This window comes from Oncorhynchus kisutch, linkage group LG29, assembly GCF_002021735.2.
Source record: "Oncorhynchus kisutch isolate 150728-3 linkage group LG29, Okis_V2, whole genome shotgun sequence".
NCBI lineage: Eukaryota > Metazoa > Chordata > Actinopteri > Salmoniformes > Salmonidae > Oncorhynchus > Oncorhynchus kisutch.
Window position 1 is genome coordinate 26,105,259 of NC_034202.2, and position 143,405 is coordinate 26,248,663.

Consider the following 143,405-nt stretch of genomic DNA (forward strand, 5'->3'; position numbering starts at 1 on the left):
ATACCTGCATGTGATTGGAGTGCATCTGAAATGCCGGCTTCATTACGAAGATCTGGACAAGGGATTTACATGACTTCATTGCCATATTTGGTGCATGGGTGTTCATGGGCTATAGTGCTGAATCTAACCTGAGTTTTGGAGTCTGGCCTCAGCCAGGGGAGGGTTCCGTTGCGGCGCAATTCAGCCATCTTGGCATTGAGCTTGTGGGCGAGGACGATGGTGAGGGGCATACACTCCTCAGTCTCATCAGTGGCATAACCAAACATCAGACCCTGTAACACAAAACACAGTCAAACACTTGGAGCGGGGACAACAACAAACACTATCATACTGTCAAGGCCCAGTCACTTCCTCACACAAACAATCAAAGACAGGAACCTTCTAACCTGGTCTCCAGCTCCCACATCCTCCTCTTTGCGGTCCAGGTGAACACCCTGAGCAATGTCAGGGGATTGCTGCTCCAGAGCCACCAGGACATTGCAGGTCTTATAGTCAAAGCCTGTAGGAAGGGAATAGTCAAACCTCAGTGTTACTTTCTGTACCTACTAAAGCAAACCCTGTGACCTCTTAAAACCACGTTTTCAATGGAAGTGAGCGATTTAATCTCTCATCGGAGCAAATTCGCTATAATACCCTTGGAGGAGTCGTCATAGCCAATGTACTTGATCGTGTCCCTGACGACCTTCTGGTAATCGACGTTGGCCCTGGAGGTGACCTCCCCTGCCAGCAGGATCATCCCAGTCTTAGCTACAGTCTCTGAAGAAAATGCAGACAGAAAGAGAAAGCATGTGAGAGAAAGAAGGGGACAAACAGAAGAAAATCAAGTGAAGGAAAGTGAGAGAGCGAGGTAAACATGAGCATTAGCTATTCAGGGTGATAAAGGGGGGACAGAAGCACAGTCATGTTAGTGCAAAATGGATAAATCTATAGAAATTTTTTTAATGGGTGCTTGATCATTACCACATGCCACTTTGGCATCAGGGTCCTGCTTGAGATGGGCATCAAGCACAGCGTCGCTGATCTGGTCACAAATCTTATCTGTCAAAAAAGAAATGGGAGTTATGGGGCGTATCCTGCTTAAATTTTTTTTTTTTAAGACCCCGCTGAACACTTCCCCCAGGTAGTTTATCCCTGCAAATGCAAAACCAATAACCTTTAATGGACCAAACTTGCAACAAGCCACTCAGCAGCCATTGCCATGTACATGAGCAACAGCTGCAAAGCACCACAGTAGCCACATTCCTAACCACAGCCCATTCATACCATGGCTGGCACCCCCCATGCCCTGCAAGGAGGGGGGCAGTCTTCGGAACCAGTCTCTACAAAACTCTCACCAATAGCACCATGTTGGCTTTTAATTCAAAAGATCATCATATGCACTGAATTGTTACAACAGTGACTACTTGCTTAAAGCAGCTTCTTGTGACAAAAGGTACATAATGCGACAGGCTGCCAACAGTTGCACTGCAGTCCCTGGAGAAGAGGCCTAGGCCTATATTTAGGGTGGAGGTAAGCCTAGATAATCAGCTGCAATGGAGCTGTCTCCCTCCCCCAAATGTCAAGTAAGCATTGCACTTAAACCTGTACATGAGGACTGTAGCCAGAAAACCTGGCTAGCTACTGTAATGTAACTGTGAACAAAAATATAAAAACATGAAACAATTTTAAAGATTTTACCTCATAAGGAAATAAATTCATTAGGCTCTAATCTATGAATTTCACATGACTGGGAATACAGACATGCATCTGTTGGTCACAGATACCTTTTAAAAAAGGTAGGGGCTTGGATCAGAACACCAGTAAGTATCTGGTGTGACCACCATTTGCCTCATGCAGCTCGACATCACCTTCGCAGAGTTGATCAGGGCGTTGATTGTGGCCAGTGGAATATTGTCCCACTCATCAATGGCTGTACAAAGAAGCTGGGTATTGGGGGGAACTGGAAACAGCTGTCATAAACATTGATCCAGAACATCCCAAACGTGCTCAATGCATGACATGTCTGGTGGGTATGCGGGCCATGGAACAACTGGGACATTTTCAGCTTCCAGGAATCATGTACACATCCTTGGGGCTGTGCATTAACATGCTGAAACATGAGGTGATGGCGGTGGATGAATGGCACGACAATAGAACTCAGGATCTCGTCACGCTCTCTGTGCATTCAAATTGCCATTCATAAAATGCAATTGTTTGTTGTCGGTAGAGGTGGGGCATTCTGTTCACAATGTTGACATCAGCAAACCGGTCGCCCACACGACGGCATACATGTGGTCTGCGGTCGAGGCCAGTTGGACTTACTGACAAACTCTCTAAAAAGACATTGGAGGTGGCTTATGGTAGAGAAATTAACAACAATTCTCTGGCAACAGCTCTGATCGACATTCCTGCAGTCACAATGCCAATTGCACACTCAAACTTGAGACATCTGTGGCATTGTATTGTGTGACAAAACAACACATTTTCGAGTGGCTTTTTAATTGTCCCCTGTATTGAACATGCTGTTTAATCATCATCTGGATGGATTATCTTGGTAAAGGAGAAATGCTCACTAACGGTGATGTAAACAAATTTGTGCACAACATTTAAGAGAAATAAACTCGTCGTGCGTATGGAACATTTCTGGGATCTTTTATTTCAGCTCATGAAACAATGGTGATTTGAGGTGAAATGAGTACACTGTGGTCTCATGCTTCAGTCAAATCAAAATAAATCACCGACAATTGTTATTATACACGCATTGAAATTAACTAAAATACACCACTGCTAGAGAACTCCGTTAACCCAGTGACCATATAACAACAAAACCTACTTGGTCCGCGCTCGCAGTTGCATTACGTGCACGAGCTCGCAGTCTACTGATGTAATACCGTTGTTCGACTAGCCCAAAATGTGCTAATAAATTCAGTGAAAGGAAAAACACGAATATATAAAAATATGGCATATATGTTACGTTTTTAAATAAACGCACCACGTAACACAGGTGGCGACTTGACCATCCAGACAAGTATTTTAGTGTCACACTTTACTGGATTAGCATGAGCTTCTAGCTAACGTTAGCTAGCACCCGATCCCATGGCGAAGGCAACCCGCGTGGCCTGTCTGTGGCTCGTGCTCCCCATTCATAATATCGGCTGACTCAAAGATCCGCAAATGTGGAAAAATAGTCAAATAGCTAGCTGACTGGGGCATACGAACAATATGTTAGCTAACGTTTATGCGTGTTCGTAAAAAGAACTGGCAGGCATTTGGCAGCACTTTGCTGCTAGTTCGCTGAATCTACCACATAACATTTCCTTATGTTGGAAAGTAGCTAGCTAAAATAAGACAGACGCAAACTCACCTGGGTGTCCTTCTCCAACAGATTCAGAGGTGAACAAAAAGCAGTCTTCATCAATGAGTGAGTTATGGAAACCGTTCAATTGCCCGTTCATTTTAAAGGAATTGCAATTTGCAGAGTATATCTAGCTAAACTCAGTCAACTGTAGTTTACAAAATATGATGTATCTGATACTAAGTATATTGCCCAATTTAAAAATGAGTGTTTCTGTAGACTTAGCTATTTCACCGGTGTTCTTGAAACAATTTGGTGGCGTTGATATTTATCCTTCAATCGCGTCAGTGAGGGGCGTCCCTGTGTCCTGTCTGTTTAGCCAATTGCCACGTATAGGAGGGGCTGTTGACTAAGGACACGTTCCAGGTAGTCTTTTTTTCGGGAGGGGGGGGGGGGGATAGTGATGATCGAGTACACACTGCGCCCACCAGTTAGTTCTTTTAAAATGTATTTTTTATTTCACCTTCATTTAACCAGGTAGGCTAGTTGAGAACAAGTTCTCATTTGCAACTGCGACCTGGCCTAGATAAAGCAAAGCAGTTCGACACATACAACAACACAGTACAACAGTAGTACCACGGTGAAGCATGTGTTGATTTATGTTGTAAGTACCAGTATGTGGAAGAGAGGGAAAGATTGGCGTATAGGGTTATTGAGGTTGTAAGGCGATGGAGGGGCTGGGGTAGGGTTTGATAGAAGTTAGTAGGTCTCTTTTAATTTTCTTAGTAGTACAGGATAAGTGTGCACAAACTAAATTCGGTCTCGCACTCCTAAATAACACAATTTTTTTAAACTTTGGCAAAGTCTACAAAACGCAGTCCACTCTGTTACAGATTCTGGTTTTGGAAACAAAAAATTGTATGGAGATCATATGTTTGCTTGCAGATTGGAGTATCTGTCCATAGGACCACTTTAAGCCGTACACTCCACAGAGCTGGGCTTTACAGAAGAGTGGCCAGAAAAAAAGCCATTGCTTAAAGAAAGAAATAAGTAAACATGTTTGGTGTTTGCCAAAAGGCATGTCGGGGACTCCCCAAACATATGGAAGAAGGTCCTCTGGTCAGATGAGACTAAAATTTAGCTTTTTGGCATCAAGGAAAACAATATGTCTGGCGCAAACCCAACACCTCTCATCACCCCGAGAACACCATCCCCACAGTGAAGCATGGTGGTGGCAGCATCATGCTGTGGGGATGTGTTTCATCGGCAGGGACTGGGAAACTGGTCAGAATTGAAGGAATGATGGATGGCTCTAAATACAGGGAAATTCTTGAGGGAAACCTGTTTCACTCTTCCAGAGATTTGAGACTGGGACTGAGCTTCACCTTTCAGCAGGACAATGACCCTAAGCATACTGCTAAAGCAACACTCGAGTGGTTTAGGGGGAAACATTTAAATGTCTTGGAATGGCCTAGTCAAAGCCCAGACCTCAATCCAATTGAGAATCTGTGGTATGACTTAAAGATTGCTGTACACCAGCAGAACCCATCCAACTTGAAGGAGCTGAAGCGGTTTTGCCTTGAAGAATGGGCAAAAATCCCAGTGGCTATATTTTGATTAGTTTAACACTTGTTTGGTTATTACATGATTCCATAAAACTATTTCATAGTTTTGATGTCTTCCCTATTATTCTGCAATGTAGAAAATAGTGAAAATAAAGAAAAACCCTTAAATGGGTAGGTGTGTCCAAACTTTTCTCTGGTACTGTATGTAATGGGCTTATGTAATGCTGGATGAGTGATAATGTATAAATGTCCCTTGAGATGATTAAGTCTAAAGATGTCTTATTGAATTGACTTGAACTTAGTGGAAATAATGCCCTAATATATTTTTTTAATTGAACCTTTATTTTATCAGGGAGTCATACTGAGACCAAGGTCTCTTTTACAGATGAGTTCTCTTCTAAAGTTTAGTAAAGATGTTAGGTAGAGTGCATTTGGAATGTATTCAGACCCCTTGACTTTTCCCACATTTTGTTACATTTCAGCCTTATTCTAAAATGGATTAAATTGTTTTTTCCCCTCATCAATCTACACACAATACCCCATAATGCCAATGCAAAAACAGGTTTGTAGAAATTTTTGCAAATGTATGGTATATGTAAAGCTGAAATATTACATTTGCGTAAGTATTCAGACTCTTTACTCAGTACTTTGTTGAAGCACCTTTGGCAGTGATTACAGCCTCTAGTCTTATTGGGTGTGACACTACAAGCTTGGCACATCTGTATTTGGAGAGTTTCTCCCATTCTTCTCTGCACATCCTCTCAAGCTCTGTCAGGTTGGATGGGGAGCGTTGCTGAACAGCTATTTTCAGGTCTCTCCAGAGATGTTCGATCAGGTTCATGTCCAGGCTCTGGCTGGGGCCACTCAAGGACATTCAGAGACTTGTCCCCAAGCCACTCATGTGTTGTCTTGGCTGTGTGCTAGGATCGGTGTCCTTTTGGAAGATGAACCCCTTGTCTAAGGTCCTGAGCTCTCTGGAGCAGGTTTTCATCAAGGATCTCTGTACTTTGCTCCGTTCATCTTTTCCTCGATCCTGACTAGTCTCCCAGTCCCTGATGCTGAAAAACATCCCCACAGCATGATGCTGCCACCACCATGCTTCACCGTAGGGATGGTGCCAGGTTTCCTCCAGACGTGATGCTTGGCATTCAGGCCACAGAGTTTAATCTTGGTTTCATCGGAACAGAGAATCTTGTTTCTCATGGTCTGAGAGTCTTTAGGTGCCTTTTGGAAAACTCCAAGCGGGCTGTCATGTATTTTACTGAGGAATGGCTTCTGTCTGGCCACTCTATCATAAAGGACTGATTGGTGGAGTGCTGCAGAGATGATTGTCCGTATGGAAGGTTCTCCCATCTCCACAGAGGAACTCTAGAGCTCTGTTAGAGTGACCATCCGGTTCTTGTCACCTCCCCGATTGTTCAGTTTGGCTGGTGGGTCAGCTCTAGGAAGAGTCTTGGTGGTTCCAAACGTCTTCCATTTAAGAATGATGAAGGCCACTGTGTTTTTGTGGACCTTCAATGCTGCAGCGTTTTTTTTGGTACGCTTCCCTAGATCTGTGCCTTGACACAATCCTGTCTTGGAGCTCTACAGACAATTTTTTTATTTAATCCATTTTAGAATAAGGCTGTAACGTAACAAAATGTGGAAAAAGTCAAGGAGTCTGAATACCTTTCAAAGGCACTGTACATTGGGACTTTTTGTAAATGTACTTTATAAATGAAAATAGCAATCTATCAACCGACAGGACATCAAAGATGGCCAACCAACTTTCTGGTCGAGAACGTAGTGATATGCACTAAAATTGAAGCCCGTAATAAAGCGCAGAGCGCTACGATAAAGTGCATCTAACGGCTTTAATGAGGTGGCAGCTGCTTTCAATAGATGATGTCGCCATAGTCTAGGACCGATAGGAACTTCGACTGAATAATCTGCTTTCTACTACTTAGCCAGAGGGAGGACCTATTTCTATAGAATAAGCCCACTTTTTAAGACAGTTTTTCATATATCCAGATGCCCAGATATTTATAAGCTAGACACGATCAATATGGACATAAGCTTAAATCACCAGAGTTAGTTTAATGCAGTCTAGAGAACAACATATATTTAGTTTTACCTGCATTCAACAATAATTTCAGATCAATAATCTGTTTCTGTAATACAATGAAGGCAGACTGTAGTTCAGCTAGAGCCTGGTCAACCGTTGGGGCAATAGCATACACAACAGTATCATTGGCATACAAGTGCAGGTTACAATTTCTTACAGGCAAGTAGATATTGTTCATGTAAACAGTCAAAAGTACAGGACCCAGAATCGACCCTTGCAGGACACCATCAGTTGATACACATTGAATTCTATCTGTCAAGTCATTTTTAAACCAGTTACATGCAGCCTTGTCTAGGCCTATTGAGGAAAGCCTCTAATGCACTGAATGAGAGGGAGCACTACCTCCTGTCCTGTGCTATAAAAGTCCAGAGTCCAGACACCAATTGGCTGGGGTAGAAGGCCTACACAAAACTGTGGTGTTGTTTTGCCTAGTCCTCCATAACCTTTGTTATTGTGCGTCATAATCAATCATCCTGTTTTCATCAATATCTTCTGATGTCCTTCCTTTAAGATGTTTACTGTGCTAGCCAAATAAAATGGTATTGGTCGCATACACAGATGTTATTGTGGGTGTAGCGACGTGCTTATGCTCCTAGCTCCAACAGTGCAGTAATACCTAACAATACAAAACAATACATGCAAATAAAAAAAAGAATGAAAGAGGTCATTGAGTGCCAGGGAGGGCATTTTATAAGATGACAACAAACTAATGCCGCAGTGTGTTGCCGTTAATTCCACTGTCTGGCGCACACTCAGAAGATTGCTGTGGCATGGAGAAACAGAGGCTTTCATGTATTTAGTCAAACATACAATACAATACATGACCATGACCTGCTCGTCGAAAATCCCATTCCAAAATCAGGGGCATTAATATGGAGTTGGTCCCCCCTGTGCTGCTATAACGGCCTCCAGTCTTCTAGGAAGGCTTTCCACTAGATGTTAAAACATTGCTGCTATAACAGCCTCCACTCGTCGGGGAAGGCTTTCCACTAGATTTTGGAACATTGCTACAGGGACTTGATTCCATTCAGCCACAAGAGAATTAATGAGGTCGGGCACTGATGTTGGGCGATTAGTCCTGGCTTGCAGTCGGAGTTCCAATTCAACCCAAAGATGGGGTTGAGGTCAGGGCTCTGTGCAGACAAGTCAAGTTTTTCCACACCGATCTCTACAAACCATTTCTGTATGGACCTCGCATTATGCACAGGGGCATTATCATGCTGAAACAGGAAAGGGCCTTCCCCAAACTGTTGCCACAAAGTTGGAAGCACGGAATCATCTAGAATGTCGTTGTATGCTGTAGCGTTAAGATTTCCCTTCACTGGAGCTAAGGATCCTAGCCTGAACCATGAAAAACAGCCCCAAACCATGATTCCTCCTCCACCAAACTTTACAGTTGGCACTATCACTTGGGGCAGGTAGTGTTCTTCTGGCATCTGCCAAACCCAGATTCTTCTGTCGGACTGCCAGATTGTGAAGCGTGATTCATCACTCCAGAGAACGTATTTCCACTGCTCCAGAGTCCAATGGCGGCGAGGTTTACACCACTCCAGCCAATGCTTGGCATTGCGCATGGTGATCTTAGGCTTGTGTGGGGCCATGGAAACCCATTTAATGAAGCTCCCGACGAACAGTTATTGTGCTGACATTGCTTCCAGAAGCAGTTTAGAACTCGGTAGTGAGTGTTGCTCTTCAGCACTCGGCGGTCCCATTCTGTGAGCTTGTGTGGCCTACCACTTTTTGCTCCTACACCTTTCCACTTCACAATAATAGCACTTACAGTTGATTAGGGCAGCTCTAGCAGGGCAGAAATATGACTAACTGACTTGTTGGAAAGGTGGCATCCTATGACGGTGCCACTTTGAAAGTCACTGAGCTCTTCACTAAGACAATTCTACTGCCACTGTTTGTCTATGGAGATTGCATGGCTGTGTGCTCTATTTTTTTTGTTGTTGCTCGAAATAGAGGAATCCACTCATTTGAAGTTGTGTCAACATACTTTTGTACATATAGTGTAGTTCTGGCCTGCATTCAAGAACAGGATTGTCCTCAAATCAAATCTAGTGGCACTATAAATATTTAGAGTTTGAGGACATACTGTTCATGCTCTATTTATACTGAAGAATGTGCTTATTTTTGTAGCAGACCATTTTAAAGATTATATACAGTTGAAGTCGGAAGTTTACATACACCTTAGCCAAATACATTTCAACTCAGTTTTTCACAATTCCTAACATTTAATCCAAGTAAAGATTCCCTGTCTTAGGTCAGTTAGGATCACCACTTTATTTTAAGAATGTGAAATGTCAGAATAATAGTAGAGAAGGATTTATTTCAGCTTTTATTTCTTTCATCACATTCCCAGTGGGTCAGAAGTTTACATACACTCAAGTATTTGGTATTTAGTATTTGGTAGCATTGCCTTTAAATTGTTTAACTTGGGTCAAACGTTTCAGGTAGCCTTCCACAACCTTCCCACGATAAGTAGGTTGACTTTTGGCCCATTCCTCCTGACAGAGCTGGTGTAACTGAGCAAGGTTTGTAGGCCTCCTTGCTCGCACACGCTTTTTCAGTTCTGCCCACAAATGTTCTATTAGATTGAGGTCAGGGCTTTGTGATGGCCACTCCAATACCTTGACTTTGTTGTCTTTACGCCATTTTGCCACAACTTTGGAAGTATGCTTCGAGTCATTGTCCATTTGGAAGACCCATTTGCGACCAAGCTCTAACTTCCTGACTGATGTCTTGAGATGTTGCTTCAATATATCCACATACTTTTCCTGCCTCATAATGCCATCAATTTTGTGAAGTGTACCAGTCCCTCCTGCAGCAAAGCACCTCCACAAAATGATGCTGCCACCCCCGTGCTTCATGGTTGGGATGGTGTTCTTTGGCTTGCAAGCCTCCCCCTTTTTCCTCCAATCATAACGATGGTCATTATGGCCAAACAATTCTATTTTTGTTTCATCAGACCATAGGACATTTCTACGAAAAGTATGATCTTTGTCCCCACGTGCAGTTGCAAACAATAGTCTGGCTTTTTTTATGGTGGTATTGGAGCAGTGGCTTCTTCCTTGCTGAGCGGCCTTTCAGGTTATGTCGATATAGGACTCGTTTTACTGTGGATATAGATACCTTTGTACCTGTTTCCTCCAGCATCTTCACAAGGTCCTCTGTTGTTGTTCTGCGATTGATTTGCATGTTTCTCACCAAAGTACGTTCATCTCTTGGAGACAGAATGCGTTTCCTTCCTGAGTGGTATGACGGCTGCATGGTCCCATGGTGTTTATACTTGCGTACGATTGTTTGTACAGATGAACGTGGTACCTTCAGGCATTTGGAAATTGCTCCCAAGGATGAACCAGACTTGTGGAGGTCTGCGATTTTTTTCTGAAGTCTTGGCTGAGTTCTTTTGATATTCCCATGATGTCAAGAAAAGCGGCAGTGGGTTTGAAGGTAGGCCTTGAAATACATCCACAGGTACACCTCCAGTTGACTCAAATTATGTCAATTAGCCTTTCGGAAGCTTCTAAAGCCATGACATAATTTTCTGGAATTTTCCAAGCTGTTTATAAGCACAGTCAACTTAGTGTATGTAAACTTCTGACCCACTGGAATTGTGATACAGTGAATTATAAGTGAAATAATCTGTCTGTAAACAATTGCTGGAAAAGTGGTTGAAAAACAAGTTTTAATGACTCCAACCTAAGTGCATGTAAACTCCCGACAACGACTGTAGATATGAATATATTTAGATATGTTTTGTATTTTTTAGTTATAAAATTAAAACCAATGTAATTTTTACAGAAACATTGTTTTACAATGTTATACTGTAGTTGCCCAGGACAGGATTTATAATCCAGTACTAATCTATAGTGAGATTTGTAACTTCAGAGTATGAAAATGTGTTTTATCACATCTTTATATACCAATAATGCATTACTTTGTAAATGTAACAAAATGTAGGCTAAATAGCTCTCTTCTTCTCCCCTTCTCTCTCTCTCTCTCTCTCTCTCTCTCTCACAAACACACACACACACACACACACACACACACACACACACACACACACACACACACACACACACACACACACACACACACACACACACACACACACACACACACACACACACAAACCAAGATGAGCTTATGGGCAAACACTTGAAAAGTCACACAAACACACAAATTCCTCAAGTTGTGGTACCCCATGTGACTCTGTACTGTACACCCTGTGATGTCTCATGCTGCTACAGAGCTTTAGTCTCAGATTATCCTCTTTCTAATCCTTAGAGTAATTATTCTGATTGCTAAAGAACAGGGGAGACTACAGCTACCACACAACATGTGTGCATGTTTCTCTCAGTCATGAAGTCATGGCAGTGACTCCTATCTCTGCTACACCACAACAGCTGGGGCTGCTTAAATCAACTGTCAGATTCATTTTGAGTGTCTGCCATGCCAAGGTGTGACTGTGCTGCCTACAGTAGCTTTTGTATTGGGAGAAAGTGTGTGTGTTTGTGTGAGGAGACTTCTCAGCATATTCAGGGATTTACGTCAGGATAAGCTGCTTTCCATTAGCCTCTGTCTCAAAGCCCCCTCTCACTGACAGATCTAAATACCCCTTTCCTTGCCTCACAACACTCTCAATGCACACACACACACACACACACACACACACACACACACACACACACACACACACACACACACACACACACACACACACACACACACACACACACACACACACACACACACACACACACGTATATACATGTATATGTGTCTAACAGCATTAGACAGATACAAAAGGCAATCCTCTTATAATTGAAACAAATCATTCAATTGGATACAGTGACTTGAACCGAGTGACACGTAAAGGCTACTGATCTAAATGAAATGTTTGGTGCTTTTCCCCAGTTCTATTGTTCTCTATCACAGTTCTTGATTCCATTCTTTAGTTTTATTCATTTGAGTTGACAGACACCAGTTTCTTTCATTGTTTTATAAGATGATTCAAGACCATGAGATGCACACAATGCACAAAACTCCCAGGATGGAGACAGAGTCAAACTTGATACTTAGTCCAAATATTACTCAATATTACTCATGACGCAGGCAAGGAGTTAAGGCACCCGATAAATCCAAAGAACTTTTGAATTTTTAAAAACATTTTTAACAATATACAGTGCCTTCAGAAAGTATTTTCACCCCTTGACTTTTCCCACATTTTGTTGTGTTACAGCCTGAATGTAAAATTGATTAAATTGAGATTTTTTTGGTCACTGGCCTACATACAATACCCCATAATGTCATTTTTTTTTACTAATGAATTAGAAATGAAAAGCTGAAATGTCTTGAGTCAATAAGTATTCAACACTTTTGTTATAGCAAGCCTAAATATGTTCAGGAGTAAAAATGTGCTTAACAACTCACATAATAAGTTGCATGGACTCAGTCTGTGTGCAATAGTAATGTTTAAAAAAAAATCATTTACTAACTCATCTCTGTACCCCACACATAGAAGTGTCTTTAAGGTCCCTTAGTCGATCATTGAATTTCAAACACAGATTGAACCACAAAGACCAGGGAGGTTTTCCAATGCCTCACAAAAAAGGGCACCTATTGGTAGATGGGCAAAACATTTTAATAAAGCAGACATTAAATATCCTTTTGAGCATTACACTTTGGATGGTGTATCAATACACCCAGTCACTACAAAGATACAGGTGTCCTTCCTAACTCAGTTGCCAGAAAGGAAGGAAACCTCTCAGGGATTTCACCATGAGGCCGATGGTGAATTTAAAACAGTTACCAAGTTTAATGGCTGTGGATCAACATTGTAGTTACTCCACAATACTAACCTATTTGACAACCTATTTGACAGAGTGAAAAAAATGAAGACTGTACATAATACAAATATTCCAAAACATGCATCCTGTTTGCAACAAGGCACTGAAATAATACTGCAAAAAATGTGGAAAAGCAATTAACTTTTTGTCCTGAATACAAAGTGTTATGTTTGGGGAAAATCCAGTACAACACATTACTGAGTATCACTCTGTGGTGGCTACATCATGTTATGGGGATGCTTGTATCGTTAAGGACTAGGGACTTTTTCATGATAAAAAATAAACAGAATGGAGCTAAGCACCAAGAAAATCCCAAATCTACACTGGAGTTGCTTACCAAGAAGACATTGACTGTTCCTGAGTGGCCAAGTTACAGTTTTGACTTAAATCTACTTTGAAATTGATGGCAAGACCTGCAAATGGTTGTCTATCAATGACCAACATCCAATTTGACAGAGCTTGAAGAATTTTTAAATAATAGTCAAATGTTGCACAGTCCAGCTGTGGAAAGCTCTAAGAGACATACCCAGAAAGACTCACAGCTGTAGTCACTGCCAAAGCTACTTCTACAAAGTATTGACTCAGGCGTGTGAATACTTATTTCTATATTTCTTTTTCAAAACATTAGCAAACTTTTCTAAAAACATGTTTTCACTTTGTCATTATGGAATTATTGTGTGTTGATGAGAAAACAAATATTTTTTTCCCATTTTGAATTCAGGCTGTGTAACGGCTGTTTAAAGAAGAGGACCAAGGTGCAGCGTAGTACGTGTTCATGATTTTTAATAAAACTGAACACCAGAACAAAAAATAACAAAGCGGAACAAACAAAACAGTTCTGTCTGGTGCAGACACACAAAACAGTTCTGTCTAGTGCAGACACACAAAACAGTTCTGTCTAGTGCAGACACACAAAACAGTTCTGTCTGGTGCAGACACACAAACAGTTCTGTCTAGTGCAGACACACAAAACAGTTCTGTCTAGTGCAGACACACAAAACAGTTCTGTCTAGTGCAGACACACAAAACAGTTCTGTCTGGTGCAGACACACAAAACAGTTCTGTCTAGTGCAGACACACAAAACAGTTCTGTCTAGTGCAGACACACAAAACAGTTCTGTCTAGTGCAGACACACAAAACAGTTCTGTCTGGTGCAGACACACAAACAGTTCTGTCTAGTGCAGACACACAAAACAGTTCTGTCTGGTGCAGACACACAAAACAGTTCTGTCTAGTGCAGACACACAAAACAGTTCTGTCTAGTGCAGACACACAAAACAGTTCTGTCTAGTGCAGACACACAAAACAGTTCTGTCTAGTGCAGACACACAAAACAGTTCTGTCTAGTGCAGACACACAAAACAGTTCTGTCTAGTGCAGACACACAAAACAGTTCTGTCTAGTGCAGACACACAAAACAGTTCTGTCTAGTGCAGACACACAAAACAGTTCTGTCTGGTGCAGACACACAAAACAGTTCTGTCTAGTGCAGACACACAAAACAGTTCTGTCTAGTGCAGACACACAAAACAGTTCTGTCTAGTGCAGACACACAAAACAGTTCTGTCTAGTGCAGACAAACAAAACAGTTCTGTCTGGTGCAGACACACAAAACCGAAAATAACTACCCACAAAACACAGGTAGGAAAGGGCTACCTAAGTATGGGTCTCAATCAGAGACAACAATAGACAGCTGCCTCACTCAACTCAACCACTCTGTGTGTCTGGTTTTATCCCTTTTACTGTGACTACAAGTTCAATGATTTCAATCTGCTTTAGTCCAAGGATGTTGTTAAGTGTCAGCCCTCTGTCTTGGAATTTTTGGTTCACTTTTTCTTTCAGCGAAGACAACAACATCATCCATGTAGCAAACTACATCTTGTAATCCACATAGCATAAATTCCATGGCTTTCTGTTAGGCCTCAGGTGCGCTTGATTCTCTTGTTCTAGTCCTGTCTTCATCACTATAACAAGTAGGTAATCTCAAAACAGTCCAATCACCATACTACAAGTACCAATATACACAATATGTAAATATTTAATGGCCTCCTTGAGGGGAAATGTGAGTAATGAGTAATGTAATGTAAGTAATGTAAGATATGTAAACATTATTAAAGTGCCATTTTTTAAAGTGACTAGTGATCCATTTATTAAAGGGATTACTGCACAGTTCCCCAGACCAATGCATGAGTCACCCCAACATGAGAAGTCATTATTTATATGTGAGTCCAGTTCAGGTTTCACATGGGTTGGCCAGCCATGGTTGGTAGCAAAATAGGTACATAAGAGGGCAACGCATGCCAGCACTTTCTAGATGGTATTTTGGCTGTTGAATGGCCCTCTGACCTGTGGCAGTCCAGTTTTAAAGTGTCTCTGGTTGTAGTAACTGCCCGAGTGGAGGACTGATGGTCGGATTGGGCCTATTGAGGACAGTTCTGGGAGATTCGGGATGGCATTGACATTGGAGAGGTTAAATTCTTATCATATGCGAAGGCCCAGTAAGTTGATGGCATTTCTTGTCAATGATTGTCAGGTTGTGTTGGTTCATTGTAGTGAACACATACCTGCCTTATGCGCTTGTAATTATGTGTGGTTGCATCCTACCCATACACCATCATGTCACCAAGTCAACATCTATGGGATCTCCAGGACAGACAGCCAGGATGGTAGACATGGTTTTCTGGAAAAAGTACAGTGCCTTGCGAAAGTATTCGGCCCCCTTGAACTTTGCGACCTTTTGCCACATTTCAGGCTTCAAACATAAAGATATAAAACTGTATTTGTTTGTGAAGAATCAACAACAAGTGGGACACAATCATGAAGTGGAACGACATTTATTGGATATTTCAAACTTTTTTAACAAATCAAAAACTGAAAAATTGGGCGTGCAAAATTACAGACCTCTGAGACTATCACAGTGCAGGTGCATTTATATGGAGACTTGATTACACACAGGTGGATTGTATGTATCATCATTAGTCATTTAGGTCAACATTGGATCATTCAGAGATCCTCACTGAACTTCTGGAGAGAGTTTGCTGCACTGAGAGTAAAGGGGCTGAATAATTTTGCACGCCCAATTTTTCAGTTTGGCAGGTATATTGGAGCAAAGTTGAATTGCACAAAAATAGTATTGAGTACAGGTCATAAGAACAGTACTGTAGAAAAGGCCAGGGGCGCTTTTTCAAGTACACACATCTGAAAGATTTACATGTGATTTAACCACAATTGAATGGTCTTGTGGCAGCCGTGTCAGAGTTTGGATGCCATATTGGATTTAGAGTCAAATTTAGTTGGGCCTCCTAATGTAATTGCAAGAGTAGGGGTTGAACAAACAAAATCCACAGAGGAAACTTTTTTTGTGTCTGACCCAACTTGTTTGTCTTAGAGCCGATTAGATTACAATAGCCACAACATCAAAAAACATATGTAACTATGTATTCTTGTCAGACAGGACCATACTGTCACGTTCTTTCAAAATCGAACCCAGAAGCAGACCAGGACAAGGAGAGTAGGAAGGTGGTGAGTATTTATTTACAAGTGAATGTGAATGGGTAGATATATCCAGGTGGCGTAGCGGGCAGCAGTGGTGAGTTGATGGGAGTAAATAGGTGGATCCAATGGGGAAGCGGAATCCTCCGACGACCAGGCGGGAATGGGGTAAATGATCCGGGTGAGTAACTGAAGACAGAACAAACGGCGGTAAGTTTAAGGCAAGCAATACGTAAAAAACAACAAAACTAATTCTATCCAACTTGAGGCTGATACTATGGCACAACATACTGTTCATGGCTAACGATCCGGCAGGGAATGGATGTCAGGTCAGAGCTTTTGAAGGGGAGAGGTGATGATCAGGACAGGTGTGCAGATTACTGATGGGCTACAGGTGCGGGTGAACATCGATCTCCCAACAAGCTAATTCGCCCGGCAACCAGACAGGGTGCGTTCCAGGACACCGGAAACACACACCAGGACAGAAACACAGGCAAACACAGACTCAGGAAGCGGGATTCGTGACACATACAGCACTGAATGAGAGCACATTTGACTTGGAAAGTTGTCTATTAATCAGCTACCAAAAAGTAAAGCTTGCATTCATCATAAATATTCATAGTTGACATTTCTACCTATTGTCTCTCTGTGTCTACAGGACTGTAATTCCAAGATGCATGAAGATATCCTGACGCTGTTTATTTGTGTATGTAGCGCAGACAACTGACTACTTGTATATCAAGGTCAAGCAACATCAGAGCTTCAATATTGAGTTACATGAGCTTATGTGGCAAGTTAGGGAGAGGGTGTCAAGAGTCCAGAGTTGGATTCTCTTTCCTTTCGTTGGACCCTCTGAGTTGTCTCATTGATCCTCAATGACTGAATGACCAAATGTGTACTCCTACACTAAATAAGTGTAGGAGTACACATTTGCTTAATTAACAAGTCACATAATAAATTGCATGGACTCATTCTGTGTATAATAAAACATTCTTTTTAAATCACTACCTCGTCTCTGTACCCCACACATGCAATTATCTGTAAGATTCCTCAGTTAAGCAGTGAATTTCAAACACAGAGTCAACCACAAGACCAGGGAGGTTTTCCAATGCCTCGCAAAGAAGGGCACCTATTGTTAGATAGGTAAAAATTAAAAAGTAGGCATTGAATATCCCTTTGAGCATGGTGTTATTAATTACACTTTGGGTGGTTTATCAGTACACCCAGTCACTACAAAGATGCAGGCGTCCTTCCTAACTCAGTTGCAGGAGAGGAAGGAAACCACAGTGTCTCCTGACCCCTCCTGTCTCAGCCTCCAGTATTTATGCTGCAGTAGTTTATGTGTCGGGGGGCTGGGGTCAGTTTGTTATATCTGGAGTACTTCTCCTGTCCTATTCGGTGTCCTGTGTGAATCTAAGTGTGCGTTCTCTAATTCTCTCCTTCTCTCTTTCTTTCTCTCTCTCGGAGGACCTGAGCCCTAGGACCATGCCCCAGGACTACCTGACATGATGACTCCTTGCTGTCCCCAGTCCACCTGGCCATGCTGCTGCTCCAGTTTCAACTTCCACCTGACTGTGCCGCTGCTCCAGTTTCAACAACTGTTCTGCCTTATTATTATTCGACCATGCTGGTCATTTATGAACATTTGAACATCTTGGCCATGTTCTGTTATAATCTCCACCCGGCACAGCCAGAAGAGGACTGGCCACCCCACATAGCCTGGTTCCTCTCTAGGTTTCTTCCTAGGTATTGGCCTTTCTAGGGAGTTTTTCCTAGCCACCGTGCTTCTACACCTGCATTGCTTGCTGTTTGGGGTTTTAGGCTGGGTTTCTGTACAGCACTTTGAGATATCAGCTGATGTACGAAGGGCTATATAAATAAATTTGATTTGATTTTGATTTGATTTGATTCTAGTTACTCCAACATTCTAATACTAAACTAAATGACAGAGTGAAAAGAAACATGCATTCTGTTTGCAATAAGGCACTAAAGTAAAAATTTGACAAAGAAAGGAACTTTATGTCCTGAATAGAAAGCATTATGTTTGGGGCAAATACAACACAACACATCACTGAGTACCACTCTTCATATTTTCAAGCATGGTGGTGACTGCGTCATTGTCACAATCATTTGTAGAAACGGACCAAGGCGCAGCGAATGTTGAGTTCCACATCATTTATTAATAAAAACAATTAACTAACAACGAACTGTGACTACAGAGGTGCTACATACACTTACTCAAAATACAATATCCCACAAACACAGGTGGGAACAACCACTACTTAAATATGATCCCCAATTAGAGACAACGATTACCAGCTCTAATTGGGAATCATACAAATCACCAACATAGAAACATGAAAACTAGAACACCCACATAGAAATAATAAACTAGACTAACCCCCCAGTCACGCCCTGACCTACTCCACCATAGAAAATAAGGACTCTCTATGGTCAGGACGTGACAGTCATGTTATTGGTGTGCTTGTCATCGGCAAGGACTAGGGCGTTTTTTAGGATAATGCAGAAACTGAATAAAGCTAAGCACAAGCAAAATCCTAGACAAAAACCTGGTTTAGTCTGCTTCACAACACACACATTTAGCTTTCAGCAGGGCAATTACCTGAAACACAAGGCCAAATTCACACTGGAGTTGCCAACCAAGATGACATTGGATGTTCCTGAGTGGCCTAGTTAGAGTTTTGACTTAAATCGGCTGTAAAATCTACGGCAAGACTTGAAGAATTGTAAAAAATAATCATGTGCAAATATTGTACAATCCAGATGTGCAAAGCTCTTAGAGTCTTACCCAGAAAGACTCAAAGCTGGAATCGCTGCCAATGGTGTGATATTTCTGTATATCTTTTTGGGGGGGGAATTGAAAGAAATTCTAAAAATATGTTTTTACTTTCAATTCATCCGTTTTGAATTTAGGCTGTAACACAACAAAATGTGGAATAAGCCAAGAGGTATGAATACGTTATGAAGGCACTTCATATATTTCTTTCAGGCAGGACCATATAGAACTGAATAAGAGCTTATTTTACTTGGAAAGTTGTCTATTAATCAGCTACCCAAAAACAAAAGCTTCCATTCATCATAAATATTTTTAGCTGGTAATGTTTAAAGGTCTATACTTCCAAAATGCTTCAAGATATCCTTATGATGTTTGTGTATGTAGGGCAGGCAACAGACTATGTGTATTCCACATTTTATCAGTATTAAAACTTGCAATATTGGGTTCTGTGAACTTATGCAGCCGATCCCCTCTCCAGCCCGGCATTATTCTGCACTTTTGGAGTTTAGGATGTGTGTCATATTTTCTATCAATTTAACTGCTTTTGCAGTAAAATATTTTTACACAACCATCCATTTCATAAATGGGAGACAAGAGATGTGAAAAAACATGGCTATGTTTTGTTCTACCTTGGGTAGGGATATCTCAAAAAACTAAAGCCCTGTTTGAGGATTGGTCATTAGCCTGTGTGGACTCTGCACGTTATAATTACGAGCTGTCCCATTGAATGTTCTGTGCATGATATCAAAAATCAAAAGTATTTTTCTCAGGATTATCATTTTATTTTCCTCACACAACCAATATGTCCACAACCAAAACAAACCACTAAATCATTAGAATCCTTATCACTCTGAAAATAAGACAGGATTTTTTTTCTTCTCTCAAACATGTACAATTCTACACACATATACACAAGATGGGGAGATTCAGAAACAAACCGGTTGAAGTGGTTTAATATCAGTTGGCGCTTAGGGGCATGGAAAGATGGATATCATACCACACCAAGTGATCCGGCCCATATGGGTAGGGCATATAGACATCCTTTAAACTTACCATAACAACAGCAGTACTGTACATTGCAGATTTACTCTTGCTTTGGCTTTACATTTATTGTGTACATAGAGTATTGATATGAGTCTGCAAAAGCACTTCTTGGGGTAAGACTTAGACTGTTATCGATTTGGACTAGCTCCTGACTCCAAAGTACACACAGTGTATGTATGGGATGAAGTCACTGATAAGTAGATTAAGAAACAGAGACAACTGGTTCACTACCATGTGGAATGTTGCAAACTACAAGTCATACAATACACTGCTTTTATGAGCGCAGTGACAGTGTGGGGTCAGATCAGCATCAGAATAATGGACCATATCAGCCCTAGATTCTATCATCATATAGTCTTTACTGGCCTCATTTCAACAGTCTTATCTTAATGTCTGTGCACATTCATGACCCCACAGAGATTGTTGCTTGGGCTTCTCATAAACTTGTCTCTCCAGTCTTGCCTGGTGACCTGCCCCCTGTCGGGGTGACCTGAGTTGGCCTGTGTTCCCCCAGGATGGCAGCAATCAGAGCCTCTGGGGCTGAGACCCCACCCCCGGGTGACACAGGGCTGCGGGGCGTGAGTGGGCTGATGGGCGACGGCAGTGTGTCCTGGGGGGAGACCAGGCGCTCCTTCTTAGCTGCAGAGCAGGGCGAGCGGCTGCTTGGTAGGCCCTCTAGGGGACGAGGGTGCAAGCTGAGGCCCTGCAGGGAGGGCATGGGGGTGTTGGAGTGAGCAGGACTGCGGCTGCGGCGGTGACGATGGTGGTGTTTGCTTTTTCCAGGGCTTGGGCTGCGGGAACTAGCAGGGGCCAACAGGACCAGTGTGCTGTCATCCTCCGAGCTGACGTCAGAACTGTCTGAGCGGGATACTGGTGGGGCTGTCGGGCTGCGCACAGGAACATGGATCTATGGGAGATGGAGGGTTGTTGAAGAGAGTAGAGGAAAGGGTGGGAAGCAATTGCTTTATTCTCTGTTCATTGAACAACACAGGAATGAAAAGTGCAGGAAGGGTCCTGACCTGAAAGGGCAATGTCACTCCGATAATAGTATTCATGTTGTTGCTATAGAAACCCAAAATGTATTCCCCTGCATCCCTGGGTAAATCCTCCTCTGTAAATGTCACCTGAGAAGAGAAAAGGAAAAAGAGAGAGAAGAACAAAATAGAGAAAATGGAAAGATAGCAAGTGTGTGTGTGTGTGTGTGTAATGTTATTATCTCAATGGATCTCTGAGGTTGGTTGTGAGAGTATGTTTGTCAGGCTTTGTATCATACCTGTGACCCATGATCTGCCTTGGCCCACACATATGCTACATAGTCCTTGTGATGTTTGAACCCAATCTGTGAAGAAAAACCACAGATATCAATTAAGCCCATATTGACAAAGTGGAAATATGTTTTTAGAAATGTTAGAAATGTATTGAAACTGAAATACACAAATATCTAATTTCCATAAGTATTCACACCCCTGAGTCAATACTTTGTAGAATCACCTTTGGCAGCGATTACAGCTGGGAGTCTTTCTGTATAAGTCTTTAAGAGCTTTCCACATCTGGATTGTGCAACATTTGGCCATTATTCTTTTCAAAATGTTTCAAGCTCTGTCAAATTGGTTGTTGTTCATTGCTTGACAACTGTTTTCAGGTCTTAGATTTTCAAGTAGATTTAAGTCAAAACTGTAACTCAGCCACTCAGAAACATTCACAGTCTTCTTGGTAAGCAACTCCAGTGTATATTTGGCCTGTTTTAGGTTACTGTCCTGCTGAAAGGTGAATTCATCTCCCAGTGTCTGGTGGAGGGCAGACTGAACAAGGTTTTTGCCTGTGATTAGCTCCTTTACGTTTCTTTTTTATCCTGAAAAACTCCCCAGTCCCATACCCATACCATGATACAGTTACCACTATGCTTGAAAATATGGAGAGTGGTACTCTGTAATGTGTTGTATTGGATTTGCCCCAAACATAACACCTTGCATTCAGGACAAAAAGTTAATTGCTTTGCCAAATGGATGCATGTTTTCTAATATTTTTTATTCTGAACAGGTTTCCTACTTTTAACCCTGTCAATTATGTTAGTATTGTGGAGTAACTACAATGTTGTTGACCCATCCTCAGTGGCCTTATGGTGAAATCCATGAGCGGTTTCCTTCCTCTCCGACAACTGAGTTAGGAAGGACGCCTGCATCTTTGTAGTGACTGGGTGTATTGATACACCATCCAAACTGTAATTAATAACTTCACCATGCTCAAAGGAATATTCAATGTCTTACTCAACTACCAATAGTTGCCCTTCTTTACGAGGCATTGGAAAATCTCCATGGTCTCAGGGACCTTACAGATAATTGTATGTGTGGGGTACAGAGATTGTATGTGTGGGGTACAGAGATGAGGTAGATTGAAAAATTATGTTATTGTTATTATTGCACACAGAGTACTCGTGTGAGTCCATGCAACTTATTATGTGACTTGTTCAGCACCTTTTTACTCCTGAATTTATTTAGGCTTACTATAACAAAGGCGTTGAATACTGATTTGGCACGTAATCGAAAGGATGCCGGATAAAATCCCAGAGCTGACAAGGTAAAAATCTGTCATTCTGCCCCTGAGCAAAGCAGTTAACCCACTGTTCCTCGGGTGGAGGAATCGATTAAGGCAGCCCCCCCAGCCCCCCCGCACCTCTCTGATTCAGAGGGGTTGGGTTAAATGCGGAAGACACATTTCAGTTGAAAGCATTCAGTTGTACAACTGACTAGGTCTCCCCCTTTCTCTTTCTCTTACTGACTCAAGAATTTCAGCTTTTCATTTTTTGGATTAATTTATAAAAATGTCTAAAAACACATTTTGGGGTATATTGTGGAAGCCAGTGATTAAAAAAAATCTACATTTTATCAACCAAAAAATTCAGGCTATAACAGCATTTTTTGAAAAAGTAAAGTGTGAATACTTTCTGAAGGCACTGTACTGTAGGTATGTGTGAGAGCAAATATGAACTCTCACTGGTTTAAATTTGAAGTCACAGTTACCTTGTATATTGCAACCCAGTCCCATGAGCTGCGCTGGAAGTTGGACCTCACAGTGAATCTGACTGTAGCGTCAGAAACTTTAGTCCACTCCTTCTCATACTCTAACGTTACAAGAGGAAGGTCCACTTTGAATGGGAACTGGGGGAGAAAGTATGATAGTGAAAACAGACACAGAGACAGATGGAAAGGAAGATCATTTCTGAGGCTGATTCTAACGATGTGAGGTCATACTAGTGTTATAATGTGTCAGTAACTGTGAAGGTTTTCACCATATCTGGATAAACATCAAACAGTGTGACTGCTGGGGTGAGAGTTCAGGGGTCACAGGGAGGTTGGACTTACATGTAATGAGAAGACAGCAGAGACCGGTTTGTGGTCACTGCAGGTGTAGCCCATGTGACTGCGGTAGGAGTGTTGCACCACCTTGGTTGCCCCACCCAGCCACGAGGTTAGGCCACGCTGCAGAGCGGCATTGTGGGTAGGAACAGGGGAGCCCGTACAACGCAGACGCCACAAGATACGGTCTGTCCATGCTGGCTTTCGCTTCTTACTGCTGTGAGAGGTACAGAGAGAGAGATAATAGTGGGAACTAGAGGTCAGTGAATCAGTTAATGGAGGGAGCATCACATCAATCACAAACCGTGTATTTCTCTACACAGAATCACATACCTGGTGTCGTATGTGTGTGTCCCCACATCAAACTTATATGTGGGGGGGAATTTGAGAGGGCCTTCTAAGAAGCCATCTAAGATGGACTCACTGTTTTTAGCTATGTTGAGCTGCAAAACAAATGAGAGAGAGAAAGAGAAAAGAGAGAGAGATGGAAATAGAGAGAGAAAGGGAGAGAGAGAAAAAATATATATATATACCAATGAATCATCAAAGTAGCTCGTTTGACTTGATGTAGTCACTGAGTGAATAAATATTATTGGGCGTAGGTTAATTTTTGTGGTGCTATAGCTCCCTCTGTTGGTAATGAATCAACAGTCTTTGTTTCCAAAGTTAATCATGACTTCCAGAAAATTCCATTTTGACTTTTTTTAATGTCAAATAAGTAGATTCTACAGCTTTCTCACCTGGTCTCGCTCCCACAGCAAAGGGAGCTTATTGCTGTCAATGGCACTCTTCACCACATGGATGTCATAGTTCTCGATGCGGAAGTTAAGATCCCCAAACCAGAACACCACGCTGGGAGAAGAACAAATAACCATTTCATCGACCACTCCATGAGCCAACGACTGATCATTAGACCACATAATTAGGAGTATTTCATGACCATATGACCAAGGAAAAACTCCCAAAGATCAAAAAAGGGGGTCTTATATTTGTTATGTTTCACACATGTACATGTGTGGTGAAATGGAATTGTGTTTTTTACATATCCCAACTACCTCAGAGAGTGGAGTCACGGCATGGTATCAGCCATTATTGACAGCAACACGGGAGAAATTAGGGTTAAGTGCCTTTATCAAGGACCGAGCGACAGTTTTGTTTTACTTAGTCGGTTCAGGAATTCGAACTAGCAAACTTTCGGTTACTGCTCCAAGGATCTAACCACTAGGCTAACTGCCGCCCGGTGGACAGGTGGGAAAAACTTGTGGCCCTACACATACTGTTTACATCAGCCCTCCCCCATCCAAATGACCCACTCGTGGTCCAGCACACCCGAGGCGGTCGCGCCATCAAACTGCTGTTGCTGCAGGATGCTCTCAAAGTCCTCCATGCGCTGCTCCAGGTTCCGCATGTGAGCCGGCAGGTGACAGTTCAGGAAACACACCGGGTGGCCGAACATCGTCATCCTCGCACTTACACCCCCTTTATTACCCTGGGGGCAGAGAAGAGAGCGATAGAGAGAGAATGTGAAAATGTCACACACATTGATGGATTAAACATGGATGCTCTCCAGGTCTCTGTAATCAAACATCCACTGTGATAAGCATGAAAGGACAGATGGCATGGTATCAGAGAACCAGACAGCCTGACAGTCCTGCTGCACTGACCTCAGAGAAAAGGAGACTGCACCAGCAGCCAGTAGTCATGCTGACATCAACATGCACAGGAAGGTCACACACACACACACACACACACACACACACACACACACACACACACACACACACACACACACACGCATGCACGCACGCATACATACACACACATACATACACACACACACACACACACTCTCTCTCTCTCTCTCTCCCTGGCATATTAACATATTTTTATGCAATCTAAAAACTATTTGTGTACAAGGGTTTTTGGACTGTGCATTTACTGACAAGCTCCTATTTTAGAGCAGGGGTTGCCATGGGTGACACTCACCCAGTAGCCCCCGAGGCCTGTGCGTGTTTTCTCTGTCTGCACCCCCCTCAGGAATGGAAGATGGCAGAATTTAGAGAACACCAGCAACAGAACCCCCTGCATACGCTGGGACGCCACCTATAGTGATTAAGGAGGATGAGAAGAGAAGGGTAGAGAGAGAGAGAGAGAGAGCGAGAGAGATAAAGAGAGGTAAAGAGAGATAAAGAGAGAGATAAAGAGTGAGATAGAGAGAGGAGAAAGAGAGAGATAAAGAGTGAGAGAGAGAGAGGAGAAAGAGAGAGATAAAGAGAGAGATAAAGAGTGAGATAGAGAGGAGAAAGAGAGAGATAAAGAGTGAGATAGAGAGAGGAGAAAGAGAGAGATAAAGAGTGAGATAGAGGAGAAAGAGAGATAAAGAGAGAGATAAAGAGAGAGATAGAGTAAGATAGAGAGAGGAGAAAGAGAGATAAAGAGAGAGATAAAGAAAGAGATAAAGAGTGATAGAGAGAGGAGAAAGAAGAAATCATCTTACATTAAGAAGACAAACCATTAGATAAGATGTTTGACATTATACTCTGTCTGTCACGACTGTCGTGAGTAACTGTCCCTATAGAGATTGAGACAGTGACATCATAGCGCGCTAACTCCTTACTGACCAGCACATATCCAAAGCGACTGAGTGTGTCCATGCAAAGCTCACTCCACTGGTCGTGGAAGAGAGCGTCCTTCAGCCGCTTGTTGATCATAGAATTCATTTCCTGAAGCCTGAGTGGGGAGGAAGAGAGGAAGAACAACTCATAACTCAGTGGGAGCAGAAGAGCAATGAGAAAATGTTTGGATGGATAGATGAGGTAGTAGAGGAGAGATCAGAACAGTGATAGAGATATGATGGAGGAGAGACATTCAAGGCTGTCTCCCTGGCACCGTTGTGATTGGAGCAGAAGCTCACCCAATGATAAACATGTCTGTACTCCCATCGCCAGCATGCGGCCCAAACAGAGATGTGACGTCATCAGGGGGAACAGCAGAGCCCACATTCCATGTGACAATGTGCACCCTATTAGAGGACAACACAGGTGGGCATGCACATCCTACATTATCACTAGTTATGCAAACACATGCATTACTTTCCCGTTACAGTGATTTGCAATCATAACTGTGTAGTCACAATGTAATTATTATGTAATAATGTATAGCTCAATGTTAAGTGTTGAACCCATACTGTACAGTGACCAGTGGGGGTTCTGGGACCTCTGTCAAGGAAATGTACAGCCTGCATCCATTCTGTCCACTTCAGACAGCTCTTACTGAGATGTATGACATTTGATTCATGTGACACACTGGCTCAAATCAACCCATCATGTTGCAAATGGCTTCAATCACTGAGGCTGAGTTCTGCCTAGCTGGTCTGCCAAGACAGAGAAAACTATCTCCATGGAGACAACATGTTACTATATTTAGTTAGGGAGTAGAAACTTTAGAACAAATGTCATACAGTGGGCATGCTACTAAAATAGTACTTTGCATCATCAGTCGTGATCTGTCTCACCTGAAACCGTGATCTGTTTCTCCTTCAGTCTGTGGCTGATTTTCCATAGCGCTCAGAGGGGAGCTGGTCCTCTGGAACTGTGGACTGGAGCCTGGTTTTGGGCTGAGGCTGGATGGTGGGGTGAGGCAGGGCTGAGGCAGGTTAGGCTGGGGGCTGAGGTAAGGCTGGCCGGTGTAAGGCTGAGTGCTGTGAGGACTCTGAGGGCTGTGGGACAACAGGGAAGACTCTGTAGGGGACTGGGACAGGGAGATGGAACTGTGTGGTCCAGGAATGCGGTTTAGAATAGAGGCCTTATCCTTCATATCAGCCTCTGAATCTCTGGAGGAATTTAGTGCAGTAGGTCTGGGACGGCTGAAATAGACTGGAACTGCAGGACTGGACCCAGGTTGTACATGCTCCAGCCTCACCTGGTCTGGCATCTGACGTACACCTGAGGCCAGTCCTGGGAGTTTCCCAGACCCCCCTGTGGGACTGGGGATAGAGGTGTCCTGAGCTGTTGGTCGCCGGGGTAGAGCAGGTGCTGGAAAAGTATTCCTCCCAGGTTGTCCAGACGGTCTGGCTGGATCTGTGCTGCTTTGTTTATGCTGCATTTGATCCATCAACCTGGTTAGTAACCACAAATCATGGTGAAGGGATGGGAGAGCGATTGTGAGATAGAGAGGTGAATGTGCAGTCTGCTGGGCTGGGTGTGTAATAAAGGAGGCTGGTGAGACAAGCTATGGAAGGACAGGTTCATTTTAATGGCTGAAAATGAATCAATGGAATGGTACCAAACACTTCCAACACATGGAAACAACGTGTTTAACTCTGTTCCATTGAATCCATTCCAGCCATTACAATGAGCCTGTCCTCCTATAGCTCCTCCCACCAGACTCCTCTGTTGTGTAACTGATACCAATGTAGAATGAGAAGATGAGTGACCTGTGTTTGTTTGTGCTTCACAACCCCCTCCCTCGTCCTCCCTCTGGTCACAGACCATCTCTCCATCTATCACAGAGCCCTGTGGCCCGAGAAGAGGGGGGATTGGCATGGAGCCAGAAGCGGGTGGGGGGAGCTGGCTCACATTGAGTACCTGTCCACTTCCTGCCCCCTAGTCCTCCGACACCACTGCTGATATCATCACCATACTGAACCACAGGCAAGCTGGTGGGTACCATCTTTCTCCCCCATCCTGGTCTACTTCCCTGTTGCTTAGCAACATATTTCAGTCCCCCAACCCCCTTTCTACCCCATTCCCTCCTTGTGTCTTCCCTTTCAACTACTGTATGTTTTGGAAATGGAGGGGGGAAGATTGACTTTCTGTGCATGAAACCAATATATCATGCTCCTCTGCCTCAGGTAGAACTAGCTAGGTCTCTCTCTAATACACTCTAACACACACATGTTCTGTGGCAGCGAGAGTGTGTGTTTAGAGATGCAACACTAACCCACTGCAGCAGCAGATATAGAGGGACACAGCGCACAACACAAATGTCAACAGATGAGCCACATAGTGGTCTACATAGTCCCCCTCTCTATGAGAAGTAGCCTATAGGCCAGTGGCAGGTGTGACAGCTCACTTACCAACAACATTGTTTGTCCTCTGACCTACAGAAGAAGAAAAAATACCCTCCTCAGGGCCGGTTCCAGGCAAAAATGGATTTGTTTTGTCAGTCACTGACAGTCACAACCAAATCTCGCTTAGGGCCCCCAAAATGCTAGAGCTGGCCCTGACCCCTTTAATTTATTTATGACATTCAGAGTGGCTCTGAAAATTGAAGGGCACATGTGACCACTTGCTTGTGCAAGGGTAGCCTAAACATAATAGATTGTGGTTGTGGTCATTGAAGGTGTGTCAATACATCAATATATTGGAAAGTGAAAAGCCACCAGAAATGTTGTTGATAATGGTTATTTCAGCAGAGGTGGAGTCAAATAGGTGGATTAAGAGTGTAATGGCCTGGGGATTCTATTCTACCCATCTGTCACACATCAAAGTTTATAACAGATCTATAACATCACTTAATACAGCTCTCAGCCATGCACCGCTCTGCTGGGGCACACTGACATCATAGAAAATAAAAAACAAGAATGTATGATCATCAACCAACATACAATAATAATCACATAGCCTATAGACAGATGCCTGCTGTATGGTTGCGCACACAGACAAATACATTACCTTTTATCTGAAAGGTGTACAAGGAATCGGTCTCAAACTGGCGCAAGGCAGGGCATGGTAAAATAGACTTATCCAATTGAATCGGTCCAGGATACGGACAGAATCATCTACGCTTTCTTTCAATCCTCAAAAAGACAGGACTTCACGGTATACGGTTTTCTTCGACGCGTCTGAAATATATACTACGCCTCGGGGAATGACAAATAGATACCGTAGAGAGACAAGTACATACCGTGGAGAATGACAGCAGTCAGTGACGCTTGCGCGAGCTGTCAAAGGTAATAAACCTGGCGCCGGTCCCGGTACGCGAGTTTAGTGGCATAAAACGTGAAAAGACAGTAACCTAGTGCCTTATTTCCAGTAAACATATCCTTGAGATGTGTGTTTAGCTCATTTACATAAATAGGCTACTAGAAGAGCATCTGTACGCGTGATGCAGACTGCTCAGTTAACGGGACAGCTGCCTGCGTCTCGATCCTGCTTACCTGCTGCCTGACCGGTGCAACTGTTTTCCTAGAGAGGAACCCACATCACTCACACAGCGCCCTAATAATATCTGATTGAGAATAGAGTCAGAGTGAGACCGTAATAAATGCACCCAAGAAATCACAACCTCCAAATTCAGCAGGCGTTGTGACTAGGTTTCTATAAATGAACTGCGCAGAATGAAAATGTCAGGCTGGTAGGCTATCTTAACGTGCACAGCCGTGTAGCCTATAGCCTAGCTGTTATTCTACAGGACACTGCGCAAGAGCACCCGGAGTTGGGGCCCCGCGTGACCACTATGCTTGAGTGCATTTAAATGATGTTATCTCTGCTGTCAGAGTTATCTTACTTGTGAAATGATTGCTTTAACCGTTATGCGAACTATGATTGTCCGTTGAAAGCGTAAAATGTAGTGAAAGATGCCCGCACCTGCTGTCTCTAAGTCTGAATGCTTGGCTATGAAAAGCCAACTGATGTTTACTCATAAGGTGCTGACCTGTTGCACCCTGGACAACCACTATGATTATTATTATTATTATTGTCTATGAACGTTTGAACATCTTGGCCATGTACTGTTATAATCTCCACCAGCACAGCCAGAAGAGGACTGGCCACCCCTCAGAGCCTGGTTCCTCTCTAGGTTTCTTCCTAGGTTCCTGCCTTTCTAGGGAGTTTTCCTAGCCACAATGCTTCTACATCTGCATTTCTTGCTATTAATGGTTTTGGGCTGGGTTTCTGTATAGCACTTTGTGACAACAGCTGATGTAAAAAGGGCTTTATACATGCATTTGATTGATTGATTGATGATGTGACCATCTGTCAATCATGCACATGGGCAAGAAGAAGACACCCCACCTCGTCAGAGGTGCGAGCTATGTTATGTTATTTTATTGTCTATTTATTGTGTATATATCAGTCCAAATTGACACACATACAGTGCACTCTATTGGATGAGTAGGCTTGGTTTGTTTATTTAACTGTTATTCACTGATATACATTAGCCTTCACAGTCTGGTGAGCTAGAGTAGAGTGCCAATATTTTGAAGAATCGCTTCCAAACTGTATGCATTTAGGCTACATAATGTAGGCTATGTGACTAACATAGTGCACTATCAATAGTGGAGGGAAAAAACGTCCAAACCATTCAAGATGAAAATACAAATGCAGGACAAGGTATGGCAACTCTGTGTTTATATAGTATGATTATAGTCTGTCTCTGAGCACATGGTGGTCCTGAGTAGCTCAGCCAATAATAAGTCAGTGTTACTGCGAGCCAGTCACTGCATTTTATTTGCCCTGGACCAAGATGCCTTTGGGTCTAAACTTTGATGGAGTAGACTTCAGGGATATTTTCAATTTTTAAATAGTGACCAAATACAGTAATGACTTGGCAACAATCCTCATTCAGGCTGAAAATGGTGTGGGTTCCCCGTAATATAAATGTAGTAGTACTCTATAATGTGATCAGAACAAAATACATGTTCACAAATCAAACCACATCATTCACATTACATTTGACCTCATGTATCTTTAACCCATACATAGCCTACCCACAAAAAGGCATTGTAGTCAGGGCACAGCAGCACCATAAAAAGCCATTCCCAGATTCTCCATGGCTCTGACTGAAATGATATCAGATGTGTAATCTCAGTGGAATGTACTGATCCTACGTGCCAGCTGTCCTCTCAACACATAAACAGAAAGTGTCAGCTAATACACACAAACCAATACAAAGATACACACAGTTAATACAAAAACCCAGCTATGTGCTTAAAAGGCACTGCAGCAAACTACAAACTCTTATATGCCCTCCCCATCCCCATATTGTGAAACATCCGTCTCTAGAGTTTCTTTTTGGTTTTAACTAGGCCTTTCTCCACCAGGCATCGATAGAACTCCTGGATGTATGTGTACACACACTTCCAGTCAGGCTCACGCATCCGCAGCAAGTCTTCAACGTCCAGCAGAGGGGGGCAATCTGCCAGCCTTCTACAGCCAAAAGAGAGGAGAGGAGAGAGACACATGCCTGAGCAATCACAATCATTGTCCCCAGGCAGGATCCACTGGCAGCTGAGCTAGTGGACAATACTGATATTTTTTTTTTCCTGAGAGAAGGTATTTTTGTCAAGTTCAATCGATCACTGCACAGCCCTTGGGGCCTTCTTGTGCATCTATGAGTAGAAAGTTCATTTTGTCAGAGTAGGTTTTCTGTGGTTGAGGGTGTGTGTGTGTGTGTGTTTGTGTTTCAATGTTTGTTTAGAATAAATACATAGGAAACTCACTCTGCAGTGCTGAAGGCCAGCTCAAAGTTGTCTTTGCGTGCGTTGGGGTTGAGTATGGAGTACTCAAATGCATCTGGGAAGAACCTGTGCACCAGTGCACAGAATGCTATGCCATCACTCCAACTGGAGGAGAAGTTGCGGATGTCCACCCCCTGCACATGGTAAGGGAGGAGGGGACATAAAAGGGAACACCAAAGAGAGCGAGGAGAGGAAGTGGATTTACAAAGACATTGATCAAGTGAAGTAAGGTTATTGGTATGCTGGGGACACTGTGGGTATAAAACAAGAATATATTCCTGTAGATATAAGATAGTGAGTCCTCAAATGCTTACCTCATATGGTTCGGTTTTGGCCCTGCACCAATCCAGTAACATCTGCTTGACATTTTTCATGTTGGGTTCTGCAACGACAGGGGAACACTGATGGGCTGGTCCCATAGCTGGGTTGGCCATGCTGGGGAGAGAGGATAAACACGTTATTTAACACACTCCTAGTATCACAACTTAGACATGCAGAATTTGATCAATCACACGTGAAGCATGGCTGGCTGTTAGCTCAATGACTCACCTGCCAGTTGTTTTAGTGAAGGAGTTGGTGGTTGATGCAGAGAGTTGGCTGTGCACTGGAGAGAAACAGAAGGGGGCTTGTAGTGATTTTGAGTAGGGAAGCAGGTCATCTCTCACAATCCCACTTTGATTTGAAAGCTTGGAGAGAGATAGAGAGTGTGAGAGCGAGAGAGAGCGAGAGAGAGAGAGAGCGAGAGAGAACCAGCACTTGGTCTGCCTCTACTGATAGCTACTTTATTGAGGAAAATCTTTACTTTCTATGCCTGATATGTGATATGTGGTTATCCCACCTATCTATCTTCAGATTAATGCACTAACTGTAATTCGCTCTAATTAAGAGCATCTACCAAATGACTAAAATGTAAATATATGTGTGTGTTGTGTCCTTCGCAGGGATATGATACTAACTGTTGGATCTTTGCTGGTGGTTGCTGGTCTGGCCTCTGTTCATTCCCATCCGTCCTGTGCCTGCTTTACTCAAAGCCTGCTGCCTCAGGTCATCTTGCCTGGACCCCCGCTCTTTCTCTCGCTTCTCTTTAGAGAGAAGTAGAGGGAGAAAAAGAGAATTGTAGTATTAAAATTGGAAGTAGGTCAGCGAGTAGACATTCAAAGGGGTTGTCAGGAGTGATAGCAGAGATGCAATCCTGTCACATTTCACGTTGAAGCTCTCTGATCTTACCTCTCTTCTTCTTGAGCAAGTCCCTCAATGCAGCGCGGATCATTCGCCTTTCATCAAAATCCACAGCTTTATCCAACTGTCAGAGATAAACCCATGTAGAAACCAAAAGATGAGGAGACCAAGGCCAAACTCAATAGTAATGGCGTCTTTTGTAGGCAATAACTCCACCATGGTTTGTTGTGTTATAGCCTGAATTCTAAATTATTAAATATATTTTCTCACCCATCTACATACAGTACCTCAATATTGTTGTTTTAAAAAATGTTAGCAAATTTATTGAAAATAAATACAGAAATATCTCATTTACATAAGTATTCACACCCCTGAGTCAATACTTTGTAGAATCACCTTTGGCAGCGATTACAGCTGGGAGTCTTTCTGTATAAGTCTTTAAGAGCTTTCCACATCTGGATTGTGCAACATTTGGCCATTATTATTAAAACAATTCTTCAAGCTCTGTCAAATTGGCTGTTGGTCATTGCTAGACAACCATTTTCAGGTCTTGCAATATATTTCCAAGTAGATTTAGGTCAAAACTGTAACTGAGCCACTCAGGAACATTCACTGTCTGCTTGGTAAGCAACTCCAATGTAGATTTAGCCTTGAATAACTCTGAATGCTTGGCTATGAAAAGCCAACTGACATTTACTCCTGAGGTACTGACCTGTTGCACCCTCTACAACCGCTTATTATTATTATTATTATTATTTGACCCTGTTGGTCATCTATGAACGCTTGAACATCTTGGCCATGTACTGTTATAATCTCCACCCGGCACAGCCAGAAGAGGACTGGCCACCCCTCATAGCCTGGTTCCTCTCTAGGTTTCTTCCTAGGTTCTGGCCTTTCTAGAGAGTTGTTCCTAGCCACCGTGCCTCTACATCTGCATTGCTTGCTGTTTGGGATTGTAGGCTGGGTTTCTGTATAGCACCTTGTGACATAGGCTGATGTAAAAAAGGGCTTTATAAATACATTTGATTGAAATATGATTGATTGTGTTTTAGTTTATTGTCCTGCTGAAAGGTGAATTCATCTCCCAGTGTCTATTGGAAAGCAGACTGAACAAGGTCTTCCTCTAGGATTTTGTCTGTGATTAGCTTTGTTTCTTTTTTATCCTGAAAAACTCCCCAGTCCTTAATAATTACAAACATACCCATAGCATGATGCAGCCACCATTATGCTTGAAATATGGAGAGTGGTACTCAGTAATGTGTTGTATTGGATTTGCCCCAAACATACCACTTTGTATTCAGGACAAAAAGTGAATTGCTTTGCCAAATATTTCACTGTGTTACTTTAGTAAACAGGATGCATGTTTTGGAATATTTATATTGTGAACAGGCTTCCTTCTTTTAACCCTGTCAATTATGTTAGTATTGTGGAGTAACTACAATGTTGTTGACCCATCCTCAGTTTTCTCCTCTCCCAGCCATTAAACTCTGTTTTAAAGTCACTATTGGCCTCATGGTGAAATCCCTAAGCGGTTTCCTTCCTCTTCAGCATGGTTTTTGTAGGGTTTTTGGATAAATGCAGAAAATAAGGTCTGTGGTAAACCAAGGCATAGGAGATCTTATACAATTACATCAGCTAATGTCACTTTTTGTGAATTTTGAAGCATTTATGTCATTAAAAAACCCATAACGCACATACAGGCTTCCTAATTCATAAAGGTCATGTTAACTGACTGATACCGTATCATCTCATCGATCAAAACGTATAAGATCTCATAAGCCTATCCTTTCTCCATTCATTTTGCCCATCGGAATGGCTGAACGAACTAGAGGTAAATCATTTCCGTTTTTAGGACTACAAGCTGGCGAGATTTATAGCAAAGTTTATGGAAATACTGACAAGATACATGTCTCACCGCCCTAACAATGGGGGTCGTTGTGTACAAAGCGGCATGGCAGGCTGTCTATCTCTCACCCTTCTTTGTATTGGAGGATACATCTCGTTATTGTAATCCTTATTTGAAAATTCAAAAAGGGGTTGTTGACCAAATTCGACACTCATTAACCTCCATACTAAAAACTCCTTACTTGGTGTGCGAAACAACAAAAAAAGGTCACCTGCTGTCTATTGGCAGGTGTCATTGACCCAGCTTTACTCTACAAAATATGTCATGGAAATGGCAGATATAGGATAAATTATCTAAAGATAGCCTACAGTGGATTTTCTTTATTACGACAAATGTTGATGGAAACAGTGTTTTTCCGAATAGGAAATCATTGGCGAATACTCTTGCAGGTAGGCCGAGCACGTGATGTCATCATGTGGCCTTACTATACCCTTCACTCCACATTTAATTCTAAATGCCTACTGCTTGCAATTTTTTTTTTTTCAACTATAAACAAATAATGCTTCGTTGCAGGACAAGGATTGCCCTGACTTTTAAGAATGCCTGAATTGTTTCATCTTGCTTTTCTGGTTGGCTGGATGCAAGTTTCACCATCCAATTATTACAGATCTACAGGAGTGCAAGTCTCACCATGGCACGGACCGTGGTGATACATTGGCACATTATAATTATTAGAATATGGCAAATATTTGTAAATGATTGTATTCTATCCATGTTGGCTTGCGCGGGCCACCTGAGACATAAAACCCTGAGCCAATTTATTCATTCGCAATTTTCCTAAAAGGGTAATGGAAACACTTCAACCACTACATTTTTATAAGACACTGTAGATTTTTGCAAATACACAAAAAGGTCAGCATCTTCACTGTTGCCTCTTCACGGTCAGCCTCTTCACGGTCAGCATCTTCACGGTCGCCTCTTCACTGTTGACATTGAGACTGGTGTTTTGCAGGTACTATTTAATGAGTAGTACACAGCATTGTACGAGATCTTCAGTTTCTTGGCAATTTCTTGAAAGGAATAGCCTTAATTTCTCAGAACAAGAATAGACTGACGAGTTTCAGAAGAAAGTCCTTTGTTTCTGGCCATTTTGAGCCTGTAATCGAACCCACAAATGCTGATGCTCCAGATACTCAACTAGTCTAAAGAAGGCCAGTTGTATTGCTTCTTTAATCAGGACAACAGTTTTCAGCTGTGCTAACATAATTGTAAAAGGGTTTTCTAATGATCAATTAGCCTTTTCAAATTCTAAACTTGGATGAGCTAACACAATGTGCCATCAGAACACAGGAGTGATGGTTGCTGATAATGGGCCTCTGTACGCCTATGTAGATATTCCATTAAAAAATCTGCCGTTTCCAGGTACAATAGTCATTTACAACATTAACAATGTTTACACTGTATTTCTGATCAATATGATGTTATTTTAATGGACAAAAAATGTGCTTTTCTTTCAAAAACAAGGGCATTTCTAAGTGACCTCAAACTTTTGAACGGTAGTGTACAGTCGTGGCCAGAAGTTTTGAGAATGACACAAATATTAATTTCCACAAAGTTTGCTGCTTCAGTGTCTTTAGATATTTTTGTCAGATGTTACTATGGAATACTGAAGTATAATTACAAGCATTTCATAAGTGTCAAATTTATTGACAATTGACAATTAAATTTATTGACAATTACATGAAGTTGATGCAAAGAGTCAATATTTGCAGTGTTGACCGTTCTTTTTCAAGACTTCTGCAATCCACCCTGGGATGCTGTCAATTAACTTCTGGGCCACACTGATGGCAGCCCATTCTTGCATAATCAATGCTCGGAGTTTGTCAGAATTTGTGGGTTTTTGTTTGTCCACCCGCCTCTTGAGGATTGACCACAAGTTCACAATGGGATTAATGTCTGGGGAGTTTCCTGGCCATGGACACAAAATATCAATGTTTTGTTCCCCGAGCCACTTAGTTATCACTTTTGCCTTATGGCAAAGTACTCCATCATGCTGGGAAAGGCATTGTTTGTCACCAAACGGTTCCTGGATGGTTGGGAGAAGTTCTCGGAGGATGTGTTGATACCATTCTTTATTCATGGCTGTGTTCTTAGGCAAAATTGTGAGTGAGCCCACTCCCTTGGCTGAGAAGCAACCCCACACATAAATGGTCTCAGGATGATTTACTGTTGGCATGACACAGGACTGATGGTAGCGCTCACCTTGCCTTCTCTGGACAAGCTTTTTTCTGGATGCCCCAAACAATTGGAAAGGGGATTCATCAGAGAGAATGACTTTACCCCAGTCCTCAGCAGTCCAATCTCTGTACCCTTTGCAGAATATTAGTCTGTCCCTGATGTTTTTCCTGGAGAAGTGGCTTCTTTGCTGCCCTTCTTGACACCAGGCCATCCTCCAAAAGTCTTCGCCTCACTGTGCATGTAGATGCACTCACACCTGCCTGCTGCCATTCCTGAGCAAGCTCTGTACTGGTGGTGCCCCGATCCCGCAGCTGAATCAACTTTAGAAGACGGTCCTGGCGCATGCTGAACTATCTTGGTCGCCCTGAAGCCTTCTTCACAACAATTGAACCGCTCTCCTTGAAGATCTTGATGATCCGATAAATGGTTGATTTAGGTGCAATCTTACTGGTAGCAATATCCTTGTCTATGAAGCACTTTTTGTGCAAAGCAATGATGACGGCACGTGTTTCCTTGCAGGTAACCATGGTTGACAGAGGAAGAACAATGATTCCAAGCACCACCCTCCTTTTGAAGCTTCAGTTTGTTATTCAAACTCAATCAGCATGACAGAGTGATCTCCAGCCTTGTCCTCGTCATCACTCACACCTGTGTTAACGAGAGAATCACTGACATGATGTCAGCTGGTCCTTTTGTGGCAGGGCTGAAATGCAGTGGAAATGTTCTTGGGGGATTCAGTTCATTTGGTATGGCAAAGAGGGACTTTGCAATTAATTGCAATTCATCTGATCACTCTTCATAACATTCTGGAGTATATGCAAATTGCCATCATACAAACTGAGGCAGCAGACTTGAAAATTCATATTTGTGTCATTCTCAAAAATTTTGGCCATGACTGTATATATGGTGGGGAGAACAAGTATTTGATACACTGCCGATTTTGCAGGTTTTCCTACTTACAAAGCATGTAGAGGTCTGTATTTTTTTAAATCATAGGTACACTTCAACTGTGAGAGACTGAATCGAAAACAAAAATCCAGAAAATCACATTGTATGATTTTTAAGTAATTAATTTGCATTTTATTGCATAACATAAGTATTTGATCACCTACCAACCAGTAAGAATTCCGACTCTCACAGACCTGTTCGTTTTTCTTTAAGAAGCCCTCCTGTTCTCCACTCATTACCTGTATAAAAGACACCTGTCCACACACTCAATCAAACAGACTCCAACCTCTCCACAATGGCCAAGACCAGAGAGCTGTGTAAGGACATCAGGGATAAAATTGTAGACCTGCACAAGGCTGGGATGGGCTACACGACAATAGGCAAGCAGCTTGGTAAGAAGGCAACAACTGTTGGCAAAATTATTAGAAAATGAAAGAAGTTCAAGATGACGGTCAATCACCCTCGGTCTGGGGCTCCATGCAAGATCTCACCTCGTGGGGCATCAATGATCATGAGGAAGGTGAAGGATCAGCCCAGAACTACACGGCAGGACCTGGTCAATGACCTGAAGAGAGCTGGGACCACAGTCTCAAAGAAAACCATTAGTAACATACTACGCCGTCATGGATTAAAATCCTGCAGCGCACGCAAGGTCCCCCTGCTCAAGCCAGCGCATGTCCAGGACTGTCTGAAGTTTGCCAATGACCATCTGGATCCAGAGGAGGAATGGGAGAAGGTCATGTGGTCTGATGAGACAAAAATAGAGCTTTTTGGTCTAAACTCCACTCGCCATGTTTGGAGGAAGAAGAAGGATGAGTACAACCCCAAGAACATCATCCCAACTGTGAAGCATGGAGGTAGAAACATCATTCTTTGGGAAAGCTTTTCTGCAAAGCGGACAGGACGACTGCACCGTATTGAGGGGAGGATGGATGGGGCCATGTATCGCGAGATCTTCCCCCCCTTCCCTCAGTAAGAGCATTGAAGATGGGTCGTGGCTGTGTCTTCCAGCATGACAACGACCCGAAACACACAGCCAGGGCAACTAAGGAGTGGCTCCGTAAGAAGCATCTCAAGGTCCTGGAGCGGCCTAGCCAGTCTCCAGACCTGAACCCAATAGAAAATCTTTGGAGGGAGCTGAAAGTCCGTATTGCCCAGCGACAGCCCCGAAACCTGAAGGATCTAGAGAAGGTCTGTATTGAGGAGTGGGCCAAAATCCCTGCTGCAGTGTGTGCAAACCTGGTCAAGAACGACAGGAAACGTATGATCTCTATAATTGCAAACAAAGGTTTCTGTACCAAAATATTAAGTTCTGCTTTTCTGATGTATTAAATACTTATGTCATGCAATAAAATGCTAATTAATTACTTAAAAATCCTCCAATGTGATTTTCTGGATTTTTGTTTTAGATTCCGTCTCTCACAGTTGAAGTGTACCTATGATAAAAAATTACAGATCTCTACATGCTTTGTAAGTAGGAAAAGCTGCAAAATCGGCAGTGTATCAAATACTTGTTCTCCCCACTGTATATATATGTCTCTGTGTGTGTGTGTGTGTGTGTGTGTGTGTGTGTGTGTGTGTGTGTGTGTGTGTGTGTGTGTGTGTGTGTGTGTGTGTGTGTGTGTGTGTTGTCATTACGTCCAGCTGTTTTTATCAACCCAAGATAAATGGAAACATACCCTAGCAGGCAATTGTCACATCTATTTTCTAAACGTCGACAAAAAAGTAATTGGACAAGATAATGGAAACAGTTTATGTGAAGTATGCACTACTACTGCCTCACCAGTTTATTCAGGACTTCTTCATCCTCAATAGCAGATAACTGCTGACTGTTCAGTATGCCTGACGGTGTGTCACTGGGGTTCGTCTCGGAGGTCTCGTTTGCAAACACAGCCCCCGCCACTCCCTCATCAGGTCCCGCCTCCATGTCCAACGTACTGTATGGGACTTCTAAATAAGGTAAAGAACAGAGATAAGGGGGCTCCAATGGCAAGAACTCCTACACAAATATCCAAAGAGGCAGAACAAATAACATCATTAGTTTGAATTTGTATGTATTATGGATCCCCATTAGTTGCTGCCAAGGACATCTTCTTGGGGTCCAGCAAAATGATTATTTAAAACTATTACATTTCAAAACAGATTTCACAACACATTAAGTTTAGTGTGCCCTCAGGCCACTACTCTACTACCACATATCTACAACACAACATCCATGTGTACATGTGGGTGTGTATGCATGTGTCTGTGCCTGTGACCCTTCACAGTCCCTGCTGTTCCCTAAGGTGTATTTTTATCAGATTTGACCACTTTCACAAGTTACTTGATGTGGAATAGAGTTCCATGTAGTCGTGGCTCTATGTAGTACTGTGCACCTCCCATAGTGTGTTTTTGACCTGGGGACTGTGAAGAGACTGGTGGCATGTCTTGTGGGGTGTGCATGGTGTCTGATCTGCGTGCTAGTAGTTTGAACAGACAGCTTGGTGCATTCAACATATCAATAGTTCTCACAAATACAAGTAGTGATGAAGGCAATCTCGCCTCTACTTTGAGCAAGGAGAGATTGACATGCATTTTAATATTATATGTCGTTGATGGATCCATGGCAAGCAGTTGCATAGCTAGCAGACATACAGGTAACTGCCAAAATAAAGGAAACACTTGACTAAATGAGGGATACGAAATATATTGTAAGCTGGTGCTTCCACGCAGATGTGGTTCCTGAGTTAATTAAGGGACAGATCAACATTTACATAATGGGAATCTGAAGGAAAATGGGGGAGGGTCATGCTTTTTCAATTTCAGTCAAGGGGAGGTTTTAGTAATTTTTTGTATCTAGTCCAGGGGAGGGTCATGTAATTTGTAATGGATGAAATTTCAATATTTCTCAGTGTTTTATAATTAGTTGCTTATTAGCCTATATATATATATATATATATATATATATATATATATATATATATATATATATATATATATATGTGTGCCCGATGCCACCCCTCATCTCTGATTCTCAGCTGGGGCTATATCAAGTGTGCCTATAGGCTATTTAGCGTGGTCTCAATCAAATTATCCATAGCCTATAGGCTATGAAGTGCATGCTCAGAGAAGCACAGAGCAAAGTTATATTTCTAAGATAGCTGCAGGGATGGTGTAAATATATCTAGGCTGCATTGAACACTGCAAGGGAAATTCCAACCCTGAGCCTGCTCTGTGATCTTGCTGATCAAAAATATTTTAGTGTACTGCCTAACCAATAGCTTTGCTGTGTAGTCCTACAGTGGGAGTTCAGGAGGAGAGTCAAAGGTTCCTTCTGTAAATAGTTTTGGATTAGGCCTAGTCCAAAAAATGCTTTATCTTGCGCACGGACTAGCCTATAGCCTGTGTTCTGTTCAGTTTGAGAAGGAGAGCGTGAAGATAAAGAGGACCAGAGGTCAACTTTGATAGCTTGCTACTACTGTAATTTAATTGATTAAAAACAATATGTTTCTTGCCCATGATGTATTTATCAGAGTTATTGACCTCACAATAAACCAGATTTGAGTAACATTGTTGTGCTGAAACTTGAAGCAGCAGCCACGGCACAATCAATCAGAAATGGAAGCTCATTGTGCTGAAAGTAGGCAAATTCGTGTTGCCATGTAATGCTGACAGGACAAAGAACAGTTTATATAACTGCATATCTAAGGCTCTGGTCTGTCCAAGAAGTGAGGGTAAATGGTAGACATGTTCTCTACTATCCACTTTGTTGTAATTATATTTTTGGGTATAGTGAAGGGTTCAGGGAGGGTTTAGGTAAAGTATACTTTGCTGAAGGGAGGGCCATCCACTTTCATTTCAAAGAGGTCCAATTTTCTCCATGTAACCCGTATTATAAATAACATTAATTCCCTAAGCAACAACATGTATAAAAATGCCCCGTTGCCCATTATTTTAGCTACCATGTCTTGAAGAGATCTCAGTGAATTTGAAGAGGGGTCTCAAGTGTGCATAGGGGGTTTAAAGTGTGTGTGTCTCAGTCACCAGATCTTAACCCAATGGTGAAGGTGCATAAAGGTGGAGGAATTCAAATATGACGTCATTGTTATTAGTACTACCCACAGAGTTCTTAAACTACGGCGCATCTGAAGAAAGGCAGACAAGTGGCAGGCAAGACAAGTGGTCAGAGGTTGAGGATAAAGTGTGTGTGTGTACAGTATTTGCGTGCTAGAGATAAAATTATGTTTTTGGTGTGTGGAGTTGAGAGGACTAGCCCTGTCTACATGAATCATTATAAGAACACACCATCGTTAATTTAAGCTAGTTATATAATTACATTCATAAAGCTAACAGGGTTAGGCAGCATTGACATTTAGAGCGCTTGGGACTATAAGGTTCTATCTGCACTTTTGTCTAAATGAAGTTATTGATGTAGCCTTGTTCTGTTCAAGGCTCTCTACCTCTATAGCACTAGAAATACCACAATTTATATTAAGGTCAAAAGAATACTAGATACAAAACAAATTGCTGACACCATTCATACCAATTAGGGTTCGGAAATGTAAAGACAATTATCTCAGAATCATCTTTTTGCAAATGGAACCTTATAGTCCTAAACTCTAGATTTAAGTTTCAACACCCAGTGATGTGCAGATAGCAGCGTTCTCATAATGTAAACGCATAACACCATCTGTTCGACTTGTAGTCTGTCCAGTAATCTGAATATAAACAGTGAGTGGGTCTAAACTGACATAAACCATGCTGCTCTAGAGAACTGTTTGTGTTAACACTGAAGTGCCCTTATTCTCTCTGCAACCAGCCTAGACCAGCACACAAACAGTATAAAACATGTACAAATACAGTAATCTAGGTTCGCACATTGTAACACCAATCATCCATGAAATTTGCACAGAGGACAATAGATGGATAGAAAGACAGATGACAGACAGACTGATATTACTACACACACAGTAACTAAACATACAGTACATGAAGGGTAACATCAATTCATATAGAGGAAGCTAAAAGCTGTTATAGGAATTGAGACAACAGGAGAGTCAGAGTGATAGTCACACACCTACCTGTTTTGTGGGTTCTGTCTGTGTCTTGGGGGACAACGCAGCAGCTGTTTGCGACAGGGGATGGAGACTTCAGTTTTACCGTGATGTTCAGTTCAGTACCCCTGTCCCACTTTCTCCTCTTCCTCAGACTTGCACAGGAGAGTGCTCAGCCCTTTAAGACCACACTCCCTGCCTCAGAGTTGGACCAGGATGGAGGAGGAGGAAGAACAGAATGAATCATGGGACTGTCGGTCCTCTCCTCCCTCACTACTTCCTTCAAAACTCTTCCCCTCAATTCACTCTTATGTCATGCAAAACTTTAAGAGGCATAACTAGAGAGAGTACCATGTCTTTGTAATGACACCATTTTGACAAAAATCTCTTAATCAACTCAGCGGGTGAGTGAAGAGTTGTTTAGAGAGCCCTATATACAAATAATTGGAAAGGAAGTGAAAGAGTTAAATATAAGGGAAGAAGGGGAGCAACAACACTGCCTTATTCAGGCAAAAAAGCGACTGTTCACTGTTTACAGAGAGCCAAGACATCCCTGTATGGAAAGACAGAACACACACACATTTGGCAGAAGATGGATAGCAAATCCAATCTACTCTCATTATGTTATTTTCTTAAGGTTGAGACTAGTGATGGGGGGGGGGGGGTCGATACAATTACATAGAGATATTTGACGATAAACAGTGCATTCGGAAATGATTCAGACCCCTTCCCTTTTTCCACATTGTTACTTTACAGCCTTATTCTAAAATGGATTAAATAAAAAAACATCCTCATCAATATACATACAATGAAAAGCAAAAACATGTTTGTAGACATTTTAGCAAATGTATTTTAAAAAACAAACAGAAATACCTTATTTACATAAGTATTCAGACCCTTTGCCATGAGACTCAAAATTGAGCTCAGGTGCATCCTGTTTCCATTGATTATCCTTGATTGGAGTCCACCTGTGGTAAATTCAAATGATTGGACATGAATTGGATTGGCACACAGCTGTCTATATAAGGCCCCACTGTGACAGTGCATGTCAGAAAAAAAACAAGCCACGAGGACAAAGAATTGTCCATCGAGCTCAGAGAAAGGGTTATCTCAAGGCACAGATCTGAGGAAGGGTTGCAAAAGATTTCTGCAGCGTTGAAGGTCTCCATGAACACAGTGGCCTCATTCTTAAATGGAAAAAGTTTGGAACCACTAAGACTCTTCCTAGAGCTGGCGGCCTGGCCAAGCTGAAAATCGGGAGAAGGCCCTTGATCAAGGAGGTGACCAAGAACCCGATGGTCCCTCTAACAGAGCTCAAGAGTTCCTCTGTGGAGATGGCAGAAACTTCCAGAAGGACAACAATCTCTGCAGCACTCCACCAATCAGGCCTTTATGGTAGATTGGCCAGATGGAAGCCCCTCCTCAGTAGAAGGCATAACAGCCCATTTGGAGTTTGCCAAAAGGCACCTAAAGGACTCTCAAACCATGAGAAACAAGATTCTCTGGTCTAATAAAACCAAGATTGAACTCTTTGGCCTGAATGCCAAGAATCACGTCTGGAGGAAACCTGGCAACATCCCTACGTTGAAGCATGGTGGTGGCAGTATCAAACTGTGTGGATGTTTTTCCAGAAGCAGGGACTGGGAGACTAGTCAGGATCGAGGGAAAGATTAACAGAACAAAGTATAGAGATCCTTGATGAAAACCTGCTCCAGAGCACTCAGGACCTCAGACACGGGGGCGAAGTTTCACCTTCCAACAGGACAATGACACTAAGCACACTGCCAAGACAATGCAGGAGATCAATCTGCAAAAATGTCTAAAAAAACCTGTTTTACTTTGTCATTATGAGTTTGAGGGACAAATCATTTTTAAATCAATTTTAGAATAAGGCTGTAACGTAACAAAATGTTAAAGTCAAGGGGTCTGAACACGTTCCGAATGCACTGTATCGTTTTGACAATATCACAATATTATTTTTGCGTTAGTCGGCTGTACCTGCACCACAACTCCAGTATTTCTCCTTCATAGGTTGTTCTAAATCCTCTTAAATAAGGAGCACTTTTATTTCCATGTCCCTCTACAGTAGACATTTGGTGAGCAATACATTTGGAACATTGAATCGCTATATCGCATGTTGGTACCTGAAGTATCATGGTAATATCGTATCGTGAGCTCACTGGCAACTCCCAGCCCGAGTTGAGACTGGGGGATTTTGAGGTCAAACATATCAGTAACTGGGAAATACCTCCACCACGTGGTGAACTCAACTAAATACATACAGAGTAGTACATAGGTTAGTGCTATCCGGGAACCTTGGGACATCCCTACCCTTACCTTCACCATACCAGTAGTGTGGCCATCTACTTTACCAGTGTTCAGTTTTTTTAAACTGTACTCTGTGTGTTTGATTAGTGTGTCTAGACATGACATTTAGCTTTTTGTTAATCTAAAATAAGACAGGAGACATATTCTTGAACCAGTATATGTATTTGAGCCAGCCATGATTGTAAAATACATCAATATAATAAAATGATTTAACTTTTGCAGACTTCAAAAACAGTACATACACATGAGCCCTATGCTGTAAAGGCAGCATCTCCAAAACTCGTCAGTGCAATATGAGCTTTGCCCCACCCTCAAAGATAACTCCGTATGAACAAATCAAACCACGATCTGTGAAGCTGGTACAGTCATTATATATATATATATATATATATATATTCTATAGGCTGTGTGATTGAAAAGCCCCCATTGTCAATCCAAAGGTACTAAACCAAATTGGCTTTTAAAAACAGTAGGCAACTTAACAGATTATAAACAGTTGACAAACCGTGGTTGTGGGCAGACATGCTTTCAGCTGCTTGATCTCTCTTCAACTGCTAACTTACATAAGTCATTAAACAAATGGTCTTTAACAAGCCATGTTGAAGACTGAGGTATTTAAACTAACATCAATAACAAGACCCTCTTGATACAACTCTGAATGTTAAAACAAATGGGTGACTGGCATTAATCTGATCTTCATTCCAACGTCTCATTTATCAGGTCGAGGCTGGCAACAAATCATTCTGTGTCTACTGCTGTGCATAAGGCAACATATTAGGGGAAAAAAGAACAGGTGGGTAACAAAAGATATATAACCATTTCCCATTAGAGAGCAACTTTGTTGTCCAGTGTCTATCCGAGGCTGAACTGAAGCTAAACCAAGAAGTCAATGTTCGGCACACCGGAAGGTTATGTTGACTGGGGAAGGAAGATTAGAAACATCTTCATAAGCTCATTTCTGTACATTGACCATACATGCAATTTTTACACCTGGATCTGAGTTATGCAAGACCTCCAGTCTCATGACTGTTTGCCAAGTGACAGACCAGTTGATTAGACCTCCAGCTACTGAGTGACCACTGTCATATTGTCATGTCAGTGCTATAGACCAGGGTTTCCCAAACTCTGTTGTCCCCCCCCACCCCCCACACTTTGTTTTTTTACACTAGCACTACACAGCTGATTCAAATAACCAACTCATCATCAAGCTTTGATTATTTGAATCAGCTGTGTAGTGGTACAGGTAAAAAAAAAGATCAACCGTACACCCAGGGGGGGGGGCAGGACCAACCTTGGGAAACCCTGCTATAGACAAGATACCATAAGTGCTTTCAAACTTCAATTACAGATTTTTTTAAACGTAGATGGCAAAACAAAAACATCCTTTGTCCTTTCTAAGAGCCATAAACAGCCATGTCCATTACCCAATTCAAAAAGCAGAAGAAAAAAAACAATAACACTAAAATGTCTTAATAAATATTCAAATGTATTGTAATGAGAGTTACAATAACACTGTCCAGCAGAGGTTAAGGGAGACTAAACGTAAAAGGTTAAAAATAGAGGCACCCTCTGAGTGGAGACATGAAACCTAGCAGAGTAGACATTTCTGTTCGGCCCAGGAGTGGCAGGAAGGAGGATCATGAAATCCTTTTTATGATCTCTCCCAGAAGAAAATAACTGTACTAAAGATGAGTGAGACTCCTTAGAGTGAATGGGCCTAATAATAGGAGGTTTTCTGCAGTGAGAACTGCTGTTCAGGTTGGAGGTTATTAAACTGATTATAATAGGTTCCTTTTATTAAGAGGAAATGCAATAAGAGGTCGCTGAGCAGGAGAAAAGTGCGTGCCTCAGATCTGCGCTTCGCCATGCAGTAGATTAACAGTGTGGCTCACTGACCTCCATGCCTACAAACAGCCAACAGAAATGATATGCCGACCCTGTTAGCTTGCATGTCTCCGCCATTGTAAACGTCATCTAGACAAAAGCTATAGCACTAGAACAAATGCTACACCCCCCATATTAAGATCCACCACATAAAAAGCTGCCAGGAAACCTCATTCACACTGATACAAGACCAGGGGAAGGATAGGTAACAGTACCATGCTTATTTTTATTTTATTTGTGCCCATCTATAGGAGGTGTTCCTAATCCTTCCCTCCCAACATCCCATTGAGCACTCACTCATGTTGAACATTTTCACAGTGGAGTAGTGAGAGCGACACCTCATGAGATATATCACATTGTGTGCTCATGCATGCATATACCAGGATGTGTGCACGTATGGGTATTAGAACAGTGAAAACTCAACTGTCACTTTCAGAAAGGCATCAGATTTTTTTGTCAGCTGGCCTAGACTGACTTCTCATTCTATGAGACCATGGCAGAAATAAATACATTGGCACAGTGAAGAGGTAAAAACGACCCAACAAACAAGTTCTGTCACTCATGTCATCATCAACTATGATCTCATGAGGTTGAAGCCCATCTCCTGATCCTCTTCACAGAACCACCTGACTTAACTAACTAAGCAACAGGGTTGCTGTAAACAGTCCAACTCCTATCCTCCTTCTCTCTCAGTCTATCTTATCCTCTCGCTTGCCATCGGCATCCCTGCTCCCCTGCTGGTCTTGGGGGGGTTGTGATGGGCCAGCGATGTCCTCCTCCCTCCCACGAATGAGCGCCCTGGCTTTGTCTCGCCGTGCGTCCATGTAGTCTGAGATAAATTCAGAGTTCTGGTAGATGAGCATGCCGGAGAGTGTGAGTGCCACGCCGACGCAGCTGAGCGCTGACATCTCGTTGCCGAACAGCAGCTGGGAGAGCAGCAGGTTGCCCACCACGCTCAGGTTGCCGAGGATGTGCAGGGTGACGGCGGAGGTGAGGGTTATGACGCAGCAGCTGGCCAGGTTGTACATGACAGAGCCCAGGCAGCTGAGCAGGATGAAGAGCCACAAGTTGTGGTCATAATGCATTGGAGACTCTAGCACGGCCCAGTTCTCCAGGGCCAGAGCAGCTACGGCCAGGATGCAGAAACTGGGGATGGACATCAGGTAGAGCAGGAACACAGAGTTGATCTTCTCCTCCTGGAGCAAGATACCTGAGAGAGAGACACACAAAGAAAACTATTTAAATATAACCTACATAGAGACAGAACACACACAGAACACACAAAAGTAGGCTTAACACGCAGTGGTCAAATGCAAAGTCTTCCACATCTGCCATGTTCAGAACATCAAAATGTCAAAGGTTTGTTAACTCGGGAGTGGATTTGACATCATGAGACGAGCAAGCTCATTATCATTACAGCTCTGTACAGTACACGCTGTACACTGACAAAACAAGTAGGTCAACAGCAAATATATGAACAAGTTCATACTGGTCAAATACAGAACCAGGATTCAAATGACACATTGGTCAGATGATTTTAACTAGGACACCACTTAAGCCAACATAAACCTCCAGCTGACATCAATTCCTAGGGGAAACAGAACACATCCATGATTCCTTACCTACGTTCGGTATTCATAAGTGGATAGACATTCTGCACTTGACAGTGTGTAATGTAGTGATAGGACTTAATTACAGTAAACAGGTTAGAGCTCTCTGCCTGTTTTTTTGAGTGCGCCAACCAATGTTCCCTCTAAGTTGCGGGCCTGCGAGGGTGTGTGCAGCTACCCCCAGGACTGCGCACAGAAGAAATAAGCGCGCGGAGAGAAGATAGAGTTTCCCCCGTTAACACTATCAACGTTTCACTTTACTGTGGGAATTGTGATCGAATCAATGCAATACTAGCCACTTTCAATGCAACAGGCCAATACAAAATGAACTATGCAGTACTTAGCATGCAAAAATAACTATGCAAGAGATTTTGTTGTAGGCAGAATGCATCGGAGTAGGACTATTGCATTGACAGGCACTACTCAGGCCCGTATTCTACACAGACCGGTGCACCATAAGCAATCAGAGCTGTAGTAGGCCTATATCCAAAACAGACCATTACCATATATAGATCTGTGCCATTCACTTTTAACTTTTTTATTAATTTCACCTTTATTTAACCAGGTAGGCTAGTTGAGAACAAGTTCTCATTTACAACTGCGACCTGGCCAAGATAAAGCAAAGCGACACAAACAGCAACACAGAGTTAGTTACACATGGAATAAACAAACATACAGTCAATAATACAATAGAAAAAAAGATATATATATATATATATAGTGTGTGCAAATGAGGTAGGATAAGAGAGTTGAGGCAATAAATAGGCCATAGTGGCGAAATAATTACAATATAGCAATTGAACACTGGAGTGATATGTGCAGAAGATGAATGTGCAAGTAGAGATACTGGGGTGCAAAGGAGCAAAATAAATAAATATATTATGGGGATGAGTTCGTTGGATGGGCTATTTACAGATGGGCCGTGTACAGGTGCAGTGATCTGTGAGCTGCTCTGACAGCTGGTGCTTAAAGTTAGTGAGGGAGATATGAGTCTCCAGCTTCAGCGATTTTTGCAGTTTGTTCCAGTCATTGGCAGCAGAAAACTGGAAGGAAGGGCAGCCAAAGGGGGAATTGACTTTGGGGGTGACAAGAGAAATAAACCTGCTGGAGTGTGTGCTACCGGTGGGTGCTGCTATGGTGACCAGTGAGCTGAGATAAGGCAGGGCTTTACCTAGCAAAGACTTCTAGATGACCTGGAGCCAGTGGGTTTGGCGATTAATATGAAGCGAGGCCCAGCCAACAAGAGCATACAGGTCACAGTGGTGGGTAGTATATGGGGCTTTGGTGACAAAACGGATGGCACTGTGATAGACTACATCTACTTTGCTGAGAAGAGTGTTGGAGGCTATTTTGTCAATTACATTGCCGAAGTCAAGAATCGGTAGAATAATCAGTTTTACGAGGGTGTTTGGCAGCATGAGTGAAGGATGCTTTGTTGTGAAATAGGAAGCCAAGTCTAGATTTGATTTTGGATTGGAGATGCTTAATGTGAGTCTGAAAGGAGAGTTTACAGTCTAACCAGACACCTAGGTATTTGTAGTGGTCCACATATTCTAAGTCAGAACCTTCCAGAGTAGTGATACTGGACGGGCGGCAAGGCGTGGGCAGTGATCGGTTGAAGAGCATGCATTTAGTTTTACTTGCATTTAAGAGCAGTTGGAGGCCACGGAAGGAGAGTTGTATGGCATTGAAGCTAGTCTGGAGGTTAGTTAACAGTGTCCAAAGAAGGGCCAGAAGTATCCAGAATGGTGTCATCTGCATAGAGGTGGATCAGAGAATCACCAGCAGCAAGAACAACATTATTGATGTATACAGAGAAGTGAGTCGGCCCGAGAATTGAACCCTGTGGCACCCCCCCATAGAGACTGCCAGAGGTCCGGACTACAGGCCCTCTGATTTGACACACTGAACTCTGTCTGAGAAATAGATGAACCAGGCGAGGCAGTCATTTGAGAAACCAAGGCAGTTGAGTCTGGCGATAAGAATGTAGTGATTGACAGAGTCGAAAGCCTTGGCCAGGTTGATGAATAAAGCTGCACAGTATCGTCTCTTATCGATGGCGGTTATGATATCGTTTAGGACCTTGATCGTGGCTGAGGTGCACCCATGACCAGCTCGGAAACCAGATTGCATAGCGGAGATGGTACGGTGGGATTCGAAATGGTCAGTGATCTGTTAACTTGGCTTTCGAATACCTTAGAAAAGGCAGGGTAGGATAGATATAGGTCTGTAGCAGTTTGGGTCTAGAGTATCTCCCCCTTTGAAGAGGGGGATAACCGCAGCAGCTTTCCAATCTTTAGGGATCTCAGATGATACGAAAGAGAGGTTGAACATACTAGTAATAGGGGCATTTTAGAAAGAGAGGGCCCAGATTGTCTAGCCCGGCTGATTTATAGGGGTCCAGATTTTGCCGCTCTTTCAGAACATGTGGGGGGAGCAAGCTGTACATATAGGGACAAACATAATATTGTAGAGCAAATGTGTACATTAGACCACAAGAGGAAGATGCACTCTAAGTGTATTTGCCATTCTGGTAAAAACAGGAAACCAAGAAATAACAGACGTAATGGCCAAAGCCATAAAATGCATAAATGTTTAGGGTAAAATACATTGTCTATTGTATAGGACAGGAAACCAAAGTAAGGCCATGAGAGCATAGGACAGCTGGACATACCAAGGTCAGAGGGACACACAAAGGAGGGGGTCAGCCAAATGACCAACAGATGGACTATAGACATAGGACATATATTTTTAGGACATGAAGAGAAGAGACATAGTCTGCTAGTCCTAATAAGGACAGACATACCAAAGAACACACCAAGCTAAACATAAGGGGCCCATAGGATAAGATGGGCATGTATTATTTTGGGGATATGAAGAGGTCCTGCCACCATTATAACTTAACTGAAAGCAGATATGAGCGTTATTGAGCGTGAACAAGCAGGAAGCACAGACTGAAAGATAATGGTGGCAGATGGACTGAGGGAAGTAACTTCATTTGCATGTGGGATGGACTCATATGTTGTATGTGTATAAATACAGAGCCTGTGCTCTGGAAAAGGGTGTGTTCCGCAGACCATCTAGGCTTCTGATAGGTTTGTATTAAAAGCCTATATTGAATTCACAAGTTCTTGTAAGTGTTCTATCTTGTAACGATTTTCCACGACAAACATCAGCTATCTGGATTTGGGTGAAGGAGAAATGGGGGGGGGGGGGGGGTTGTTGTGGGGGGTGCAGGGCTGTTGACCGGGGTAGGGGTAGCCAGGTGGAAAGCATGGCCAGAGAATTGCTTAATGAAATTCTCAATTATTGTGGATTTATCGGCGGTGACAGTGTTTCCTAGCCTCAGTGCAGTGGGCAGCTGGGAGGAGGTGCTCTTACTGAACTGTTACATATATCCTGAACTGTTGTTTATATCCTTTGCTAGTTAGTAAGTTATTAGCCCAGTTATAGATCATTTGTAGGCAGCAATGGGAGAGTGATTGGTTCCTACAAGAGCACCAAACTTGTGCATTTCTAGACATCCTTGAAAAGCCAGTCAGATAAATAGATTTTTTTTGTCCTATATGGGAATAATTATACATTTTATTTTCTAAAGTAGTTTCTTGCATCAAACACCACAACAACATTTTCAGTCACCTCCTTGTCTGATGGACAAGTGGATAAACAGGTTAATGTCAAGCCCTGCATGTTTTTTTCTTCAAAAGTCTCATGGAATGTAGGCCTACATTGAACACCACACATTGGTTGCTACTGTAGGTTGAACGATAGAACAGCTATTTCCATGTTAAAATGTTAATGTCTCCATAGTTTTTGATGGTAGGCCTACATTATGATCAAATAGCCACAGTAGACTACTTGACCACCGTTAAAACTAACTTAAAGCGAGAACAGCCTCAGTGTTCACAGTAAACGTGAGCCGGAAGTTGCACAGAAAGTTTGGACTCAGCAGACCTGAAATTTGCTCAGTGGTGAAAAGAATTAGAGGAAACATAGGCTTGAACCGGTTTACCAGGCAGGGACTAGTCCTTTTTGATACGTTTTCCATGGGTAAACTCTTGTCAGTAGTTTTGAAAGTTTCCTTAGCAACAGGCAACACAACATCTCTAGCTAGACTGGGTGTGTCACTTGAGGAGTGACTCAGAGCATCAGTGAAATGTTCCAACCCTAACTGCAGTGTGGGAAGTTTAATATAAACATAGGATTGAAGGGAACACCAAAACTACACTGATAGAGTATTTCAGTTAGGGGCATTATTTTCCACTCTCTTGAAGGGAAACTATTAAAGTACACTGGGCCATTCTTGATTTATTCCAACATAACACCCATACGTGAATTGCTTAGGCCTACCACAGTTATACAGACAATGTGTCAACACCCATCAGAAATGCAACATAATAACTATTATAAAAGCATAATAAAAAGGTTGCAGCTGGGACTTTACTCACTTTGCTGGATGGTTTTGACACCTCTCAACATTGTCGCAGCGAAAACGAAGAAGCAACCGGTCTGGTCATACTGGACCTCGCCCATGATGCTGAACGAGGCTCCCAGACAGATGGGCATCATGGCCGTGTATTTGAGGATGTGATGCTGCTTGCCCAAGATAAGGGTGGAAATCGCCAGGGTGAAGATTGGCGTGGTGGTGTAGATAATTTGGGCAAATGACAGCTGGACATAGTTCAGACCCACGTTGCCAAACGCAATGCTGGCACAAAATGTCAAGCTCAATAGAAACACCTTCCATTTGGCGCTGTTGGTAAGGTCCTTATGCTTGTCAACACCTCCTTTGTGCTGGAGCATTCGAAGTTTAATAAGCCAAAAGTCCACCACTATTGCTGTCAACATGTGCAGGGCCGATAGCAGTAAGGGGTACCTGAAGTTGTACACTGCAAATATCCATTTGTTAAGACTGGAGATAGTTGTCCCCGTCACAAGCCAGACAATGACAGCGGACAGAAGGTGCAGCATCTCCCCCAGTGGCCTTTTCCCCGTCTTGCGCCGTGTCGCCTCGCATTTAGAGAGGCCATCGGTGCTAATCATGTTCTTTTCATCCTCTTTTCTGTAAGACAAACACATCTTGACTTCGTAATGCAAGAACATCACATTCGTGTCTGCACAAACTGTCCCGATTGCGTAACCCTTTTCGATATGGTCGGCGTTAGCTAGCCGTTTTCAGCTGTATAAAATGTCTCTCATCCTGATAATCGTCTCACAAAATAGATCTAACCTTAGCTAACTAACTTACTTGAGACTATTCTGTCGATTACATATCCATAGTTTTCTGTGTTGTTTTCCTGAGGTAAACACGGGTTTTTTACACCACGCCGAGACACGTGTTACTGTTTTGCATATGAGATGGTTGTGTAACCAAATAGTAGTGACAGATGCTAGCTAGAGAGCAAGACAAGTGCGAAGTGGTGGGTAGCAGGAGATTGTTCTTCCTTAGAGAAGTGCGGACTCTCCTACATCCTCTACTGGTGCGTCCGTGATTGGTTACAATTTAAAATCCCCAAATGATGACACAGAAAAGTTTTCAAATAGTATTATATTGGCTACATTCAGCTGGCTATATTTATCCTACCGTTGTTTGCCATGAATTACGTCGCCGGCCCGGAAATCAAACGGCCACTCACTCTTGCAGCGGCTACAGTTGCAAGTAATGCCCATAGATAGAAACTTACTTCATGCGAGGGGTCTCGTCCTATCAGCAGAACTACGGCAATTCCTATACATACATTGTTCACGCATTGAAAAGATGAGGCCCCGCAAGGTCCTACACAGCGAAATGAGTGCACGGACCTAGCGTCATCATTACGCCCTATTTCACATGCTTTGCGTCATCCGTGAAGTACGGAGGTAAAATTAGTTTATATTGGATATTAGGTTCTCTCGTCAAAGCATGCGATGACTATGAAGATGGTATATTCTGAATTGGATGGATGGAGAAAATCCACACTTTTTAAAATGTATTTTTTATATATATATATATATATATATATATATAGCTTTCAATTTAACATCTCTTACACCAAGCGTGCCATGACAATTCAAATGATATATTCTGAGTGAGGGAGTGGACAAAAAAATTGTTGTTGAAATGTATTTATTTTTTATTTGCTTTCAATCTTCAATAGCTCTTACACAAAGCGTGCCCTGACTATTAAAATGATATATTCTGAATCCGGGAAGGATGGACACATTTCTTTCCTAATACATTTTTACAATAAATATATCATTATCATGGTCATGGCACACTAGGTGTAAGAGGTATTGAAGATTGAAATCCAAAATCGTATTATTTAAAAATAACAATAAAAGTAAATAAAAAGGTGATGATTTCTCTTCATCCGCCCCTGATTCAGAATATACAATCTTCATAGCAATGGCATGCTTGGTTCAATAGGTATTGATAAGAAAATCAATTATCCACCAAATATCGAATATGTCGTGGCGATGTTGGCTAGCTAAAACTCATGCGCAGAAATAAGTCATCGGGTCAAACGGTCGTCTAGCGCCGAACTGCGCATGTGCACGGCATCAACACAAAGGTGTGACTTTCATGAGGTTGGAGTAATAACATGTTCAACTACATTGGCTCCAATCGAGGTTGTGCCTTTAGATTGCGAAAATGAACAGCTAATGATATATATTTTTTTACTTCTCAAACCCCGGTCTGGTCTACTTGACAAGCGTTCCAGGAAGTCTCGCGATGTTGCGTCTCTGGGTTTAGAAACTCTGTGCCTAATTCTATCAGCTTAATTTATTATATAAACTACCCGTATACCTAAACAAGTCCGATTCAAACGTACTGTCAGACCAGAAAGGCCTGATAAACGATCACAGAATCGCCAGCTAATGTTGCCCACTGCAACAATTGACCAGCTAAAATAGCGAACGTGAACTATGTTCCCCAAATGTAACATCACGCGGCAGCATAACGGCATTAATGACTATTAGTTGTGCCTTTTGGTTACATTTACCTCTGTAGTTGTGTATCTTTGTCTTGGTAACATCACAAAAAACATCCCAGGCGAACGAGCTGAGCTGACTGCTCGTCTGCCTCAGTGCCCCGTTATCGCCCGATCAGCTGTACCTCTCACGTCACTGCTCTCTAACTGCAACCAATAGATATTGTTACAACTCTGCAATCAGAGATATTACAACACTGTATATAGACATAATATGACACATGAAATGTCTTTATTCTTTTGGAACTTGTGTGAGTGTAATATTTACTGTTCACTTTGTTTATTTCACTTTTGTTTATCAATTTCACTTGCTTTGGCAATGTTAACATATAACCCATGCCAATAAAGCCTCTTGAATTGCATATATATTTCTTAATTAAAGGAAGAGATAAGAATCCCTGCGGGAAATGAATGGAGAAACATAACGCTCCGCCCAGCAGACTGTTGACCAATCGCGTTCACGTTATCATGCTGTGTCACGCGGTTGCTAAACTACTCGTCAAGCAATCCCTTCTAAAAGCCAGGGCATGAGTCGAGAAACGTGCTTATTTTCTTCGAAAGAACGCAATGTCACGATTTCAAAGCTATACGATATTGCAGAGAACAAGTTCATTATCACATATATCGGAAAAGATTTGTAACGTTGTACCTCTTGTTCACGTAAGTCATGCTAATGTTGTTTTTTTGAGCTAACGCCCAAATAACTCCCATTTACGCCTTGATGGAGCGATCTCCCTGTCCCGGAATCACCCAGAATGCACAGCGCGGCCAATTGACAACGCATGGGCAAATTTACACACGACGGGCATAAATACGATTCCAATGGAGTTTCTCATCTCCTCAAAAGTATTCTGCTGCAATCACCCTCTTATTATTATTATTTTGCCCTAATTATCAAAAGTGTTGGAAAAACTTCTCAATCAACTGACTGGCTTTCTTGATGTCTAGTATTCTCTGGTATGCAATCTGGTGCTGCTATTTTTATTGACTTGGCCAAAGCTTTTGATACGGTAGACCATTCCATTCTTGTGGGCTGGTTGAGGAGTATTGTTTTTTCTGAGGTGTCTGAGCTGGTTTGCTATTTACCTCTCTGAAAGAGTGCAGTGTATAGTCAGAACATCTGCTGTCTCCGCCTCTGCCTGTCACCAAGGAAGTACCTCAAGGCTCGATCCTAGTCCCCACGCTCTTCTCAATTTACATAAACAATAGCTCAGGCAGTAGGACGCTTTCTTATCCATTTATATTCATATGATACAGTCTTATACTCAGCTGGCCCTTCTCTGGGTTTTGTGTTAAACGCTACAACAAAGCTTTCTTAGTATCCAAGAAGCTTTTTCTGCCCTTAACCTTGTTCTGAACACCTCCAAGACAAAGGTCATGTGGTTTGGTAAGAAGAATGTCCCTCTCCCCACCGGTGTGATTACTACCTCTGAAGGTTCAGAGCTTGAGGTCGTCACCTCATGCAAGTATTTGGGAGTATGGCTAGAGGGTACACTTTCCTTCTCTCAGCACATATCAAAGCTGCAGGCTAAGGTTAAATCTAGACTTGGTTTCCTCTAACGTAATCTCTCCTCTTTCACCCCAGCTGCCAAACTAACCCTGATTCAGATGACCATCCTACCTATGCTAGATTACGGAGATGTAATTTATAGATCGGCAGGTAAAAGTGCTCTCGAGCGGCTAGATGTTCTTTACCATTCGGCCTTCAGATTTGCCACCAATGCTCCTTATAGGACACATCACTGCACTCTATACTCCTCTGTAAACTGGTCATCTCTGTATACCTGTCACAAGACCCACTGGTTGATGCTTATTTATTTAAAAAAAACTTATGCCTCACTTCCCCCTATCTGAGATACCTACTGCAGCCCTCATCCTCCACATACAACACCTGTTCTGCCAGTCACATTCTGTTAAAGGTCCCCAAAGTACACACATCCCTGGGTCGATTCTCTTTTCAGTTCGCTGCAGCTAGCGACTGGAACGAGCTGCAAAAAACACTTAAACTGGACAGTTTTATCTCCATCTCTTCATTCAAAGACTTAATCATGGACACTCTTACTGACAGTTGTGGCTGCTTCGCGTGATGTATTGTTGTCTCTACCTTCTTGCTTTGTGCTGTTATCTGTGCTCAATAATATTTGTACCATGTTTTGTGCTGCTACTATCTTGTGCTGCTGCCATGCTATGTTGTTGTCTTTAGGTTTCTCTTTATGTAGTTTTGTGGAGTAACTTTTGTCGTGATGTGTGTTTTGTCCAATATTAAAAAATTTAATCCCAGCCCCCATTCCCGCAGGAGGTTTTTTACCTTTTGGTAGGCCGTCATTGTAAATACGAATTTGTTCTTAACTGACTTGCCTTGTTAAATAAAGGTTAAAAAAAAAAGAATCTTCTGCTGCCACCTACAGTATTGACTGTGCATCAGCCTACTATTCTGTAGTATGAATTCATTACACTTTGTGAAAAAATTGCCCTACCAACTACCCCTGCACCCATTACAACCTCACCACTATTCCACTACTTTGGCCCTATCTGATCCTACTCCAGGCCTGCAGCCTGGGAGGACGGGACACTATAGTTCAAAATGTCTGGTAACTATTTTGCAGTAAAATCTCAAATGCCCAAGTACTTCTCTGCAGCTGCCACCACAACATCTATACTCTGTGATTAACGTTCCATTCCTGTTGTACAATTGACAACCATGGCCATGAACACCAAAAAAACAACCTTAATGAAGCACATGTTATTCCTATCACTCTCTAATAGCCTTGACCTACTCACAGGGTTTTCTCTCACTGGACACCTCTGATCTCCAGTACCATGGGTACCCCTAGTTTACAAACACAACATTTTCCACCAATACTACACACTCCTTTGTCTCCTGTCCTCCTGCACTCACATCTAGGAATCTCCCTCCTCCCACTGCTGCCACATGACCATAAGCTTGACACCTAAAACACCGTAACGGATTCGGGACAAAAGCTCTCATAGGTTAACTGACACATTCTAACTTGACTTCATCTGGTAAAGACTCTGCATCATAACTCAGTAGTACAGACAGTGTCTTATCTGTTTCACCACGCTCTCCACCGGGTCTGCGTTGCACCTAGCGGTGGCTGTCAGACACTGGGCATCTTCAACTTGAGTTGATCCTCCACAACACGTAACGGCACTCCAGTTATCACTTCTGCTCTGCTCCGGAGAGGAAAGCAAGTCACAGTTCTTGTCCCCAGTCACGTGGTGTGGAGCACACACTCCCTCTGGATGGCAGAAACACAAAAAATGTACACAATTCCACTTCGAGTCACTTTCACCGACCGAACATCCCCAACTTCTTCTCCACCCAACCTTTACACCACATATGGATCTCCCTGAAGGCATGGATCCATGCTCTCCAAAAATCTTACTCCCACTTGGCCAGAATCATCTTTGCCATCATCAGGACAAGGCTCAAATTCGATGGTCTTCACCGCACCTTCCACCGCAGTTAATTCATCCTCACTCTCCTCACATTCAATTTTCTTCTGTAGCTCTTCCAAAAGTTCTGTGTGATCCTCCACTCCATATTCACTCAGAACATGTTCCACTTTTATCCTTTTTTTCCTACCCCCCACGTCATGTCCACACCAGGAGCCACTGTCTGATAAAACGATCCCCCTCTCTTTGTTTACTGGGACAGTAACAAAGAAAAGTTTGCCTCAGCCTAGACAAGAGCTCATGCCTATAACTTTTACAGTGGGCTAAGCTTAGGTAAAAACTACAGAAAACATCACACACTCACAGCTTACTTGCTTTGCTTGCCTCTTAGGGCTATCCAACTTATATCTTTGACACTTATGCGTTGCCCACGTTGGTCACTGAACAGTATAAAATATCAGTCTATGGCCATATGGCTACATGTCTAGATAGAAATAGGCCTCACCTAGAAACCTGCCGATAGAGAAGTACGGAGGAGCTGCAGAGTGAAACACATACTGAAATGCAACTGAGAGGAATAAGAAGCGTTACTTTATTATGCAGTGTCAGCATATACAGCGCACTTCCTCTAAAGGCGTTTTTATATAACACTTAATAAAACATGTCTGCACAAATATGAATGAACCTAAACAGAGCACTCAATGTGCACAGTGAACAAATGTTGATCTACTGACTGTATTAAAAAACAAACAATCCACCAATGCAAATATAGCACATGGGACAGAAATCACAGTGAGATTGTTCCCCCCTTTACCACACCACCTTGCATTCCCACCTCTAGTGAGGAGTTGTATGTGAAAAACAGAATGCATGATACTCTGCCTTAGTTTGGAACATTCTGTTCTCAGTGTAGAATACAATACAGATGTTATCTAGCCAGTGAGCACTACACCACCGCCTTAAAACAGCCAAAAGGACTGTATGTTGACTGATCAGCAACAAACTGTCCAAACTTTCACATTTGTTCAGATATAATTACTGTAATGCTTAATTACAAAATCATATTTTATAAGAAGACACAGGAACACTAGGATATTCCATTCTCTAAGGTTATCCTAGGTTATGTAATCCTAAATTCTGTGCCATATTAAGCATAACATCTTATGGTTGTGTATGTACATCCAGGATATTTCAAATCATGGTATCATGTGAACAAGGCAATTACCTATTCACTGTTTGCAATGCAATTGCATTTTCATTTTTCTAATCATATCTATAGCCTAACACATGAACAATTGTATTTGAATTATTAGACCACCTGAATACCACTTGTAGCCACACCAATCAGCTTTCAAGCCATACTATGCTTGAATACTTACATGGCATTTTACAATTCAAGCCCGATGTCAGAATGAAGCTTTTTTAAACTTTAAGTGAACATGGCATTACATCAGCAATATAAAAATGTAGGCTATTGTGGCACCTGCTGGATGTAAGTGCAACTGCAGCAACATTAAAAACAAAAAGTATTTTTCATCCTCAGGTTGAGGTCAGTTGAAGACGAACATTTATCATGATTACAAATCTGGCAAGCCAATAAAATGCACATAATTAGATTGAATTGCTTTTATTGAGTGGTACCTTGAATACATGTGTGCTAGAGCCAAGATAACGTCAAACGAGTAATGTGGAGTGTGCAGCCCCATCAGACCGGCTAGCCCAGATCAGACAGACTGTCTCAGGGGAAATCTCCTCTTGGCTTGAGTCTTCAACTTGTCTAATTTATTTTTCATCTATGTCTTGAGTTGAGAACTGCATGACACCAAAGCTGGTTACTACATTATAGACCATCTCTGATAACACTGTGGATGTTTACAAAGACCACATTGAGACAGTTTGTTTGCTCAAGCAAAAAAAAGTTAATTTTCGAAGACCTAGGGCACAAGAGGTGAATTCACACGATGTTCTTCTGTGAGTGAAGTCTAGAAACAGCTATTGAGGCTAATGCCTAATTAATACTAGGCAGCAGTGCATGAGCACATTAAACCATGCATTAGCTACAAGTGGTGCCACAACACTGGTCTGAGTTCATTGATGGTGCATGTTTAAATGCCTGCAGTCAAACACAAAGATGTGTAATAATTGGAGTACACACCTCCTTTGCACTGTGCAACTCGACATTACACGTCCTATAGTATAATTCAGACGATTTCTTAATATTTAAAAAAATATATAAGACATTGAAACATTTCATTGCACAGGGTGGAATCATTTGTTAAGATTTAACATTTTGTCTGTTCATAATGCACCCTCATCAACATTTGAGAAATCAAGACATTAGAACACAATCGATATCGTTTACGAATGATCATAATCGTGGGTAGCTTCTTACATACTCAAAATTCCCCTACAGTTTTTGGTCTGTACTAATCTCTCATGGAAAGACGCATGTAACATAACTGGTAAAGACTTTAGTTCTTGGTTTCTGAGATGAGGTCTGTACAGATCAAAAGTATTCAGTGATATCAGCGTCCACTACATGGGTGTTTTCATGCACTGCAGAAATGCACTGTTAAGTTACACATCTGGGGAGTGCCTAGCTGTTGCAACGGAAGGAAACACTGGCACTGCACAATGTTACATATAGATATGCACAGTTACATATAGATATGCACAGTTACATATAGATATGCATAGTTACATATAGATATGCATAGTTACATATAGATATGCATAGTTACATATAGATATGCATAGTTACATATAGATATGCACAGTTACATATAGATATGCATAGTTACATATAGATATGCATAGATATGTAAAGTATTCGAAACATTAGGAACACCTGCTCTTTCCATGACACGGCATCCAGGTGAAAGCTCTGATCCCTTATTGCTGTCACCTAAAAAAAATCTGCTTCAAATCAGTGTAGCTGGAAGAGAGGAGACAGGTTAAAGGAGGATTTTCAAGCCTTGAGACACGGTTTGTGTATGTGTGCCATTCAGAGGGTGATTGTGCAAGACAAAATATGTAAGCGTCTTTGAACAGGGTATGGTAGTAGGTGCCAGTCACACCGGTTTGCGTGTGTCAAGAACTGCAATGCTGCTGGGTTTTTCATGCTTAACAGTTTCCTGTGTGTATCAAGAATGGTCCACCACCCAAAGGACATCCAGCCAACTTGACTCAACTGTGGGAAGCATTGGAGTCAACATGAGCCAGCATCCCTGCGGAACGCTTGACACATTGTAGTCCATGCCCCAACGAATTGACGCTGTTCTGAGGGCAGCAGGTGGTGCAACTCAATATTAAGAAGGTGTTCCTAATGTTTTGTACCCTTGGTATATATTGGAGATAGTTGCTCAGACTGGAACAGGACATCCTAGAACCAAAACACAACCTCTTTCACTTTCCCCCCTACTTATCCATACAATTGTCCCAATATTATTCTATAATATTATACACTTACGGTAGTTATTACCTTATTACCAGATCAATGGGGCACCAGGCACCACTAGACATACCACCTCAAATAAATATGGGTTTCCATGCAATAACTCTATTTTGTAACTCTTAATCAAAATATCTCAAATAGGTTATCTCTCTAACTTACTCTGTTGCGCCACGCACGCACACACACACACACGAGGCCATGCTTGCGAAACACACTGGTCAGTGATGGGGACAGAGAATGTTCTTGAAGTTTGGCATGGAGGGCTCCTTCTTTCTGGAACACAAACAAATACACACACATGGACAAAGAGTTGGCCACATGTCAATGTGTTTGCAGCATGTGGACCCCTCCCTCTGCTTGTCCATCAGTCCCTCAGCTCTGCCCTCCAGTGATGTCACAGTCCCAGGGGTGGAGCCTTAGAAGATCTCAGGGCATTGGCTCCAGTCCTGTTTGTCTTTGGCCTCCCAGTATCCACCCCTGTACACGTAAGTGCTTTCCCCCGTTGAATCATCTGTCCTCCTCTCAAACCACAGTGGCTGGAAGCCCTCGATGTCTTGGCCTAAGGAGTCAGAGACACAAACATACACATATGTAACTCAATATGGGTAACATCTTGCTGACATACACTGTATTGCAATTGTCACACTTTTGCTTCCTAGTTTCTATACTGTAATCTCTCTTGAGATGTCCTTTATCAAGTCCTTCCACTACCCTCCTCACCTTCTTCCAGGACCTGTGTTGCTTGTGCCTCCCTCTTCCTCCTCTCCAGCCTTTGTCGTTCCTCCAGACGCTGTTTGTGGGCGTTGGCCTCGTCCCAAAGCCCCTCCTCCATCAGCCGTTGGTCGGGCCTCAGGCGGCTGTCAGTCGGAGCCACGCCCTCCTCAGGCTCGTTCAGTGTCAGGGCCAGGGAGGAGAAGAAGTGCATGTTCTCAGAATTTTCCCTGGGGAGTGGAGAGAAAACACTGAGGTGAAACAGATAGATAGGATGGACAGAGAGGGAGAGGGCGAGGAGCGACGGGTAGTGATGTGGGAGTAAGAAGTGTCGCAAGGATGCAAGAGGAGAGGAAGCAAAATGGTTGTATAAATAGGTTTACGTGCTTAAGGCTGACTTGATAATATGCAGGCAGGCTGATCTTACGGGAGAGTGTATTTCTTCCACAGCACTTTGGGCTGGAGGGTCTGATAGAGGGTCTTCTGTTTGCCCTCTGACCCTCCACATCCCCGGCTACTCTCCACTATCTTGGCGCTCTCCATCTTGTCGTCCCAGGTACCAGACATAATGTGATGGGCCGTGCCCTCGCTATCTGCTACCACACCTGTCACCTGGAGTCACAACATCAGAGGGAGGGAGGAGACATTGAGGATGTGGGAAGGACTGCCTCTGTTTCTAAAACCATAGATTTACCTTGCGTGAGAGGTCTCTGGAGAAATAACTGTAAGGGACAAACTTGAGGTGGCAGGTGTCCTTGGTCCTGTGGTTGACTATTTCAATGTCCCCAGACTACAAAGAGAAAAACACAGGTTATTTATCCCATGCCACAGGCTGATGATTCTCCTGGTGGAAATTAGCTTCAGCATTATCGACACACGGTCAACAATATCATTACAAAACACTTCTGGTTTATCAATGTTAGCAATATATCATAATCATTACTATTGGTGTCATTAATCATGAGAGACAATGTTGAGAGTGAGGACAGCAAAGCAGGACAGGGAGGGATGGATAGATGGGAAAAAACAGATTGGATTGTGTTTTTGGCAAACATGGAGACCTGATGATTCATGCAGACATAATGAGAGAGAGCAGAGTGAGGCAGATTCTCTACAACACCACCCACCACAGGAGGCTACTGACGGGAGGACAGCTCATAATAATGTCCGGAATGAAGCAAATGGAATCAAACACATGGAAACCATGTTGTTGTCTCTGCCTGGCCGGTTCCCCTCTCTCCACTGGGATGATTTTCCTCTAACCCTATTACAGGGGCTGAGTCACTGGCTTACTGGTGCTCTTCCATGCCGTCCCTAGGAGGGGTGCGTCACTTGAGTGGGTTGAGTCACTGACGTGATCTTCCTGTCTGGGTTGGTGCCCCCCCTTGGGTTGTGCCGTGGCGGAGTTCTTTGTGGGCTATACTCGGCCTTTCTCAGGATGGTAAATTGGTGGTTGAAGATATCCCTCTAGTGTTGTGGGGGCTGTGCTTTGGCAAAGTGGGTGGGGTTATATCCTGCCTGTTTGGCCCTGTCCGGGGGTATCATCGGATGGGGCCACAGTGTCTCCCGACCCCTCCTGTCTCAGCCTCCAGAATTAATGCTGCAGTAGTTTGTGTCGGAGGGCTAGGGTCAGTCTGTTATATCTGGAGTATTTCTCCTGTCTTATCCAGTGTCGTGTGTGAATTTAAGTATGCTCTGTCTAATTCTCTTTCTATCGGAGGACCTGAGCCCTAGGACCATGCCTCAGGACTACCTGGCCTGATGACTCATTGCTGTCCCCAGTCCACCTGGCCGTGCTGCTGCTCCAGTTTCAACTGTTCTGCCTGCGGCTATGGAACCCTGACCTGTTCACCAGACGTGCTACCTGTCCCAGACCTGCTGTGTTCAACTCTCTCGAGACAGCAGGTGCAGTAGAGATACTCTGAATGATCGGCTATGATCGGCCACCGTGCTTCTAGACCTGCATTGCTTGTTGTTTGGGGTTTTAGGCTGGGTTTTTGTACAGCACTTTGAGACATCAGCTGATGTAAGGAGGGCTTTATAAATACATTTGATTTGATTTGTTTGATGTATTCGATACCATTCCACCCCAGTCATTACTGTGACCCCGTCCTCCTCAATGAAGCTGCCTCAACCTCCTGTGCCGCACTTCATTTGATCACTCTTTTGATGCTGAAAATTGTCATGCGCCGCAGGAAATGCAGAACAACTTTGTGTTTTACATAAATTCACTGAAGACCCACAGTTACATTAAGAGTATTGCACTTTTCATGCAGCCTACTTTTGGCCAGCCAATAGCCCAACCACCAATCAAGCACCATTAAGGACTAAATGTTCAAATCCTGTTGCTGCAGGATTACATAGCTGTGACAATATAGGTCATCCTACATCTGTATATAAACAATAGGGACAAACAGACTGTATACAAATATACAAACACACATTACATATGTGAGACACTCACCTGGTCAATCCACAGTTTTCCCACTATGATGTTGTGCACCGTGGAGGTGACTTTTCCCCACACATAGTGATTCCCACTGGAGTGGAACTGCAGGTGGATGCAGCCTAGAGAGAAAGATAATTCAAATAAACAACGTTATACAAAATGTCTAATTAATATGGATTTGAAATAGCTATGTGACATGATTCTGTATATGTAACCAGTATTTAGTGCATATTGGAGGACAATGTACATACTGGGTATGCACGGCTCACCTAATGGCATTACAGAGATGTATTTCCCTCTGAACTTGCTGTCGATAGTGATCTCCTGCCACAGGGTCCAGCCTCGTTGTGACGTCACATGGTGGGCGGCGGCTGGGGGGTGGTGACTGACCTGAGAGAGCAGGAGGAGGAGGGTGACATTGTCATTAGTGCGTGGGCCATTCTGTTTGTCTCTGTGCATCTTAGACATGCTTCAGAGAGAGAGCGTGCCGGGGTGTTCGTTGTGTCTGACCTGTTCGCAGATGGAGCGGTAGCCGAAGTCATCCAGCCGGTCCAGCTCGTAGGTCTCCCCCAGCAGGGGGTTGAAGGGCTTGGCAGTGCGGTGGATGGTGGTGGAGTAGGAGGACACAGAGAAGGCTGCCACCAGGCACATCTGCTCCAGGGACGATTCGCAGCGAGACGCCCGGTCCAGCAGGTCACTGTACTCTAGATCCTCAGTTAGACGCTGCAGCATCGACAGGGGCTCGTTGAAGTTTACCTGAAGTCACAATTGCAGGCAGACACACATTGGAGTTGCGTCCTGCGTTTAATACACAAACACTAGTACAGACCGTATAATCACTTCTCGTTTCTCTTACAGGCATGGGGATCTTGGACAGCTCCTTGCCGATGCAGTTCTTCATGATGCTCCACAGGTTAAGGGAGTAGTTGGGTTTGTTTGGGATGCGGCTCCGTCTAACTCTACGCAGCTGGACGTTGTTGGAGCCAGAGTCCTGAGGAACACATGCATGGTCAACCACAGTTAATCAGGTAAGCAGAGGTATTACAGGATAGACCTCAACAAATATTATTTCACCCTAAAGTATTGTATCATACAATCCCTGAGGCAGGGCTCCCCAACTGGTGTCCCACAGGCACTTTTATTTGGCCCCCCAAGTTTTCTGAGAAAAAAACGTATTCCCACACATAATAGAGACACGTGACCGTATACAAATGTAAGCAAGGTTTAAATTTAATTTCTTGTGGTTAATTTGCAGTTAATTTACAATAATACAAATAATTTGTAATTAGGTTCCGGCCCCCCGACCATATACTCATGAAAAACAAATTGGCCCGCAGCTGAATCTAGTTGATGATCCCTGCCCTAAGGTAAGATAACCTTGCCTATGATTTACTAAACCTCTGTATGTAAAGAGGTGGTAAAGCATAAGACTGCAGACTCACATTCTCATTGTGGCTCCATTCACTATTGGGTAATCCTCCACTCATTATACTCTGGTTACTGCCGGAGCGTCTGAAACACAAACACACTACAACTACCATATACACAAAACACAGTCAAATGAATTCATTATACATAATAAAGCCTAATGAATTATGCTAGCATCGTCATATTACATAGCTACATGAATGAACTCTACTTGGCCCCATGATCAGTAGAGATCAGGTCAGTGACCTGGACTGGTTCTGAATCCGATGCAACACATGTAATAACTAATGTTTCAACAGCAAGCTTCCTTCATCAGGGTTTCATCCCAGTGACCCTGACTGACCTGTGCTGGGTGTGGTCAGAGGCGGTCACTGTGATGAAGGCAGGGGAGTCCTCCATGGCATCAAAGAACTCTGTGTCTTCATTCTCATCACTGGCGTCACCCTCCTGCGTTCTCTCACCTCCGTCTGCCAGGTACACAGGATAATTACAGTTTGAGTTAGGGTGTTTTGTTTGTGTAGATCTTATTTCTCAAACCGGAGTGCATTTATGCTACAATAAATTAAATTCTGAAAGATAAACCAGCAACATCCCACTATGAATGCAGTGCCAGGGATGACCAGAGGAGGGACAGTTTCTTGTGAGATTCCAATCCATAACAAGCAATAAACTGCACCAAACTACCTTCACGGTAGGAGCTTAAACCATTGAGTGTTTTCTAATCTTAATCAAATATGAGAGAACAGACTGGTGTGTGTGTGTGCGCACCTCTGACCTGGGTGTGTGCTGGGAGCCTCTCTCCAGGCCCTCTCCAGGCTGTTGTGCTGCTTGGCTAGCTGTTCAATAGTCTCCTCCAGATGGTGGCGCTGTTCTCTCTCATACTGCAGGGCTCTCTGCCACCTCCGGCTGTGTGTCTCTGCTACGTCCAGGAAGTCCCTACAGGCCTGAGACCATACAGAGGAGAAGGCAGCCACAGAGGTGACAATATATCAATGACACCTCTAAAGTTACAGAGCATAGGTACAACACTCAGTCCAATATAATAAACACTCCTATTGATCATGGCATTAAGAGTTCTTATTGTTGCATTGATCAAAGCAGTAGGATGACTACTAGCATTGGTTATACTGAAAAATCGATTGAAGTAGCCAGTAGGTGCTGTACTGAAATGTTGGCAAAGTGTTAGCAAAGTGAGTCGGTCCTCACATTGATCATAGCATTGGAGGTGATGCGGAAGAGTGTGGCACGCTCGTTGACAGTCTTGAGTTTGTCGGTGCCGTCAGTGGCCGTGCGCAGGTCCTCGAGCTCGCTGAGGGATCGCTGCAGGGCGGCGCCGTGCTTGCCGATTAGCTCGTTGCAGGTGCTCAGGTCATCCAGCTTACTGGCAAGGGTCTTCAGAGCCCCCTGGGTCAGGGCTCGGTCAGGCTGGGGCACAGGGGCCTCGTCTCCAGAGTCATCTGTACAGACAGAGGGTGGTAGGGATGGTTAGAGGGAGCAGCACTGAATTTGTTCCATTCATTCAGGCATTTGCTTACAAAGCCATATTCTTAAAATAGCATTGACTCTATAAATCTGCAAGTGGAGAAGACATGATGATTGATTTGAAGGGCGGAATGTGTTCTTTCCTTTCGTGCCCTCGGACGGTCATACAGTTTCCATTATGGACGAGAAGATGAGGTAGAGATACTGTAGACAATTATAGTTGTGATGCAGGCAGAGATAAAATAACTTATCCCTGACAAAGAGATATGGAAACAAAGATGGAGAGATTCTACAGAGATGTGAAGTTATGGGAATAGATTGAGAGTGTGAGACGGAAAGAGAGATCAACCGTTGTGACCCCCTCCCGCCCCGACAGGAAGCTATGAATTACATTTCTATGGTCGCTGTGGAAACACAGGCCCAAGCAATTGGAGGACCTAGTTATTTTTAGCAGTGGAGGGAGAAAAACGATGACGCACTTCACTTCCCTCCGCTCCTCCCCCGTGTTGGTACCATCAGTCACAGGCAGCAAGAGGAAATAAATCGCCCAGTACCAGCAGAGGCAGACATATTCCTGGGGTGCAATCATTATGTGGATTTTAATGAGCTCAGAGAGAAAGGACAGGCGGAACAGACAGACAAGTCTCTCAGTGAGAGCAGCAGTGTTACAGACATCTCAGAGCTGCTGGAGCCTGGTGTCTGAGACACCCGCCACGGTCACCTAGATCTCCACAACTCTGCCATCTGCATCCTACAACAACAAAGTAATCTGGAGTCCTACCCTGTAGACTAGATTATTGACACCTCATAACTTGAATCCTACTGTTCACTGGTAGTCTAGAACATTGGACAAGATGGAACGCTAGAGAAAACAACATTGTAAGACCCTTACACTTTACATGGTGCCAGAGGCATCAAAAAGCCCCAAATCAGAACAACTCAAATTATAAACAACCCTTGCTGTCTAGAAATAAAAGCTAGGCTACTCATCTCTATATCGACAGAACTTTGCCAAACTCAAACACTACTGTAGCGTGAATCCAGTGGTTGTAAGTAAATGTCAGAATAAACCATGTAAATATCACAAATACCTACAATAGATCCTACCGTAAAAACACAGATCTGGGCCAAATCCATCAGCTTCTGCATTTGCCTGCTTCATGTGACATGCATGCATATATAAGCTACCATCTCCCAGGCAGGTTGTCTGACTCAAGGCCAGTGTCAGGCAGAGCATCCTTGGAGCGCCAGACAACAGTGAAGGACTCCCATGCTGTTATTAAAGAAAAAACTCAATCATGGAAAGTGGATTTATGAGCTCTCAGGGGAAGATTAAAATGAGAGTGAAAACTCCTTCAGACATCTGCAGTGGTCTGATGAAACATATACAACACATGGGGAGAGAGACAGATAAGAGCACCCAGGAGAGAGAGAGAGAGATAGATCTCTCTCTCTCTCCTCTGACAGCTGCTCTACCAGTGCACAATTGTTTTAGCATAGTCACCAAACCTGTGACTCTGAATAGAAGCACACCCATCCTAGGAAATGTCTGTGATAATGTAGCCTAAATGCACTGTGATAATGTAGTCTAAATGGATTGTGATAATGTAGTCTAAATTAACTGTGAGTAATATCTGCTACACAGTAGAAGGAGATGAAGAGGGCTGCATGGTATGTCTGTGCGATCGTTAAGTACACATCATCATCTGTCATGTGTGGGAGTCAGAGGAAAGCATGTCAGCAGATAATTGATAGAGATGGCCATGACTCATACATCTGAATGACTCATGTGTGACAGTGATCCGCCCCTACAGGTGATGGAGAGGGAACCCACAATGGGGATGGGCAAAGGAAAGATGCCAGGAGAAGGAGTAAAGAAAGAGGAGAGACAGGTGGTGTGAGCTACTGTAAGGTGTTACGAGTGGACACTTACAGTGCCTTCAGAAAGTATTCCCACCCCTTCACTTTACCAAATGTTGTTGTATTACAGCCTCAATTTCAAATGGATTAAATTGAGATTCTGTATCACTGATCTACACACAATACCCCATAATGTTATTAATTAGGCTTTGGATGGTGTATCAACGCACCCAGTCAGGCGTCCTTCCTAACTCAGTTTCAGGAGAAGAAGGAAACTGCTCAGGGATTTCACCATTAGGCCAATGGTAATTTTAAAACAGTTACAGAGTTTAATGGTTGTGATGAGGAAACTGAAGATGGATCAACAACATTGTAGTTACTCCACAATACTAACCTAATTGACAGAGTGAAAAGAAGGACGCCTGGGGTCTCCATATTTTCAAGCATAGTGGTGGCTGCATCATGTTATGGGTATGCTTGTAATCATTAAGGACTGGGGAGTTTGTCAGGATGAAAAAAGGAACAGAATGGAGCTAGGCACGGGCAAAATCCTAGAGAAAAACCTGATTTAGTATGCTTTCCACCAGACACTGGGAGATTAATTCACCTTTCAGCAGGACAATAACCTAAAACACAAGGCCAAATCTACACTGGAGTTGCTTACCAAGAAGGCAGTGAATGTTTCTGAGTGGCCGAGTTATAGGTCTGACTTAAATTTACTCAGTGCTGTAAAGTACTTAAGTAAAAATACTTCAAAAAGTACTACTTAAATAGTTTTTGAGGGTATCTGTACTTTACTATTTATGACAACTTTCTAAAGACAATTATTTACTTTTTACTCCATATATTATCCCCGACACCCAAAAGTACATTTTTAAGACTTAGCAGGACATGAAAATGGTCCAATTCACACACTTATCATGAGAACATCCCTGGTCATCTCTACTGGCTCGGATCTTGCGGACTCACTAAACACAAATGCTTCATTTGTAAATGACGTCTGAGTTAGAGGTCAACCGATTATGATTTTTCAACGCTGATACCGATTATTGGCCGACCAAAAAAAGACGATACCGATTAATTGGCCGATTTTTATATATATACTGTATATATAATAACAATTACAACAACACTGAATGAACACTTATTTTAACTTAATATAATACATCAATAAAATCTATTTAGTCTCAAATAAATAATGAAACATGTTCAATTTGGTTTAAATAATGCAAAAAACTAAGTGTTGGAGAAGAAAATAAAAGTCCAATATGTGCCATGTAAAAAAAGGTAATGTTTAAGTTCCTTGCTCAGAACATGAGAACATATGAAAGCTGGTGGTTCCTTTTAACATGACTCTTCAATATTCCCAGGTAAGAAGTTTTAGGTTGTAGTTATTATAGGACTATTTCTCTCTATACCATTTGTATTTCATATACCTTTGAATATTGGATGTTCTAATAGGTACTTTAGTATTGCCAGCCTAATCTTGGGAGTTGATAGGCTTGAAGTCATAAACAGCTCAATGCTTGAAGCACAGCGAAGAGCTGCTGGGAAATGCACGAAAGTGCTATTTGAATGAATGCTTACGAGCCTGCTGCTGCCTGCCACCGCTCAGTCAGACTGCTCTATCAAATCATAGACTTAATTATAATATAATAACACACAGAAATACGAGCCTTAGGTCACTAATGTGGTCAAATCCGTAAACTATCATTTCGAAAACAAAACGTTTATTCTTTCAGTGAAATACAGAACCGTTCCGTATTTTATCTATCAGGTGACATCCATAAGTCTAAATATTGCTGTTACATTGCACAACCTTCAATGTTATGTCATAATTATGGAAAATGAATTATGGTCTTTGTTAGGAAGAAATGGTCTTCACACAGTTCGCAACGAGCCAGGCGGCCCAAACTGCTGCATTTACCCCGACTCTGCTTGCACAGAACGGAAGAAAAGTGACATGTTAGAAATTCATGTTAGCAGGCAATATTAACTAAATATGCAGGTTTAAAATATATACTTGTGTATTGACTTTAAGAAAGGCATTGATGTTTATGGTTAGGTACACATTGGTGCAACGACAGTGCTTTTTTCGTGAATGCTCTTGTTAAATCACCCGTTTGGCAAAGTACGCTGTGATTCAATGACAAATTAACAGGCACCGCTTCGATTATATGCAACGCAGGACAAGCTAGATAAACTAGTAATATCATCAACCATGTGTAGTTAACTATTGATTATGTTAATTGATTGTTTTTTATAAGATAAGTTTAATGCTAGCTAGCGCCTTACCTTGGCTCCTTGTTGCACTCGCATAACAGGTAGTTAGCCTGCCACACAGTCTCCTCGTTCCGTGCAATGTAATCGGCCATAATTGGTGTCCAAAAATGACGATTACCGATTGTTATGAAAACTTGAAATCGGACCCAATTTTTTACATTTTACCCCATTTTCTCCCCAATTTCGTCGTATCCAATTGTTAGTAGTTACTATCTTATCTCATCGCTACAACTCTCGTACGGGCTCGAGAGAGAGACGAAGGTCGAAAGCCATGCGTCCTCCGAAACACAACCCAACCAAGCCGCACTGCTTCTTAATTAACACAGCGCACATCCAGCCCGGAAGCCAGCCACACCAATGTGTGGGAGGAAACACCGTGCCCCTAGCGACCTGCGTGCAATGCACCCGGCCCGCCACAGGAGTCGCTAGTGCGCGATGAGACAAGGATATCCCTACCGGCTAAACCCTCCCTAACTCGGACGACGCTAGGCCAATTGTGCGTCGCCCCATGGACCTCCCGGTCGTGGCCGGCTGCGACAGAGCCTGGGCTCGAACCCAGAGTCTCTGGTGGCACAGAGACCTTCGGCCACCCGGGAGGCCGAAATTGGCCCTAATTAAATCGGCCATTCCGATTAATCGGTCGACCTATAGTCTGAGCGTTGGAGTGTGACCCTGGCTATCCATAAATACATTTTAAAAAATAGAATAGTTTGGTTTGCTTAATATAAGACATTTGAAATTATTTATACTTATAGTATAGTTTAGCAATTACTTTTACTTTTGATACTTAAGTATATTTAAATCCAAATACTTGTATATTACTTACTGAAGTAGTATTTTACTGGGTGACTTTCACTTTTACTTGAGTCATTTTCTTATAAGGCATCTTTACTTTTACTCAAGTATGACAATTCTGTACTTTTTCCACCACTGAATCTAATTGAAAATATGTGGCAAGACCTGAAAATGGTAGTGTAGCAATGATCAACAACCAATTCGACAGAGCTTGAAGAAATCTGAAAATAATAATTGGCAAATGTTACACAATCCAGGTGTGGAAAGAGACTTACCCTAAAAGACTCACAGCTGTAATCGCTGCCAAAGGTGCTTCTACAAAGTATTGATTCAGCAGTGTGAATACTTATGTAAATTAGATATCTGTATTTAATTTTCAATAGATTTGCATAAATCAAGGGGTATGAATACTTTCTGAAGGCACTGTAAATCAAGGGGTATGAATACTTTATATTGATGGGTTGGCGGGACTTTTAAACATCTTACCAAAATTATGACCAGGTCGGTTGGCGGAAATAAAAGTACAGGCTTTGTTGCCGGTTTCAGATATAAAGGAAAGTCGGCAAAAACCTGGCGGCATGTTAAAGTTGCCAGCAAAACGTCTTGCTCTGCTGCAATCATCTAAGACAACTGGTGTGTCCATCTATCATCATCTAGAATCTAATTAGTGAAGACCTCTGTTATAATCATCAGATCACACACACACACACACACACACACACACACACACACACACACACACACACACACACACACACACACACACACACACACACACACACACACACACACACACACACACACACACACACACACACACACCTTCAGTAAACACCAATCGGATTAACTTCCCCTGGTACAAAACAATACCACAACAACAATAACAGCTCCTAAATATGGGGGCAACTCTTCAACGGTGCCCAATCTCAGTGACCAGGGAATTAAAGCAGAGATCATGAGGCTAATACCCAATTAAAATCCACAGCTCTGCGAGAGGAATGATGTTTACTATTATTGCACCACAAGTGTCCATTGTCCTATATTACTGAAGTTTCAGCAGTTTCTGGGCCATGGGCGAATGGAGAATCATCTAAATGGGTTCAGATCCTACAAATGCTGTTCAGTGACTTAGCGTAGCTTCATTTGCTACATCTGTTTGGCCGCATTGACCATAGCCACTTGCCAGGTTGTTATTGTAAATAAGAATATTTTCTCAACTGACTTCCCTGACTCATGTAAGAATTTGTTCTTAACTGACCCATTAAATAAAAGTTTAAGTAAACAAACAGATGACTTTAAAGTTTATGCCCATGTCCATAAACACAAGCATACACAAGCATACACAAGCATACACAAGCATACACAAGCATACACAAGCATACACAAGCATACACAAGCATACACAAGCATACACAAGCATACACAAGCATACACAAGCATACACAGGCACCGCTGGGGCGGCAGGGTAGCCTAGTGGTTAGAGCGTTGGACTAGTAACCGGAAGGTTGCAAGTTCAAATCCCCGAGCTGACAAGGTACAAATCTGTCGTTCTGCCCCTGAACCCCTGAACAGGCAGTTAACCCACTGTTCCTAGGCCGTCATTGAAAATAAGAATTTGTTCTTAACTGACTTGCCTAGTTAAATATAGGTAAAAAAATAAATAATAATAATTTAAAAAACACAGACAAACCCTTCAGAGGCTAAGAGTACTGTGGAACGAAACAGAGGCACAACCCCTCTCCTATGAATGAATGCAGATCCCTGAGAAAATCAGTCATAAATCCAATCTGTAGAAAAACGTGCATTACATGTATTACCACCATCTGTCATATCTAGGTCAGTTCAAATCAGTAAGGAGCTAAAGATAGATCTCTGACTGAGCATTGCCTCAAAGAGAAGCGGACACATTAAAGATGCCAAATAACATTTAATAATCAGTTACTCACATTTGTTCCAGTGTGCAGCTGATAAATGAAGTCTACCCCACTGACTGTCAAAGTGAATTACCATGAGGACACAGTACCACACAGGGAATGAATCCACTCACAAATACACACACCAACCCCTCCACTATAGCTAACTTGACAATTATTTCCTCAATATAGTTATTGCAGGTAATAAATACTTACAGAGGAAAACTCATTAGGAGGCTGCACTGAATCTCTTTCTCTACAGTGCAGATAGAGAGAAAATAGTCTTAATGGAAATATGAAGCATCTCTCTCCCCATAGCAGTGGGAGGAGGAGTATAAATGCTGGAAGGTCACTTCATTCAACTCCGGCTGTCGTCATACTCAAAAAGGGAGGGGTATGGAGAGAAAGAGAGAGCAAGTGTGTGAGGGAAGATAGAAATTAGATGTAGAGCCGAGAGAGAAGAGAAAGAGAGATGTCATTACAAGCTGTGCCCTTGCACCATCCTTCGCAGTCACCCTCTTTTCCACAAGCTCACTAAGTGCATATCAGAGAACTGGACTTAAACCAGCAATCGGTGGAGACAGCTCAAAACTACAGTTCAATCAAGAAAATGAATTCTCAAGGACACCAGAGCAGTGCCCACTCTTAGCAATGCAATTAGCAAAAAAAGCCACACGATAGCTTGTTGAAATGACTGATAAGTGACAGTCTCCATTGGAGGTTTTTAATGGAACAGAACCAACCACAAGAATTATATTCAAATGTTGCATTATACGGCAGGGTAGCCTAGTGGGGCGGCAGGGTAGCCTAGTGGGGCGGCAGGGTAGCCTAGTGGGGCGGCAGGGTAGCCTAGTGGGGCGGCAGGGTAGCCTAGTGGGGCGGCAGGGTAGCCTAGTGGGGCGGCAGGGTAGCCTAGTGGGGTGGCAGGGTAGCCTAGTGGTTGGTTAGAGCGTTGGAGTAGTAACTGAAAGGTTGCAAGTTCGAATCCCTGAGCTGACACGGTACAAATCTGTTGTTCTGCCCCTGAACAAGGCAGTTAACCCACTGTTCCTAGGCCGTAATTGAAAATAAGAATTTGTTCTTAACTGACTTGCCTAGTTCAATAAAGGTAAAATAAAAAATTGAGAAAACAGGAACACTTGTCCCAAACGGTCAACATTTATTGAGCAAGCCACCTTGTGGTTGATTGCATGAATGACGCTGGTAACCTTGACACGGAACGCTACATTATAAGATTTGTTTACCTCGGGTGCCTAACCTTAAATTCCAAAAACAGAACCTGCAGTTAATGTCCCAATATACATTTTCACCTCCAATGAGACAAGGTAAAGGTAAGGTAAAAGGTCAAATATCCTAGTCTCAATACTTTTTCATAATGTAAATTCAAATTATTTTCAAAAGGGTCACAAATCACTGTGTCATGTACAGCAGTAAAGCCACAAATCATAGTGTTGTCATAATTTATTTTGAATGTAAGCTAAACATTCTTCACCCACTCTACCATTTAAAAACATCCCAATCCACTCAAACATTTAATTTTCCACTGTCTCTCACCTGATTGGTGCATCATGTGACTGGCGTTGGCCTTAGCCTGTTGGAGGGCAGAGACCCAGCGCTGACTCTCCCCATCTGAGGTGGCCTTCAGGTGGTAGCTCCGCCCTCCGCTGGTTAGCACCAGGTGGCACGCGTCACCCACTTCAATGTGTGCCGTGGTCAGGGAGATGGTGCCACGGCAAGTGTGGGCCATCTCTGCCTGAGTCCTAATGCACAGAGACGCACACACACCAACACACGTACACACACAGAGACAAGGGAAGAGTCTGCTGACTAAATCTAGTTCTAGAGACAGAAATGTCACAACACGGCACACACACATGCACACCACACAAATCCAGCCACACACACATGCAATTATTTATATTTCATAGGAGTACAGTATCTCATGGTTTGTTACACCTGCACCTACTTGAGCATAGCCGATGTGAGTGCTAGGCAGTGTATTTGTGTGTGCATGTCAGTGCAATGTGCATGCGTTGGTTATGCCAGGGCATTTAACTCTTTATTCTGTGCTGGTACTCAAAGAGTTCAGTGACATAAACACACATGGCAGAGCAGTCATGCATTCCCATCAAACACTGTAGGGCAGCCAGGGAAAGTGGTGATGTCCAAGTGTGTCTACACACACCTCTGACAAATACCTCACAATGAGTGCATAACAGTCTGGCTGACATCCCTCTTAACTGGTTTTAGGGAACTGTGCCTAACAACTGTGAAGGCCGTTACTGAATTAGAGGACCACACGTTCTAAAAGCATCAGATAAAACATGTCAGACATCTTATACATCATAAAGAAATGTAACGACCTAGGTGGGTCTCGTAGGTTGCTACATAGATATGCAGTGTCGTACGCGCTGACAGTCATTCCTGTAAAATAACCCCCCACCCACAAAAAAAAGCTATTCCAATATGAATCTCACCTAAAATATTATTTACAGCTTCATCTATAACAATTATCTACATGAAATGTGCAAATGTCATCATATATGCAACCATAAATATAGACTCATTGGTCAGTTTATTAGTTACACCATCCTGTTCACAAAAATGTGAACAGTATGGCTAGAATGGGCAAAACGAGTGACCTAAGCGACAGAGCGTGGTATGATCGTCGGTGCCATGCGCGCTGATTCCAGTATCTCAAAAACGTCCGGGCTCCTGTGCTTTTCACGCACGGCAGTGTGCGACAAACAAACGTCATCCAGTCAGCGGCAGTCCTGTGGGCGAAAACAGCTGTTGAGAAAGAATTGCAAGAATTGTGCAAGCTAACAGACTGGCCACAAACAGGCAAATAACGGCGCAGTACAACACTGGTGTGCAGAACGGCATCTCGGAACACACAACTCGTCGGTCCTTATCATGGATGGGTTATTGGAGCAGATGACCACACCAAGTTCCACTCCTATCAGCTAAAAACAAGAAGACATGGCTCCAGTGGGCATGTGATCACCAACATTGGACAATTGAGGAGTGGAAAAACATTGCCTGGTCCGACGAATCCCGGTCCCTACTGCCTCATGCTGATGGTAGAGTCAGGATTTGGAATCAGCAGCATGAGTCGATGGCACCATCCTGCCTAGTGTCAAGAGTACAGGCTGGTGATGGTGGTGTAATGGTGTGGGGGAGTCCCTTGATACCAACTGAGCAACGTTTGAACGTCACAGTGCACCTGAACATTGCCTCCATAACAGCCTGAATTATTCGGGGCTAAGGGGGGTCCGACCAAGTACTAGATGTGTGTACCTAATAAACTGTCCACTGAGTGTATATTCATTCATTTAGAATCTGATACGTTTTTTTTTCCTGCTTTTGCCTAATTGTCTCCCACACATTCTGCATTTATGCCCAGTCATTGACTGACTAGAGAAATGCCTTACTGTGGGATGATGCTCATCATGGCATGCTGTTCTCAATTGCCAAATATCTTAACAGACTTGTTTTGGTGAGTAATATTGGTCCAACTACAGCAGTTCTAAAGTCACCTGTTAACGTTGCTGCATTTATATTAATTATGCACGCCAAGCAGTCTATAGACTGTCAACTACATGATTCATCTGAAATTACAGTCACTATGGGATTGGTTCTAAACTGCACTTGACTTTGCATTAACGCAGCTAGCTATCTAACTAGCTTTCTAACGGTAGCATAGCTAGCTGCTAGCAATTACCTGTAATATGACAGAAGGCCGTTGCTAAGGACAAACCACCGGCGTTGGTAGCCCTTCAAGTAGTTAGTCCATTTATACAGCCAGCCTTTGTAGGTGTCAGACCCCACAGGTTGCCCCCCTGAAGAAGTAGGGGAAGAAAGCAAACTCTTCCCCGGTTCACTCATTTGCACCAGTGTCAGCGGTAGATGGAGTCAAAGGAATCAACACTGCAAAGGAATCAACACTGAGCTGCTAACGTTAGCAGGCTACTAGCTAGCGCTGGAGGGATGATACTGCTAGCTAGCTTGCCTATGAACGACCGCGACACCGTACCCATGAAGTAACGTCGAATAGGTAACCCACTGTAGTTATTTACTAGTAGTTCAGCTAGACGGAGTGGGGCTACCACGGCAATGGAAGCCGTGTTTAGCTCGCTTGATTCTCCCGAGCCAAGCGTTCAGCACTGATCCTGATGCGAATAGGGGAAGAAACGTGTGTGGCGTAGATGCTCGGCCAAGTCCAACACTGGTTTATGACAAAGACTGTCTATTATATTGACAAGATATTCGAGTAACCGCTTTAGCAAAGGAAATACATGTCCTCAAAGATGGGAGGAAGCGAGATCAGTCTGCGGTCCAAACACGTTATTTTTTACCCCTCAAACCCTCGCCACTTTCCCTCCGGGAATTCCCGTCGAAACCGGATGCAGTTTAATTGCCATTTTAAGTGGAGGTCCAATTCACGAACGTTACCCCCAAAGCGTCTGGTCTATATCTTAACATTAATAAATGTGAACTCATAGCTGTCAAAGATTGTGTGACACCTTCATATTACGGTATTCCAGTAAAATAAGAACTTACATATTTAGGCATAACCATTCAAAAGGATCAGAAGTCTAGAGGCTTACTAAATTATTAACCATCTTATTAAAAGGAGGGACTTATCTTTAAAAGGTAGAGTCCTAATAACCAAGGCTGAAGGTATCTCTCGACAAACATATGGTGCTCTATCTTTATTTCTTCACAGTAAAATACGCAAGGAGATTGACCAGATGCTTTTCAACTTTCTTTGGAGAAACCGTACCCATTACATTAGGAAAACTGTTGTAATGAACACTTATGAGAATGGTGGACTGAATTTTCTGGACTTTACTACTTTAAATAATACTTTTAAGATCAATTGGATAAAACAATTCCTAAGAAGACCCACTTCTATCTGGAATGTTATTCCTCATCATGTCTTCTCTACTTTTGGTGGCCTTAACTTCATGTTGTTTTTCAATTATAATATTGACAAAGTTCCAGTGAAACTTTCTGCTTTTCATCGGCAGGTTTTCTTATCATGGTCCTTAATTTATAAACACAATTTTTCTCCACACAGATATTATATATGGAATAATCGGGATATATTGTATAAAAATACTTCTTTGTTTTTAGAATATTGGTTCCAAAATAATATCCTATTGGTGAGCCAACTGGTAAATGCAGAGGGTCTTTTACTCAGTTCTAAGGAATTCTTATCACTTTACAAGGTCCCTGTAACACCTAAAGATTTTGCAATTGTTTTAGATGCCATTCCCTCAGGTGTTGCTATGTTATTCAGGAACGTGTCAAGACCTGACCCTCAGAGCCTACCTTCTATTGACCCTGTTGACTCATCAGTAGGAAATATTTGTTTCTCTTTTGATCCATTCAACAACAGAGCGATACGAACCTTGTTTCAGCAGGATGTTGTATCTATACCTTATGCCATGCCTTATTGGAATGGATTTTTTGATCATATCTGTTGGAAAAAAGGTTGGATGTTGCCACACACATACCTACTTGTTAGCAAAATTAAGGAAGTTTCCTTTAAAATTATTCATAAATATTATCCTGCCAACCACTATATGAAGAAGTTTAAGGAAAACATCAACTCAAATTGCTCCTTTTGTAATGACCACCCAGAAACAGTGTTGCATTTTTTTGGCATTGTATGCATGTAAGAAAACTGTGGCAAGACATCAGTAGGTTTATAATTTAACACATTTATGAAGATTTTACACTATTGTGGAGAGATGTACTGTTTGGATTCTTAACATACGTTAGAAATAAGCTGAAACATTTTTATGTAATTAATTTAATTATTCTTTTGGCCAAATTTCATAGACACATGTAAATTTACAAACAGAAAACCACATTTTCTTACCCTACAAAAATAAATTGAACTTTATTTTAAGACGGTTAAATGCTCTACCAACAAAAAAGCTGTTAGAATTGTAAGTATATATATATATATATATATATATATATATATATATATATATATATATATATATATATATATATATGTCCCTTAAGGTCCTTGTGTAATTGTAATGTGATATTGTACCCCCTAGCTCGATTGTCCATTGTTTGTAATCTATGTATTCTTGTGTTCCCCCATGTGCTTTATGTATTGTTTTGTTAATAAAAAATAAAAATAAAGTTACCCCCTCGGCCTTTGATTTAGCTCGAGGGAGCGAGTGAAGAACTTTGATCACTTGTGGGGTTGATAAGACCCACAATTCAATCCAAACTGCAGTCACCTGTCAAACAATGGTGGCCGCGAAGTGTCAAATGTAAACAACAAAGCTACATTTTCAGGAAAGTCAGGCAAAATCATTTTTTATCACGATAAAAAATATATATACAGTACCAGTCAAAGGTTTGGACACAACCTACTCATTCAAGGGTTTTTCTTCATTTTTGCTATTTTTCTACATAAAAATGTAGACAAATGTACATAAAATAATGGTGAAGACATCAACACTATGAAATAACACATATGAAATCATGTAGTAACCCAAAAAAGTGTTTAACAAATCAAAATCCACTACTGTTTAAAAGTTTGGGTCACTTAAGGAATGTCCTTGTTTTGAAAGAAAAGCTTTTTTTTTGTCCACTAAGATGACATAAAATGTATCAGAAATACAAGTGTAGACATTGTTAATGTTGTAAATGACTATTGTAGCTGGAAATGGCTGATTTTTAATGGAATATCTACATAAGTGTACAGAGGCCCATTATCAGCAACCATCACTTCTGTGTTCCAATGGCACGTTGTGGTAGCTAATCCAAATTTATCATTTTAAAAACCTAATTGATCAATAGAAAACCCTTTTGCAATTATGTCAGTGTAACCGATGTGAAATGGTTAGCGGGGTGCTCTGAGACCTTGAAGTAGTTGTTCCCCTTGCTCTGAAGGGCCACAGCTTTTGTGGAGCGATGGGTAATGATGCTTCGAGGGTGGCTGTTGTCTATGTGTGCAGAGGGTCCCTGGTTAGAGCCCAGGTAGGAGCGAGGAGAGGGTCGGAAGCTATACTGTTACATCAGCACAGCTGAAAACTGTTGCCCTGATTAAAGAAGAAATAAAAATGGCCTTCTTTAGACTAGTTGAGTATCTGGAGCATCAGCATTTGTGGGTTAGATTACAGGCTCAAAATGACCAGAAACAAATAACTTCCTTCTGAAACTCGTCAGTCTATTCTTGTTCTGAGAAATGAAGGCTATTCCATGCGAGAAATTGCCAAGAAACTGAAGATCTTGTACAATGCTGTGTACTACTCTTTTCACAGAACAGCACAAACTATCTCTAATCAGAATAGAAAGAGGAGTGGGAGGCCCCGGTGCACAACTGAGCAAGTGGACAAGTACATTAGTGTCTAGTTTGAGAAACAGATGGCTCATAAGTCCTCAACCGGCAGCTTCATTAAATAGTACCGCAAAACACCAGTCTCAACATCAACAGTGATGAGGCGACTCCGGGATGCTGGCCTTCTAGGCAGAGTTGCAAAGAAAAATCCCTATCTCAGACTGGTCAATAAAAAGAAAAGATGAAGATGGGCAAATGAACACAGACACTGGACAGAGGAAGATTGGAAAAAAGTGTTATGGACAGACAAATCTAAGTTCGAGGTGTTCGGATCACAAAGAAGAACATTTGTGAGACGCAGAAAAAACGAAATGATGCTGGAGGAGTGCTTGACGCCATCTGTCAAGCATGGTGGAGGCAATGTGATGGTCCGGGAGTGCTTTGGTGGTGGGAAAGTGGGAGATTTGTACAGGGTAAAAGGAATCTTAAAGAAGGCTATCACTCCATTTTGCAACACCATACCCTGTGGATGGTGCTTAATTGGAGCCAATTTCCTCCTACAACAGGACAATGTCCCAAAGCACAGCTCTAAACTATGCAATAACTATTTAGGGAAGATGCAGTCGGCTGGTATTCCGTCTATAATGGAGTGGCCAGCACAGTCGCCGGATCGCAACCCTATTGAGTTGTTGTGGGAGCAGCTTGACCGTATGGTATGTAAGAAGTGCCCATCAAGCCAATCCAATTTGTGGGTGGTGCTTCAGGATGCAAGGGGTGAAATCTCTTCAGATTACCTCAACAAATTGACAACTAGAATGCCTAAGGTCTGCAAGGTTGTAACTGCTGCAAATGGAGGATAGCAAAGTTTGAAGGACACAATTATTTCAATTAAAAATCATAACCTTGAAAATGTCTTGACTATATTTCCTATTCGTTTTGCAACTAATTTCATGTATGTTTTCATGGAAAAGGACATTTCTAAGTGACCCCAAAGTTGAACAGTAGTGTATATTTTCTATTTTAGATTAATCAGTTGCCTCCCTTTGCCTTGATAACAGCTTTGCACACTCTCAACCAGCTTCACCTGGAATGCTTTTCCAGCAGTCTTGAAGGAGCTCCCACACATGCTGAGCACTTGTTGGCTGCTTTTCCTTCACTCTGCAGTCCAACTCATCCCAAACCTTCTCAATTGGGTTGTGGTCTGGCGATTGTGGAGGCCAGGTCATCTGATGCAGCACTCCATCACTCTCTTTCTTGGTCAAATAGCCCTTACACAACCTGGAGATGTGTTGGATCATTGTGGTAGACATGCTGGTTAAGTGTGCCTTGAATTCTCAATACATCAGTGTCACCAGCAAAGCATCCCCACACCATCACACCTCCATGCTTCACGGCGGGAATCACACACAGAGATCATCCAGTCTCCTACTCTGCGTCTCACTTAGACAAAAATCTCAAATTTGGGCTTAGACCAAAGGACAGATTTCCACCGGTCTAATGTCAACTGCTCGTGTTTCTTGGCCAAAGCATGTCTCTTCTTATTAGTGGTGTTTAATAGTGGTTTCTTGGCAGCAAATTGACCACACTAGCTTATGTACTTGCTTACTGGTGAAATTACCAAGGGGCATTGTAATTCCATCACTTGAAGCATGATGTCGCCATAGGATAAGCATAATCAATTTGTACAACTCCTTTGAGCAAGCATACATCTTGGGCCCATCTCTCAAACGTCATGGTAAGCTAGACAGTGCGTAACTATCCAGCCGTCCACAATGATACGTCAACATTTCCTTAAATCTGTAGTGAAACGATGATCATTCCATTACTGAATCAGTAGACAAACCCCTTTTCCAGGAAAGACAAGAGACTACGTTTTCACATTTTTTAATTCAACATGGTCAGAGAGGGCAGAACAGGTAAAAAAAAATGTTTTGCTTATCACAAGGTTTCACAAATACAATCTCACAATTTATCTGTACACAACAGCATGCGTTTGCCACAGGTTCACAAAAATTCAACCAACAGGAACAAAAAAAATAAAAAAAAATAAAAGACTAATAACACTGGTAAAAATACAATTAAAAAAGGTCACCGAAGCCAAATATTGAACCACAAATTCCCACCATTAACCATTTATAAATATGGAGATACAAGTTTAAAATGTTCATTTAAAAATAAATCCTGTATAACATGGGAATTTATTCAAGCGTTGTATCCTTCAGTAGGGACGACCTCTGCGGTCCTGGCGATGGTCTCCCCTGGAGGGAATAAACATTTCAGTTAACCCTGACCGATTTATTCAAAACAGCTTTCAGAATTTCTTTTGAACTTTCACTTTCCATTAATTCAGGCTTACAATGCAATCAAGTAACTTCTGTTGCCAAAATGTGAAACTATATGGGGGTTTAAATGTGAGCACCCCAAGTGGGCATTAGAAGCTTGTTTGATGGGAGCTGGCTGAATGTGAATAACACTTTACTCACTTAATTTCCATCATCTTGCCGGGGGGGCCCATACCCCTCCTGCCTCGGCCGCCCATGTCATCCATGGGAGGGCCACCACGGCCCCTGCCGCCGAAACTTCCTCTTTCCATGCCACCACGTCCTCTGAATCCACGATCACCACCCCTGCCTCCACGGAAGCCTCCAGGGCCCCCTGGACCGCCACGGTCCATCCCTCCACGCCCACGCATGCCTGGGCCACCCCTACCACGATCGCCACCTAGAAACAAGACAATGTGTTGGTTGGAAGGAAGACTATGCATAGCTTTTCCCCTACTAAAATGTATACTTCATGAAGTAGATATTTTTAAGCAAAGCATTACCTGAAGGGGAGAAAGGTGGTCCAAAGCCTTCTGGTTTGGGTGATTTGCACTGGTTACACTCCATTCTCCAGGCAAAGTTCTGGTTACCGCAGCCCCTGCAATCACAAGCCTCAGTCAGGACTACCCCAAACCACAGAAAAAAGGCAGTTAAAGACTGAACAATTTACTTTTTTGTTAGTACTCACTCTTTAGGGCACTCCCAGTCTCCTGCTCTCTGCTGCATGTTGCCCCCTGAGGGACCACCTCTACCCATGCCATGAGGACTGCCCATGCCACGGGGACCACCCCTGGGGATAAATCCACCACGCTCCCCACCGCGTCCCATTGGACCACCACGGCTCATCATTCCTGGCCCTAAGAGTGACCAATGGATAACTAACAGTCAGTGTTCAGAATGTTACACTGAGTTTTCTATCTACCAAGATGCAAATTGGTAAGGGCCCAACAAACAATTCACACAGAAACAGAAAAGCAAGTCAAGAAAGTGACTACTTTCAGAGAACAAGTATATTATAAACATGATTATTCTCAATACTCCCAACTTTCTAAAGCACAAACAGAAAATAGTGCCCTGGGGTGGGGAAGTCAGGCTCGTTGTTCTGGGTTTAAGGTTCATTAAGATACTCTTTAGTTTCCTGGTTTTGGATTTCCCCATTATTTTTTCCAGGGTGGCTAACAGTGTTTCATGCGATGGGAGAGTTTGTAAAGCAAATGCCCACCCGATTGACACAAATCATATCATTCTGCCAGGTAGGCCTAGTCAATACTTCATATTTTTCAAGATTTTTGGGAAAACCTTTAAAAATTACTGTTTAGGCATGCTAAGTGGCTACACAACACAGGTGCACAGAAATGTGTATTACTTCTGAAAGTGGCAGGAAACATGAATCACTGATGCATTATTTTCCTACATTTTAAAACTAATCAATAACTACTTTTGTAATAAGTTCACCACGTTTAACTTTGTGCTCAGTCCATAGGCATGATTCACATGGATGGTCCATTGAGATAAAAACGTATTGCTTTTTGGCAATCACAGTTACATCCCTAAAGATATCCTAAATTGTGAAACAGATACAGAACCATTTGGAAATGTCCATTCCAGATGTGTGGAACAGGATTTGGCAGAGCATACCTCCACGGTTCATCATGCCTCCCCGGTCACCCCTCATGGACATGCCTCCTCGCATCATCCCCATCATGGGCTTACGGCGAGCCATCGACACCTTTAGCTTCTTCCCCTGAAAGTCTTTGCCTAGGTAGAAGGGGGAAGAGGTACATATTCAATACCAACATTTACTGAAAGAACTCTGCTAAGATTATGCACGAAGCCCTAAAAATTATCAAGGGGCAATCAGAGGGCCTCTGTTAGTACCCCCCCCAAAAAGACTCACCATCAAACCACTCAACTGCAGCTTTGGCACATGGGGGCTCATCATAAGACAAAGTACAATCACCCTTTGGTTTCCCTGAATCTTTGTCGGTGTAAATGTTGATAGCAGGCAGACCTGTGCGCTTGTTGATCTGAAAGATGGAAAACAGTTAAATCACCCAATTCTTCAGTCAATACTTTTCAAAGGCCTGCGATAACATTTAGGAAAAGCCTCCAAACTGCAACAGAGTCCAGTACCAACCCTGATTATTCCACTGTGCTTGAAAAAGTCAGCGACTTCGGGCAGCGTTGCATTCTCCGTCAGGCCAGTGATGTAAATAGTGTTGTTCTCAGAGTCATCCTGTTCCTCTGGGCGTCCTGTGGACAGAGTAAGGCCTGTTTAAAAAGAAACATTGATAAATTGACGCACAAACATTGCTGGGTTTGATACATGGCATGATGAACTCACCTGTGTCTGAGTCTGGTCCTATTGCCCATCCACAAAGAGAGAAGACAAGATACCAAACGTTAGTAAGCACATTTGCCTGATCTATCCCACATGCTGCAGGTTGACTTTACCCTGGCACACATGCTCCTCTGAGCATTCCCCTTTGTATAAAAATAAACATGGTGTTGCAACCTAAAAAGTGTTTTCAAATGAACTGAACACCCAAAACACCTAAGGCTGAAAATTAACCTACTTTGAAAGTTAAATAATCATAAGACCACATTCACAAAAAAATATTTAGAAAAGTGGTGAAACGCCTAATGGCTTCATTGGCTTGGGGCAGCATAAAAAAATATCAGTGGGAACACTTTAAAAATAGTAATCAAGTGGACGCTTGATATTGAAAATACCCTCAAAGCAGTGTGTGAGAAAAACCCTAATGAACCAGCCATATATTCTTTGTTTTCCCCTTTGGCTAGAAAATACAACACAACAAGTAGATACAAATGTATACATGTGTTAGGTGGTCTAGTGTATTATCGTCTTGTAATTGTCATTAAACTTACCACCAGGCTTACTGAAGCCACCTCTGTCTCCAGTGATGCTGGGGGAATAAGCGGAGATATGAAGACGATATCCCTTTAACAGCCACTTTGTACCACATAGGGATGGGGGAGATTTGGCACAGTCCTGACTAGCTCTTATTTATAAAATGCCCAGGAAACTAACTTAGCCATTAACCCCCCAAAAGACACTTTGAATCTTTAAAGGAACTATAGAATCTTGACAGGGGTAGGGGTCTATACAACGTTTGTGATCTATGGGTTCCCTTGCTGAATACAATATATGAACTCAAGCGGCATAACTTTCTACGAGTATCAATGTTTGGCATAATGGGGTGGCTTTAATCTTTATTACCTCTGGGGTAGAAAACCCTTGTATTTTACACAACAGGATATATTTGAATTGTTTCAGATGCAGCTCAAGTTACAGATCTAGTTGGATTTGAAAAATACTATACAACCATAATTTTATCATAGACTTCAGGCTTAGAGGAGAAGGTCATTATAAAACGAACCCCCCCCCCCCCCCCCCCCCCCAAAATGCCGTAACATGGGAGCCTTTACTATTCAGAGCTGTACCTGAGACAATTGTTACAAATAACTTATGGTACATTCAATCATTTCAAGTAAAATTTCAGCCAATAAACAGTGTTTTACACAATATTTTTTGATTACACAAAGCAAAAAAATGCAACCAATAATTGTCACTAAATAACATTTTGCTTTCCAAAAACGTTTTTTCCCCCCCTTGATGACATTGACTTTTTTTGGGGACATTTTTGGCCACCTCTTGTTGACACCACCGATATTGTCCCCTTTTCAAAAGGCTGCTGGCACAGACCCAGAACTGAGTTGTGGTACTGTAAAAGTATTGGTGTGTTTACATGGATCTCACTTTGTTACCTGTAGCATATAAATGCGACAAAGCATGTTAAAAGAAAAGTGCACTTCAGCAATACATTTGAAGTTATACCATTTTTACACTTATTTGTTTCTTACCTGTGTGTAAGAAAGGTGAATGAATTGCATTTATGATTATTGGGGTAATTAAACATTAAGTATGTTCAGTGCAAACTAAGGTAAAGGTGCCTCTGATTTTAAACCTTTTGATTTGACCAATACAATAAGCACTGGTAGACGATAGTAATATAAATAGATAGCCTTGAAGTGACAAAGCAATGCATTCACCTTTTTTTTTTTTTTTACAAATACAACCCCCCCACCCCCAACACCAACTGAACAAATATTCAGAGGTGTATGCTTTAGACCATTTCACTAAAATGTTGACATACTGAACGACTAACATCAAAACCTAACATGGCTAAATGCATAACTGTACTTTATGTATACAGGTTGAGCTACAGTGGGGCAAAAAAGTATTTGGTCAGCCACCAATTGTGCAAGTTCTCCCACTTAAAAAGATGAGGCCTGTAATTTTCATCATAGGTACACTTCCACTAGGAGACATAATGAGAAAAAAAAATCCAGAAAATCACATTGTAGGATTTTTAATGAATATATTTGCAAATTATGGTGGAAAATAAGTATTTGGTCAATAACAAACGTTTCTCAATACTTTGTTATATACCCTTTGTTGGCAATGACAGGTCAAACGTTTTCTGTAAGTCTTCACAAGGTTTTCACACACTGTCGCTGGTATTTTGGCCCATTCCTCCATGCAGATCTCCTCTAGAGCAGTGATGTTTTGGGGCTGTTGCTGGGCAACAGGGACTTTCAACTCCCTCCAAAGATTTTCTACGGGGTTGAGATCTGGAGACTGGCTAGGCCACTCCAGGACCTTGAAATGCTTCTTACAAAGCCACTCCGTTGCCCGGGCGGTGTGTTTGGGATCATTGTCATGCTGAAAGACCCAACCACGTTTCATCTTCAATGCCCTTGCTGATGGGAGGTTTTCACTCAATCTCACAATACATGGCCCCATTCATTCTTTCCTTTACACAGATCAGTCGTCCTGGTCCCTTTGCAGAAAAACAGCCCCAAAGCATGATGTTTCCACCCCCATGCTTCACAGTTGGTATGGTGTTCTTGCAACTCAGCATTCTTTGTCTTCCAAACACGACGAGTTGAGTTTACCAAAAAGTTATATTTTGGTTTCATCTGACCATATGACATTCTCCCAATCTTCTTCTGGATCATCCAAATGCTCTCTAGCAAACTTCAGACGGGCCTGGACATGTACTGGCTTAAGCAGGGGAACACGTCTGGCACTGCAGGATTTGAGTCCCTGGTGGCGTAGTGTGTTACTGATGGTAGGCTTTGTTACTTTGGTCCCAGCTCTCTGCAGGTCATTCACTAGGTACCCCGTGTAGTTCTGGGATTTCTGCTCACCGTTCTTGTGATCATTTTGACCCCACGGTGTGAGATCTTGCGTGGAGCCCCAGATCGATGGAGATTATCAGTGGTCTTGTATGTGTTCCATTTCCTAATAATTGTTCCCACAGTTGATTTCTTCAAACCAAGCTGCTTACCTATTGCAGATTCAGTCTTCCCAGCCTGGTGCAGGTCTACAATTTTGTTTCTGGTGTCCTTTGACAGCTCTTTGGTCTTAGCCATAGTGGGGTTTGGAGTGTGACTGTTTGAAGTTGTGGACAGGTGTCTTTTATACTGATAACAAGTGGAGGACAGAGGAGCCTCTAAAAGAAGAAGTTACAGGTCTGTGAGAGCCAGAAATCTTGCTTGTTTGTAGGTGACCAAATACTTATTTCCCACCATAATTTGCAAATAAATTCATAAAAAATCCTACAATGTGATTTTCTGGATTTCTCATTTTGTCTGTCATAGTTGAAGTGTACCTATGATGAAAATTACAGGCCTCTCATCTTTTTAAGTGGGAGAACTTGCACAATTGGTGGCTGACTAAATACTTTTTTGCCCCACTGTATAAGTTCCCAAGTGTATGTCCAGCTCACACAATTGTAGCATGGTATACCTAAAGGAGTGCCAAAGTCTGCACACAAACTAAATACCTTCAAAATGAGAAATGGCTAAATCTATAGAAAATTATTTCCTGAATTTAAAAAAATAAAGACCAGAAAAATTTAATTAATTGCACTCATAGTCCCATTATAATAACATGTGGTTGAATAGCCTATCCAAAATGCACTCCTTCATGACCATTTATTTGAATGTGACCAGAAATGCCCTCATTCAAAAAGGCCTACTGGCATCCTTGTAGAATAAACATGCCTGCCACTTATTATCCCAACTGACTTTGGCTCTTCTGTGCTCCTGTGATAGAAAATAATTTCCATAGGAAAATTTCTCTCAACATTGGCTACCCAGAAGATGGCCAACTGGTACTTGCTTGACAAAGTTCAGTTGGGAGGGTCTAGGTCATATCTCAAACTAATTCCACAGATGGCCGAGTGTCAGCGGATTTACACGCCTTTTAACTCAATTGAAGAATTAAGGTCACCAATTAGTAAGGAACTCCCCTCACCTGGTTGTAAGGGGAAAAAATGTAAACCAGCAGATACTATGTCCTCCGTGGAATGAGTGACACCCCTAGACTAGGGGGCCAAAGGGGAGATATTTGCTGATGTCTTTAGCTCGTGGATACCTTCTTACCTTTGGCCATACAGTGGAAGGGCTGAGAGCAGCAACCAGTGGCACAACATACTTCTACAAGGGTGATGACTGATTCCACATAATATTTTAAAGGATGTGGTCATCAAGCTATACTGAATAAAAATAACACGCAAAAATGTCAAAAGGAGTTACAGTTCATAAGGAAATCAGTCAATTGAAATAAATGTGTTACGCCCTAATCTATGGATTTCACATGACTGGGAATACAGATATGCATCTGTTGGTCTCAGATAACTTAGTGTTTGTTGTCCACAGCTTATGCCTGCCCATACCATCACCCCACTATGGGGCACTCTTAACATGGACATGGACATAAACATTAAATGATCTGGCAACAGCTCGTGGACATTCCTGCAGTCAGCAAGCCAATTGCATGGCAATGGAGAAATGCTAAATAGGGATGTTAACAAATGTACGCACATATGAAATAAATAAGCCTTTTGTACATATGGAACATTTCTGGGATCTTTTATAGTAACTCATGAAATGTGGGACCATCACTTTACATGCAGCATTTATATTTTTGTTCAGTGTAGTATAAAATGTAACCTACATCCTATGCCTCAACTCCCCACATAATTCCAACTGCAGAAATCGTGTGTATCATGCCTTCCTGCCGAGCTTAATTTGACTAACTGCCCTATCTAGTGAGGGGTGATGTGCCACTCTCAGCCCTGTGCAGGCCTCACTCTGCTCCTGTAGGAGAAAAGGTTTGATGAAGTGAGAGAATGGGCGAGCACTTACCCCATGCCTCTGTTCATTCCACCACGCATGCCACCACCACGCATCATCCCGCCGCGATCAAACCCTCCACGGCCGCGGCCCCGGCTCTCCCCCCCACCCATGCCTCGGCCCTCACCGCGGCCCCTATATCCACCCGACTCTGGCCCCGAGTAGCCCCGTCCGTTGGAATGATCCTGCCTGTAGTTGCCTGGGGAGAGAGCAGACAGTTAGGACCCACCACAATTAAGAACTATGAAGATAAACCAGTATAAAAATCATACAATGCCATAAGACTTACTGTACTGGCTAGGTGTTCTATATTCACCCTGCTGACCATAGCTGCCTCCTGGTCCACCCTGTTGTCCATACTGGCTGGCAGGTGGCTGACTGTAGGACCCCCCGGATGTGGGAGCATAGCTGGAAGGTGGGGCCTGTTGCTGGGGTGGAGGGGCCTGAGGCGCCTGGTAACCGACACCCTGTTGGGTGTAGCCACTCTGCTGGCTCTGGTATCCACCACCTTGTGGCGGCTGGGAGTATGAGCCCTGCTGGGGTGCCTGAGAGTAGGAGTTCTGCTCATAGCTGGTGGGTGGCTGGCTGCTGGTGCTGTAGCTGTGGGGACAGGAGATGAGGACAAGAGAAATTGGGTCAAACCTCCAGATGGCATAATGCAGCTTGGTCTTTCTCAGATTAGTAAATACATGGCATTTGGCTTCACTCGCAATAACATCTGCTAAATGTGTATGATCAATAACATCTTATTTGATGGGTGGGATACTACCAAGGATCATAAGTTAGATTCCCAGTACATGCGTGACTAAGTTACTTGGGATTAAAGTACCTGCCAAATGGCACATACCAGAACACTGGTTAATATGATAAAGGAGCTTGAGCTGACAGTTAAGCAAATGTTTAAGAGTGAAATTTGAGGGCTCAAAGACACACCTGGGTGGTGCTCCAGCGGCCGGCTGCTGCCCATATCCTTGGTATGCAGTCTGGGCTCCATAGCCACCCTGGACCCCATAAGAGCCCTGGCTGCTGCTGGTGGTGGTGGCAGCAGCAGGGGCTGCAGCATACCCTGCAGCTCCATACCCCTGGGTTGGCTGGCTGTAACCCTGGGGGGCAGCAGGAGTGGTGGCATAACCAGCTGAGAGGAGAAAAGTCAGTGTTAAACTGCGTACACAAGCCCCAGCTACCCCACAACAAACTAGGGTCCAATGCAGGGGGTGGGCAATTCCAGTCCCAGAGGGCCTGATTGGTGTCAGTTTTGCCCCAGCTAACACATCTGACTCCAAAAATCACCTAATCATGACCTTCAGTTTAGAATGCCATTTGAATATCAGCTGTGTTTGCTAGGGATGGAGAAAGCAAGGCCCTCAGGACTGGAGAAAGCAAGGCCCTCAGGACTGGAGTTGCCCAACCCTTGGGTAGTGGCATAGAACTGTACATTTCAATGCGTGCTAACCTCACAAAAAGTTGTATAGCTTTTGAATACAATGCATTTCAGTTAGTGGACCATGTTTTTATCGGAATAGATAGAAGTTACCACCTGCAGCGGGTGGCTGCTGACTGTAACCCTGTTGAGCGTAGCCACTTGAGGTGCTACCACCTTGGGGATAGGTTGACTCAGTCGGCTGGCTGTATGACCCATATCCCTGCGGTTGGCCATAACTCGGCTGAAAAACAACAGATGTCAACTATCGATAATCCAACACCATTACAGATCAGTTGTTTCTTCAGAAAAAAACTGTTTCTGAAAACTGCCCTCCCAAATTCAGGAGAGAAGCTTCAGATTGTGTTAATTCATTGAGTCCGTCCAGATCATTGAACCCTAAAAAGCTAGGGGCTATGGTCAGAACAAAAGTAGCCTACCTGTGTGTTTTGTCCATAGCCAGGCTGAGAGGGCGGAGCCACATAGGAGCCATACCTACAAAAATAAAACAGCCTTAGTGCTCTACTCCACTATCTTCATTGACTCGTCAATACAATTGTCGTCGAGTCAGACAAATGTTCGGGGACTACTATCAACGCGATAAACATTCGTTTTTCAGTGCAAGAATACACTTACCCCGGTTGGCCTCCTGCCTGTCCATAGGAGCTGTAGTCTGCAAAAGACAACATAACCATGAGGACAGTTCCATTTTGATAATAAAATGGCATCATGAACATGCTTCTTTAATTCTTTACCATGTCTAAATTACTAATTGTTTGTGGAAAATGCAGTCTCCAAAACCTGGGTATTAGTTGACAAACAAAGCTCAATTCAAGAAATGGCCGCCTTTATCAGCTTGTTTTACAGTGTCCATACCAACGAATGTTAGAACAGGCGCGCATTCGCTCAGCTAACGAAAAAGCTAGCTAGCTAACGTTAACTAGTAAGAGCCATCTGATAATACTAGCAAACTAGAGGAATGAGATGCAAGTTTCACGGGAAAATAACTCCCAACCTGTTCAAAAACAGTTATAGGCTTGGGGTTTTGAAAATGTAATTCCAAAATGCAATAGCAGTTATAGCTAGTTAGCTAGCATTAAAAGCTAGCGAAAGAACCCCTCCCCCATACAAGGTAATGTAGCTAAATGGCTCGCACTGCACATAACGGTACTTAACTGATGCCTACATGTCTAATACCTAATATTGAAATTGATAAACAGATATGTAGACGAATTAATACGGTTTCACAATCCTTACCTGCTGCTGATGCCATTTCAATTTCTGGTCTTCACAGAATGTTCTTCTTACTATTCAGGCACGCGCAGCTGGCCTGGTTTTAAACGAAGGCGGACCTAACTGAAAGGGACGGTCTTCTTCTTGTTCGTTGTGGGGGGGTTTATCGGCGGTTGGCATACAACGCTATGGTGCATTACCGCCACCTATTTCACTGGAGTGTGGGACAGAGACAGGGAGATAATGAATCCTACCTGCCAGCCCCGTTACTCTTAAAAAAGATAATACAATATTTGAGACTATACCTAACGACGTTCTACTCAATATACTCTTTAAACTAATTTCCTGTATCCCGTTCTTTTTCATACTAGATCTCAGTCTCTCTCTTTCCCTCTGATACTACCCACACTGTAGCAATACAGGCTCCACAGTCTCTGTTTCCTGGAAATAATCACACTTTCCTGTTGGATGCTTTCCTATCACATTTAAAGTCTCAGGTGTGTCTTCAGGACAAGTCTCTGAACATCCTTGAGTGGCAAAGCCAAAGCCCGGACTTCTGGAATATTTCTGGAGAGACCTGAAAATAAGTGTGCAGCAACGCTCCCCATACAACCTGACAGCTTGAGAGGATCTGCAGAGAAAAATGGGAGAAACTCCCCAAATACAGGTGTGCCAAGCTTGTAGCGTCATACCTAAGAAGACTCACTGCTTTAATCGCTGCCAAAGATGCTTCAACATAGTACTGAGTAAAGGGTCTGAATACTTTTGTAAATTTGATATTTCAGTTTTTTTTATTTGATAAATTAGCAAAACATTTCTAAAAACATGTTTATACTTTATCATTATGGTGTATTGTGTGTAGTGGTGAGGGAGTGGTGTGTAGTGGTGAGGGAAAAAAACAATTTATTCAATTTTAGAATAAGGCTGTAACGTAACAAAATGTGGAAAAGGTCAAGGGGTCTGAATACTTTCCTGAATGCACTTTGCATGGTCCTCAATGAGGAACGCCCAGCCCCCTACTCCTTTCCCGTCACATTTAGCACCTTCTTACACTTTCCCACCACTCTTTCAATGTGTTAGTCCAGTGTTAAAGTATACCCCAAGGAACCTGAAGGACCCCACCTTCTACAAGTTTCTCCCATATAACCTCAAGCGTACCTCATCTCACACCCTCCTCCTGGTAGAGAACACTGTCTGAGTTTTCTCGGCAGAGAACCTGAATCCCCACAGCTCTACCTCATCAATTACTTCATGTACCTTCCTGACTATGTACGGCAGTTCTTCCCCTCTCCCATAAGGCCCCATCATCTGCAAATAATGACCGCCCAATGTCTGAGAGTAAACGTCACTGATCATGATTGACAACAACTATCTGATGCTGTCTGGTCCAAAAGAGTATGACATTGTTGCCACCCGTAGCATTGATTGCAAGGGAAGCCAGCGAGCATTTGGCCTCCCTTGATAAAAAAAAGTATAACATAATAGCCAATCAGCGTTGAGCTAAACTGATTGAGCTCAACTGTGAATGGTCTTGGCGCACCAAAAACAATTATCTAGGGTAGCCAGTTTGGATTTGGCATCACTCCTATCAAATCGCATTGAGGGCATATGTCATTGGCAGAAACAACTTGAGTTGTTGCATCTCGTTGTGGTTGTGTTGTTGTCCTCGGTGGCTAGCTAACTAGTTAAAATGGTCCCTTTCAATTAATTAGCCAAGAATGAAAATAGGGATATGGACTTGTGATTTTACATACTGGCAATGATTCTAACGGTGATTCTGATCCAACCATTGATTCATACATTGTTGTGCTACTGGCCTGAGAGGATGGAAGTTCAATATGTAGCTAGATGTAGTAGGCTAATGTTAACTAGCTAGTGTTGCGCATGAAAGGAAGTTAGGCTAGCGAGCAAGCATTTTAGCCAGGTAGCCTAGGACAACAAAAATGAAACTGTGTACTGTATAACAGAGTGATAGACAGTGTACTGCATGACATAGTGATAGACCATTTACTCTATGACAGAGTGTTAGACAGTATACTGGTTGAATTTATTCTGCCACTGTGTCTTCTTTTTCTCTCTGCCTTTAGGCCTATATATAATCACAGTGGCAAGGCATATGAACTAACAAGTTATAGAGAAAACAACGCAATTATCACAACACATAGGTTGTAATAATAATCAATGATAGGCTGAGTGAGTTTAAACCACGCCCAGTCTCTACTCTGACAGGCCAGCTCGGAAGCAGGAACTACTTCTGTCAGAGTATATTATAATAACTTTGTCAGGAACAAGACAGTTCTCTGTTCTGCCCTGCGTGATATTACAGCGAACCCGTATATACGAAAATTGCATTTACCACTTATTGCTTAGCTAATAAAAAGTACATAGTATACAATCGGTGACTCAGTGTCATACTTATCCTGTTACCAGATTCGATTGACGCAACCCTTAACACTACCCTTCTCAATGGCAAGGCTGTGCTCACCAAGTCTGTACTTCGTCAAGGTTTTTCTAAGGTTTTGATCAGTAACCATGAGAGGGGGTCACTGTATTTTAGATGTTTCCAAAATTTAATGGCTCTTTTTTAAGTTTTTATTATTAGTGGATATTGGCCTAATTCTGCCCTGCATGCATTGTTTGTAGTTTTTCTCTGGACATGTAGGAGAATCTTACATAACTCTGCATGCAGGGTTTCAATGGGGTGTTTGTCCCATTTGATGAAATCTTGTTTTGCAAGTGGACCCCACACCTCGCTGCCATAAAGTGCAATTGGTTCAATTACATATTCAATTAGTTTTAGCCAAATTTTAATAGGTATTTCAATTAGAATGAGCTTTTAATGGTGTAGAATGCCCTGCTTGCTTTCTCTCTCAGCTCATTCACATTAAGGTGTCCAGTTGAGTATATTTTTAAACCTAAGTAATTGCAGTGTGTACAGTACTCCATATATTTTGTACCAATTTAGAACTTTGGTCTAATTCCCTGAGATCTGGATCTTCTCTGGAAAATCATTATTTTAGTCTTTTTGGGGTTTACTGCCAGGGCCCAGGTCTGGCAGTACTGCTCTAGCAGGTCCAGGCTCTGCTGTAAGCCATGTGCTGTGGGTGACAGCAGGCATAGATCATCTGCGAAGAGTAGGCATTTAACTTCTGAATTGTGGAGACTAACACCAGGGGCTGAGGATTTTTCTAGAATAGTGGCCAATTTGTTAATGTAGGGCTCAGATTGCAACCCTGGTGAAGGCCCCGCCCCTGGTTAAAGAATTCTGTTATTTTCTTACCAATTTTAATGCTGCGCATATTGCCAGTATACATTCATTTAATTATGTCATATGTTTTACCCTCTACACCACTTCTCCTCTCTCTCTCTCTACCTCCTTTCGCAAGGCATTCTGGAACTTGAAGTCAATAGCCCCGCCTTATCTCAGCTCACTGGTCACCATAGCAGCACCCACTCGTAGCACGCACTCCAGCAGGTATATCTCACTGGTCACACCCAAAGCCAATTCCTCCTTTGGTCATCTTTCCTTCCAGTTTTCTGCTGCCCATGACTGGAACGAATTGCAAAAATCTCTGAAGCTGGAGACTCACATCTCCCTCACTAGCTTTAAGCACCAGCTGTCAGAGCAGTTTACAGATCACTGCACCTCTACTTAGCCTATCTGTAAACAGCCCATCTATCCACCTACCTCATCCCCATACTGGTATTTATTTATTTATTTTGCACCCCAGTATCTCTACCTGCACATTCATATTCTGCCGATCTACCATTCCAGTGTTTTAATTGCTATATTGTAATTACTTCGCCACCATGGCCTATTTATTTCCTTAACTTACCTCATTTGCACTCACTGTATATAGACTTTTTGTTTTCTTTTGTTCTACTGTATTATTGACTGTATGTTTTGTTTATTCCATGTGTAACTCTGTGTTGTTGTATGTGTCAATTGCTACGCTTTATCTTGGCCAGGTCGCAGCTGAAATGAGAACTTGTTCTCAACTAGCCTACCTGGTTAAATAAAGGTGGAAAAAAAATACCGTAATCCAATACAACAGAAATATGTATGTAGTTCTCTCAATCTCCAACACACGAATTCCAACACAATTAATTATGTAAATAACTGTAAAGAAAATTAATTGAGCTGTATCTAAAGATACAACTTTAAACATGAACTCTGTAAGCCATTAGAGTTACAACAATAGACTCAGTAGCTGCCCCATTAAAGCTGTTCTCACCCAGTTATTCATACTATCCACATCCCCTCTCATATCCACCCGAGCCATCACCTGCTCTCTTAGCTTCTGAAACTGATCCCACTTTGCCCTTCCAAACGCCCACCTGCCTATTCCATCCACTGACACCTCCTCCTCCCTCCGGTCTACTGTGCATACTATGGGGTAATGATCACTCTCTACTGTAAAGTCCATGGAGAACAAGAGCACCTCCTCCCAGCTGCCCACTGCACTGAGGCTAGGTAACACGGTCACCACCGATAAATCCATGATAATCGAACATTTCAAGAAGCATTTCTCTACGGCTGGCCATGCTTTCCTCCTGGCTATCCCAACCTTGGTCAACAGCTCCGCACCCCCCGCAGCTACTTGCAGATGTTCTGAAAGAGCTGCAAAACCTGGACCTGTACAAATCAGCTGGGCTAGACAATCTGGACCCTCTCTTTCTAAAAATTATCTGCCACCATTGTTGCAACCCTTATTACCAGTCTGTTCAACCTCTCGTATCGTCCGAGATCCCTAAAGATTGGAAATCTGCCGCGGTCAAACCCCTCTTCAAAGGGGGTGACACTCCAAAACTGTTATAGACCTATAGCCATCCTGCCCTGCCTTTCTAACATCTTCGAAAGCCAAGTTAACAAACAGATCACTGACCATTTCGAATCCCATGTACCTTCTCCGCTGTGCAATCCGGTTTCCGAGCTGGCCACGGGTTAACCTCAGCCACGCTCAAGGTACTAAACATATCATAACCGCCATTGTTTAAAGACAGTACTGTGCAGCCGTCTTCATTGACCTGGCCAAGGCTTTCGACTTCCCTGTAATACAATCCCTGTATTCTTATCGGCAGACTCAATAGCCTTGGTTTCTCTAATGACTGCCTTGCCTGGTTCACCAACTACTTCGCAGACAGAGTTCAGTGTGTCAAATCGGAGGGCATGTTGTCCGGACCTCTGGCAGTCACTATGGGGGTACCACAGGGTTCAATACTCGGGCCGACTCTTTTCTCTGTATATATCAACAATGTAGCGCTTGCTGCGGGTGATTCCCTGATCCACCTCTACGCAGACGACACCATTCTGTATACATCTAGCCCTTCTTTGGACACTGTGTTAACTAACCTCCAAACGAGCTTCAATGCCATACAACAATCCTTCCATGGCCTCCAACGGCTCTTAAACACTAGTAAAACCAAATGCATGCTTTTCAACCGTTTGCTGCCCGCACCTGCCTGCCCGACTAGCATCACTACTCTGGACGGTTCTGACCTAGAATATGTGGACAACTAAAAAATACCTAGGAGTCTGGCTAGACTGTAAACTCTCCTTCCAGACTCATATTAAACATCTCCAATCTAGAATCGTCTTTCTATTTCACAACAAAGCCTCCTTTACTCACGCAGCCCAACTTACCCTAGTAAAACTGACTATCCTACCTATCCTCGACTTCAGCGATGTCATCTACAAAATAGCTTCCAATACTCTACTCAGCAAACTGGATGCAGTCTTTCACAGTGCCATCCGTTTTGTTACCAAAGCCCCTTATACCACCCACCGCTGTGACCTGTATGCTCTTGTCGGCTGGCTCTCGTTACATATTCGTCGCCAGACCCACTGGCTCAAGGGTCATCTATAAGTCTATGCTAGGTAAAGTATAGACTTATAGATGCCTTATCTCAGCTCACTGGTCACGATAACAAAATCAAATCGAATTTTATTTGTCACATACACATGGTTAGCAGATGTTAATGCGAGTGTAGCGAAATGCTTGTGCTTCTAGTTCCGACAATGCAGTAATAACGAACAAGTAATCTAACTAACAATTCCAAAAAACTACTGTCTTATACACAGTGTAAGGGGATAAGGAATACGTACATAAGGATATATGAATGAGTGATGGTACAGAGCAGCATAGGCAAGATACAGTAGATTATATCGAGTACAGTATAACATATGAGATGAGTATATAAACAAAGTGGCATAGTTAAAGTGGCTAGTGATACATGTATTACATAAGGATGCAGTCGATGATATAGAGTACAGTATATACGTATGCATATGAGATGAATAATGTAGGGTAAGTAACATTATATAAGGTAGCATTGTTTAAAGTGGCTAGTGATATATTTACATCATTTCCCATCAATTCCCATTATTAAAGTGGCTGGAGTTGAGTCAGTGTCATTGACAGTGTGTTGGCAGCAGCCACTCAATGTTAGTGGTGGCTGTTTAACAGTCTGATGGCCTTGAGATAGAAGCTGTTTTTCAGTCTCTCGGTCCCAGCTTTGATGCACCTGTACTGACCTCGCCTTCTGGATGACAGCGGGGTGAACAGGCAGTGGCTCGGGTGGTTGATGTCCTTGATGATCTTTATGGCCTTCCTGTAGCATCGGGTGGTGTAGGTGTCCTGGAGGGCAGGTAGTTTGCCCCCGGTGATGCGTTGTGCAGACCTCACTACCCTCTGGAGAGCCTTACGGTTGAGGGCGGTGCAGTTGCCATACCAGGCGGTGATACAGCCCGCCAGGATGCTCTCGATTGTGCATCTGTAGAAGTTTGTGAGTGCTTTTGGTGACAAGCCGAATTTCTTCAGCCTCCTGAGGTTGAAGAGGCGCAGCTGCGCCTTCTTCACGATGCTGTCTGTGTGAGTGGACCAATTCAGTTTGTCTGTGATGTGTATGCCAAGGAACTTAAAACTTGCTACCCTCTCCACTACTGTTCCATCGATGTGGATAGGGGGGTGTTCCCTCTGCTGTTTTCTGAAGTCCACAATCATCTCATTAGTTTTGTTGACGTTGAGTGTGAGGTTATTTTCCTGACACCACACTCCGAGGGCCCTCACCTCCTCCCTGTAGGCCGTCTCGTCGTTGTTGGTAATCAAGCCTACCACTGTTGTGTCGTCCGCAAACTTGATGATTGAGTTGGAGGCGTGCGTGGCCACGCAGTCGTGGGTAAACAGGGAGTACAGGAGAGGGCTCAGAACGCACCCTTGTGGGGCCCCAGTGTTGAGGATCAGCGGGGAGGAGATGTTGTTGCCTACCCTCACCACCTGGGGGCGGCCCGTCAGGAAGTCCAGTACCCAGTTGCACAGGGCGGGGTCGAGACCCAGGGTCTCGAGCTTGATGACGAGCTTGGAGGGTACTATCCATATAACAACACCCACCCGTAGCACGCGCTCCAGCAGGTATATCTCACTGGTCATCCCCAAAGCCAACACCTCTTTTGGCCGCCTTTCCTTCCAGTTCTCTGCTGCCAGTGACTGGAACGAATAACAAAAATCGCTGAAGCTGGAGACTTATATTTCCCTGACTAACTTTAAACATCAGTTAACCTATTGCTGCTTCTGTACATAGTCCATCTGTAAATAGCCCACCCAATCTACCTACCTCATCCCCATATTGTTTTTATTTACTTTTCTGCTCTTTTGCACACCAGTATCACTACTTGCACATCTATCACTCCAGTGTTAATCTGCTAAATTGTAATTACTTCGCTACTATGGCCAATTTATTGCCTTACCACCTCACCCCATTTGCACACACTGTATATAGACTTTCTTTTTTTCTACTGTGTTATTGACTGTACGCTTGTTTATTCCATGTGTAACTCTGTGTTGTTTGTGTCGCACTGATTTGCTTTATTTTGGCCAGGTCGCAATTGTGAATGAGAACTTGTTCTCAACTAGCTTACCTGGTTAAATAAAGGGGAAATTAAAAAATAAAAAATAAAATACTGTCGATTCCTCCCATCGTACTGGATGCCAGATTGTATAAGGGCACAAGGTGAGACCCAGATGCAGACCAAGGAGGCATATGGATTGAGTCTTTGATATTTATTATAATCCAAACGGATAGGCAACAGAATGGTCGTGGACAGGCAAAAGGTCAAAACCAGTTCGGAGTCCAGCAGGTACAGAGTGGCAGGCACGCCCGAGGTCAAGGCAGGCAGAATGGTCAGGCAGGCGGGTACAGAGTCCAGAAACAGGCAAGGGTCAAAACCAGGAGGACTAGCAAAAAGAGAATAGAAAAAGCAGAAGCACAGGAAAAACACACTGGTTGACTTGAACATACAAGACAAAATAGCACAGAGAGACAGTAAACATAGGGATAAATACACTGGGGAAATAAGCGACACCTGGAGGGGGTGGAGACTATTACAAGGACAGGTGAAACAGATCAGGGCGTGACAGATTGAGGTCCAAGGCAGACTCTTTCCTTGTGGCTACATCAATCCTGGTCCCTCGGCCATCACTCAGGTACACCAGCTCTTTCATTTCTATCAGATCACAATTTCCACCCATCTGTTCCCCCCCAGAGCATGTTGTGGGTATTAAAATCCCCACACCACAATACTATACTTCTATCCTGGCCAATCACACCCTCTCCGGCACTTCCAAGTCCAATATCCGACAAGGATTATATTAGTTCACTAGCACCCCTCCTCTCAACATCCACCACCACCACATATTCCTCTTCAATACCTTGCCTAGCACCCCCCCCCCCCCCCCACCACCACCACCACCACATTTCTGTCCCTACAAACCAATACATAACCCTGTATAATAAACTCCACAGTCGGTTTAAGCCATGTTTCCTGCACACAAAACGGGACTGGTCATCACTAGTTCTTCTTCTTCAGGATTGGGTTAGTGGATCCGAACCAGCTTTCAATGTGCATACATCGACACCTACTGTGCTGGAGTGTGAGGCCAGTCACAGCCTAACTATACTGAACAAAAATAAGAACGCAACATGCAATGATTTCAAAGATTTTACTGAGTTACAGTTCATATAAGGAAATCAGTCAAATGAAATGAATTCATTAGGATGTAATCTATGAATTTCACATGACTGGGAATACAGATATGCATCTTCTGGTCACAGATACTTTAAAATAAAAGATAGGGGTGTGGATCAGAAAACCAGTCATCATCTGGTGTGACCACCATTTGCTTAATGTAGTGCGACACATCTCCTTTGCGTAGAGTTCCTCAGTCTGGTGAGTATGGTGAGTATGCAGACCATGGAAGAAGCAGTTTATGCCTGCCCATACCATAAACCCAACTCCACCATAGTGCATTCTGTTCACAATGTTGACATCAGCAAACCGCTCGCCCACACAATGCCATACACGTGGTCTGCGGTTGTGAGGCTATTGGACGTACTGGCAAATTATTTAAAACAATGTTGGATTTGGCTTATGCTAGAGAAATTAACATTCAATTCTCTGGCAACAGCTCTTGTGGTCATTCCTTCCGTCAGCATGCCAATCGTACACTCCCTGGCATTGTATTGTCCCCGGCACATGGTGCACCCGTGTAATGATCATGCTGTTTAATCAGCTTCTTGATATGCCACACTTGTCAGGTGGATGGATTATCTTGGCAAATGAGAAATGCTCACTTACAGGGATGTAAACCAATATGTAACATCTCTGGGATTTTTTGTTTTAGCTCATGAAGCATGGGACCAACACTGTTGCGTTTATATTTTTGTTCATTGTACATTCAATTATCTTCATTAGTCCTGTTCCTCTAAGAAAGTGAACTAGAGCCCTAGACATCAATTCCTCTCCCCCACTACACCACCCAAACCCCAATCCCATCCAGCCTCTCTAGCCCTTTCACATAATCTCTACCTATCTACATCATACAATTCCCAAAATATCAACACATGCTCCACCGTTTCCTCCACTAAACACTCAGACCTTTTTCATGTTTTTATTTATTTATTTTACCTTTATTTAACCAGGCAAGTCAGTTAAGAACAAATTCTTATTTTCAATGACGGCCTAGGAACAGTGTTGAACAGGTTAACTGCCTGTTCAGGGGCAGAACGACAGATTTGTATCTTGTCAGCTCAGGGGTTTGAACCTTCCGGTTACTAGTCCAACGCTCTAACCACTAGGCTACCCTGCCGCCCCAATAAGCCACATGGTATTCAAACCTGTGTGCCCAAACCGTAGTCTACTCCACACAACTTCCTCTGTCCTACATCCCATACTCCTCACCTCTTCCTTTATTGACCGATCTACATGATAAAATTGCCTCCCCTTACTACTAGCATCCCACTCCCTTTGCCGAAGATCGAGCCCTTTTGCCCGGATCAGGACTTGACTTCCCTTCGGCCCAGCGGGACCTGCATATCTACCCCTCTCTCCTCACAGCACTCTTACCCTCCACACCTCTCCACAAACAAGTCTACCCTACCCGACCTGCCTGTCTTCACACTACTCAACACTGCAGCCAAATCAGAGCAGATCACCATTCTGAGTGGTTTCACCTCCTCCACCCATCTCAGACCTATAATCATGGCCATCAACTCTGCCACATACACTGACACATAAATCAGTTAACCGCTTACATACTCTGACATTGAAATCTGGGATATACATCCCAGCCCCCACCTTTCTACTGACTGGATCCTTTGAACCATCTGTCCTTAAAAACAAATAAAAATTAGTATCTATATATCTCTCCTCTCAGGTCCTCACCCCATTCTCTCCTGTCCTCAGTCATGTCCACATCAACATTTGGTTTCGGGAAACAGCCATGTAGGAATGTTCCCCAATGCAATTGCTGGCCCTATCTCTCTCTCCCAAAGTCCATATTCTACCACCTTCTGCTCGATTGTCCACCTGTATGCCCTATGCTAACGCCCTCCTCGCTCCGTTCATTCCCCAGTTGCCGTGACAGAAGGATGTCCTTCTGAACCCCCTTTCAACCTTGCCCAGTACGCTAATGCAAGTTTATCCTGCCTTATCCTCAGTGCAGTTCCTCACTATCCACCTGCAATGCCTCAACAGGCGTTGTCCTGAAGGCACTCATACACAATCTCAGGGCCCTTGACTGTATCCTATCCAGGCACTGTAGCACCGTTTCGGCTGTCGATCCATATACAAAGCACCCACAATCCAAAAATGATTGTACATATACAACAGTGTTAGTCTATCCGACCCCCAATCATATCTGCCACTGTTTCCATGAGGTTCAGCACCTTCCTACACTTATTTTCAATATGCTCAACATGTCCATGTAATCCACTCATCAAACCACATACCTAAATACTTCAACTCAGACACCCTGCCTATACTGTATATTGGCAGCCTAATATCTTTAACCTTCCTCCTAGAAAACACCATAAAGTAGGACTTGGCCACAGACATCCTAAACCCCCATGTTAGAGACCAATCTTCCACAACTCCCACAACTTGCATTTTCCTCATCACACATTTCACATTCCCACCTCTCTTCCATACAGCCCCATCATCAGCATACAAGGGCACACACACTCCCTGTCCCACCTCTTTAAACATGTCATCTATCATCAGGGTGAACAAGACCTGATTAACCACACTTCCCTGAGGAGTAACATTGTCCACTTCAAACTGCATTGACAATTCTGACCCCACCCTCACCCATATGACTCGATCGAAGTTCATGATCCAGTTATACAGATGTCCTCCAATGTCCAATGCACTCAACTTGATCAACAACTCTTCCCTCCACATGGCATCGTAAGCTTTCTCAATGTCAAAATACACAACACTCATCACCTCTTTTATTATCAGGGCCTTGGCTATCTCTGTACTAACTGTCACCAGGGCATCAATGGCAGACATTCCTCTCCTGAACCCACTCTGTGCAGAGCTCATCAAACCCCTAACCTGTCGTCACTAGTTACCACAGTCACAAGGTCAAAACTCTTCCCATTTCTAGCGCTTCTTCTTCTTCTTCTTTGATATTATGGCGGTCCGCAAACAAATGTTATAGGTGCATGCCGCCACATATTGTATTGGTTGCGTTTCAGCCTACTATTTTGTAGTATGAATTCATTACAATTGTGGAAAAAAATATATATATACAGTACCAGCCAAAAGTTTGGATACCTACTCATTCAAGGGGTTTTCTTTATTTACACAATTTTCTACATTGTAGAATGATAGTGAAGACATCAAAACTATGAAATAACACACAAGGAATCATGTAGTAACCCAATAAGCGCTGAACAAATCAAAATATATTTTTTATTCTTCAAAGTAGCCACCCTTTGCCTTGATGACAGCTTTTGCACACTCTTGGCATTCTCTCAACCAGCTTCACCTGTAATGCTTTTCCAAAAGTCTTTAAGTTCCCCCATATGCTGAGAACATGTTGGCTGCTTTTCCTTCACTCTGCGGTCCACCTTATCACAAACCATCTCGATTGGGTGGAGGTCTGGTGATTGTGGAGGCCCGGTCATCTGATGCAGCACTCCATCAATCTCATTTTTGGTCAAATAGCCCTTACACAGCCTGGAGGTGTGTTGGATCATTGTTCTGTTGAAAACCAAATGATAGTCCCAATAAGCGCAAACCAGATGGGATGGCGTATCACTGCAGAATGCTGTGGTAGCCATGCTGGTTAAATGTGCCTTGAATTCTAAATAAATCACAGACAGTGTCCCCAGCAAAGCACCCCCACACCATCACACCTCCTCCATGCTTCACGGTGGGAACCACACATGCAGAGATCATCCGTGCACCTAGTCTGCATCTTACAAAGACATGGTGGTTGTAACCAAAAATCTCAAATTTGGACTCATCAGACCAAAGGACAGATTTCCACTGATCCAATGTCCATTGCTTGTGTTTCTTGGCCCAAGCAAGTCTCTTCTTATTGGTGTCCTTTAGTAGTGGTTTCTTTGCAGCAATTCTACCATGAATTGCTGCAAGTGCTCCCGAGTGGTGCAGCGGTCTAAGGCACTGCATCTCAGTGCAAGAGGCGAGAGGCTTCACTACAGTCCCTGATTGGGAGTCCCATAGGGTGGCGCACATTTGGCCCAGCATTGTCCTGAAGGCCTGATTCATACAGTCTCCTCTGAACAGTTGATGTTGAGATGTGTCTGTTACTTGAACTCTGTGAAGCATTTACTTGGGCTGCAATTTCTGAGGCTGATAACTCTAATAAACTTATCCTCTGCAGGATAACCCTGGGTCTTCCATTCCTGTGGCGTTACCCATGAGAGCCAGTTTCATCATAGCGCTTGATGGTTTTTGCTACTGCACTTGAAATTCTTGAAATTTTCCGTATTGACTTAAAGTAATGATGGACTCTCGTCTCTCTTTGCTTATTTGAGCTGTTCTTGCCATAATATGGACTTGGTCTTTTACCAGATAGGGCTATCTTCTGTATACCACCCCTACCTTGTCACAACACAACAATTTGGCTCAAACGCATTAAGAAGGAAAGAAATGAAGCTGGTTGAGAGAATTCTAAGAGTATGCAAAAATGTCATCCAGGCAAAGGGTGGCTACTTTGAAGAATCTCAAATATAAAATTAAAATATTTTGATTTGTTTAGCACTTTTTTGGTTACTACATGATTCCATATGTGTTATTTCATAGTTTTGATGTCTTCACTACTATTCTACAATGGAGAAAATAGTAAAATAAAATAAAAACCCTGGAATGAGTAGGGGTGTCCAAACTTTTGACTGGTACTGTATATATTTTGCCCTACCAACTAACACTACACCCATTACAACCTCAACACTATTCCACTACTTTGGCCCTATCTGATCCTACTCCAGGCCTGCAGCCTGGGAGGACTGGACACTATAGTTCAAAACATCTTGTAACGCTTCTGCAGTAGAATCTCGTACACCAAAGTACTTCTCTGCAGCTGCCACCACAACATCTATCCTCTGTGATTTACATTCCATTCCTGCCGTACAATTGACGACCATGGCTATGAACGGCAAAAAAACAACCTTCCTGAAAGACATTATTCCTATCACTCTCTATTGGCCTTGGCCTACTCACAAGGATCTTCTTAGAATCTCTCACCCTGGGCCCCATCTTCCTCTACTACTCTCTTCACTGCCTCAGCATACAACACCTTCTGCACTAATGTGATCCTGGCACCCTCAACCGGCCTTTCTCTCACCAGACACCTCTGATCTCCAGTACCATGGGTACCCCTAAAGTTTATACACACAACTTTTTCCATCAATACTATACACTGCTTTGTCTCATGTCCGCCTGCACACTTCTCACGTCTAAGAATCTCCCTCCTACACCCTGATGCTTCTACTACCATTCATCTTCTTAAAATCTGATTTTAAACCTAATCCTAACCTGTTTTCATGAATATTTACAATATAGCCAATTTTCACTTTGTGGCTGTGGTAACTAGTCGAAACCCTGGGGACAGGACACAGTCAAAGGGAGTCTATTATACTGACAAGATAGTCAAGTGACTGCTCCAACAATGGAAATAGATGTCCTCAAATATGTAAGATTAGGTGGGACCATTCTAGCCAATGAGAGGGCAGATACGCATGTGAACAAAAGGCCATAGAGATAGAGGACTCATCTTTGTATATGTGCCATTATGCTGTCTGTGACAGCATGGGCAGCACCATTGAGGCTATCTTTATTTTAAAGTAGTACATTTTCTTCTTCATTGGCTGATTTCTCCCAACTCAAAGGAATCCTCACTCAGTTGACTACTTTAAAATGGCGGGAGCCCTCAATGGCAATGTTCTTGCTAAAATGGGTTATATCCATGATGAATCTTCTATCTAGCTCTATACCAGCAGTCACAATTCAGTATTTTTTTTTCAAAGTTGAGAAATGCCACATGCGTCCATTTATATCAGTGCATTCCTAATATCCAAACCATTACAAAACATATATTCAATCAAATAACCCTCACATGGAAAATTGGCAATTACATTGTTTGTTGACCAAATTTGACACCATCATTGACCTCCATACAAAAATTCCTACTTTTGTAGGCTTATTTTCGTGGGCAGATTTTGAGCTGAGTAAAACTTCTCGCTTTGCCTCTTCCTCTCTGAAATACTTCAGTAAAAGTGTGAATGGACATGGCATCAATCTGAAGAAAACTTTAATCCACACAGGAACTTGTTAGTCAGCCACCTGGAATACCTATTGTATTCATGGCAAATTAAATTAGATATATTTACAAGATCTAGAAAATGTCATTGATTAGTCTGTATTCATGGTATTGAGCATTGATTCTTTATTTTCTGGCATTTGTGCATCACATCCAAAAACGAGGTCTAAAAAAGGATTAGGATCCTAACTTCTTAAAAAGACATAAATAAATGCATGAAGCTAAATGACATGAATCATTATGATACCAGTGATCCATTTACCAACTCTCAAATAAATTGCACCTCCCTTCACTATAGACACCATCCAGACGGATCAAACAGTCTATGGTCAGAGTCCAATTAATGTCTACAAAAATTATAATTTGAGCTTCAAGTCAACTTCAGTGGATGTCCTTCACCACCAACATTTAAACAAATATTTCAAGCCTGTGCAATTTGTCTTGGTGTAAGTATCTCCTAACATTTGGCATCGTCAGAGTAATAGTTATTAGTGAAAATGCTGACTTTTATTGTACAATCATTTCTGCATTGTTCTTTGAAAAGTGCTCTGTGGCAATGTCCTCTGCAAAAACTCGTAATTGAGCTGTCATCTTTATCCTCCCGAAATGCCACAAGGAGTGTATAATGGCAAAACCGGAGGAACATATGTTCTACAAGTTTACAATTCATTAGACAATACTATTTCTTCAGAGTTGTATTCATGTGTATAAGCACTTTGAAAAACTGCACAATTAGCAGCCATGGTATTCACATTTGTCATTATCGGGAAGAAATTGTTATGGCACTAGAAATCAGGATATTTGATAAGACCTCTAGTCCTTTATGTTTTGAATCTCTATATTTTTTCTTCTGTACTTTAAAGTTGCCTCGGATGAATATGAGTCAAGTAATAAATTACTTTAAAATACACTATAATTTTCTACAAAAAGCTAATAAAATGCTCAGAGCCACCAAATTGGCTTAAAGTGACCACTATATGAGATGCATCAATTCCTCAAGAATATTACAAAGTACATATCAACAGACCTAGATGAAAACTTTTGAATCCCACTGAATTGAGGTTAGCTGGTTATGGACGCAATTATGATGTAAGGAAGTCAGTGCAGCCAATAGTGTCAAAAGTCATATGCTGAAAGACTTTGCTACAAGTCATCCCACCACTGCTCTGCAGTTTCTCCTCTTCATCAGTGTGCCATCTTGCTCTAACTCAGAGCATCCTTCCTGGTACATGATTTCCTATTCAAATCCAGTGAATCTGGTTGTCGCTGGTCACAGTAAACCGTCCTGCTCAAAGACTGAGGGCAGGGCAGAGAAGTCGAAGGGGGCAAACTTGATACCCGTCCCATGATAGAACTTATTCTGGAACTCCACCCTACAAAGGAGAGCATTCACATATGTAAATAACCAGTATGAATACATGCGTGAATAAATGACTGAGTGAATAATTAGAAGAGAGTTAAAGATTTTAAAAAGTATACAGAGTAGGTGACCACTGGGGAATGAGAGAGTATGTGAGAGTGGATGAGTGATTAACAGAGAGTGATTGATTGACTGACTGAATGAGTCATTCAGTAAGGCATCACTTAGTTAAGTATACAGATAGACTCACCAGTGCAGTCGGAGGGCATGGAGGAACGCTGAGAGCCCTTCCATGACAAGCAGGATGGACACAGTGAGCACAGCGAACAGGCTGAACACTGGTACCAGAAACAGCACCCCCAGTCTGGAGGTCATCCTCAGGCCTAGACGCATCACCATGGCCCACAGCACCTCGGAAAGCTCTGACAAACACATAGATAGACACACAGTAAGAGGGAGATTTATGAATCAATATCTGAACATGGAGACAGTAATTGATAGTAATTGCCCCCCTGTGGCCTTTTAAAGGTGTAGTGAGTACGATCCTTACGAGCATGGGCTAAACTGAGGGCCCAGAGACGTAGGTAAGACGCCGTGTTGGAGATGCAGCCCAGGCAATACTCTATGGTGTGGATGGCCTGGTGCAGGAACACATCCCCAAAGTCAAACTGAAAGATGTACAACACATTGACTAGATAGAAAGGCAACAACAGTGATGACTGAAATACAACTGCTCTTACTCAAATGTTTATATGAGATGTATGTACAGTTGCGGTTTTGACCTCCTTAGGCTGGGTGTCCCTGCTGGTCATGAGGTCATCAAATCCCTCTTCCTCATCATCAGCGTAAGCTGGTGCTTGGGACATATCATCCTCACTCACACGCCGAACTCTCTCATAACCCTAAAATACAGACAACAGACGTTAAAATGCACATATATTATTCACTAAAAACACATGGGTAACAAACTCATGACACGACTCTTTCCACCATACTCACCCTGCGCAATCGCAGGCTCTTCCCTCCCCGGTGCAGCCAGTAGAGGTAGACAGGTTTTCCTAACAGCAGCACAGGCACAGACAGCAGAGCCACCACCACCAGGAAGACCTGCAGCCCAGTCTGTGGAGCAAAATACACAGGGTCAAACACAGAGCCACATGTACAGAGACGTTCAAAAGAGACATTCAGAGATTCAGATAGAGATGCTGAGAAAACCCAGAGTCAGAGGGGACACTCTGAATCATGACTCCGTCACTAACACCCACCTGTCCGGGGTAGAGAGGGGTGTTGTCCCCTCCCTGCATTAGGAACATGTTGATGAAGTGGATGAGGATGCTGGGGGCCAGGCGGGAGTCACGTGCACCAAACGCCAGCCACTTGTAGATGATCATGAAGACCAGGTAGCCAAAGAGACACATCAGGAACAGAAACTCAGGGAGGAACAGCAGGTAGATGTTGAACCTCTGTTTGAAGTGCCTGGATAAATGGAAGAGAAGAGGGAAGGGAAGGGGAAGAACACATTTATATCAATGTAGAGGAACTCTTTCTGATGTTTTGTATTCCACAGTAGTGACTACTGTTAGGAACCACTAACTGGTCACTCACAGATGGTTGAATACACTGAGCACCACCCCAAAGCTCATGTGCATGACCCCTATGATGACAGACATCTTCATCTTGTAGGAGTTCAGGAAGGACAGGCGATTCACTGCCATGTTCCAGATCTGTAGGTGTGATACAAAGCATAACATGAACATAACATTAGACAATATCAATACCTGTGTCACGTCTACCCCCGCTCCCCCCTCCGGCACTCAACGTTGCCGGTCCACTAACCACCGGTCCTGGCAACCCATCATTTCATCACCTGGCAACCATCATTACGCACACCAGTGCCTCATCTTTAGACACACCTGGACATCATAACTTCCCTGATTTCTCCCCACTTATTTAGCATTCTGTTGTTGTTACCCATCAGGCAGTGTTGTTTATGTTCAGATGCTACGCTTGTTTGTGTATTCACTTTATGTTCATTCATATTAAACTCACCGACTGCACCTGCTTCCTGTGTCTTCGTTACAGAATACTGCCTCCTAAAATGGAAGCAGCAGCCAACCCGAGACATCTCCAAGATGGTCGACGAACAGCCAGCTGGCGCAACTGGGGACTGTGATGGATGAGGTCCTCTGTGTTCTTCAACGTCTAGATCTTCCTCAAGAGGTGTTACCTCCAACGAGTGGAGGATCCTCTACCATGAGTCGACCCAGCACCTTAGCCCATTCAGCAGTCCGGCCAGGTCAGCGATGCCTGTTTGTCCCTTCCGGAAATATATGACGGGACACTATCCAAATGCTGTGGCTTCTTACTCCAGTGCTCACACTATTTTGCTCATCAGATGGGAGCCCCTGCCACTGAGAGGTCCAAGGCTGCCACGGTTATTGGAGGGCAGAGAGGGGGGTAAGCGCCTACTCCAACTACTGCAGGATGGCCAGACCGCTGCAAAGTACACCCTCAACTTCCATACAGTGGCAGCATCCAGCGGCTGGAATGTGCCGGCGCGCTGCACCTTATTAAGAAGAGGATTGTGCGAAGAGGTCCAGACGGAGTTAGCATGCCGATACGACACCCTCTCGCACTCATCACGATGGCCATCAGTCTGGATATTTAACCTTCCCATCTCCTCTCTCCCTGCTTCGTTAACCGTTCTGATTCAGAGCCACACGCCTCCCCGCGGCTGAGCAACACTGTTGGAGACAGCTGTGGCTCTGTTCCTGTTATGGTTAGTAGGGGCACCAGCTTCAACGGTGTCCACTACTTCCCAACCTGGGATACATTAAAGCAGAGGGATGGCCCCGTGATCATCCATCTCCGGTGGTAGGCGTGAGTCATCACTTTCCACTAAACCCTTTTTAGTACAGATTTCACTAGCTCGTGTTGTTTCTACAGCTCTAGTGGACTCTAGTGCCGTGGGGAATTTCATTGACCAGGCCTTTGCCTCCTCCCTGAACAACCTCATACCTGCTCTCCTCTCCAGTTCAAGCACTGGATAATCAACCACTGGGATCTGGGACAATCACACACATCACAGCACCACTCACCATCACAGTGGAACCCCTGTACCAAGAAAGCCTTCCCTTCCTCATCGAGGCACCCATTCACACAGTCATCCTCGGCCTCCCGTGGTTCCAATGCCATGACCCCACCATCTCCTGGTCGACGATGGAAATTACAGTTTTTTTTTTACAAAACTGAATCTGTGGAGTGCCTACAATTTGATCTGCATCCAAGAGGGGGATGAATGGAAGACGGCCTTCAGCACAATGTTTTGGCCCTACGAGTACTTGGTGACGCGTTATGGATTAGCCAATCCTCCGTTGATGTTCCAGGCATTCGTGAACGAGGTGTTCCGGGACATGCTTGGGCGCCAGGTGGTCGTGTATATCGACGACATCCTGATCTACTCGGCCACCTTGGAGGAGCACATCGCCCACGTCCGGGTAGTTCTGTGACGCCTCCTGGAGAACCATCTCTATGTCAAAGCGGAGAAGTGCCAGTTCCATCAGGCCGTTGTCTCCTTCCTGGGATACCGGATCAGCCCGCAGGGAGTGGTTATGGAGGAATGGAAGGTTGAGGCAGTCAGGTCATTGCCAGTCCAAACCACCATAAAGGGGCTACAATGGTTTTTGGGGTTTACCAACTTCTACCGCCACTTCATTAACTTCAGCTCCATCGCCATCGCCTCACCTCTCTCCTCAAAGGTGGTCCCCGTAAGTTGTGGAGTCCTGCAGCCGATGAGGCCTTCTGCCTACTGAAGGGGTGTTTCACCTCCGCCCCGTTGCTGAAACACCCAGATCCTACGCTGCCCTTTGTGGTGGAGGTGGGTGTGGGGGCTGTCCTGTCACAACGCCAAGGTAACCCACAAAAGTTGTATCCATGTGCATATTACTCAAAACAACTAACTCCTGCAGAGAGGAAATATGACGTCGGTGACCGGAGCTCCTGGCGGTGAAGTCATTCCACTCTCCCGAATCATTGCCCCTGTGCTCTGGGACGTAGATGTGGACATCCGCCAAGCTCTGGTGGGGGAACCCGCACCTACTACCTGCCCTCCGGAGCGCACCTATGTGCCCACGCAGGTAAGGGCTCGCTGTTGACCTGGGCGCACACATCCCTTGGTGCTGCACACCCAGGTATCCCCCACATCATTCAATCCCATCTCCGCTAAGTACTGGTGGCCCACCTCTCACCCTCTTTTCACTTTTCCCTACTCAGGCCGGTGGTTGCTGATGCCGTACCCCACGACCCCCGCCTTCTCTGAACATCAAGGGAAGCCCCGGCTATGCTGTCAGATCCCTCCCGGACTCCCGATGTCCTGGGGGTCGGCTCCAGTACCTGGTGGACTGGCACGGGTACAGTCCAGAGGAGCAGTGTTGAGTTTCAGTGGATGACATTCTAGATCTCAACATCATCTGAGATTTCCACCTTTGCTGTCCGGCCCTCTCCTCGCCCTCCTGGCCGGCGTCGTCCTGCGGCTGGGTACTGCCACGTCTAGTCCCGCTCTCCCCCCTCCGGCGCTCGATGTCGCCGGTCTACTAACCACCGGTCCTGACAACCCATTATTACGCAGACCTGCACCTCATTAGGCACACCTTGACCTCATCACTTCCCTGATTTCTCCCCTTTTATCTAGCACTCCGTTGTTATCACCCATCAGGCAGTATTGTATCTATGTTCATGTACAGACGCTACTCTTGTTTGTGTATTCACTTTATGTTAATTCGTATTAAACTCACTGAATGCACCTGATTCCTGTGTCTTCGTTACAATCTGGATATTTGAGATCAGTGAAAGGCACAAGTGTAACAGTATAGCTTTCATCCGTCCCTCTCGCTCCCACCCGGGCTCGAACCAGGGACCCTTTGCACAGAGACAACAGTCACCCACGAAGCATCGTTACCCATCGGGCCCTTGCAGCACAAGGGGAACAACTACTTCAGATCTCAGAGCGAGTGACGTCACCCGATTGAAACGCTATTAGCGCGCACCACTGCTAACTAGCTAGCCATTTCACATCGGTTACACAAGGAAGAGTATAATTGTGTGTAGCATCTGAAACTATCCTGTGCATGTATACTCACAGGATCAATGCCAAAAGGGTATGGTCCAACGAAGACACCACTGACATTAGGATCAAGGATGAGCAAAGTATTTGTTTGGAGTGTTTCATTTCTGTAATAAAAGGTGAAGATGAGTACAATAACCTCAGCCAGTTACTGCTGAATGAAAACTACAGGTAAACTACCGTTCAAAAGTTTGCGGTCACTTAGAAATGTCCTTGTTCTTGAAATAAAAATCACTTTTTTTTGGTCCATTAAAATAACATCAAATTGATCAGAAATACAGTGTAGATATTGTTAACGTTGTAAATTACTATTGTAGCTGACAACGGATTAAATAAATAAATAAGGAATATCTACCAGTCTCAACGTCAACAGCGAAGAGGCAACTTCGGGATGCTGGCATTCTAGGCAGAGTTCCAGTGTCAGTGTTATTTTTCCCATCTTAATTTTTTTAAATTTATTGGCCAGTCTGAGATATGGCTTTTTGTTTGCAACTCTGCCTAGAAGGCCAGCATCCCTGAATCGCCTCTTCACTTTTGACGTTCAGATGGGTGTTTTGTGGGTACTATTTAATTAAGCCGCCAGTTGAGGACTTATGAGGCATCTGTTTCTCAAACTAGACCTTCATGTACTTGTCCTCTTGTTCAGTTGTGCACTGGGGCCTCCCACTCCTCTTTCTATTCTGGTTAGAGACAGTTTGAGCTGTTCTGTGAAGGGAGTAGTACACAGCGTTGTACAAGATCTTAAGTTTCTTGGCAATTTCTCGCATGGAATAGCCCTAATTTCTCAGAACAAGAATATACTGACGAGTTTCAGAGGAAAGTTATTTGTTTCTAGCCATTTTGAGCCTGTAATCTAACCCACAAATGCTGATGCTCAAGATACTCAACTAGTCTAAAGGCCAGTTTTGTGGTTTTCTTTCAAAAACAAGGACATTTCTAAGTGACCCCAAACTTTTGAACGGTAGTGTACACTGAGAAAATGTACGTGCGTACTGTGCTTGTGCATGTTTTTGTGTGTTAGTTTAGACTCACGTCCACTGCTGATCTGTGAACATAGCCCTAACACTCCAGCCTGAGCCAAATATGTTGAGTGACTTGGAGAAGCAGTCATTGTAGATCAGCCCCGTGTACACAGAGAAAAGGCCCATCATTAGTATGATATAACGTCCCTCGAAGAACATTGTCCAGATCTGAGGACAACACAGAAACCAATATTCATGGAAATCTATCAATTTACGCAACAAAATCAAGATGACCACAAAAACGCAGTCGAATGTGATAGAAATTTCCCTTTAAACATTTTTACCTCATTATCAGAGCGCTTGCGCTTGTGGCTCTTCTCTGTCAGCACCATCCACAGGGCAAAGCATGCCATGACCATGCCGTGACCAAGGTCCCCAAACATGACCGCAAACAAGAACGGGAACGTAATGATGGTGTAGGGGGCTGCCAATCAGAGATAAACATGATCAGAGTGGACAATTTTGCTGGCCTTCATTCAGTCTTATGTAACTTTGCTCAACCTGACCTGTCTGCCTTACATGAAGTGGTTAGTCGTACTTCTAATGCTATAAAAGTGCTCAGCTGTGCTTGCCTAAATATTGTGTCTGAAGTGTTCCAAACTAGCTTACCTGTAGGTCTGTCTGTGAACTGTATTTGTACTCACCTGGACTAACCTCCCTGTAGTCTCCAACCCCATAAGCCTCTACGATACTCTGAAAGCCAGAGGTGAACTTGTTTGTTCTCAAGAGCGTAGGCGGAGTGTCATTGCTTGGGATTCGGTTTACAAAGGATGGTACAGTGGCGTCACCTTTTCTCTGATAAGGGAAAAAACCCATGTATTACATTTACACACTACTGTCAGATTTGATGAAACAAACTGTGTCTGTAGCAGGTTAGCATTTATTGGAATGACTCACGTACTGTAAGCAGCTCTGCAAAGTGGTGACAATCTGGCACAGTCACAGTCATAAAATCAGATTTGAAACCTAACCCTAACCTTAACCACACTGCTAACCGTAATGCCTAAACGTAACTTTAAATTAAGACCAAAAAGCACATTTTTGTTTTCATGAATTTTTACAATATGGCCAATCTAGTGGAAATCAAACAGGACAAGACTCATCCCAATAAACGTCGATGTGCGTATCTGTAGGACTACAATATCCTCAACAGCCTCACTCACCGAGCCTTCCTCCAACGCCCCCCGCAGGTTGGTCAGGTCATTGACAGGGCACCACACCTCAGCTATGAGACACTTGTTGGTGACGTCAAAGCTACACAGGTTGAGGATGTGGTAGATGGCCTTCATCTTCTTCACCTGCACTACCCAGGTGAAGGCTGACTCTGAGGCCTTCTGCAGCACCTGTCTCAGGTACTCCTCAGTGCGGTGGAGCACCTGGTGAAGCCAGGGGACATTTACAAGATGTTGCACGTTCAAGCATTTGCATGTAGTATTGTTACTAGTGTTAATGCAAATCATTTAGCCATCCTCTGTCATACATTGTTTGGGCATTGTCTCAACATAAAAACAGAGACATATACATACATTGTTTAAGTCCTGGATGCGTGTCCTTAGGCTGTCCATCACATCTGCCCTCTCCTCGTCGTTCTCAGGGTGGGGGTAAAGGTGACAGTGGTAACTGGAAGAAAATAATAACAAATATAATTGTGGCCTGATACAGATCAATGACAGACAGGCTTGTCAGATGATGCAGATCTGATGCTGATAATCGATGATTTTGTCTGTTTTGTGATGGCAAAAGTACACTTACCAATCACAGATCTTCTGGACCTTCTGTCCAATCTGGTCTCCCCAAAATGAGATGAGGAACACCACATTTGTGCTGATCTCACCCTGAAAGGGACACACACACACAACACTTATAGTATTCCTCTTATTATGACATTAATTGATATGGTGGACATAGTAATACGGATTTCAGGAATCTATCTATTTCTACTCACCGTGTCCAGGTCAGCGAGGCTCTCACCCAGCTCTGCATAGCTGAGGATAGTGTAGCCCTTACACACCCTCCACAACATGCGCTCAAAGGCCTCCACCTTCACCCGGTGGATTAGACCTGACACGAACCTACAGCCAAGAGGAATAATTTACTATTCAGGACTCAAGCTGATTCTGAATGTGATTAGCTACACATAATGTGAGTGTCTATTTCTCTGTTAAACTTACCCCAGCTTGGCTCCCAGTCTCTGCATACCAGTGCAGCCTGCAGAGTCTGACTCAATGGATTGGAACTCTTCATACTGGGGGCCAAGGGCCTCATGCTGCATACAAGGAAAGGCCAGGTTAGCATTATCAACACACAAACACCAGTAGCCTAGATTTAATAAAAACAATTGGTAATTTGTTCAAAAATTGGTAATGATTAAATAAAATTGTATTTAAGTCGTTTTTAAATGTTCATTTATTAGTTTATAGATAGTTTATAAATCTGTACTAGAAAAGTTAAGACATAATGGTTGAAATTCATTGCTACACCTATTGTCAAGTGTAGCCTATAATCTGCAAGCTAAAAACAATGCATCATAGGCTGTGGAATCACATGACCAATTTACATATTGTGTTCATTGTTCAAAGTCAGGTGACATTCATGCGCGTGGTGTGACCGTATCATGTCAGCACGGTCTCTACTTCACCCTGTCTTATTCCAGGTTATGAGAACTCACATGGAGAGGACAGCAAGAGCCAAAATATGGTGTCACTGTCAACAAACAAATGCATCTGGGAGTGCAATAGAGCAAAGGGTGAGTCTGATAAGAGTATGTGTTACTTAAATGGCATGAGGTAGTTATGAGGCGAGGTCATGTGATAGTAGAGTGTATGGTGTAAATAGACATGATAACCTGGCACTAACCCGGGAGCGGCTGTGTACGAAGGTGCGCGTGATCCTCAGCATGTGCGTGTACTCAGTCAGCTCCAGAAGATTCCGCTGCAGCTTCTCTTTGTTCCTGGCCACCTCACTAAGCTCCACCTCCAGCCTCTGGAGCTGCTCCTGGGGGACCACAGCAGACAGACCATACACGGTCAACTCCCCTTAACCACAGCAGAGAGACCACACACGGTCAACTCCCCTTGACCACAGAAATCATATGGGAATCAGTTCCCCTCAACCATTATTAACACAAAATCAATACCCTAAACCCTGCTCGATACTATCTTGAAACATTTACCAACTCAGTGATTCAACCTAAACACAGTGCACTCAATGGCAGTGCCCATCAACCACATCACTCACTTGTTTTTACATGACAAACAGCATCTCAGACCTACCATGATCTCAAGGACATGTTTGGGGGGAGGGGCGACTGGACAGATTTCGTCATCTTCTGGCACGGCAATATTTGCCTTTCGGATTTCCCTCAAAAGGTACCCTGTCCAAACAAAAAAAGTGAGAAAAAAAATAGTTATTGTTTAATCAGTTAAACAAACACTGACTGAGCACATAAGAACACACAATCATTATGGGAATCTGTTGAAACATCCACATTTAGAAAACCCAGACAGGTTTGATCAAAACATAAAGAGGCCTTGCTAAAAATATGTGTGGAGGAACAACTGAGATCTATATCTAGCACAAAGCTAGTCTTTCACAGCAAAAAAATATATATCATTAGCTGATAATACATTCTCCTGCTGTTGTCATCACTATATTTAGCATGACTTGTAATTCAATCTGACTGCATGGCTGTTACCAAAAGCAATCTGTCATTCTGTAGAGTAGACCAGAGCCTGATCAAACCCCACCAGTAAATCAAACGTATGGTGGTAGTAGTCCTGCTTTAGTGTCCATCTCAGTGACCTCACCCAGAATTCTCTCCATCTCCTCGCATCTCTTGATTTCACTGACGAAACGGCGCTGGAACGAGTTGACACTGGGGTTGAGCTGAAACCAGAGGAGCACAGTGGTTAGGTGACATTGCTTTTAATCGTTTGCTTAATCAGCTTGTGCTACTTCCTTGACAAATAATTGGTCAATAAGTATCACATTAACTGGACTGATAGACAACCTTATGAGTAATGATGATAGACAGACACATGTAGGATGAATGATGATAGACACATTTAGGATGAATGATGATAGACAGACACATGTAGGATGAATGATGATAGACAGACATATTTAGGATGAATGATGATAGACAGACACATTTAGGATGAATGTTGATAGGCAGGCACATTTAGGTTTAATGATGATAGACACATATGTAGGATGAATGATGATAGGCAGGCACATTTAGGATGAATGATGATAGACACATGTAGGATGAATGATGATAGACACATTTAGGATGAATGATGATAGACAGACACATGTAGGATGAATGATGATAGACAGACATATTTAGGATGAATGATGATAGACAGACACATGTAGGATGAATGATGATAGACAGACACATTTAGGATGAATGTTGATAGGCAGGCACATTTAGGATTAATGATGATAGACACATATGTAGGATGAATGATGATAGGCAGGCACATTTAGGATTAATGATGATAGACACATGTAGGATGAATGATGATAGACAGACACATTTAGGATGAATGTTGATAGGCAGGCACATTTAGGATTAATGATGATAGACACATATGTAGGATGAATGATGATAGGCAGGCACATTTAGGATTAATGATGATAGACACATGTAGGATGAATGATGATAGACAGACACATGTAGGATGAATGATGATAGACACATGTAGGATGAATGATGATAGACAGACACATTTAGGATGAATGATGATAGACAGACACATGTAGGATGAATGATGATAGACAGACACATGTAGGATGAATGATGATAGGCAGGCACATTTAGGATTAATGATGATAGACACATATGTAGGATGAATGATGATAGACAGACATATTTAGGATGAATGATGATAGACAGACACATGTAGGATGAATGATGATAGACAGACACATGTAGGATGAATGATGATAGACAGACACATGTAGGATGAATGATGATAGGCAGGCACATTTAGGATTAATGATGGGGGCACTGGCAGTCTTGTAACACACACATATATGCAGACTGACAGGCAGACAGACATACAGAGAGGCAGACAGAGAGACAGACACACACACACACACAGAAAACAAGAACATGGTCCAGACACAATTGACAACTGACAGGCACTGAGCAGGCCTAACTGATATACACTTGTGCTGGTATTATTGCATTGCAAGTCTGTACATAGGCTCGACAGACAGGTGGTGTACTTACATCTCGAAACTCGACCAGACCCATTTCTCCCAGCTCACTTATGCAATCGTATGCAGAACCGGACTGCAGAAACAACTGCACCAAGCACATCTCCTCACTTCGGAACACCGAGCCCATCTTATCTGCCACCGGCACCTTGCTGACGAAATCTCCGGCCTAGGCCTATTAATTTACACTACGTGAACTGTAGCAGTTGCCTAGGTGCTTGCGTTCAATAAATCATAACAACGCGACAACACAACTCTGTCGGTTTCTACTATGCCACGTTTCGCAATAACGTTTCCGAAAATTAATACATCGTATCGAGTATGAGCTCTCAATTTTGCTGAATTACTCTGCCTGGTGACAGTAGCCGTATTAGTTATTTAATCGATAATAGTGCTCGAGCTCTTAGATCCTTAGGTCCCCTAAAATATGAGAAAAAAAAGAATACACTATAACCCACCCTAACCCTTCTATCGCACCTATTTTATCGAGCGAGCCACATACTTCGCGTCATCCTGTACCTTTAATAGTTGTCGCTATCACAACGAGTCAACTCTATCCCCGTCGCAATGCTGGGCAAGACTGCTCATTATGCAAAACAAAAATAATATATATATATATATATATATGGTCAAAAGGATTTCTGACATCATTGTAACAACTGTCTTATGACTTATGTATTTTTTCTGCAGGTTTACCATGTACTTTTTATTTATATGTATAATTTTGGATATTATCGGATTATATATATATATATATATATATATATATATATATATATATATATATATATATATATATATATATAAAATCATATATATAATTATATATTTAATCAGATAATATCCAAAATTATACATATAAATAAAAAGTACAAGTTAAACTGTGGGTAAATATAAATACATCCTTGATCCCAGTACATCGGCCACCTATAGCGACAGATTGCGACTGGTTGCCAGATATTTTTCTTTCAGCACTGATCTTTAGATTTTACATAGGGCGTTAGTTTTAAAAGTTATTCTTAAAAGTGTATAACTACACCCATAGTCTATACACTCAAGTATGACCACATTTTGATTGCGAAATTACTAATACGCAAATACCACATTATTCTCGATAACGTTTATGAGCCCTTGTGGCAAGAGATAAATTAACACATCCAATAGGCCTGGTACAGTCAATATATTTTTCTATAACATTTCCAAAAACACGGAGAATTGTAGATTAATTGCCATTTAATGTGTATTAGTCTATATTTACTTCTCAAGAAATTGTCACTTTTCTGATAGCCTGTATGGGGACTAATACATCGGGACTAATAAACACCATACCTACAATGTGGACCTATTCTGGCAACCAAGGCATCCTATGATTTATTAAATTCCATCATTCAAATTCGGGCCGACCATCTCCCCTTTCTTAGTCTGTGTAGGCTTGTGCGATGATTTTAGGTGGTGGTAGAGTCAAATATTATCCACTAGTTTATAATTTTAAGTCAAGTCAAGTGTATTTCAATCAAACTGTTTACTGTGATGTTTTTTTTTCTGAACCCTCTTTGATCTCATCAGCACTTTGCCTTCAAGACCAGATTAGAGGGTAGAGTGTAATTGTTCAGTTCGTCATCTCCCGAATCCTTAACCCAAATAGCCTAATCTATCCAGTTGGGTAACATGTTGAATGAGGCAGACATGATTTCTGACATCATTGTAACAACTGGCTTATGACTTATGTATTTTTTCTGCAGGTTTACCATGATTCGATAATTTTATTGATGCTAGTAGCAATTACAAAAACAGTGTTTACTAAATAGTGGTATTGGATGTTATAATTTTGCACACAGGCTTTACACAACTTCTTTCAACATTTATTTGTGGGTATAAATATTCTCAGTTCTGACACTTTGTAAATCAGTGTCCATCCAGTGTCCATCAATGATCCCTAACTCGGCATAACTTTTGCCAAGAATGGATAAATGTTGCACAAAGGTGTGCATAAAGATTAATGGCAATTTGCTGCCAAATGTGCTTCTCCCAAGTATTGATTCAAGCAATAGTTAAGCAATTAAGAAATCACAGGTTATTTGTTTTTAATCAATTGTAGAAATTAAAACTCATGGTATGAATACTTTCACAAGGCACTGTAAACATGTATTTTCTCTAGCAACATCATCTCTTACAAAGTCCTATACTAGTGCCAAGAAGTACAGTCAGAGAAAAATGTAATTCACTTAACATATCAGAAGCTTAGCCAAGTTTATAAAATAAATTAGGTGCTTCAAGTGGAGATTTGTTTTGACTGGTCAAAACAACTGACCTCCACTGGAAAGAACCACTGTGCTGCATATACAGGACCAGCCGTGGCTAAATGACAGACTGTTCAACATCTCAGAGGCCCATTTCCAGTCAAACTGTCACCGGAGGCTCTGAGCCAGTCTATTGAGCTCCTGTGAGAGAGCAGTGACAGTGTCCAGGATCCTCTGCTTGTCTCCATCCTCCAGCCGGGCCCCACAGCGCTGGGCAAACCTATCTGGGTGCCAAACGGCCTGCTGGCGCCTGAGAAGTTTACGGAACACTGCAACATCTTTCTTGTCTGCGCCATGCAACATCACCTCCACCATCTCCTCCACTGAACCCTTCGGTGACGGCCAGGGTATGTCCCCATAACTCAGCTTTGTGGTGACTGCTGCTGCAGTGTCAGTGCTGAAGGTAGCTGCACATCGCTCTTCATAGTGCTGTTTTTTCCCCTGACGTGTCTCCTCCTCTTTTTGTGCAGCACGCGCCAGGTACTCTTCATGCTCCCTTTGTAGCCGCTCAAGCAGCTCTCTGTTAGCACGCTCCTCCTCCTCTGCCTCTTTCTTTCCTTTCTTCCTCTTCCCATGAGAGCCTGAGGATGCCAGTCTTTGAGCTTCTGCATGCCGTTTTGTGACATACTCTTGTCTAATTCTATCTGCCCAGTCTTGAAAGTCCTCCTCACCGGTATTCTCCTCAAATAAATAATCTGCTGTAAGAGAGGGAAAAAAAGAAGAAAAGACAAATGGACAATGATCTAAATGAAATCAGATTATTCAGGAGTGAAATCTTGCCACCTTACCATCATATGGTCCAAAGGTTTCAAAGAACTCATCCTGGCATTCCCCAAAAAGCTTCTCTTGCCACTCTTTCTCAGCGTCTTTTTCTTTAGATGTGTTTCCCTTCGGTGCAGTCTTTTGGAGAAAAGAAAGAATCCGTGCTCAGGGATGTACAGTACACAATACAACCATACCCCTAGCTTCATAATTACCAGACTGGTTACCAAATGTGCAAGACTTCTCGATGGTTGTACGAGGTTATGTCCCAGCACTCTCCTAAAATACATATCAGCAACTCATACATATGGCCAAGACATTCATACCTTCTCAAATTTCATCCATTGCAGTAGGTCATGAGGTGTAATTCCTGCATTATTTGGTGCAACCATGGCTTCTGGGCAACTCTTTTGAAGGGGCACTACGAGGTCATCATATACTGGATAAAGAAGAAGAACAAGGTTAAGGCATGTTTTTATTATTCTACATATTTTCGTTGTTTAGTATTGGCATTCCATTACCTATTTTGCCATGTTTCAGAGCCTTGTTAGCAGCAATGTGTAGAGGCGTGTCTCCTTTTTTGTCTTTCAAAAGGATGTCGGCTCCATTTTTCAACAAAAGCCGGAGGATGGCATCATCACCAAGCGAGCAGGCCAGGTGCAGGGGAGTCCTGCGCTTTTTCCCCTGGGAGAAGTTGACGTCAAGGTCGGAGTGTTTCCGCAAGTATGACTTCAGCTTCATTAAACTGCCCTCTTCCACGTATTTTATCATCTTTTTCTGTGTACGAGTCACCATGACTTGCCTCTGTATGGTGATTTACTGTAATCTGCTGTAACACCAATAGCTAGTAGTTTGATAACTCAGCTACCCAAATTAGCTAGTCAACAACAACAAAAATAATATCTAGCTATAGCTTGTCATAAAATACCAAAAATGGATGGCGTAATCCTATTACACGTCTCTGGTGCATAAAGGCTTTTGTCAATTGATTAAACCAATGTCAATGGCTCGCATCCCCCATTAGTTAGCTAGTTTGCCGAGTATCTAATGCTTGTAACCTCGACCAAATTTGAGGTAGCACGGACAAATAACAATGTAACACAAAGTCAATCTCATGGGAAAATCTCAAATCGATTTCCCGCGTCCTCAAAACCTATTGGATAATAAAGCCAGAGATCCCGCCTCCCTGACCTTCTCTTCCAATGGGGGTTGAGAAAGACGCGATGAGAATTGAATTGAGATTCCTCCCATGTCCTATCGTTAACTCCCCCTGTATATTTCTTCCGAGTCATTCAGTTCCGGGTGGGTTGTAATTCTGTATTTAATCACCAAGTGGCGGTATACTGCTATAATCAAAACGTTAAATCACTGACTTTATGCACTGCACTTAATTGATATCTTAATCTCTTGTTCTGATTGCTCGTGTTTAAAAGAAGATTGGTAAAACTAACGTCAGCTTTTAATCCAAGTGATCATACTTTTCGAGGTAGACCGCTTTAGCAGGGGGGAGCTGGTGATTCCGTGTGCTGCTTTAAATAGCAATGTGAATTTGTGTGATTGATTGATTGTGTGTAGGCAACTGATATAAATCTTAGCCATAAATGACATAACATATGATGTAGCTATAGAGCTGAAGTTTGTTGAGCAAGTGTATTTTTCTATTTTTAATTGTTTGTTGGCCCCTAACATCTTTATATTAAATTATTTTGGACTGATCATCGTTTCTCATCTCAAGTTCCTCCTTTCCTCTCATTTGGGTGTTGATGCTCTGCAATGCATCTGTTCTGGAGGTCCTTTCAGTTTACCACCTGTCAGGAAGAGGATACTATATAGGCTATGAGAGAGCATCTGTCTGTCTCTGTGTGGGTGTGTGCGTAGGTGTGTTGGTGGGCAGCAGCTAGTTGTTGTCGCAGGCACCAACATCAATGGCGCCAGAAATAACAGAATAACATAACCAAAATGTGGAGAATTTTTTAAATTTATTTTTTATTTCACCTTTATTTAACCAGGTAGGCTAGTTGAGAACAAGTTCTCATTTGCAACTGCGACCTGGCCAAGATAAAGCATAGCAGTGTGAACAGACAACACAGAGTTTCACATGGAGTAAACAATTAACAAGTCAATAACACAGTAGAAAGAAGAAAAAAAGAGTCTATATACATTGTGTGCAAAAGGCATGAGGAGGTAGGCGAATGATTACAATTTTGCAGATTAACACTGGAGTGATAAATGATCAGATGGTCATGTACAGGTAGAGATATTGGTGTGCAAAAGAGCAGAAAAGTAAATAAATAAAAACAGTATGGGGATGAGGTAGGTAAAAATGGGTGGGCTTTTTACCGATAGACTATGTACAGCTGCAGCGATCGGTTAGCTGCTCAGATAGCAGATGTTTGAGGTTGGTGAGGGAGATAAAAGTCTCCAACTTCAGCGATTTTTGCAATTCGTTCCAGTCACAGGCAGCAGAGAACTGGAACGAAAGGCGGCCAAATGAGGTGTTGGCTTTAGGGATGATCAGTGAGATACACCTGGTGGAGCGCATGCTACGGAAGGGTGTTGCCATCGTGACCAGTGAACTGAGATAAGGCGGAGCTTTACCTAGCATGGACTTGTAGATGACCTGGAGCCAGTGGGTCTGGCGACTAATATGTAGCGTGGGCCAGCCGACTAGAGCATACAAGTCGCAGTGGTGGGTGGTATAAGGTGCTTTAGTGACAAAACGGATGGCACTGTGATAAACTGCATCCAGTTTGCTGAGTAGAGTGTTGGAAGCAATTTTGTAGATGACATCGCCGAAGTCGAGGATTGGTAGGATAGTCAGTTTTACTAGGGTAAGTTTGGCGGCGTGAGTGAAGGAGGCTTTGTTGCAGAATAGAAAGCCGACTCTTGATTTGATTTTCGATTGGAGATGTTTGTTATGAGTCTGGAAGGAGAGTTTACAGTCTAGCCAGACACCTAGGTACTTATAGATGTCCACATATTCAAGGTCGGAACCATCCAGGGTGGTGATGCTGGTCAGGCGTGCGGGTGCAGGCAGCGAACGGTTGAAAAGCATGCATTTGGTTTTACTAGCGTTTAAGAGCAGTTGGAGGCCACGGAAGGAGTGTTGTATGGCATTGAAGCTCGTTTGGAGGTTAGATAGCACAGTGTCCAAGGACAGGCCGGAAGTATATAGAATGGTGTCGTCTGCGTAGAGGTGGATCAGGGAATCGCCCGCAGCAAGAGCAACATCATTGATATATACAGAGAAAAGAGTCGGCCCGAGGATTGAACCCTGTGGCACCCCCATAGAGACTGCCAGAGGACCGGACAGCATGCCCTCCGATTTGACACACTGAACTCTGTCTGCAAAGTAATTGGTGAACCAGGCAAGGCAGTCATCCGAAAAACCGAGGCTACTGAGTCTGCCGATAAGAATATGGTGATTGACAGAGTCGAAAGCCTTGGCAAGGTCGATGAAGACGGCTGCACAGTACTGTTTTTTATCGATGACGGTTATGATATTGTTTAGTACCTTGAGCGTGGCTGAGGTGCACCCGTGACCGGCTCGGAAACCAGATTGCACAGCGGAGAAGGTACGGTGGGATTCGAGATGGTCTGTGACCTGTTTGTTGACTTGGCTTTCGAAGACCTTAGATAGGCAGGGCAGGATGGATATAGGTCTGTAACAGTTTGGGTCCAGGGTGTCTCCCCCTTTGAAGAGGGGGATGACTGCGGCAGCTTTCCAATCCTTGGGGATCTCAGACGATATGAAAGAGAGGTTGAACAGGCTGGTAATAGGGGTTGCGACAATGGCGGCGGATAGTTTCAGAAATAGAAGGTCCAGATTGTCAAGCCCAGCTGATTTGTACGGGTCCAGGTTTTGCAGCTCTTTCAGAACATCTGCTATCTGGATTTGGGTAAAGGAGAACCTGGAGTGGCTTGGGCGAGTAGCTGCGGGGGGGGGGGGGGGGCGGAGCTGTTGGCCGAGGTTGGAGTAGCCAGGCGGAAGGCATGGCCAGCTGTTGAGAAATGCTTGTTGAAGTTTTCGATAATCATGGATTTATCGGTGGTGACCGTGTTACCTAGCCTCAGTGCAGTGGGCAGCTGCAAGGAGGTGCTCTTGTTCTCCATGGACTTCACAGTGTCCCAGAACTTTTTGGAGTTGGAGCTACAGGATGAAAACTTCTGCCTGAAGAAACTGGCCTTAGCTTTCCTGACTGACTGCGTGTATTGGTTCCTGACTTCCCTGAACAGATGCATATCGCGGGGACTATTCGATGCTATTGCAGTCCGCCACAGGATATTTTTGTGCTGGTCGAGGGCAGTCAGGTCTGAACTTCCGGCGCCGACAGAGATGGCCGCCTCGCTTCGCGTTCCTAGGAAACTATGCAGTTTTTAGTTTTTTTATGTGTTAATTCTTACATTAGTACCCCAGGTCATCCTAGGTTTCATTACATACAGTCGAGAAGAACTACTGAATATAAGATCAGCGTCAACTCACCATCAGTACGACCAAGAATATGTTTTTCGCGACGCGGATCCTGTGTTCTGCCTCTCAAACAGGACAACGGAATGCATCCCATGCAGCGACCCAAAAAAACAACTCCGAAAAAGAGGGAAACTAGGCGGTCTTCTGGTCAGACTCCGGAGACGGGCACATCGTGCACCACTCCCTAGCATTCTTCTCGCCAATGTCCAGTCTCTTGACAACAAGGTTGATGAAATCCGAGCAAGGGTAGCATTCCAGAGGGACATCAGAGACTGTAACGTTCTTTGCTTCACGGAAACATGGCTCACTGGAGAGACGCTATCGGAGGCGGTGCAGCCAGCGGGTTTCTCCACGCATCGCGCCGACAGAAACAAACATCTTTCTGGTAAGAAGAGGGGCGGGGGCGTATGCCTTATGGCTAACGAGACATGGTGTGATGAAAGAAACATACAGGAACTCAAATCCTTCTGTTCACCTGATTTAGAATTCCTCACAATCAAATGTAGACCGCATTATCTACCAAGAGAATTCTCTTCGATAATAATCACAGCCGTATATATCCCCCCCCAAGCAGACACATCGATGTCTCTGAACGTATTTTATTTGACTCTTTGCAAACTGGAATCCATTTATCCGGAGGCTGCATTCATTGTAGCTGGGGATTTTAACAAGGCTAATCTGAAAACAAGACTCCCTAAATTTTATCAGCATATCGATTGCGCAACCAGGGGTGGAAAAACCTTGGATCATTGTTACTCTAACTTCCGCGACGCATATAAGGCCCTGCCCCGCCCTCCTTTCGGAAATGCTGACCACGACTCCATTTTGTTGATCCCTGCCTACAGACAGAAACTAAAACAAGAGGCTCCCACGCTGAGGTCTGTCCAACGCTGGTCCGACCAAGCTGACTCCACACTCCAAGACTGCTTCCATCACGTGGACTGGGATATGTTTCGTATTGCGTCAGATAACAATATTGACGAATACGCTGATTCGGTGTGCGAGTTCATTAGAACCTGCGTTGAAGATGTCGTTCCCATAGCAACGATTAAAACATTCCCTAACCAGAAACCGTGGATTGATGGCAGCATTCGCGCGAACTACTGCTTTTAATCAGGGCAAGGTAACTGGTAACATGACCGAATACAAACAGTGCAGCTATTCCCTCCGCAAGGCTATCAAACAAGCTAAGCGTCAGTACAGAGACAAAGTAGAATCTCAATTCAACGGCTCAGACACAAGAGGCATGTGGCAGGGTCTACAGTCAATCACGGACTACAAGAAGAAATCCAGCCCAGTCACGGACCAGGATGTCTTGCTCCCAGGCAGACTAAATAACTTTTTTGCCCGCTTTGAGGACAATACAGTGCCACTGACACGGCCTGCAACGAAAACATGCGGACTCTCCTTCACTGCAGCCGAGGTGAGTAAGACATTTAAACGTGTTAACCCTCGCAAGGCTGCAGGCCCAGACGGCATCCCCAGCCGCGCCCTCAGAGCATGCGCAGACCAGCTGGCCGGTGTGTTTACGGACATATTCAATCAATCCCTATACCAGTCTGCTGTTCCCACATGCTTCAAGAGGGCCACCATTGTTCCTGTTCCCAAGAAAGCTAAGGTAACTGAGCTAAACGACTACCGCCCCGTAGCACTGACTTACGTCATCATGAAGTGCTTTGAGAGACTAGTCAAGGACCATATCACCTCCACCCTACCTGACACCCTAGACCCACTCCAATTTGCTTACCGCCCAAATAGGTCCACAGACGATGCAATCTCAACCACACTGCACACTGCCCTAACCCATCTGGACAAGAGGAATACCTATGTGAGAATGCTGTTCATCGACTACAGCTCGGCATTCAACACCATAGTACCCTCCAAGCTCGTCATCAAGCTCGAGACCCTGGGTCTCAACCCCGCCCTGTGCAACTGGGTACTGGACTTCCTGACGGGCCGCCCCCAGGTGGTGAGGGTAGGCAACAACATCTCCACTCCGCTGATCCTCAACACTGGGGCCCCACAAGGGTGCGTTCTGAGCCCCTCCTGTACTCCCTGTTCACCCACGACTGCGTGGCCACGCACGCCTCCAACTCAATCATCAAGTTTGCGGACGACACAACAGTGGTAGGCTTGATTACCAACAACGACGAGACGGCCTACAGGGAGGAGGTGAGGGCCCTCGGAGTGTGGTGTCAGGAAAATAACCTCACACTCAACGTCAACAAAACTAAGGAGATGATTGTGGACTTCAGGAAACAGCAGAGGGAACACCCCCCTATCCACATCGATGGAACAGTAGTGGAGAGGGTAGCAAGTTTTAAGTTCCTCGGCATACACATCACAGACAAACTGAATTGGTCCACTCACACAGACAGCATCGTGAAGAAGGCGCAGCAGCGCCTCTTCAACTTCAGGAGGCTGAAGAAATTCGGCTTGTCACCAAAAGCACTCACAAACTTCTACAGATGCACAATTGAGAGCATCCTAGCGGGCTGTATCACCGCCTGGTACGGCAACTGCTCCGCCCACAACCGTAAGGCTCTCCAGAGGGTAGTGAGGTCTGCACAACGCATCACCGGGTGCAAACTACCTGCCCTCCAGGACACCTACACCACCCGATGTTACAGGAAGGCCATAAAGATCATCAAGGACATCAACCACCCGAGCCACTGCCTGTTCACCCCGCTATCATCCAGAAGGCGAGGTCAGTACAGGTGCATCAAAGCTGGGACCGAGAGACTGAAAAACAGCTTCTATCTCAAGGCCATCAGACTGTTAAACAGCCACCACTAACATTGAGTGGCTGCTGCCAACAGACTGACACTGACACTGACTCAACTCCAGCCACTTTAATAATGGGAATTGATGGGAAATGATGTAAATATATCACTAGCCACTTTAAACAATGCTACCTTATATAATGTTACTTACCCTACATTATTCATCTCATATGCATACGTATATACTGTACTCTATATCATCGACTGCATCCTTATGTAATACATGTATCACTAGCCACTTTAACTATGCCACTTTGTTTACATACTCATCTCATATGTATATACTGTACTCGATACCATCTACTGTATCTTGCCTATGCTGCTCTGTACCATCACTCATTCATATATCCTTATGTACATATTCTTTATCCCCTTAAACTGTGTATAAGACAGTAGTTTTGGAATTGTTAGTTAGATTACTTGTTGGTTATTACTGCATTGTCGGAACTAGAATCACAAGCATTTCGCTACACTCGCATTAACATCTGCTAACCATGTGTATGTGACAAATAAAAATTTATTTGATTTGAGTGAACCAAGGGCTATATCTGTTCTTAGTTCTGCATTTTTTGAACGGAGCATGCTTATCTAAAATGGTGAGGAAGTTACTTTTAAAGAATGACCAGGCATCCTCAACTGACGGGATGAGGTCAATGTCCTTCCAGGATACCCGGGCCAGGTCGATTAGAAAGGCCTGCTCACAGAAGTGTTTTAGGGAGCGTTTGACAGTGATGAGGGGTGGTCGTTTGACTGCAGCTCCGTAGCGGATACAGGCAATGAGGCAGTGATCGCTGAGATCCTGGTTGAAGACAGCGGAGGTGTATTTGGAGGGCCAGTTGGTCAGGATGACGTCTATGAGGGTGCCCTTGTTTACAGATTTAGGGTTGTACCTGGTGGGTTCCTTGATGATTTGTGTGAGATTGAGGGCATCTAGCTTAGATTGTAGGACTGCCGGGGTGTTAAGCATATCCCAGTTTAGGTCACCTAACAGAACAAACTCTGAAGCTAGATGGGGGGCGATCAATTCACAAATGGTGTCCAGGGCACATCTGGGAGCTGAGGGGGGTCGGTAGCAGGCGGCAACAGTGAGAGACTTATTTCTGGAGAGAGTAATTTTCAAAATTAGTAGTTCGAACTGTTTGGGTATGGACCTGGAAAGTATGACATTACTTTGCAGGCTATCTCTGCAGTAAACTGCAACTCCTCCGCCTTTGGCAGTTCTATCTTGACGGAAAATGTTATAGTTGGGTATGGAAATCTCCAAATTTTTGCTGGCCTTCCTGAGCCAGGATTCAGACACGGCAAGGACATCAGGGTTAGCAGAGTGTGCTAAAGCGGTGAGTAAAACAAACTTAGGGAGGAGGCTTCTGATGTTGACATGCATGAAACCAAGGCTTTTTCGATCACAGAAGTCAACAAATGAGGGTGCCTGGGGACATGCAGGGCCTGGGTTTACCTCCACATCACCCGCGGAACAGAGGAGGACTAGAATGAGGGTGCGGCTAAAGGCTGTCAAAACTGGTCGCCTAGAGCGTTGGGGACAGAGAATAAAAGGAGCAGATTTCTGGGCATGGTAGAATATATTCAGGGCATAATGCGCAGACAGGGGTAATCTATTTTTTTTACAAGAGTAATTTGTTTTTCAAGTTTCAAAGTTTATTCGCCACGTGTACAGGATACAATGGGTGTAAAATAGTACAGTGAAATTATTACTTTGAGAGCTCTTTCCAACAATGCAGTGATAATAATAATATTTTGTATCTGTGTGTGTGCATTTGAATGTGAGTGTGTGAGGGAATTTTGATAAACACAGATTTCGCCACACATTTTAATGCCGTATTTGTATTAATCATAACTCATCTGAAAATGTCTATAAATAGTAAACAGTGCACACAGTGCATTCGGAAAGTATGCAGACCCCTTGATTTTTCCACATGTTATTATATCACATGAAATATCACATTACATAAGAAATCAGACCCTTTACTTTGTTGAAGTTCCTTTGGCAGCAATTACAGCCTTGAGTCTTCTTGGGTATGACACTACAAGCTTAGCACATCTGTATTTGGTGAGTTTCTCCCATTCTTCTCTGCAGATCTTCTCAAGCTCTGTCAGGTTGGATGGGGAGTGTCGTTGCACAGCTATTTTCAGGTCTCTCCAGAGATGTTTGATCAGGTTCAAGTTCAGGCTCTGGCTGGGCCACTCAACGGCATTCAGAGACTTGTCCCAAAGCCACTCCTGTGTTTTCTTGGCTTAGGGTCGTTGTCCTATTGGAAGGTGAAACTTCGCCCCAGTCTGAGGTCCTTAGCGCTCTGGAGCAGGTGTTCAACAAGGATCTCTCTCTACTTTGCTCCGTTCATCTTTCCCTCGATCCTGACTAGTCTCCCAGTCCCTGCCGCTGAAAAATATCCCCACAGCATGACACTGCCACCACCATGCTTCACCGTAGGGATTGTGCAAGGCTTCCTCCAGACGTGACGCTTGGCATTTAGGCCGAAGAGTTCAATCTTGATTTCATCAGACCAGAGAATCTTGTTTCTCATGGTCAGAGAGTCTTTAGGTGCCTTTTGGCAAACTCCAAGCGGACTGTCATGTGCCTTTTACTGGGGAGTGGCTTCCGTCTGGCCACTCTAACATAAAGGCATGATTGGTGGAGTGCTGCAGAGATGGTTGTCCTTCTGGAAGGTTCTCCCATTTCCCCAGAGGAACTCTGGAGCACTGTCAGAGTGACCATTGGGTTCTTGGTCACTTCCCTGACCAAGGCCCTTCTCCCCTGATTGCTCAGTTTGCCTGGGCGGCCAGCTCTAGGAAGTGTCTTGCTGGTACAAAACTTCTTCCATTGAAGAATGATGGAGGCCATTGTGTTCTTGGGGACCTCCAATGCTGCATAACTTTTGTGGTACCCTTCCCCAGATCTGTACCTTGACACAATCCTGTCTCGGGGCTCTACGGACAATTCATTTGATGGCATGGCTCTGAATTGAATTGACCACAGGTGGACTCTAATCAAGTTGTAGAAACATCTCAAGGATGATCTATGGAAACAGGATGCACCCAAGCTCAATTTTCAGTCTCATTGCAAAGGGTCTAAACACTTATAAATAAGTTATTCTGTTTATTTTATACATTTGCAAAATTGGTAAAAACTGTTTTTTATTTCTCATTATGGGGTATTCTGTGTAGATTAATGAGGGAAAAAAGTAATGCAATCAATTTTAGAATAACGCTGTAACGTAAAAAACATGTGGAAAAGGTCAATGGGTCTGAATACTTCAATGGGTCCGAATGCACTGTATTTGTATTACAAACTTACCCTGTGATCAAATAAGGATGTAATCAGCTGAGCTAACTCTTGTCCTAAAGTGCAGCAAACCTCACACATTTGTACCTGTCTCCAGGTCTGTCTGTCTGTCTGTCAGTGTAGCTGTCAGTCCCTGAGATGCAGTAATGTTATGCTCATAGGGCTTGAATGAGTCCAGCTGAACTGCCTCTGTGCTGGGGCTGATGACAGGGGCTTCATTTAGCCCTCTGGTGGGTCTTAGGGAGGGAGAGGCCTTCTGTGCAGAGAGAGGGCTCCCTCACAATGGAGGGGATAGAGGAGATGAAGGCGTGCTTTGTGCCCTGGAGAGCAGGATCTGTTCGGAATAATTCAGTTCCTCACACCCGTAGATCCGGAGCGGTTCCCCAGTCGCAACCCCCTTCCACCCACATGGCTGTCGGAAACGACGTGACTCCTTTAACGATACCCCTCTTGTGTGAAAGCGTTTGAAATGTCAGAGAGAAGGCTCCACTCTGTCACCTCAGGTGATTGGGTCACATGCTCACCTCAGGTGTTTGGGTCACATCCTTACTTCTCTATAGAGACTAGGCTGAAAGCGCTAGATGTGATTCTCACTGACAGTCTGTTTCAGCAAGATGAGCTGGATCACCTCCCCCCATACCATTGCCTCAGAGTGGGGTCATGTTCCAGGTTTGATCAGATCATATCACAGTGTTACGTAGCTGTTCCTGCTAACACCCTGAACTCCCATGGGGTTAGGCAGGGCATGCGTCTCTCGGGCCAAGGGAATGAAGCGATACTGCTGAAAGACAGGATATCCCTGGACAGGAACCCTTACCTTGCCCCAGCCTACTCTTGTCTGCCCTGCCTGGCCTGCTGACTCTATCCTGTCCACTGAGGTCCATCACCCTGCAGAGAGGGAGGAGGGGGGAGGGGAATGGGGAGGGGTAAGGCAGGCAGCAGGAAGGCAGGGGTCCTACAAGACGCTCCAAGGGTCATCTCCCTATACCGCCAAAGCACAGCTAGGTCTGGCCCCAGGTCCGGTTTGTGGCCTGGGCTACCTTCTCCCCATTGTTCAGATGGAAGAGAAACGTCCACACACTTCCTCTGGATCTGTCTTTGTCTGTTTTTTTTTGCTCTGATTTCAGACATCTGGAGATATGTGTAATGTATGACATCCCTGTTTTAATAGCATTACCCCATTGTGAAAGTTGGCTGGAGTCACTCATAGCATGTAGAGCAGTTGTGGAGGACTGTAGTGAGGGAAGGGTGTTTGTCTGAAATGGCTCATCTCCTGAACAAGGGTTTGAAGAGGGCCATTTCAGTTTCACCATTATTGCCCATAAGGATGTCAAGGCGGTTTTCACACCTCACATGCAAACCACAGCCTTATTTACAACGATTGTAAAAACACACTCCTGTTAACAACATGTCAACAAGGAATAAACTCTTATTTGACCCACAATGTGCTATGGTTGGTAAATATTCCTTGGAGTTTTCCTGAGTGTGGTAACACCTTCCATACAGTCTATCAGGGGCATGTCTACTGATGATAGCCATTAGGCTAAAGGAGATCATCACTAGGACACTTCAATTCTACTACTCTCCCCTAGTCTAATGACATTCAGTGGTATATTCAAGCCTGACTATTTTCTAAAGGTGAAATGATTTCTGTGCTGTTTCACATTTTTCTATGTTGTTTGGCATTTTACTGTGAGGATGCCTTTGCAGCTTGTGTGTACTGTGTATTTGCCATCATTTGTATTCCATTGGAAATGGGTGACTTGATATTGGTAAGGCAGAGTGGTCTTGCATTTACCACTCATACTACTTGAAAACATTAAAAATAGTTTAAGTACCCTTTGATGCTTGCCTTTACCCAGGTAGGGGCTACAATGGTCGTGTAGATGGCTTAGTGGGCTGTTGATATGTTTATCTTACAACAGCAGAAGGGGCAAACAGAAAAGATGAAGGATCAGTTGCACCAGAGTCATTGCAGAGCTGTGCCTGTATACCTTGATCAATAGCTACAATATACATTATACAGTGCTCATTTTCTTGCCTGTCAGAAAAACAACTTTGTTCATACTGGCGCCACAATGTCAAATGAGTCGGTTTGCTACAGTGTCAGCAAAGCTATGTCGAGAACCTAAGACTAAGGGCCTTTGTGGGTCTACAGTAGGGTGGCCATCTAACATTTGAGCTACAGCGGAGTAAGCAGCATCTATGTAAAATAAAATATGTTGAACACCTTGCAAATGCATAGAAGCTTCCTACAGTACCTTTAGCTATTGGAAAGAGGGTTCCAGAGAATTCTGATCTGCAGCCATTATGCTTGAGGTAATGCCCCTTTGAAAATAAAAACTCTACCCCTGTCTTTCTCTCCTTGTTCGATTGAGATGTTTGTCTGTACAGTCATTTTGTGAACTTTTTTGTCATCCAATGCAAAGGTAATTAAGATAATCAAATGAGAGGTGTTTTGAATGGGAAATCCCCATGGTACGGCTGCTGCTGTCATAAATATAGTCCCACTTGAATCTCACACACTGTTATTACATAGGAATGTTGATTTGACATCTCTTGTGCAATCTATTTTGAAAAGTTCTCTACGCCATACCATCTATGCCATCTCACACAGGGACCAGAGGGGTGCAGGGAACAGACACACAAATGCTTTTCATGTTACTATGGCTAAATGCCCTCTCTAGCTCAAAGAGAAACCATGTTGCCCAGCAAATGCAAGGTTCCGGCCATGAAATCTGTGCAATATGATCAAATTACCTCCATAAAACTTGACAACCTCAGAGCATAATCTATTCAGATTCTTTCACACTTTTTTTTAACCCTTCTTTGACCCTCCCGAGTTGTGCAGCGGTCTAAGGCACTGCATCTCAGTACTAGAGGCGTCACTACAGACCCTGGTTTGATCCCGGGCTGCATCACAACCAGCCGTGATCAGGAGTCTCATAGGGCGGCGCACAATTGGCTCAGCGCTGTCCGGATAAGTGAGGGTTTGGCTGGGGTCGGCCGTCATTGTAAATAAGAATTTGTTCTTAACTGACTTGCCTAGTTAAATAAAGGTTAAATGAAAATAAATAAAATACAATTGTGGAGTCGGCAGATGGGGTCATGTTTTTACATGGTGAGCGATGCCTGGTGTGTCTGATGTGGACCAGGTCAGGACAGCTGCTGATGAGGGGGGAATCTCCTGTGAAATCTCCTGTCTGATAAATGAACCTAACCTGTATCAGACATGAGATTAGTTCATACTGTAGCAGTGATTTCAATCTGTCCATGGGCCTGCGTTCTGTGCGATGGGTTTAGCATGCATGAGAAAGAGGCAGAATAAATGTGTGTGCATTTGTTGGGCTTCTGAAACATGCAGAGAATTCCAACATGGTGGTATAATGACAGAGGACATGTTTGGGTTGTAGATTAGAGACAGGGATGAGGTTTTCTAATTGGGAAGAGTTTTACTGGTGTCTGTACATTTGAGACTATGAGAAATAAACAACAGACTGAGAAATAACTTCCAACTGGCCTCCAGGTCCACACTTGAACTGTTGAATCAGGTTCAGCCTCCACCAAGCCCAATCTATCTTGTCAACAAAGGCAAATATTGTCTCACAGGAGGAGTGTGGTGTCCATAAGTGACCCAGGATTAGTAGCCCACTCCTCCTATCCCCCCTACTGTCACTGATTATATCCTGAAGCTCATTACAGCCAAATCAGTTAATCATGGTGATCGTCTCTTACAGGTCAATGACCCGCTGTACGCACCACGCTTGTTTGCAAATGTCTCATACAGTATTTACATTATTGTTATTGGCTTGAACTGGATTCAGTGCAAAACCTCCCAACAGTGGAACATGATAATAGTACACTACACTATTTGCACTTGTTTCAAACAAGGCGTGAATATTACATATTTTATTTTCAAATAAGCTACTGAAGCTTATGTGTTGCTTGCGGAAGTGAAGGAAAGATGTGGTAGCATGGTTGCAGTGGTTTACATAATTAACATGTAAAGTTCTCTGAGAAGATTGTCCTCTGTGAGTTTATACTGTATGTCTAACAAATCTTCAACACATTTCTGTTAATCGTCTAAGGGGAAAGGAGCAAGTTGGAGGGGGAAATAGAACTCAAACATGTATTTCCTTTAGACAGCTCTGATTATGGTCTGACTGCACACAATGGGAGGGAGACTGCCACCCTTCAACCTTGTGTGCTAACAGGAAAAAACACATTCTACTGAATAGTGTTTCCATGACATCATAACCAGCAACAGAGTGACATGAAGATTTTAGTTAAAAAGATAACTTTTTTTTATTACAAATCACACACATAAAAGCATTATACAGCATGTATTCACATCTTTGTCAAATAAAGACAAGTTAATTCATGCCTTCTCCGATTCTAATTCAATAAAAACACATACAAACACACACTAAAATGTAATCTGTCAGAGCAGTCACCTATTAGTTAGCCCTTCTCCCCCTCAACAACATTTGTCAGCTGCCATCTGTCCGTCTGGAACCCCCACTCGCCGTGCCCTTGTCTCCCCTTCCAACCCTTTAATCAAACTGCAACACCTTTCTTTGACTGGCTGACTGGGGCAGATAAGACAAAGACAGTCTGGACGATGGGGTCTCACCTCTTTCCAATTAGCAAGTGCTTACAAAATAAAAACAAGAACAGCATGGTACACAGGCATGAATAATACATTCCATCAGTGTTAAAAGCCAGAGCCTTGGGACCCCCATCCAAGAGCTTGCCTTAAGTCCACACAGCAGAACAATATGAGCTACTTTGTCCTTTTGAAATACATTCAACTCTGTCCAAAATGTCTGGGTTCTGGTTTGCATCACCCTGGTATGGAGCTTGGTCCCCTGTATCAAGCAGTTCAAGGGATTTGTACAAACTTCTCAATCACTGAGAGTGGGCTTGGAGGATGTTAGTGAGTCTATCAGTTTCCCCACTCACTCAGTCTGCAGTCCACATGTATGGGGCAGGCAGATGATGACAACCCCAGGAACTGACTGGATAGGTAATTATGTCATGCACCTCTGAAGTCTTAGATGTACCTGCAGTGTTCAGGTGGAGGCAGGGCAGCTGGGGAACCATTCCCTCTGGCTGGCAACCCTCTCCTGTGCCCTGACTACAGCACAAACATCACATCTTAGTGGCCAGCGATTGGGCCTCTGTCTTCTGGGAGGACAGGGAGCTATTTGGGCTGGCGTGCATGGCCTTCTTCAGGTTGAGCAGACAAAGGCACTGGGAGCGGAATCGTAGGTCGAAGAAGGCGTACAGGAAGGGATTGAGACAGCTGTTGACGTAGGCCAGGCAGGTAGCGTAAGGGTGGGCCAGCAGGAGGAAGCGGAGGAAAGCACAGGTGTTTGGAGCCAGGTTCAGGTAGGAGAGGGCATCAGCGCTCTTAAGCATGTGGAAGGGCATCCAGCAGGCAGCAAACACAAGAACCAGGGTGGTGATGATTTTCAGTAGACGCCGTTTCCTCTGGTCCTCCTTACGCAGACTGTTGAAGTGGCGTGTCACGGTGCAGCCGATGAAGCAGTAGCACACCATCATGGCCAGGAAGGGCAGGAGGAAGCCCAGAGCAGAGGAGGAGATGCTGAGCCCTGCGATCCACATGAACTCCTGCTGCTTCAATAAATTTGATTGATTGATTGTTTGATTGTCCCCACCCAACACCAGGCTGAAGTCCATGCCACAGGAGATGCGGTCGCTGTTCTCGTCGTACTTGGTGGTTCGGAAGATGAGGGTGGGGGCGGCCAGCAGGCCGGAGAGGAGCCAGATGGCCGTCAGGGAGGACTGCAAGTGAACACGGGTACACAGCTGGGTGCTGGACAGAGAGTGCACGATGGCTAGGTAGCGGTCAAAGCTCATGGCGGTGAGGCAGAAGACGCTGGCGTACATGTTGAGCAGCACCACGTAACTGCTGATCTTGCAGAGGGCCACACCGAAGGGCCAGTGGTAGCCTAGCGCAGTGTACACTGCCCACAGTGGCAGAGTCAGCACGAAGGTCAGGTCAGCCATGGCCAGGTTGCCTATGTAGATGTCTGCTGTCCGGCGCTTAGCCTGAGACCTCCACACAGTGAAGATGACCACGCCGTTGCCAGAGAGACCCAGGATGAAGATGAGCATGTAGAGGACTGGGATGACCGAGTAGGATGGCTCCCACTCAGAGTAGTCACACATGGTGCTGTTCTCCTGCTCTTCATAGTCATAGTCATAGTAGTCAGGGCTCTCGGTGGTTGTCCACGGCTCCATTCTTTCGTCTCAGAGTATCCTTTCCTTTTTTTCTTTCAAAGTTTCTATTATTTGATCAGTTTAAAGAATTGTATCTAATATATTAATAAAATGTATAAAGCAATTAGAAACGTAGTCCAAATCTGTATGAAAGAAGTTCAGAAAAAGCACGAGTTCCAAAATAGTTCCTGCTCAGTCGAGGGCAATTTCAGGTCTGGTGTCACAGTGCCGGGGCAGGCTGCCTTTTTAAACCTAGTCAGTTCTGCACACACCCCTCTGTCCCCTCCTCCCAGGCCGATCCCAGCACTCCCAACCCCCCTTTCCCATACGCTCTCGCTCTTTCACCAGCACCCATTCTCCCCGTGACTCCCTCCACATGCCCTTGTGAAG

General features: G+C 43.3%; 9 protein-coding genes across 22 annotated transcripts in view; all 9 read right to left on the minus strand.

Moving 5' to 3' along the window:
* mat2aa (methionine adenosyltransferase 2Aa) overlaps positions 1-3,675 on the minus strand; it is a 6,317-nt gene extending 2,642 nt beyond the window's left edge. The window contains exons 1-5 of the mRNA XM_020465187.2: positions 3,344-3,675; positions 961-1,038; positions 634-756; positions 387-499; positions 129-272 (exon numbers count right to left, since the gene is read on the minus strand). Of these exons, the coding sequence (XP_020320776.1) occupies positions 129-272; positions 387-499; positions 634-756; positions 961-1,038; positions 3,344-3,434 (549 nt within the window). The 5' untranslated portion in view covers positions 3,435-3,675. The remainder of the gene's footprint in view (positions 1-128; positions 273-386; positions 500-633; positions 757-960; positions 1,039-3,343) is intronic.
* Positions 3,676-19,854: 16,179 nt separating this feature from the next.
* inpp5ja (inositol polyphosphate-5-phosphatase Ja) lies at positions 19,855-30,159 on the minus strand. The gene is made up of 13 exons (XM_020465570.2): positions 29,164-30,159; positions 27,003-27,605; positions 26,403-26,510; positions 26,110-26,218; positions 25,475-25,591; positions 24,802-24,977; positions 24,229-24,340; positions 23,822-23,931; positions 23,495-23,705; positions 23,153-23,290; positions 21,406-21,471; positions 21,152-21,256; positions 19,855-21,039 (listed from the first exon to the last, which is right to left on the minus strand). Exons 2-13 carry the CDS (start codon positions 27,599-27,601, stop codon positions 20,569-20,571), a joined length of 2,322 nt encoding a protein of 773 aa, XP_020321159.2. The 5' UTR covers positions 27,602-27,605; positions 29,164-30,159; the 3' UTR covers positions 19,855-20,568.
* Positions 30,160-30,522: 363 nt separating this feature from the next.
* Positions 30,523-43,411, minus strand: LOC109874225 (smoothelin). Its single transcript, XM_020466046.2, has 8 exons — positions 43,221-43,411; positions 39,944-40,110; positions 33,177-33,252; positions 32,906-33,031; positions 32,499-32,553; positions 32,264-32,384; positions 31,932-32,083; positions 30,523-31,638 (listed from the first exon to the last, which is right to left on the minus strand). Exons 2-8 carry the CDS (start codon positions 40,085-40,087, stop codon positions 31,491-31,493), a joined length of 822 nt encoding a protein of 273 aa, XP_020321635.1. The 5' UTR covers positions 40,088-40,110; positions 43,221-43,411; the 3' UTR covers positions 30,523-31,490.
* A 2,253-nt stretch (positions 43,412-45,664) lies between these two features.
* LOC109873967 (solute carrier family 35 member E4) lies at positions 45,665-56,249 on the minus strand. Of its 4 annotated transcripts, none has more exons than XM_020465695.2 (3): positions 54,600-54,863; positions 53,464-54,077; positions 45,665-48,615 (listed from the first exon to the last, which is right to left on the minus strand). In XM_020465695.2, exons 1-3 carry the CDS (start codon positions 54,683-54,685, stop codon positions 48,095-48,097), a joined length of 1,221 nt encoding a protein of 406 aa, XP_020321284.1. In that variant the 5' UTR covers positions 54,686-54,863; the 3' UTR covers positions 45,665-48,094. The 4 variants fall into 4 exon arrangements, with proteins under 4 accessions (XP_020321284.1, XP_020321287.1, XP_020321286.1 ...); XM_020465698.2 differs by lacking the exon at positions 54,600-54,863 and adding an exon at positions 55,999-56,249 and having other exon boundaries at positions 46,300-48,615; XM_020465697.2 differs by having other exon boundaries at positions 46,300-48,615; positions 54,700-54,952.
* Positions 56,250-61,014: 4,765 nt separating this feature from the next.
* Positions 61,015-80,168, minus strand: LOC109873946 (oxysterol-binding protein 2). 8 transcript variants are annotated; one of them, XM_020465647.2, is made up of 16 exons: positions 79,503-79,615; positions 78,421-78,552; positions 78,142-78,202; positions 77,333-77,538; positions 68,652-68,902; positions 68,221-68,389; positions 67,789-67,912; positions 67,460-67,529; positions 66,874-67,008; positions 66,528-66,773; positions 66,287-66,407; positions 66,033-66,136; positions 64,263-64,358; positions 63,996-64,180; positions 63,578-63,798; positions 61,015-63,416 (listed from the first exon to the last, which is right to left on the minus strand). In XM_020465647.2, the coding sequence occupies exons 3-16, from the start codon at positions 78,198-78,200 to the stop codon at positions 63,274-63,276; spliced, it is 2,130 nt and encodes a 709-aa protein (XP_020321236.1). In that variant the 5' UTR covers positions 78,201-78,202; positions 78,421-78,552; positions 79,503-79,615; the 3' UTR covers positions 61,015-63,273. The 8 variants fall into 8 exon arrangements, with proteins under 8 accessions (XP_020321236.1, XP_031665168.1, XP_020321237.1 ...); XM_031809308.1 differs by having other exon boundaries at positions 77,333-78,202; XM_020465648.2 differs by lacking the exon at positions 78,421-78,552 and having other exon boundaries at positions 79,503-79,614.
* A 4,793-nt stretch (positions 80,169-84,961) lies between these two features.
* ewsr1a (EWS RNA-binding protein 1a) lies at positions 84,962-95,432 on the minus strand. Of its 2 annotated transcripts, none has more exons than XM_020465489.2 (16): positions 95,319-95,432; positions 94,698-94,734; positions 94,502-94,556; positions 94,179-94,305; positions 93,575-93,776; positions 92,931-93,241; positions 92,654-92,840; positions 88,304-88,341; positions 87,759-87,776; positions 87,552-87,667; positions 87,312-87,441; positions 87,053-87,172; positions 86,103-86,271; positions 85,918-86,012; positions 85,577-85,814; positions 84,962-85,351 (listed from the first exon to the last, which is right to left on the minus strand). In XM_020465489.2, the coding sequence occupies exons 1-16, from the start codon at positions 95,332-95,334 to the stop codon at positions 85,312-85,314; spliced, it is 1,899 nt and encodes a 632-aa protein (XP_020321078.1). In that variant the 5' UTR covers positions 95,335-95,432; the 3' UTR covers positions 84,962-85,311. The 2 variants fall into 2 exon arrangements, with proteins under 2 accessions (XP_020321078.1, XP_020321079.1); XM_020465490.2 differs by having other exon boundaries at positions 85,214-85,351; positions 92,958-93,241.
* Positions 95,433-110,396: 14,964 nt separating this feature from the next.
* LOC109874353 (V-type proton ATPase 116 kDa subunit a) lies at positions 110,397-123,734 on the minus strand. 2 transcript variants are annotated; one of them, XM_031809533.1, is made up of 20 exons: positions 123,166-123,734; positions 121,733-121,811; positions 121,199-121,299; positions 120,783-120,920; positions 120,098-120,192; positions 119,872-119,998; positions 119,679-119,761; positions 119,453-119,546; positions 119,090-119,302; positions 118,571-118,721; positions 118,211-118,350; positions 117,937-118,094; positions 116,921-117,011; positions 113,388-113,506; positions 113,048-113,258; positions 112,782-112,901; positions 112,550-112,684; positions 112,333-112,450; positions 112,033-112,204; positions 110,397-111,795 (listed from the first exon to the last, which is right to left on the minus strand). In XM_031809533.1, exons 1-20 carry the CDS (start codon positions 123,280-123,282, stop codon positions 111,693-111,695), a joined length of 2,565 nt encoding a protein of 854 aa, XP_031665393.1. In that variant the 5' UTR covers positions 123,283-123,734; the 3' UTR covers positions 110,397-111,692. The 2 variants fall into 2 exon arrangements, with proteins under 2 accessions (XP_031665393.1, XP_020321810.1); XM_020466221.2 differs by having other exon boundaries at positions 110,532-111,795; positions 112,565-112,684.
* A 1,161-nt stretch (positions 123,735-124,895) lies between these two features.
* On the minus strand, positions 124,896-127,354 carry LOC109873517 (NF-kappa-B inhibitor-like protein 1). Of its 2 annotated transcripts, none has more exons than XM_020465174.2 (4): positions 126,736-127,354; positions 126,541-126,653; positions 126,241-126,352; positions 124,896-126,150 (listed from the first exon to the last, which is right to left on the minus strand). In XM_020465174.2, the coding sequence occupies exons 1-4, from the start codon at positions 127,007-127,009 to the stop codon at positions 125,561-125,563; spliced, it is 1,089 nt and encodes a 362-aa protein (XP_020320763.1). In that variant the 5' UTR covers positions 127,010-127,354; the 3' UTR covers positions 124,896-125,560. The 2 variants fall into 2 exon arrangements, with proteins under 2 accessions (XP_020320763.1, XP_020320764.1); XM_020465175.2 differs by having other exon boundaries at positions 124,896-126,147; positions 126,736-127,338.
* A 13,681-nt stretch (positions 127,355-141,035) lies between these two features.
* Positions 141,036-143,231, minus strand: LOC109874427 (apelin receptor B-like). The gene has a single exon (XM_020466327.2). It carries the CDS (start codon positions 143,034-143,036, stop codon positions 141,921-141,923), a length of 1,116 nt encoding a protein of 371 aa, XP_020321916.1. The 5' UTR covers positions 143,037-143,231; the 3' UTR covers positions 141,036-141,920.
* Positions 143,232-143,405: the final 174 nt, after the last annotated feature.

Bases quoted from the DNA above. Each gene is read 5' to 3' on its own strand.
- inpp5ja (XM_020465570.2), bottom strand. From the start codon at position 27,601: ATGGATCAAATGCAGCATAAACAAAGCAGCACAGATCCAGCCAGACCG. The intron at 25,592-26,109 runs GTCAGTAAGGAG...TAATCACTATAG, and splicing joins GTCGCTTTGGATATGTGCTG to GTGGCGTCCCAGCGTATGCA. The intron at 21,040-21,151 runs GTCAGGACCCTT...CATCTCCCATAG, and splicing joins GAGTGACATTGCCCTTTCAG to ATCCATGTTCCTGTGCGCAG.
- LOC109874225 (XM_020466046.2), bottom strand. From the start codon at position 40,087: ATGGAGGCGGGACCTGATGAGGGAGTGGCGGGGGCTGTGTTTGCAAAC. The intron at 32,554-32,905 runs GTTAGTATCATA...GTTTCTCTCCAG, and splicing joins CCACCAGCAAAGATCCAACA to TGCACAGCCAACTCTCTGCA. The intron at 32,385-32,498 runs GTGAGTCATTGA...CTCTCTCCCCAG, and splicing joins TTCACTAAAACAACTGGCAG to CATGGCCAACCCAGCTATGG.
- LOC109873967 (XM_020465695.2), bottom strand. From the start codon at position 54,685: ATGGGCATTACTTGCAACTGTAGCCGCTGCAAGAGTGAGTGGCCGTTT. The intron at 54,078-54,599 runs GTAGGATAAATA...TTTGTCTTACAG, and splicing joins GTAATTCATGGCAAACAACG to AAAAGAGGATGAAAAGAACA. The intron at 48,616-53,463 runs GTGAGTAAAGTC...TCTCTCTCTCAG, and splicing joins TGTCAAAACCATCCAGCAAA to GTATCTTGCTCCAGGAGGAG.
- LOC109873946 (XM_020465645.2), bottom strand. From the start codon at position 79,666: ATGAGTGAACCGGGGAAGAGTTTGCTTTCTTCCCCTACTTCTTCAGGG. The intron at 67,530-67,788 runs GTCAGTCAGGGT...TTTGTGTTTCAG, and splicing joins TCTGACCACACCCAGCACAG to ACGCTCCGGCAGTAACCAGA. The intron at 67,009-67,459 runs GTGAGTCTGCAG...TGTGTTCCTCAG, and splicing joins AATGGAGCCACAATGAGAAT to GACTCTGGCTCCAACAACGT.
- ewsr1a (XM_020465489.2), bottom strand. The intron at 86,272-87,052 runs GTATGCTCTGCC...GGTCACTCTTAG, and splicing joins AGGCATGATGAACCGTGGAG to GGCCAGGAATGATGAGCCGT. The intron at 85,352-85,576 runs GTGAGTAAAGTG...TATTCCCTCCAG, and splicing joins GGCAAGATGATGGAAATTAA to GGGAGACCATCGCCAGGACC.
- LOC109874353 (XM_031809533.1), bottom strand. From the start codon at position 123,282: ATGGGCTCGGTGTTCCGAAGTGAGGAGATGTGCTTGGTGCAGTTGTTT. The intron at 121,812-123,165 runs GTAAGTACACCA...CTCTGGTTTCAG, and splicing joins GTCTGGTCGAGTTTCGAGAT to CTCAACCCCAGTGTCAACTC. The intron at 112,205-112,332 runs GTAAGGATCGTA...TGTGTTTGTCAG, and splicing joins CCTCAGTTTAGCCCATGCTC to AGCTTTCCGAGGTGCTGTGG.
- LOC109873517 (XM_020465174.2), bottom strand. From the start codon at position 127,009: ATGGTGACTCGTACACAGAAAAAGATGATAAAATACGTGGAAGAGGGC. The intron at 126,654-126,735 runs GTAATGGAATGC...TTCTTTATCCAG, and splicing joins TCTGAAACATGGCAAAATAG to TATATGATGACCTCGTAGTG. The intron at 126,151-126,240 runs GTAAGGTGGCAA...CCTCTCTTACAG, and splicing joins AACCTTTGGACCATATGATG to CAGATTATTTATTTGAGGAG.
- LOC109874427 (XM_020466327.2), bottom strand. From the start codon at position 143,036: ATGGAGCCGTGGACAACCACCGAGAGCCCTGACTACTATGACTATGAC.